Below are 144,179 nucleotides of genomic sequence, written 5' to 3'. Positions count from 1 at the left end.
TTGGTTTTTTTTTGTGAACTAGCAGTTTGCAGCTTCCAGAACCACAGTTGTCACTGCTGTACTGGTCCAACTTCGTGTATAGTATCTGGTTGTGTGATATTTATATGAAGAGCTGTTTCTTGTTCCATACTACAGAACTAATTGTCCTCACCCTTATCTCAGCTCCACCTAGCCCAAACGAGGCAGCTGTTCTTTGAAAATAATTACTTGGCAAATACAGAAGTCTGCTGTATTTTAAGAAAAGAAAGGTCACACAAAACAAGTTAATCTTTCACAAAGTACGAGTGAATTAACAAAATGATCGATCCTTGTTTTCTAAATATTGGGATGTCTTTTTTTTTCTTCTTTCTTTTAGTTGTATTCCTGCCCTCTTCATTTCACTCCAAAACAAAGGGAGACATTTGAAGTGTGAAACTTGTGAAATAAGTGAGGTTTTCACAGCCAGCATCTACAGCCTTCTTTCTTGATTCTAGCAGGGTCAACACACCCTTTTCCTGATTTGTTTCACCCAGCCTTTCAAATTCACTGGTTTGGAAAATTCTGATATCCTATTTTTTCCTTCTCTTTCTCACACAAATATTTGTTTAATATTTAAAAAAGAAAGAAAGAAAGATTAGCCCTCCCATTGTAAGCCAACACCAATCACTAAACTGATAATACTTGCATATCTAGTTAAATATGTGACATGGATAACTTTTAAGATATTTTTTGCTCTTGTGTAAAGAACACCAGATAGGAAGTGACTTACTGGAGGAAAAGAAAGTCAGTAGTTGATAATAAAGAGGACTCTTGTTAACACTTGTTAAAGACTTATCTAGGACTAATCAATAAGTTCTGCCAATTCAAGATAGGAGGATTTCCTTGTTATCTTCATCTAGCATGGCCTATTTATCAATTAAAACAGGAGAAGTCTTGAAGAGGAAAAAAAAAAAAACCAACACCAAAAACCCCCTAACTCAGGAAGAAATTTAAACTGGGATTTACCATGCCATTAAAGTAATTCGCTAAGTAACATGCTGATTAGCTGTGCCATTTTTCCAGAATACTTGTCTTAGCCCTTTGCAACTCTGCAGGAAATGCGGCTTTAACTTCATGATTTAGCTTCCTCGTCTCCAGCTGATGTAATACAACTACTACCATGCGAACCTTTATGGCCCACTAGATTCTGTTACAAATGTTGTTCTCCTCTCTCTTCAGATTGGTAATTAAACACGCAGGAAATCCCTGATCCCATTTTGTGCATGAACTCCTACAAAACATTTAAAGTTTCACTATGAGCATAAGGTTCTGCTTGCTGACTGTGACTAGAAACAAGCAGTGAACTGTGCGTACACCTCTTTTCTGTTTTGCTTTCCAGTACTTTTAATAATTGTTTTCTTTGCTGTGTCACATCCTACTACCGACTCCCCTCTTAGTAGCAAACCAAATAGCTAACAAACCTACACCAATCAATTTACTGAGATTTATAGTGCTCTCCTACATTTGTCATCTGCTTGTGTTTTTGAGGCTGAGCAAAGTGAGGAAGGATTTTCTCTCATCAGTCATCTTGCAGAGCGATGGAGAGACGGTTTGGAATGCCACTATTCCAAACTAATTTTTAAGTTATGGCCATAAATCACCCCAGTTTCATTAAACAGGTTTTTGTTGTAAGGACAAGATCATATAATTAGTTTTTCTTACCATATGAAAAGACACATGAATCAGTGGGATTAATCCTCACTCCAGAAACGTTTAACCCTTTAATTATGAATGAAAAAATACAAATAATTATTGTTGAATTTTAAACCTGATGATCATAAATGAAGCTTTTGTCCTCCATTCCTGATTACACGGCTGAGGGTATGAAACTGCCCTTCCAAAAATCCTCAGTCTTCACGAAGGTGTCATATTACACTAACATAGGACGTGTGTGGACATATGAATAGTCCGTATCTTGCAAATTGTAGACAACACAAAAAGCAGAAATTTCTGGGGAAATAATACCTATTAGTTGAGCCAGCAGGGTACGATTTCACACCTGCCAGCACAGGCAGTGTATGTGAATGCGTGTCCTAACTGCTCACACTGCTCCCTAGGGCCAGGGAGCAAATCTGCAGTTCCTATTCATGCTGATTGTCCTGCAAATAGATGGGCTCCCTTATCTCTTCTCCTGCATATGCATTCCCTTGGGTTACAGACCTGATGCTGGAGAGTGCTCAGCTCACGGCTTCTACTGAAATCATCCGATAGATCCCAATAGCATTAAGGAAAATATAGCCCTAGAGTTAATATTATATTTTAAACGAAAAAATAGATAGAAACGAACGAGGCTAAATAAAAATAAATAAATAAGGTATAAAATTCTGCAGTCTCAAGGAAAGCCCAAGGCCAGCTATTATTTTTATAGCTAGGTTTACAGCTAGCTACTATTTTTTTAGCTAGGTTTCCTTGAGGAAATAGATATTGTGACTCAACTGACAGTTTGCTAAACTATGAGTAAAACCTTATATTCTTTAGGAATAGGCAAAGTTGATCACTGTTTTTTCTACTGTGCTTATATTAGAAAGATTTGTAACTCGTCGGAAGGAAGATTGTAATTTTACTTTGTGAATTTATAATCAAACCCTAGTCCGTCTTGGAGGGTCTATATAAGTTGTTACAATATAAATAGTAACTAAAATATTTCTTTAAAATAAACTATATAACATAATCTTTGGAATTCAGTACAGTTTGTTATCAAAGTTGTTCTCCAACTGTTTCCTGCAGAGGCAATTCCTCCTACACATCCACACTACATACACACACAGCGAGACATTTTCAAGTGGCTTTTTTCTTCCTCTACTCAAAGTTTAGTCTGACTTCAAGAGGCTGAACAAGTATCCCTCTTAACCCCGTGTCACTCCTATTGTCAGAAGTGAGCTCAGCAGCACTAAAATGAAAGGTTTTAAGTGTATCAGATTGAAACCTGAGTATCGGGAAATACGTTTGGGAAAGCAGACCTGCGAGGGTGACCTGTAGTCAGTCCAGACACACGAGCGACGTACAGCAGGGTGAGCTTTCAGAGAACTGGCATCGATGATTAGAGGGGAAGAAGAGAAGTCTTCTTCACAGGACACACGTTCTCTCATAATTCTGACAACTCGTCCACAGTGAACCCCGTAGGTTCTCATATTTGGAGAGGAGATTACAAACGTTTTTGCTACTTTTTGTGTTTTAAATTTTTGCTGTAGAATAGAAGTCTAGTTCCCACCCTCCACTCAGGAGTTTGTGTCAGGATGCCAGTAAAGCTTCCTGAAATGCCCAAGATTGCATGGTAGCACAGGCTATCCATGGGGAACTACTTACGGTGTGTAACACTAAATGCGTCTTGTGAGAGAGAGAAAGCAACTGCAAATCCTCTGGACAACACAAACCACTCCGTGGAATAAATTGCACTGTAGAAAGATTGTGATTCTTTAGAAGAGCAAAGAAATGTGTCACGAGAAAAAAAAAATCTTGAAGAGGAAATTGTGTCCATCTGAATTCTGCAGAAGTGATCCGTCTAAACACATTATGTACTGAATCACAGCGGTATCGTCAGTTACAGCAGCCCCGCGTTTGTTAACCTCCAGACAAAACATTTTTAAATTCCTTAAGGACGTATTTCTAAAGGAAGCGAGAACACTCGAGCGCTACCAAACCAAGTCCGTCGCTGTTGGGAAGTGAGCCCTTCCTCAGCCACCCCTCCGGCGATCGTTACCTTCGAGGAGCTTTTGGGATGAAAGGAAGCGTGTCTGGGAGTCGGAGCGAGGAGGCGGCAGGGGGCGCGCTGCTCTCTCTGCGGGGCGATCCCGGCTCCGCTCCCCGCCCCGAACGGGCCGGCAGTGCCGCAGGACGGGGCGAGCCGAGCTCTGGCTGCAGCGGAGCCGTCCTTGGAGCCCTTGGGCCGCTCCCCGCCCCGGTCCAGCCCCGCGCCCCTCGCCCCTCGCGGTGCGGGAGCTGCTGCCTCTCCCGTGCTCTTCCCGCTGTTCCCGGCCTACGCCAGGAGCGTTCCCAGGGCTGCGAGAGGCGGGCAGTGATGCGGCTCCGCGCAGGTCGGGTGCTGGGACACTGGACAGCGGTGAGCCCGTCTCCTGGGGAGCTCTTTGCTTCTTGGAATCAACCTCACGTCTCATTTGGGCAGCCTCCAGGCAGGGACACCATGAGCCAGCCAACATCCACCAGGGCTTGCCAGGTGCTGGGCAAACGCGGCTGTCGTGAACCGCAGGGCTGTGTGAAGGGTGGCTTACAGGTAATACAACCGATCGTATCCCACAGCTTAACGCTGCCGAAATGAACGTGCCTTTCTCCTCCTAAGGCTCTTGCACCAGCTCCTCATCACCTCTGTTTGGTCAGTTCAACTCACAACTCTAGCACAGAGTTAACCCAATGGAAAGAGAAATCCAGGATGACCCTGGGAAGGGTCAGTACAGGTGAGAGGGGAAAACAAACGAGGTCTTATTGGCAAATTGTTTCTCCTGAGCTTACTTAGGTGTGGGTGTGTGTTGACATGGTTCATCTACAAATTATGCTGCCTATGAAAATTTTACTTTGTTCAATAAAATAGGTCACGTTGTAAATGTTGGCAGTAGTTGCATCAAGTCAGAGAGTCATACCCAATTCAAATTACAGCAAAATAGTCAATAAAAAAGCAAATATTATAGCTATGTTTTCTTCTGGTAATGAAAGGAGGTCCAATTTATACAGACAGAGAAGAAAGTAGTTAATGCAGTAACTGAAAATACAAGTCTGTCATAGGACATGGAGCTCTTACTTCAGAGGAGAAAACACTTTATTTAGACATAAAATTCCCAGCCAACTTTATTTTAGTTCCAGAACAACAACTTTAACAAAGATTAGTTGTTGGCAACCACAAGAAGAGGAGTTAAGACCGGCACACCAGGGCGGAATTAATATACTTCAAACTCCCAAGGCTGGCCAGTAGTCACTAGGACAGGTATGCAGGGGTTCCTGCTGTATTTACTTTGTCATCTGTCCTTTCTGTGAACAGAAGAAGGAAGTGACTGGGTTGTGTAGCAGAAATACATTCATGCTGGGAAGCCAGCTGATGGATGAGCTGATGGATCACCTTTGAGTGAGGAAGGGTTGGTCAGCCTGGATGTGTGAAAGTGTGGACCAGTATGTCTTACTTCAGAGCTACATATTGTAGGCCATGTCCTCAGTGGAGCAAAGGAGTTTTGTCTTTTTTACCCTGGGATGCTGAAGATTAGTATGATGTGTACTTAAAACTATGTAAATTAGATATTTTGATGGCACCATGCACAGAATCAGCAACTGTGCTCTTCCTCCTGCGTGTGTGAGGAGTTTCCCTCAGCTTGTGCTTCCCAATAGTTCCCAGAAATCTCAACAAGTATGGGAAGTTAAATAAGAAAGGGAGGCTACGGTTTAAGAGAACCCAACTATGTGAAGCACATTTGAACTGTGTAGAGTGTAGTGACGTTGTGAATCTGTAGAGTTCACGTTCATTGCAGTATTCATTAAAAGGGCTATTATTGCTAGGTGCCATTAACACCCCTCCCTCCCTTTTTCATTGTGAATGATTTTACTAGGATCCTGTAAAACTAAGGATGCCAACTGGTCAGAACTGGGTAACGCTTTTGTCAATTCTAGAAGATGATCTAAAGCTGGTGTTTCTTGTTTGTCTGGCATCCACAATTACTCTTGAATTAGTATTATTTGTTTGGCTTATTACAGAAATATAAAGCATGAAATTCTGTTCTCAAAACCAGATGCCAACTCACTGGAGACAGAAAAGTTTTCTATTCTTCTTATGTGGTCAGGGTGAGTCTATAGTAATGAGCTACATGAAGGAGATGCTGCTTGCCTACAAAGGACATACTTACGTTTCCATGTGTAACTTACCATATGCAATAGCACTGTCCTATTGAACAAGCTTTGGGGTGAAGTAATCTTTGTTTTCTTTGTAACTGCACAGACTGCCCCACTAATTTCTTTTTTAGTCACCTTCAGCACACCTGAGCAGGAAGTGACAGAAGGGTGTCATCATCACATTTAGTGTCTCCAGCAATACTGTCAACATACCAAAACGTTTGAACCAGTTAAAGGTTTAGGCTGAGATACCAATGCATCTGCTCTCTGAACAATCAATTTCTTCTGAAAACATGTAATAACCTTAACTTGGATTGAATGTCCCTTATCTGGGTTGGACCTTGCAACTTCATGGGCAAGCACCAGCCTTGTGCTGGAGCAATAGTGAAGAAACCATTGTACTTACAGAGAGCCAAGCTGTAACAGCAAAGTGGTTAAACTCCTGCTCCTGCTGTTTCCCATTACATCATAGTCCTTCCACTCAACCTGCTTTGTGTTTTTCATCATTCAAAGGTTTACATTTTAAGCTAGAAGAGAGTATCCAAAGGAGGGCAACAAAGATGATGAAGGGCCTTGAGGGGAAGCTGTTTGAGGAGCAGCTGAGGTCACTTGGTCTGTTCAGTCTGGAGGAGATTGAGAGGGGATCTCACTGCAGTTACAACTTCCTCAGAAGGGGAAGAGGAGGGGCAGGCACTGATCTCTTCTCTGTGGTGACAGTGACAGGACCTGAGGGAATGATCTGAAGTTGTGTCAGGAGAGGTTTAGGTTGGATATTAGAAAAAGGTTCTTCTCCCAGAGGGTGGCTGGGCACTGGAACAGGCTCCCCATGGAAGTGATCCAATCACCAAGCCTGACAGAGTTCAATTAGTTTTTGACAATACTCTTAAGTGCATTGTGTGACTCTTGTGGATGATCCTGTGCAGGGCCAGGAGTTGGACTCAATGGTTTTTGTGTGTCCCTTCCAACTCAGCTGATTCTGTGAGTCTGCAATTTAGAATAAAAAAAAAACTCAACTCTCAAAAAAGCCTCCTAAAGGTTTCTAGCAGTCAAGCATCGAGGGTTTGGGTTTGTGGGTTGTTTCATTGTTGGTGTTTTTTTAGCCCTTAGTGTTAACTGTCCTACTAGAGATCTTAAATAGTACCACTAGGCTAAAATTAGAGGTGATGGTGTTGCCAGTTTTTGTAGGCAAAAATTCTTGCTGAAAAATATTTACATCTAATATTTTCAAGGCTGCTTTTTTTCTTTTTTAACTGCCATCTGTAACAGGCATTTTTAAGGGTAGGATGGAAGGGTGCTAGAGACTTTTGTATTGAAAGAGAATGAAACCAAATTTGAGCTCATGCACATGTGATGTTGTTGGAAGGACTAATGATAGGGATAGGGAGAATGAGTGAAGATGGACAGGAGTTCAGGTATGGACTTGCAAAAGAACAGTGGGAACAAGGGCAGCACTTTAATTTTGGGTTGTGTGTGTAGAAACATCACTGTCTAACGTGTAACTGTGAATCAGAGAGTCTAGAGAGGTACACAAGGTTACCTTAGTTTTAAGCTTATCAAGTCCTTTGCCTGGTTTTGTTACCACGGTAGCAGTGTGATTTCCTGTTGCTCCAGCGGGGACAGTACCTGGGAAATGGGCCGCAGACTACGAGGAGTGAAGCGTTACGCAGCCAAGGGCTGGATTTCACCGGGACAACTCACGAAGACTGTCAGAGCGCCAAGGAAATGTGTGTCAGCCGTTGGTTCCCTTTGCACTGTTCTAGGTCTGCCAACCCTGGGAGGAGCTCGCACAACCGGGCTTTGCCATAATCCACGATTCTGCTTAGGGCTCTGTCTCTGGATTTACGGCGTTTGGACCACCTTTACTTTCCAAAAGCTGTGTCTGCAAGTTCCTGTGGACCTGCAGCGCTGGAGTTCCCCGTGTGCTCTGGAGCCGCCCTGGGCAGCGATGGATGCAGTGGCTGTGCCGAGCCCTGGTGCTGGCAGCAGCACGACGGGGATCCCTACTGCCCCGCAAACACGCCCACCCCACACACCTCTCCTGGCTGCCTTCGAGGTCTCTGCAGCACGGCGAGCCTCGGCCGCCCGTCTCCTGTCCCCAGAGTCAGCTGCGAGGCACCTTCCTCCCGCCGGACTCCCCCTGGCATCCCGTAGGGGCTGCGCAGCTCTCCCGGCTGCTGCCAGCCGAGCGAAGCCGCGGAGCTGTCCCGGTGCCCGCCTGCGGGGCGGGGGCGGGCGGAGGAGCCGCCCCTCCGCGGACGCGGAGCTATAAGGGCGGTGCGGCGCGGCGGGGCGCGCAGCTGGCGCCATGGGGAACCGTGTCAGCCGCGAGGACTTCGAGTGGGTCTACACGGAGCAGCCCCACACGCAGCGCAGGAAGGAAATCCTGGGTACGACGGAAAACCGGGAGCGGCCGTGGCGGTTCGGGCTAACCGGGCCGGGCTGCGCTCCTGGACGGGAAGGGACGGGCGGGGCGGGAGGTCCCCGCCGGGACCGCCGGTGTCGGTGCGGCTCGGGCCGGTGTCCAGGCTGCGGAGAGCGAGTGCCGCAGTCCGGCGGGCTGTTGGGTGTTTCCCCCGAGGAGTGGTGCGGCACTCTTAACTCTCTGCCTTCTGGGGACAGCGGCGGGGATGCCGGGGCCGAATCGAGCCCGGCTGCGCCCAGCCGGGTCACCGGGTGGCAGCGGCGACGGCGCGACACGGGCTGTGCCCAGCGCCCGTCTGTCCGCACCGCGCCCGGGAGCGGCCGCTGCCGTCGGGGGCTCGGGCGGGCGGCGGCTCCGCCGGGTGTGCCCCGGGCGCGGGCTCGGAGCCCTCCTGCGGCCACGCGTTCCCGGTGCCTTGAAAGTACGCGGGTATGCGGGTCAGGTCTGCTGGGGAACAATAGCAGGTCCCCGCTGCTTGTCGGGGACAAGGTACACACTCCTGTATTTGCGTGTTGTACACGCAGCGCTTAACTGCGCACCGGAGCGTGGTGGGTTTATTTTCGTGAGTTTAGTTTTGTGGGTGGGTTTGGGCTATTCTGAAGATCGTTTTTGAGAATAACTGATAATTCAGAATTGTCACAGAATATTGTCGCATATCTCCTGAAAAATACGTTTTCAACGTTTTACTGATAAAAATGATTTTGATTTCCCCCTTGTTTTCATTCGGCTGGGTTGGCCGTTTTGTTTTCTTCCCCCTAATAAGTAGGATAAAGTTTTAAAACAGCTTTTTATAAAAAGGCACTGGAGCCTCTGACTGAGTTGCTGCACAAGGTATATGCTAATTAGGTGTAGTTTTTTAACTCCCCCACAATTTTACAGATTAATCCGGGATTAATCTAAATTACAATAACATTTCCGGTGTAGTTTCAGTGGTGGAATATCCACGTCCAGGTCTGAATTACATCCAGGAAAATAATAATTATTTTACTATGTTATCATCATAGTCAAATTACATCAGTATAGCAAATGATGCTTCTTGGTGTTGTGCTACTCATCCCTTCAGTCAAGGGAACTACATTTTGGTGAGCTAAGGATAGGTGAGTGTATAGTGGGTCTCTGCCCTTGCTGCTCTCTTGACTTTTTGGTTGTGCTAAAGAATGGGGAATGCAAACCATGACGAAGCTATAAGGAGGAGTCCCTTGTTTGGAGCAAGCTCTTTTTAGGACTCTTCAGTGGCACACTTGCAGAGGTTTTGCCCACCCCCTCTTTGAGTTAAGATCAAGCAATTGGGATCAAGATCCATCTCCTTCTTTACAGCTTCCCCTGCCCCAGCTGTGGGAGTACAAGCAAGGGCAGAGAGGAATACAACAGAGAGACATGAACGATCTGTGTCTAATGAGACAGAATGGATTATAAAACTAGTGTCATAAATACCAAAATGTTACCAAGTTACTGAAACTATCACAATATCCCACATAAAATTTGTATAATTTCTATTATTCAAAGCCTAAGGTCATATAGTATTCAGAGTATATAGTTACCAAAGTGTTTAGTGTCTACTATGCTGGAGTACACAGTAAGAATCTTAAATACATATGAACAAATATCTAAAAAATCCATGTATTTTACATTTTTATGTACAGCAATGCCTTGGGGACAGCATTCCATGCTGGTAAAGGAAGTATTTCCTTCCCAATAGGTTAATGATTTAGTTGCTAAGCACTGAAACTTGATTGTTCTCTGGGCTGCTGCTTTTTAAAATGCTGGTCTCTCTCAGGCGTGGCTACTCGGATTTAAATACAAATGGGAAATATCCGTTAAGGAAAAACTGGGCAAACTGAGAAACACATAAGGCAGTTTCTTTCTAGGTAGAGTGGTGTTTCCTAGGCTGTTGCCCCAATATGTTCCTATAGAGCATCTGACAGGTGAAAATGTTCATCACAAAGTTGTTTGTCCTGGCTTAAGAGTTAGTAGCCCAGGTGTCTGTAAGACTTTTTTACTCTATGTCTGAATGAGAACTCCCTGAGTCCGGTCTCCCTACCATGGGCAGGGACATCATTCCCTAGCTCCGGTTGTTCAGAGCCCCATGCAGCCTGTCCTTGAACACTTCAAGGATGGCTATCCACAGCTTCTCTGGGCTGGTTCCAGTTGAGCTGCAGAGTTACGAGCAGTTTATCAACTGGGCTGGCTGGAAAGTGGCTTTGTGGCAGGACACTGTTGCACTAAATGAGGGTTGTGATTCCTAAAGGCTATAATTATACCAGCAAATAGATCAACATTTTACACAAGGGGGAAGAGATGCTTTCTTATGTCTTTGTAGTATCTAGGTATTAAAATGTAGCTTGTGCTTAGTACTGTCTGGGTGCAACTGCTTCTGATTTGGAGTGGAGATCTCTTGCCAAGCTGGCACTTCGACCCTGATCACGTTATACGTGTTCCTGAACATGTTATTCACGCTTTTCAGTTTATGAAATGGAATTGTTTCATTGCTATTCTCTCACTGTCTTGTTTATGAAAAGGCTGTTACTGCCTTCTGTCAGGACTGGGATTTGTGTAATGCTGCAGTAAGCTCTGTTAGGGAAAGATCTGGTTAAAACCTTCCTGATGGAAAAGTTGTTTCATCTAGATCTGCTTAGCCTTTCTGTAGAGTTACAAAAATGCTGTTGGGGAGATATAACATAGAGAGGACATCTAGTAGAAATAGGATTTCTGCTTGGAAAGAATAGGATTTCTTGGACTGAAAGACTTGGAATAACTGTGGTCTTGCTCAGTGGGAAGTGTTGATGGCTTTTCACTCTTGAGAGATGAAAAAATCATTGCTTAAATGCAGGTAACACCATAACCATACAATGTATGGTCATTTCACCTGCAAACAATTTCCCAAATGCAAGCAATGAGCAGTATGTTGTGGCATGGGAAGAGTGAGATCATATTTATACCATGAGCTGGATGTAACTTTATAAAATTGCTGTAAGTTGGTCAGAAACTGTCTTGCCTCGCACGATCCTTAGGGAAGCACTTGTTTGCTGCCAAGATGAGAGCTGAATCAATGTTGCTCACGATAGATCAGGAGCATCTGATTATTATCTAATGTCCAAGAATGCTTAATAGTTATGTAATTAGTCCTTTGGCAAGTTATTTTGGAATGGACATGGTGCAAGCGTTTTATATGTACTTTATCCTGTAGGAAGGCTGGGACGTTAGCCCATGGGGAGGGGTAGAACAAAATTTAAATGCCAAAATCCATTTTATTTTAGCATTTATCTGATCTGAGTATAGCTTCCAGCTCTGCTCTCTTATTTAGAGATTAATCTGCTGTTTCTTCTGGCTGTCTCTGTTTTTAAACCTTACATTTATGAAAATTATGATAAGCTGTACCTATTGAAACATGCAATGTATTATGGTCTTAGCTTAAATTAAAGCTCTGAAGTACATGTGCTTCTGGCAAAGAAACTGTTTGCCCTTTATGCTGCAGTGTGTGGGCACAGTGCTGCCCCTGATTGTGCACTTCTTCTGATGAGTGCACCCAGAAGAGCTGCTGTCCCAGTACTCATGCCAGTTCTCTCTAGACATCACCTTTGAAATAGATCACACAGGCACAAAGTGGCTGATTTAGCCATTTGTGGTCTTCTGTGGGAAATTTATTAAGTGCAATTGGAGGCTTCAGCTTAGTCCATATTGCAGGGTTTTGCTTCAGAGGGAGCTGGAAGCCCTTTTTGTAGCCTTCCTACACCTCTTTACTCTGAACTAGCTAATAAACCAATGTAAGCAAACAGGTTGCAGCTGCTGACATAGTGATGTGCTGACATCATCCACTCTGTTGACACCGGTAGAGTGGCACCACTGCGGTACTTTCCCCCTGGTGGCCACTTCTGGGTGACCCACTGCCCTTGGACCAGCTAGCACTAAGCTATTTAGAAGCTCGTGGGTGACAAATACAAGAATAAGACACTTGTTCTAGCACAGTGGGCATATAAAACAGCAGTGTAATCAGCTGGGGCAAAAATGTTTCTTATTATTTTGTGAACTGGAGGGTCTTTTTCACAGACTGTGAAAAAACAGATGATGTTTTCATGCATATTGTGTTCTATGTATCCTACCTGTGTCTCAACTCATGCATTGCTTGAATTAATCACAGAATCCTAGAATAGTTTGAGTACCAGGTACATCATCAACTGGATCAGGTTGTTCAGAGCCCCAACCAACCTGTCCTTGAACATTTCCAGGGATGGGGCATTTACAAGCTCTCTGGGCAACCTGCGATAGTATTTTACCAACCTCATTGTACAAAATTTCTTCCTAATATCTAGATTAAATGTCTCCTCTTTTAGCTGTGAGCCATTATGCCTTGACCTATCACAACAAGCCCTACTAAACAATGCGTCCCCCCATAAACCCCCATTAGGTGTTGAAAGGCAATAAGGTCTTCTTAAAGCCTTTTCCTCTCCAGGTTGAATAGCCTCCATTATCTCTCTGAGCCTTTCCTTACTGGAGTGGTGCTCCAGCCCTCTCACAATTTTCATGGCCCTCCTCTGGACTTGCTCCAGCTTGTCCACGTTGTTCACTGAGGACTTGGGTGTGCTGTGCTTTTATAAGCGTGTTTTTGAGCTGAGCTGCTAGAAGGCAAAGCACTATAATGTTAGTAAACGGTCTTTTTTGTTTGTTTGTTTTTTTATTTATTTGGTGCAAATACCAGCTCCCACATAGGACATGGAGTAGTAAAGCTTACGTCCTGTGCTTGTTGTCTCTTTTGTCTGTTTTGACAGGGATTCATAATCAACAGAATGTAGTGCAGGACAACAGTATCACAGATTTTTTTTCCCCCTCCTTTCTTTTAGCAAACTTTATAAGTGACTTATGCTGAGGAATATGTCCATGTTTACTGTATTAGCATGCTGCACTTGGGCTAAAAATAAAGGAAAATTAAGAAATGAAATTTCTTCTCTTTTTACTACTAGTTTCTCATGGATGTGGGCAAGGCCACTGCTCCTTTAAACCTCCATCACCACTGTGCCTGTGGACAGCTCCTGCTCTTGTTTCCTTTCAAATGCCATGTGTACAAAAATGTGCAAGTGTGAAGTATGTGGTGTCACATCAGTGAGAAATTGTCTGGTGCCATCACTGGGACTTGCCTGAGTTATCTCACGGACAGGTCAGTAGGGCAGAAGATGAGTGAGAGTTCAGAGCAAGGTATTTGCTGTCTCCTGAGGAGGAGGAACAGCAGGACCTGGCAAACAATGGCCTGTCCAGGAACAATTGCTCCGGCCCGAACTGGAGGATCACTGTAGGGCTATGGTGAGTGCTCTTGGATCTCCAGAGAGAAGCATCAATGGAACAAAATACATAGTCAGACTAATTTGTCAGTTTAGGCACTTGGTGAATGAGACATGCCTCTCTCAAGAAGCGTAGAAGAGTGGAGTGATCTCTCTAAAGAGTTAATTCAGTAAATGGGTTGTTTCAGAATTGTGAACCCTTCTGAAAATATACCTGCAGCATTTATTCTCTCTTGACTTTTAAGAGTGGGGAATGCTGTCTTTCATCATTATGGAGCAGAGAGACTGTGGAGCTGTCTGGGCAGAGTTAGTAACTACATTTACCTACTGTACTAAAGTGTCTGTGCTGCTTTGGCAGCGTGCTGACCTTGGAGACAGAAAAGTCATCCTTTGTGCACTGCTATACATCTACACCAGCATCCCCACCCTCTCACAGCAGCACAGGGGCTCAGTCTGGACAGCTAGAGGCAGCACATGTGGATAAGCTATCTGCTGGCCTGAGCTAACAGACTTCCTTGATGAGCTGGAGGCTGGAAGATGTGCTGTGTAGACACCAGAGTTAGCTAGGTCAGTCCTGTTCTCATTGGACTATAAAGGGCAAAACTTGGTCCCATGCAGTCACATAACTGTAGGAGTTGTGTCCTGTCCTGTGTTCTGTGTCCATGCCTTCATCCACACTCCCTTCCCCCCCCCCCCCAATTTAGAAGGGATGAATGATGTTTTTTTCTCCTCTTTCTGTGCCCTCTCTCTGTGCCTCTGATTCTCTGTTGTCTTTTTTTTCCTACAGGTGGGTGATATGTGGTTTGCATAGCATCTACAGACGCTTATCACAGCAGCCTTACAGGGATGTCCAGGCTTTTCAGCAGCAAGTGAGGCTCTTGCCATACAAGCATTCTTTTGGCTAACTGAAAGGCATGAACACGGGAAAAATGAGATAAAAATTTGTGTTATCGTAACTTTGTGTCAGCACATTTTACATAAATTGCAGACATCCAAATCACTTACTCTGGTACTAAATGTGTCTCACTGAAGAGTGTTTGGCTTCAAGTTTGAAAAGGGTCAGCATTCAACATTCTGCATTTGAAGTGCTCCTGAACCAACAGGTCTCTGGCAGGCTACTCCACCAGTGGAGCTTTTAGCCTCCAGTAATTTTACCAGTACCACACCCCTGCCCAAGCCATGGTTTCTCCATGAGGAGAAACCTGAAATTTTTCCATACCATGGAAGCAGGATGGCTTTATCAGTATTAATGATAGTCAAACCACAATAGTGTGGCTGTTTAGTATGCAAAAAATTACTGTTGGAGTTAATCATGTGTTGAATTTAATAATAAACCCTGGCAAGTTACTTAATAGCTGTCACCTGCGATAATTGCAACCTCCCTGCACTGCTGCCTGCACACATTGTTGCTGCCATTTGGCAGCGACTGCTCTGGAACCTTTTAAATGGAATCTGCAGTCCTTGTTGGCTGCCACAGAAAGAAATAGGTCAAAAACTTCCATTATTTTCAGATGATTGTATGAAGCATCTCTAAGCAATTTTCCCATTCCGTTAATTTTTTTTCTTTTTGGGGGAGGGTGATCAATGTGGCCTCAATTTGGCTTGGCTGAGGAACAGATTTAGTTGTTTTACATTTCATCTCTTCTGGTGACTGCAGTAACTTGTCACATCATGTGGCTAGAAGAGATAACATTTTTGGTGGCTTGACTTATTAAAGTGTTTTCTAGCTTTTGGACAGATGCCCCTAAGAAAGAGATTAAGCTGCATAAAACTGCATGTCTGTAACAGTCTTCCTGGCCAAGTCACTTTATTGTTATGCTTTAGAGTGAACTTTGCGTAAGCAGCACTTGGTGTAAAACTTTAGTACCTATTCAGGTACTAGAGAACAACTTTTGCATGTTAACTTAATTGTGAAAAATGTAATTTCAAGAATGGTGAAAGCAGCAACAGAAAAACAAAAAACAGCAAAACAAAAACACCCCTGGACTTTCTGGAGATTTTTGTAAAAAAGATTTGTCTGACTTCAGAAAGATGTGAACTTTCACTACAGCTTTCCCAGCACTTAGAAAATCTCTCTTGCCTGAATACTCCTCATGGTGACCTTGGCCTCCTTGTCTTAACAAGATTTGATTATATCTCCTTTGTCCTCATCTTCCAGAGCACTTTTCTAATCTTTGTAATTTCTTTCAGGATGGGCTGAAGTTGGCCAAGTGGCTCAAGGGTTGTTGGAATGGTTGCAGAGCATGACCACATTAACCTGCCTCTTTAAGTAGCACTTCATCTCTGAATTTCTGTAAACTTCTCAGGATTCACTTCTTCTACAAAAACCTTCTTTGCATCTAGCACTCAGTATCTGCCACTGCTTTCAAGGTCACATAAATTACATGTATTGTCTCCAGCCTTTGCTTATAGTAGACACAGCTGCATGGATGCAGATTGTTGTAATCTGATTTTATTGTATTAGTATTATACTGTCACAGTCAGATGATGTTTACTTTTCTATTCATAAAATGGGCCCATGAAACTCACAGGGGCACTGTGTAACCTCAGGGTTCAGAATGAGTGACTTCTCTATGCACGCACTTGTGTAAGCTGCAATTAATGAGAAATGCAAAGTATGAGTTAAAGGAGGAAGGTCAATATGTTGGTAAAGCCATAAGGCAGCAGAAGGAATTGTGTGCAAGTTAATACTGGAAGTGAGAAGCATGTATTTGCAAAAAAGAGATGTGAATCAGTGAACAGCACCTAGAGGATCAACTGTACTCTGTATTTTATTTTTGTTTTAAAGGACAGATGAACGGCTGGTGGGACTGAAGTTAGTAAGCTGGCCCTGGCCTGACATGAGTCGGACTCGCAAGCCTATCCCACATCTCTCTGACACTGTACTGCAGTATTTGTGAGGCCTCATGAGGCTGTTGGGTGATAATCTATGTGGGTTTCATGCCTGCTTTTGGTATGTGACATGGGAACAGAGAAAAATTTTACATGCCTTACAAAAGCGTAATAATATTACTGACCTTACTTACCACTGGTGTTACCATGTGTGAAGAATCGTACCTCTTGTGAGCACTGGTAAGCACTCAGATAATTAGGAAATTTTTTTAAATGCTGTGTTTGTCATCTAACCACAAAGCAAAACTTGGTGAGCCTGTTGCTCTGCTCTCTCCTCTGCTTGTGTGTTTGAAACAACAGTGTGAAAAGGAAGACAAAAAAGGCAGTTGTATCCCTTTAGTGGAAAATAACATCTGAGCAAAATACAAAAACACATTAAAAACTTATAAATATGAGAGAAGGTGTTTCTTAGAGCTGAAGTCCTGTGGGATTTGGCATATTACTACTCATCACTGTGAAGCAATACTCATTGTGGGGAAGGCACATGATAAAACAGAGAGACCATCAGGGTATTTTTTGATAAGTCTCTATATATCAATATCAATATTAATCACAATTGGACATGATGCTGGGACTAGTAAAACGCTCACCATAGTGGCAACCCAACTTTGGAATTGGCATTTTAAACCAGGGCCTCAAACACAGTGTGATAAAAACAGAGTCGCAGTGGTGACTGTGTTTACCTAATGATGATCTAACCAAGTTTTTCTCTGCATTTTTCCCTTTAGCAAAATACCCGGAGATCAAGACTCTGATGGGACCAGATCCACATTTAAAGTGGATTGTATCTGGAATGGTTTTCATGCAGCTGCTGGCATGCTACCTGGTGAAAGACTTATCTTGGAAATGGATTTTCTTCTGGGCTTACGCTTTTGGGGGTTGCATCAACCATTCCCTGACCCTTGCCATCCATGATATTTCACACAACGTGGCCTTTGGGAACAAGCAGGCCAAGTGGAACCGATGGTTCGCAGTCTTTGCCAACTTGCCCATTGGCATCCCCTATTCTGCCTCCTTCAAGAAATACCACATTGACCATCACCGGTATCTGGGAGGGGACAGCTTGGATGTGGACATTCCCACAGACTTTGAGGGCTGGTTTTTCTGCACGCCACTCCGAAAACTGCTTTGGCTGTTCCTCCAACCTCTGTTCTACAGTCTGAGACCACTGTATGTGAACCCCAAAGCAATTACACGGATGGAAATTCTTAACGCTCTTGTCCAGTTTTCTATAGACCTCATCATTTACTACCTGTGGGGGCTCAAACCTGTTATTTACTTAATAGCAGGTACAATTCTTTGCTTGGGTTTTCATCCCATTTCTGGGCACTTCATAGCAGAACACTACATGTTCCTAAAAGGGTATGAGACATACTCTTATTACGGACCTCTGAACTGGCTCACCTTCAATGTAGGCTACCACATGGAGCATCATGACTTCCCCAGCATTCCTGGATGCAGATTGCCCATGGTAAGTATAGCATAAGCATGAGTGAGTTGGATTTTTATGAAAGCTGCTAAAATGGCTCAAAGAAAACACTCCAAATCATAGCAGTTGGTGAATTTAGGGGAAAAAAGGGGGAAAAAACCAGCTTTTTTGATTTGTTTCTAATTAATTTTAAGCCAGAAATTGAGACAAACAGCTGTCAAACTGCTGTAATAATTATTTGATGCAATAGTTTATTTGATGCAGAGTAGAACATCTGATCCTCAGAGGGCTTTTGCATGATAAAATCCTCCAACATGGCTTTAAATGTCTCGATTTACATCCCTGAGCCACTAAATTTCAACTCTTTGAAAGTTTAAAAACCCATCTAAACGGAGGTATGTGGCAATTGCTATTTGAAATTTGTCTAATGATCCATCTGCTAACTATATTGCTGGATTAACATCAAAGAAAAGTCTTTCCGTTTTTGAGATGACATAATTTTTGGGGCATGTTCCAGCCTGACACAGATAACACTGGAAAATAAAGGCGCACTCTCTGTGACTCCTTTTAGCTCTCCTGCCCCACCCACAGAAACTGAGGAGGCCTGGTGTGTCCTTGGGAAAGTGCTGTGGCTTTCCTCCTTTGAAAGGCAAACCCCTTTTTGTTTATGTTTTATCAGTTGTGGGAATCAAATTTGCAAAGCCCAGGTGTCTAGGAATGGTTTTCAGTCTTCCTCCAGGTGTGTAGCTGCTATGGTGTGTTTTAATACAAGGGTTCCTCAGCAGGTGCTCAGTGTTAGAGGTACGTGACTTCGAAGGATTGCTCCTACATACAAGTGCTCTGATGTAATAGAAGGAAACATCTTTCTGTGGGCTGATGCAAAGTTGGGAACTGCTACTGCAATATCCATATGAGATGGAGGCAGAGCTGGGGAGCCTGAGGTTCAGTAGCTGTGACCTCCCCACTACTGATACCACGTGCAACTTCTGTGATGGCATACCTGGGCAAACCCTGCTGTATGGGTTCATGTTCTCCATCACAGAAACACTCCTTGAGAGGAGATTCAAATCAAGGGGAGATTTTCTTGTGTGGGAAGCTTCTATATAGCCTGCAATTGTGTTTCTTTCACTTTTTTTGCTGCTGGAGGTCTGTCCTGGAGACGCTGCCTGTTCCTGGTGAGGCCCAGAGGAGCTGGTACAGCAGCTCACACTTGGATATGAAGTTCTTCTGTGAGGCACTCCCATCACTGATACACCTGATAGCTCAGTGGGGAAGTGCATGTGCTTAGCTTTAGTTTCAAATGTTCAAACTTGTTAGATGGGCTTAGATACTTAGATTACCAAAATGAAAATAGAGAAGGAGGTTAGCTCAGCATCCTGTATATGGAGGTGAGTGACTAATTGAACCTGCTGGGACTGTTGCTCCAGCCCTGACTGAGACCTGAAAAGCTCATCTCCACCCACACCACAAATAGTTCAGCCTAATTCCTTGAGGCAGTGAAGCAGCTGCAAGTGTCTGCCCTCCTGTGTAAAGAGGATGGAGTTATTAGCTGAATTTCATGGGCTTGTGTTCACGTGTGTTTTGCTCTTTGGCAACTGAGACTTGCTCTGGTGGTGGAGGAGAGAGCAGGCTTGTCAATCACTGTTGTCTGACAGAACTATACTGAAGACTTGGAGTCTGATGAGTGATCAATTACAAATAAAAATTCTATTAAAAAGAATTCTGTTTAAAAAATTTCTATTTCTTTGGCAACACAGTTCCCATTGAAAATCCTTTGACCATTAAAACAAATTGGTTACTCTTTTCTGCAAAATGAGAAAAAAAACCTCTGCCCCTCTTATGGAAAGAGATAAGGATACAGATCCTCTTTGATTAACTTTAAATCTTGAACTTCATAGGAGGTAAGAAACCTCACCTTGCTCTACTTTGCTTAACCTCCTGGCAAAGTCTTCACTCAGCAAAGATCTGTATTTTCGGATTTAGTCTTATTCACTTGAACTTCTAATAGTTGCATTGTGTAATATGGATGACCTCTAAGTGAGACTATTTTTATTTTTAATTATTGGCAAGTAGAAAGTAGAGTAAAAATCGCTGTTTTTAAAGATCTATCCTGTATGATTGAGATCAGGGGAGAAATAGGATTTGAGAATAACTGGATCTTAATCTTGGAAAGTAACTGGCTTTTCAGCTTGCTTATCAGGGAAGTAAACTCAGCTTTTTCCTTTGTTACAGGTGTGTCATTCAGAATGTTTTAAGTAATGTGTTTGCCACTGGAAAGACCTTTACCCTAGGACTGTGACAGATTTGAAGGAGGAAGAATTAGGCTGTGCTCATAAGCTTACGGATAGTAAAGATGAGTGACATTGGGTGTGCAGTAAGAACTTGTCCCACTAGTATAATGAGAGATTACACAAGAGACCATGAAATTTAGCATTGTAATGAAGGACCTGTTCTAAGAAAAAACCCTGTAGACTTGACTAGATTAGTCTTTGAATAAAATCTTGTAATTGCAAAATATTGCACTGTTTACCAAATGAGTAGAGATCCATTCTTCATTGTCTGAAGGATTGAATATGCTTATGGAGAGAGGAGATTGGACAAGAAGGAGGAACTCTGCTCCTAGGAGCTGCAATAAAAGCAGCAGTGTTACCAGAGGCAAGCTAGTTACTCATTAAGCTTGTGGGAGAAGGAAAAGACATGGTATGAAACCAGATCTATTAGACAGACAAGATTGGAAAACATGGTAGATGTGCTGGTTTTGAATTGCAGATTTCATTAACCCTATCATGGCCAGGAAGGCTGGCTTAAGTGCTCACCATCCTGTGGTGGAGATATAGGACTACAGAGGGAATGTATTGTAATAAGCCTTTGAGCATTCTAAATGTAATTTTGCAGCTTTGTGTCATAAGGATCTCTGGTTTCTGTATAGCCCCAGGACAAAGAGTGTGTAACAGCCATGCTGAAATATTAGGCTGCATTTAACTTCTGTGCCTATCAGTTATGAAGAGTAGGAGTAGGGTTCTGTCACTGTGCTCTACAAGCATAGAGCCACAACAAAAGTTTCAGTCCAAAAGATGTGACTTCTTGCCCTGCCATCCTGACCTACTTGAAGAAAAGCCCCAATACACCAGGTGCCAAGTTCCTAGTAATTGTCCTGCAGACTTTGCAATCTCTTGTTATCCTTCCATAAGGAAGATAAAGTCACAGAATGGGTGAGGTTCAGCCTCCCTGCTCACACAAGGTCGTCCTAGAGCACGTAGCACAGGATTGAATATCTTGAATATCCCCACTGAGGGAGACTCTGCACGCCCTCTGGGCAACCTGTTCCTGTGCTTGGTGACTGTACAGTAAAGAAGTTCTTCCTCATGGAAGAAGGCATCACTTTCTGCCTGTTGTATCTTGTCCTGCTGCTCGGTAGCACTGAGAAGAGCCTGGATCCATTCTCTTGATACCCACCCTCCAGGTACTTACAGATATTGATGAGGTTCCCTCTCAGTTGTCTTTTCTTGAGGCTGAACAGGCCCAGCTCCATCAGCTTTTTCTCCTAAGAGAGCTGCTCCAGTGCCTTGATCAACTTTGTCACCCTTCACTGGACTCACTCCTTTTCTGCAGACTAAACAACCCCAGCTCCCTCAGCCACTCTTCATATGATGTTGCATTTAAAAGGAAGCCTGCATTAAACCCCAATTATTTTATGCCCTCCTACTATCCAGTTTTTCTGGTAGATGAGGTGATAATTCTGTTTTATGTATGGAGATGCTGAAAGAAGTAATGAAAAATTAGATGTTTTTGCTGGAAAACTTTTGCATAGATCTATTATAAAAGAGAAACCTCTTTTAAAATTCTTTCCTGCCATGTGATAGCAAGACAGGAATATGTACCTAACATATTTCCTTTTTTTTCTATAAGAAAATCCTTCAGGAGCCCCCCACTCTGACTGCATTCATTAAATTTTGTCTTTCCTCTGTTCCTTATTGCAGTTTCACCTTCCCCTCTCCATATTTTCTTGGGAAAATGTTTTATGGGACTTTTCACATCCCATAGAGCTGACCTGCTTAGAGATCTTGCAGTGGTGCTAGTGGTGCCTGCCTTCCTGCACAAGGTGCTGCTCATGTTTGCAGAAGCTATTGGGCTGAACATAGGCAGGCTGTTTATTGGCCTCTTCTCTGGGCCATTTTAAACCACTTTCTCACTACTACTTTTCCCTTGGAGCCTTTGGAGCCAGAGGACACAGCCTGAGACATTGTTCCTAGGAGCTGAATTGGTTCCTGTAAATCTCCAGCCTTCTACTTCCATGTGCAAGGGGTAATATAGGAAAACTTCCTGAAGCTCTTGCAGTGGTCAGAATATAACATGGTCAAGAGTTCTGCAGAATAATGTAACTCTTCAGAAAACATGGTCTGGTTCAGAGGGCAAGAAATACATGGGGCTCTGGAGAAGAGGGGAATTGTAGACTTGGCATATGAGCTTGAATAGTGTAGATGAGAGCTAAACTACAGTTGAAAGGCAGAATTCAGGCAGAATTTCTAAAATGGAAGTAGGAGTGAAGGTCTAAGCAGCTGTGTGCTAGGTAATGACCCTGTCAGAGCTAGAGTGAAGTTTTTGAAGCTGAGTATCTGAGCCCCCCTTTGTGTTTGCATCAGGCCTCATGAGTAGCCTTCATTCAAGGGAAGATGTTGAAATAGTCCTCCTTCTCATCCTTTGACTATTTCAATTACCCAGCTGGGAAAAGGGAGGATACAATACCCAGATTAAATTATTTCTGACTGGGGTTACAGAAGGAGCATGGGGAACTGAACCTGCATTTCCAGAGATCTTGGAAACCTGGAAATCACCTCTCTTCCAGTTATTAAGAAACATCTCTAAGGAGAAATCCTGATATTGTATGAATCCCACTGAAAATTAACTACTTTGAAGTACAAACCAATGCTTTAAAGCAGGATAGAGAAAATTATTATGTAGTTGGATGTATCTAGTGAAAGATGGAATACAGTCAGACCTGAACTGAATCTTCCATCTCCAGCACAGCACTACCACACCAGGAGCACAAGGAGTGTGTAAGGGACAGAGGTAAAAGATCTTAATGACTCTTGTACATTATCCAACCTACTTCACAGAGAAGTGTCTGCTAGGAAACTGAATTAATGAGTTAATTAGCAGGGAGCCATACTGGCTTATAGTTCGAATTTCACTGGAATTCTTAACTTTTCACAAACAGTCAAATGCTGTGTTAAGGTTCCACCATTTTACCTTGGGTGACGAGACCCTCTTGCTGCATGATGATTTCTGTGTAACCCTTTCTCTCTTCACTGGAAGTTTGCACTGTTCTCAGTGTAGGCTTTAAAAATCCGCAGGGTTTTAAAAGAGAGAAGTCACGCTGTCAGCAAGGCAAACTACTCTGTTCTAGAGCTTTGTTTGTCTAGGAGGTGGAGCTGCAATAAAACCATGCCCAAGCTGTTACGTGCAAGTGTACTATAGTTTAAAGATTCTGCTGCTTCATAAATGTGTTCAAAAAGCAAGGCATCTAGCAGTAATAAAAACTGATAACTTGGGAATCCTCACAGTCCCCTGAACTTGCCAGCACCAACCCAGTGATGCACAATGCTTCTGTGATGGCAACAGTCTTAAGACTTGGGGAATTATAGCGGGGATCAAATTTTATTTGACTTGTAACCTAAAAATGAATCTCATAGTATTTTTAGTATCAGACTGAGGAGAACAGTCCATCCCTGCAATTTTTTTTGCCTGCTGGAGGACCCCATTTCTTGGATTTTCATCATGGTAGTGGAATGCAGGGTAGAAAAAAAAGTGTAGGCAAGGCTGTGTCTGTCATTTTCTCAGTTGTTAATTCTCTCTTACCCAGTACCCTCGACAGAGTAATATTACAAGTGGCAAACAGGGCTTTAAATATAGTGCTGGAGCCTTGGCAATTGATGAAGTGGATAAAATAGGTAATTGTGGAGATCCTACCACCTCTGAAATGAGACAAAGTAGTTCTGACTGAAGGCAGCAATCTATAGTCTTTCAAATTATGACACTGTGAGGCAAAACTTACATCTAGAGTTTGGTAAGAAGTAACTAAATGCATTTATGTACATTTTATTTGGCTGAACTTCAGAAGCTCACAAGCAATAACAAGTAACTTCAGGTAATGTCTGTGCTATCAGATCTGAATGTGGAGGTTGAAACACACCTGACTCTCTGCAGCCAAACAGCTCATTCTCTCTCTTCTTCTTCCAGGTGAAGAAGATTGCAGCAGAATATTATGATAACCTCCCACATCACCAGTCCTGGATTCGAGTTCTGTGGGACTTTGTTTTTGATGACACTCTTGGTCCTTATTCAAGGGTTAAGAGGCTGTGCAAGCTGGCAAAGGAAAGCTAACGGGGTAGCTCTGCCTGCTGGCAGTGCTGTGTTTGTTCATTCCCATGACTTCTGTTGCTGCAGAAATAGAAGGATCTTTGTGTGTGCTGAATTAGAATTGGTGCATGCTGCTTATGCATATGCACAGCCAAGAGGATGGGTGTAGAAATGAAGCAATTTTAGACAACTGATGTGTTTTAATACAGGATGTTTGTATATGTAACCCTCAGATTAGAGTGAACTATGATTAGATGAACCTTTGGTCTAGGGTTAGAATTACCTTCCTGGGACACATGTGCCTAAGCCTAAGTTTTAGCTTTGTCTGTGGGGGAGAGTGTTTGTTGTGTGTTATGTGTGAGCATGTGTGTGTGTAGTTCAGGACTGGTTTCTCTGGATGCCAGATTGGAAGTAGATGCTCTGTGTGCACAGGACTGTGGAAGCAGGGAAAACTGGCATGCTGAAGTAAATGATACTCTCTGGAAAACACAAGGGTGCTTTTAGCTCAATGTCTAATCTAATTTCTTCTGATAATTGCTAATAGCAGAAATTTTATATATGAAATGGAATATGTTTGATATTTTTATACATCTGTAACATTATTTTAGTAGCTGCTGTTTGATCTTTATTCCAGGGCTTTGTCTATAGTGTTGAATGAATTTCCATTCTTAGGATCTAATACTAACTGACAGATCTGAACTGTGGCAAGGACAAATCCTTTCTTTAGTCTTCCACCTACTCCCTGATCAGCAGCATGGATGTGCCTCTGGAGGATGCACATCCATGGTCCTTTCTCACTCAGCTTTTCAACAGTATTCATAACTTCATGTATCTCACCCTTTTCCCTACTGTGAGTCCTCTGGGGAGAGGAGAGGTTCTAGTTTTAATTTTTCCTTGCCAAGACTATTAGCATACCTGGTCACCTTTTCTTGGTCTCCTCTATATTACACCCCTTTCTGCATGGGAATTAGGAGTATGTGTCAGTGAAGACATGGAGATGTTTTCATGGTGGTATTTGTTCCTAACTGCTTTCAGAATAATGGCAGGTGTTTTCCTCTGTCATTCAAGGGGCACAGCTTGACATTTGGGAAGCACACAATAGTCCAGCTATATAAAACTGCCACTGGTGGTGTTAAGGGGATGTACCTGGAACATGGAGATGGGGTCATTTCTCTATCTCTTACTTGGTGCTATTGACATTAACCTTCATCTCTCATTTCTACCCACTGGCATACAAAAATATTCCTGCCTGTCCTCTCGAGTTAAAAGCTTCTGGTTATCCTCAGTAATTCTGTATCATCAGAAACCTTGATCAACATAACCTTTCTCCAAGCAGAACAGTACCTTAGAAGTCAGGAATTCAGATGTCATCTAGTAAATTCACTCTACCATGGAAAGCTGGCAAAGTATTTCTGTCCTTCAAAGTGGTTAAAAGAGATAAATTATATAATTGCCCTATAACCCTCTAACAGTTTGGGATTTTGCTTCTGGAAATCCATGGCTGTAACAAAGAAAAAGACTCTCGTGCAGGCTCATTGGTCCCTTGGAGTATGTAATTAGACCTGGGAAGCCTGATTGCCTCACTAAACCCGATTTTATTCCTTGCTTCAGCAGCACTGGATCCAGTGAGCCAGTCTGTCTGTTCACTAGGCAGCTGAGCTAAACTGTAGCAATTTGGGTTCCTCTTTCACTTCTCCATTCTCCATTTTTCTCACCCATGTGATTTCAGCAGCTGGGTAAATAAATATCCAGCAGATAACTTGCTAATTGCTCAGCATATAACTTGTAATACAGGAGCTGAATACCAGTTTATGCACCAATACTGTTGTATGCTTTTGGATAAAAAGAGCAAGAATGGGGGTTCTACCAGCACTTCAGCTTTTATTGGTCCCTCAGTGATGAACATGCTTAAGACATTATATCTTAATTATTAAAGCTGCTTTTCTCACAGAGGAAGAGGCCCTGGTATGGGAACTTCCTTTGTATTAGGATTACCTTTGTATCAGTGCTCATGTCAGGGAATTTCAGTTTTTTATTAGTTTACTTCAGATTTGCTGGCACTCTGATCACATACTCAACTTCTCATGTCTTTAGCAGCTGTTCCTCAATTCTCTTCTCTAACTTAATAAGTTAATATAAAAACCACAATAAAGATTATAGTATCTTCCTCAATTTGACTGTTGTCCTTACCCTCTTTGAGTGACCTTATGCTGTAATTCCCTTAGTCAGCTGTGTTATGATCCAGTCACCCACCTACTGTGGACTACTAACGTAGCCTGACACAGAGGCCCTGGTGTAAATGAGCCATCCAGAATTGTCAGCTGCTTCTTCATCTGCCTCCCATCAGTATTTCCATCATGGTCCCAACTTGTGTAGCCTGGGCAGCCCCACAGCCCTCCTGCTCAGCACTGTCCATCTCAGCAGGAATTGGAAGTGGCTGGAAGACTGCAGTGCCTGCAGATGTGCAGTGTGAGCTGAATTCCAGTGTCTGGGGTGCTTCTGGAGAAGGCTGTGATCCTGTTCTTTCCAAGGGCACTTGTCTTTGCTACTACCAGTAATGTTGGCAGGAGGCTTTTTTTTTTCCCTCCCCCCCAACTACAGAGTATATGGGTCTGGGTTAAAAAGGGTGTTAGAGCTATGTGTAGTTTTATTCTCTTTGCTTAAAAATGGATTTAGATCTCCTTCATTGTTTGGGCACACTAAGGCTCTGGCAAATAGCTGTATGATAGGAAGGATTGGAGTGATGTCCCCTTAGATTTCTGCTATGTAAGATGCCTGTGGCCTGCCCTGTTCCAGTGGCCCAACAAGCCCAGTATGAAAGGACACCCTTCTCTGCAGAGGCAGCTGGCAATCTGAATTACTCTCTGGGAGGAGAGAATCCCTTAGCACTTCCACTGCTGGAGATAAGCCACCTTGCACACCCCTGTCACTGGAGCTGAAGGCTGGGAACTGGCACAGTGATAGTGACAACAGAACTGCTCCCCTGCCCCTGTCAGCCAAGCTTAGCCTTCCACCCCACACACTTTGCTCCCACTATTAAGTGGCCCTGTGCAAACTTCAGCTTATTTTGTAATAACTATATGAGGCCTGCAAAGGTAATTGAAGAAAGTAAGAAAATCCCGTTAACAGCAGCTGGCTGATGTTAACACAGGGGCATGCCCTATCTGGGCTGTACAAGATGGTTATTACTGACCTTAGGCAGAATGCCACATTCCAAGGGAAAATGTGAACCGTGCCAAGCACCAACTTCTAGAACTTTAATTAGGAGTACAGGAGAGTTTCACAAAACAGATGTGATCTTGAGCAGCAGCAATTTTGAAGTGTTTGCTGTTACCAGGTATGCCATTAAATGGGTTTATAATCAGGAGGTGCATGACCTACTGTAAGAGATTTATGCAACAGAGAATTCTAATCTCTGCTGTTATTGATGCTTGTCCAGGTTGTTCATACTGGGATAGCTCCTTCTTGTGGTCCTGGGTTGTTGCAGTGTGGTGCACATCAGTGTGTGCCTGCTTTAGTTTCCATGTGGAAATCTTTATCCTGCTATTTAACCTTTCTCTTGCCTTCAGTTGGCATTAAACAGCTAACAGGCTAATCAGTCTCAGTCTGGAGCTCACTGTTGCATTAAACTCAGATTTCTCCCATTTGTCCCACATTTAATCTACAGTATAACCAGACTGTGAAAAAGACTCATTTCTAAAAGGCATTTGGGTTGCTTTGAAGAGTGCTGAAGAACACCCCAGAACAAAACAGGTAACATTTTACAGCTGACTGCCAAACAGGACCCATCCTGCCTCCTCTCCTGGGTCCCCTGTAGCAGTCTGGCTGTCCCTGCTGCCTGCTCCACCAGCAAGGGGACAATCACAGGCTCTCCTGGGCTTCTGCATCAGGGTCTGCTCCCAAAACCAATCCTCGGGGCCTGGCTTTTAAAATAAAATCTTTATGGAAGCCTGAAGAAATGAAGGGAGCTTGGAAAATACTTGGCAGATTTCAATAGCTGAACTCCAATCCTTTGGCTTTTGCATGAGGTTACCAGAAGATGGTATCAAGACGACTGCCACGCAAAGCTTCCACCAGACTAAGTCAAGCAGAAATTCCCAGGATTGCTCTGGTGGGAACAATGGATGTAAAGGAAACAATTGCATAGCCTGGATGATATGACTGGCTATGCACTGTTAAGTGTTCAGTGTCCTGTACCAGTAAAGCTCAAGACCTGCACACCATTAACAAATGACTCCCCTTAAGTTCCTAGTCAGCAGGGCTGTGCCTGGGATTTCAGTTTGCATCCACCTAATACCTTTGGTAGCCTTGTTCTGCATAAATACCTCCCTTTTATTACGGCAGATCTGCAGAAGTGCAGATAATGGGACTTGTGGCTTTTTTTCAGTGACAGCTGCAGATGTGGTGGGACAGACAGTGGTGGCCTGAAAAGAGCTTTAAGCCACTGTCCTTCAGTCGCTTTGGCAAAAAGTTGCTGAGGTTGTGGCAGCCTGAGTGCAGGACGTGGTGCTCAGCCAGCGATGTGAGAGGGCTGGGCAGGTGAGGGCCACATCTGCCTGTGAGAGAAGGCAGGGCTGCTGCCATTGCACCAGCCACGAGACACTCGGGCTCTCTCCTCGTGCTCTGCAGTGCAGGAGGCAGAGCTGCCGCTCCACAGTGAGTCTCAGTCACCTTCCTCTTACCACCAAGTGTGACACAAAGTGCAGGAGTTCAAGGGACAAATGAAACAAAGAAAGGCAGGGCCGTGTGGACAATAAACAGTTTATTACCAATATGAACACAGATACTGTGATGCACTGACGTACCATTTTTTAATATTGTGATAACTCTGAGACAAAGAACTTGTTGGCTGACAACTAAACATGTCTCTTTCTTCTGGTGATGCCTCAATACCTTTCTGTTGGCAAAGGATCTTCATTTACATTGCAGACTACTAGTAAAATTACTTTGAAGTCATCTATCAAAAGCAAATGGTTCACGTGTGTTCTTATCTACTACTAAAAAGAAAGGTAATACATTTAAATAAGCAAATACAAAATACAAAAAAGGCTGACAAATCCAATGTGCAGTGTCAGATGAAATCTAAAAAATCCAGAAATTTAAAATTTAATAATCTTTCGATTAAGACTTGTAAAATGAAGCGAATCCAAGGCAGCAGCAAGCTTCAAAGTGTGCTGAGTCTGCTAATAAAAAGGGTGTAAGAACAAAGACAGTGCCGGTGTCCTCTCTCACCATCTTGCATGACCTCGGTACACTTAGAAATGATCCAGTCTTCCTAGCATTCTTAGTACCGTCCAAATGCTTTGCAATCATTATGTTGTACTGATTCTACTCAACTCCTGCCGTATGGCTAGAAAAGCAAACCAGAAAATTAGTGCATGATGCTGTATCCAGTGTGATGGAAAACGCTAAGTACAGAGGCTGCAGAAAGTACACGCTGGTAAAAGGATGGGTGAAGGGTAAAAGGATGAGTAAGGGTAAGCAGTCAGCTGCTGGCTTGCAAACTGCAGTATTACTGTAAGAAGTTGCATCTGTGGTGTATGTGAATGCCTTATTTTGCACTGGAATGAACTAGGGAGGCTCTGAGGACCAAGCTGCTGGGACAGTAGCGTATGGACAAGGGTCTCTCCAACTGCAAACTAACTCGAGGTTTTGTGAGCACACAGATCTAGGGCGAGGGCACAGGGAATGAATTTTAGCTGTTTTACAGTCTCCTCTTTTTCCCCTTTCCTGTGAGTCTAAGGTGGGGAGTGCAGGGTGTGGACATGCATCTTCATATACCCTAATGTGGCCTTCAAATACGAATTTTGCTGTGTTTTTCAGTGATGTCCCTGAAAAATACCTTCAGTTGTAAACTGCAGAGCAATTTATTAAAAAGTACTGATACATTTGGTACAGCTGCTTCACTTTTCAGTAGACTGTAAAAATATGTGGCTATTTGGAAAGCAGTAATCGAGTGAAGGTCTGAAATAACTCTTCACGTATAGGAAACCTACAGAAGATTTTTGGGAAGGATTTTCAGTTAGCTTCCTTTGTCCTCTCCTCATCCCAGATCTGTGTTGCCAGCAAGTTACAAGTGATTTCATGCTTGCTGATTGTGATAAATCGATGTGCCATGGGCTACAGGCAGGCTCTTTCTCACCCTCCCACCTGTGAGAAACACCAGCCAGCAAATTTCTCAAAGGCTGGTGGTAAAAATGCTCATCAACAGCATAATAGGGGATGTAAACGCAGTGTTATGGTCAGAGCTCAGCTAAAGTAGATGCTTGTTCTTCAAATGTGTGTATAAATCAGAGCTGTTCAGAGAAGTCTGAAAACACCAGGGAACACTCTGCAGTTCCTAACATCTTATCTATGGAAAATTAGTCATAAAGATGAGAAAAATAATACTTTTTCTCTTTCTTACCATCAATTATCTCCTCTTTCACTTTGTGTAACTCTCTTACAACTTCCTCCAATATTTCCTGATGAGACAAAACACAAGTCAGCTGCTCAGAATTTCCTTCTAACTGGTGGAAGAAAATGCAAGTTTAACACGGTTGTGCTTGTCCCCCACCTCCACTGCTGGTCAGAGCCTAGCACTACTAACAGCTGTGTCTGCACTCCCAGGCACGGATGCAGAAGATGCTGGCATATTTACTTGCACATTTCTGTGCAGACATAACGATGAAGTAGCAGTGAGACTGTGCTCTCTTGCTGCTCACCAGCTAGCCCTTCTCTAGGCACCTAGTTACTGAGGAAATCAGAAGACTGAACAGCTGTTTGGCTTGTACAGCGCATGCATGGGGGAAAATGGGTAGCCAAATCTCTAAAAGTGCAAATGACATTTTCACTCACCTGTTTCATTCGATCAAAATCTAAGGCATCCATAGCCACATCATTGCTGCTGCTCACTGGCTTCATCCTTGAGAAATGGAAGAGAATGAGAAAAAGGCCAGTCAGTTCCCTGCAATGTGTGCTAAGCTACACCCACCTGATGATGTGGATGAAATCCACCCTAGAGCTGGAGCACCTGTGTTCAAGTGCTGGACTGGAAGCTTCCTCCTGTGCTGCTCAGGAATATTTGGCAGCCAGAGAGCAGCACTGCTCCTGTATGCACAACCTGAGCCTCAAAGATGATGTGAATAATTTTTTTTTTTTTTTTTTTGGTGTTGGTAATCTCAACAATTTCAGATTAGAAAATGCTGAGGGGATAAAGCCTATTGAACACTGTATTTTATTATGGCATTTTCAATTTGCAAGCTACATGTCTGGTTTTCTCTCACAGTCCCTTTTCTGTACAGCAGCCCTGTCCTGGCAACCTAGGCTTTCACTGGCCACTAAAGTAATAGTAAATTACAGCTTAGAAATATATTACTGGGAAAATAATAACCCACTAATCCTTTCCTTGGAAGACCTGAATTAATCAAGTGTGGCTTGTTGATAGTGTTATGTATCACAGTCATTTTTATTGACTCAGAAGCAAAACCAGTCTGGCCTTAATGGCTAGTGCACCTGAGTGTTATCAGTCTTTCTGCATGGTATTAGTCAGTGGGCTGAGCCATGATGTCATCTGATAAATTAAGGAACCAGAAGCTGTTTACTTTTCTCTTTGAATCAGTAACTCTAAAATATTTAAAAAACTAATCATGCTATGCAAAGGCTTCAAATACCTTTGCCATCATCTTTGAGCCCAAACTGGGGGCTGGTGGTGATGCTGCTGCTCCTGAGGGCAGCAACCCTTCCTTGGTCTTGCAACCCTTCCTTGGTAAATCTTGACGTGTGTCCTACCATCTCACAGCTAACGGAGTTAAGAGAGATGCAAATGCCATCAAACTGATTGGGAATAGAAACAGGTCACCACGGAGAGCTTTAGAAACTTGCCCTGCACCACGGAGAGCTTTAGAAACTTGCCCTGCTTCCCCACAGAAGTCTTTGAAGCAAGCATTACTGCTTCTGAGCACTACTCCAGGTGCTAAACTAGGAAAGCATTTTTTCCCACTGAACTCCTCCTCCCAAGATGTAATGCCATTATAAAAGACAGCTACTGAAATGTGATGGCTGCTTTAAATAGCCCATGTTTTAGTCCCATTTGCAAGGAGGAAGGATGGTCTTTTTCTGTCTATTTGAAGTGCATGTATTTCCTAGAACCAACATGTTTCAATGGTTTTAGGTGAGCTGGAAAAGCTATATTTTGCTATAGTAACACTGATGCATCCCTCTGAATGTTTGGGCAGAACATGTTATAACATTTTTAACAAAGCAGCAAATATGTGCAGATAGTTGCCATTGGCAACTTATCTCTCTCCAGACTATCAGCACTGTTGTATACCTAACAATGTAAAATGAGGGACATCTCTTTGCAGTAAACACTGAAGATTTGTAAGCCTGTGTTCTACCTCCTTATTCAGCTTATCCATCCATCTCAGTGTCTAGTAACACTGGGTGGTCCTGGACCAGCATGGGAAGCAAGCCTCACTAGCTGTCCAACACCAAACTTAATCTCTGTGATTCTCTGGGTGCTGATCCTGAAGCTTGGATATTCTGATTGACAGGACTTCTGGAGTCCTACTTTAGGTTTCTTGGCTTTTGATACCTGCTAGTTTTTGTACTCCATGTGTCTGAAAGATCTATCTGTGGTGGGGCCTTTTTGAATCTTATTGTATTACCAAGCTTCACTCTCCTTTCTTATGTACCCACTGCAGTTGCTTGGGTAGAAGCTGCAAGCTCTTCAGATAATTTCTGCTTTTGCTTTTTAATTTCTGCAGAGGTTTGGCAATGAAAGCTCCACCTACTGGCAGGGTCACCATGAACCTGCTGTAGAAAGATGGTCCAAAACATGATTTCCACATGGCACAGTACTGCCAGACCCATGTCTCTGACACTCACACACACACACACACACACACACACACACACACACACACGGATGGTTTGAGTACTGGTTCCAGCATGATTAACATCTGTAATGTCCACGTGAGCAGGGGGCTGTTTCCATGGAACAAACCTCTGACATGACACCTTCACACTTTGTGCAGTGACAGACAAAGCAGATTGCAAGAGAACGAGTAAAAGACGCAGCAGAAGACGAACACTAGTGCTGAGGGATGGGATGAGCCAAAGGACAAGCCAAGACAGTTAAGAAGCCAGGCAGTTAGCCAGTACCTAGAAGACACGTGGGATTGTGTGGGGCTCTTAGCTTCACAGCTCTTCACCACTGATGGATTTCTACAGCAATGGAATGAAACGAGACATGAGTCGTGCACGTGCCACAGGGACAGCATGACCGTCCCGCCTGCTGGCCAGCCACAGGGACACCCCATGCAGCTCACCTAGAAAGTAATGAAGATACAGGCTTTTCAACAGAATTGCTCCTTTCCCATGGCTTCTTCCCAGAGTCTGAAAAACAAACATGAAAAGGCAGTTTATTATTTTTGCTCTAAAAATAAAAATATGCTAAAGTTGATTGTCTTATACAGCTGCTTTCATTCAGTGAGGATGAGTGACTTAGGAAAAGAACCAGGAAAATGAGATTGCTGAATGAGTGTATTTGCCTATATTATTGGGAAAGCATTAGCAAAAACATGCTTAGCGATCCCTTTAATTAGGGACCACACAGTTATACAATGCTAAAAAGAAATGGAACTGGAACAGTAGGAGGAAAAGTGTAAATAATTTCTGTTAGGAAATACAGGCTAATTGCTGCAGGGCCTACTTTATTCAGTACAATATTTAGTTATATTTTAACTTAAAGAGGTCTTAGTTTTTTTGTCTGCATAGTTGGCAGAAAACGTGGGTGTAAAAAAGGGCACTAAGATCCCACTTTGCAAATCTCCACAGAGAATTTATTTAATGCTGTGTGCACTTCTAACTCAAAGAACATTCCCAAAAAGCTTGTTCCTGAGAGTGCTTCCTATCATCCCAGTCTCCTCCTAAAATGAACTGTTGCAGAGATTTGAGAACTTTATATACAAGGATTTGCCCCTCTGTGAGGTCCTAAAAAGCCTTTTAAAAGTATTACAGACACTCCCAGGAAATCTCTAGATCTCATTTACATACACCTTTCTGCTGGCTTCCTCTCCTTCCCTTGCAAAGCACACAAGTCATGGCTTTGTTCCAAAAGGAAGCTGGAATGGTTAAATAGCCATTCCCTTGGGAGAGGTTTCTCTCAGCATGTGTGAAAGCCAAGACTGATGCAGGGATGAATGTGTGTGCTTGCAGCTCACCTACTCAGAGACAGTTATTTAATTGTAGGAAAAACAAATGTAGGAAAAACAATTTAATCTAGGAACTCTCAGGATCAGTCTTACTGCAACAAACTGTTAGATTAAGGAAGAACAGCAGTTTGATATCCAAACCCCAGTTGTATAGATCAGGACATCTACATTACAAAAAGTAAAGTAATACACCTTTTTTCTTCTAAAAGATTTAGGTATGTGATGTTGAAGACACAGATCCTCAGGTACACGTCTAATTAAACTGTCTGTCTTGCAGTTTTCTTGACTGTGAAGCATAATACTTCTTTCTGAGTACAGTTTTTAAAACAATAGGTATTTGGGAATTTATCTGTTAGTTACTGCTGCTGCACTCAGAAGTAGGACAATGAATCCAAAGTCTAGAGGTGGTGGAGAAGACTGGATTAAGAAAACGATTAAAATGTCAGTAGTTCAACTTAATACCTGAAGAATTTTGTTGCTGCTGGGCAGAGCCTCGTGTACTGGTTGAAGGAGAGGTGCTAGCATCATCCTACAAAGAGAAAAATAGGACATTACTGAGTTTTGGGGATGAAATGCAGAGTCCTCTTCTGCTCTGGAGACAGCTGCAGCACATGTGGTACAAAAGCAAGTTTCCTCCCTATCCAAAAGGCAATGCTGCCAAGGTATTAGCTCAAAGCTAAACTTTAGCTTTTCTCACACTGGATGGCAAAATACATCCTTTTTATTTTAGTTAATGTGGACACCTTTTCATGATTACTGAATCACTCTTTATATAACAAACCAGGTGAAACCACTCTAAAGTGCTGTCTGCTGTTGCCTAAATACAAACCATCCATTTCCCAAATTTCGAAACCCTCTGAGATGTGGGAACCAAGCCACCTAAAGGAACAGTTGCTCACATCCCAGTCTTTCACCCCAGGACAGCACCAGTACCAGAGAGAGGAGTTCAGGTACTAACAGAATGTAACTAAATCAATCAGTACCCCTCTTAAGTAGAAGACTAAACACTTCATCAGAGATTTGGACTCTTTTATCTCGGATTTATGTGTGACAGATCATAAACCATTCATCCATATATTTGGCATTACAATATTATCTAGCAACCCTCAAAACAGACTCAGGCAAAGCATCAGCTCTGCATTGTAAAATGGAATTGCACCCAGCTTGAAAGAAGATATCCTGAACATGGAATGTAGTCAAGACACAAACAGATGCTCTCTAAACTACTTTTCTAAACAGATTGGTGCTGTTGAAAAGTTTGGTTTGGAATATAAACCAATGTAGAGTTTCAAGGAGAGAGAATAAGGGACAGAAAGCAGAGGCTGGCAAGTTAGAAGCTAGATGGTGCCTTTCATCTCCGAGTGTGTGGTTCAAAACCAGCTTTGGGGCAACATTAAGAGCAATGGTTGCATAGCGGGTTCAACAGGCAAATTCCACGCTTGAAGCATGCCTTGGGGAACATGCAAAAAATAGCTGCTTTTCTCCCTAAACAGTGAAAAGTGCTTCTTCCTGCTCCTTCTACAAACCTTTTTGCTTGGGGCAAGACCTAGATTGTTTTAATGGATTTGCTACTGAACAGCTTTGTCTTTGGAGAGAACATCTCTATACAGACAATATGAGGCACACAGGATGCTTCATGACCTTGCAGCTGTGGCAGAAAGCTTTCACAAGGATACTGGCTAGCAACAGCAGTCAGCCTGGAAAAGCATCACACTGGAAAGGACACAGTGCAATTCCTGTCCTCTCCTAGAACAGGAAAGATCTTCCACGGTTTACCAGTTCAACCGGTAAAAAAGTGTTTTCATCTGCATGTTGGACTCAAAATTGTTGCATCAAGTTCAGTCTACAGATTGAGTCAAAGAAAACTGCTTGTATAATTGCTTTTGTGGAAGATAAATTAATCAAAGTTCCCCAAAGTTGTCCAAATTCTGTCTTAGTTTAGTGAAGCTATCATGGTCACATATTTTGACTTCTGCATGATCTAATGGTTAATACACCATTTTCCCTTCTTCCACCAGGCACATTCTCTGTGAACTCTGGGGTTTGAAGTGAGCTGATTCTTGCTTTGCATGGATGTTGGCAAAATCCAAAGTTACAGTGCAGGGCTAATGGTCCACTTCAGCTTAGCTCAAGCCTCAAATATAAAATACGAAATATCAACTTTATCTCAAGTTAACTTTCCAGAAAGTTCAATGCACCTTTCTACAGGGCAAGAACCTCCTGTTCCCTACAACACTGGGATTAGACCATGAAATAGAGCTCATTAACCTGGTTCAGACAATACCTCTCCTATGAATAAAGCAGCTGTTCTTGTTTATAGGGTGCGATTCCCAGGAAAGGTGGGAGCAGTTACATTTGACTTTGGATTGAATGTGCACATCTATTCCTGGATAAGCACTGCTTGTTACTGCCTGCCAGACACAGTGAATGAGCACAGGACTTTGGCTTACAAGGAATCTGCAAGAGCACAACAGGGAGGAGTATTTCACTTACATTTTGGCTTTCCTCTTCCTTTTTGTCAGCTGGCTTGTCTGACTGCGATGCTGCTTTCCTCCTTTGCAAAGGAACAGAAGATAGGACACAGTCAACCCTCTAGAAATAATCCTCACAGGAAGACTGATTCAGGCTTTGGTGGGAGTTACTATTTATTTAGCTCATCCCTGAGAACATAACAATACCTGGATGTCTTTAGTTGTGTAGGGCTGGGATGGAGGTGAAGAATCCAGATCCCAGTGATACAGCTTATGGAGAGGGGCAATATTATGAGGTGGTTATTAACAGGGGAATGCAGGGTGCAGAGCATAAGGAAATGTGATGAAATAGGGAGGAAGTGATGATGGGTATGAAATTGGGTGAGAGAAGGATGGCTTCTCTCCAGGGTTCAGGAGGTCCTGGCTCCTGGGTTCTACACAGGAGGAACAACTGACCCCCTATCAGGGGTTTCTGAGGTCTAACCCTGCCCACAGCAGGTGGCTCAGGTGGGTATTGCAGTGATGACACTGCTCTCAGCCTGCTCCAGTGTCAGTTTGTCACCTGCCCTATATCCTACATCCCTGATCCTGCACAGAGAAGGGGCTGCAGCAGTGCTCCCACATGACAGGAAAACTGTCAGAAAAGTCCACTGTCACGGGGAGAGATCAGGCACCATTTCTGCTCAGCCAAGACCCCTTCTTCCCTCCAGAGTGGGAAAGCTCTGGCTGGAGACCAGGAATCAGGAAACCAGCCCACCCGCTTGGTTTTCAAGTGCCTTTGGTGAACAAAAGGAGATTATTTTTGTCTCAAAACCACTTCAAAGGCAGAAGAGTTCTTGAGCCCTGTAGTGCTAGGACCAGCAGTGTTGGTGTTAGCTACAGAAACTGAGTGAGAACCTGAGATCCACACTCGTTTCTGCTACCCAAGGAATGGCAAAGAACTGCAATCCATCCACTGGGGAAACTGGACATGACAGTAAAGAAAGATAATGGTTTGTTTATTTTTGAAAAATGCATGTCAAAACTTCTTGAGCATTAGCCAACCTGAATGATGAGAAGAAAACTAATTTCTTGATTTTTAAGCCCTATTTAGGTACTAAACAGTACTGCAGTGGGCCAGGGGCTGAGGCTCTAGAAATCTAATTTCCCATTTTAGACCATTAGGGGAACTGCAGCTCAAGTCTCCATGTGGACTTTGGTTGTGCTGAACTTCACCCTTATCCACCTGTGAACACCACCCTTAGTAGATGTTTTTTTAAAACACCAATATGACAAGCTTTTCATTTAGTCTTGGTTCTGAAGTGAACAACATTCAACTCAGAAAAAAAATAAAATCTCAGGAAGCACTAAGAAAGGCTTCTGAGAAAAGCCTCACTGGATACACAGCTTGGAGAATTTGATGAAAATTTGACAAAAAACCAAACAAACTGAGCAGTGTGTGTCTGTAGGACAGTGGTCTGTGGGAATTATTTCCAGATACTCAACTGCATTAATAATTTTACTAGATCACTAATAATTTTTTGGTCTTTCTCCAATATTTACTTGAGTCTTCTAATAAAAATAAGTTGTAAGTATTACAAACATAAGCAAGGGAAATATTTGCCAGGGTGAGAGACCAGTGTTAGATTTATGTCCTGCAACAAACTTAACTAGGCTGAGAATGACAGTGGTCTGTGGGTTCATTATTCTGTTTGCACTTTAGTCCTGAGGCAAAGGGCTGCTCTCACAGGACCCACTGAATCTAGAGAGTAGTATTTTATAGATCTGAGCTCTCTAGAAATGTTTTCCTCCATTACTTACCAAGCATTAGATATATTCCCTGTTTCTGAGCATGGGGTTTACTGCTCAGAAAAGGGCCCCTGAGATCCCATGCTCATAACTCTGATTTCTGTGTTGAACATGCTCAATTTAAAACCAAAACAAACCAAATCAACATTTTTTAAATCTCCTGGTAATAGTAGGCAAGTAAGGCAGGTAAGAACAACCTGAAACACAGTGCCAGGTTCTTCCTTTCCCTATGTCATTACACATAAAAAGGAATTTGCAGCCAAAAGAAATCTTCTCCATGTCAGCTTAACAGCATATGCCCAGACTGCACCCTTGATTAGCACTTGTGTATTTCCAGGTACTTCCATGGTTTTGTGAAGAAAAACTTAGGGGATAACTCTGTTGCTATCAGCTCCCTAGGAAAAGATTTGGAGCTCAGTTATTTTCAGAGTAGAGGCAGCACAATGCTCATGGCACTGCAAGTGCTTTTGTTGAGATACCAGGGGAATTCAACCCTAAATGCCTGAAGACACAAGATCCTACTGCCAAAAGCCATACTGGAGTACACTTTAGACTAGAACCACGCAAGTGTGCAGAATTTCTATGTCCAAATAGATGAGATGTCCATTCAGCTTGCTTGCTTGAACAGAGCTAGTTATCCCAGTCACCAAACCTTACTTTGCCTGTAGACAATTTCAAGTTAGGGAAGGTCATTCTTGATACAGAGCAGCCCAAGAACCAGTAAAAAAAAACCAAAAAAACTATTAAGAGCTCACAAGCTATTTTGATTCTGAAAAGAAAGAAAATGATCAATTTGCTATTTTATACTGCTGGGAACTTCTTAGTGTTGTGTATTTATTTATTACTTTTCAAAGGATTAAATCCACAGTCCATGTTTAGAATTTCTTCTGAAATGAGCAGGACATGGAGGAAAGTTGAAATCAGATCTTTTGAGCTGAGAACTGTCTTTATACTAAGACAACATTATTTAAAAACTCCATCTCTGCGCACCATACAACTGTACCTACTCTTCATTATTTTATTCATCCTTTTCTTTCACTGTTTCTAAATTTAAAAGATTTAGGTCTAAAGAGTGTGGTAGTATCTTACACTAGGAAAAGGCAGCTGATTTTTCCAATGCAATGCCTTTCATGTTAAAAGTTGGGCGATAGTGGTGACCAACATCAATGCAGGACCTGTCAAATTGCAAGGAAACACCTACTGCTAACCACAAAAATGACAGCATCTTGTTCCACAGTTTGCTGCAGATCTCATGGGGCTTACTTGAGGTGTAAGTACAAACCTTTTTGCCAGTAATTTATTCATTTCTTCCATTAGTCCTCCTCCTCCTCCTCCGCTACTTGTTCGATTGGCATCGCTCTTAGAGACCCCACTGGGGCTGGACCCTCCTGAACCATCTTCTGGCTTAAAAGAGAAATCAAGATTGGAATTAATGAAAGGTTTGCTTTACAACCACGCCCTTAAGTATTAGTTTTCCCAAGTGTTAGGAACAGCGATCACAATCACAACCCGAAACCAGAGATAGGATGTGTTCTGCCTTGGGAAGAAGACCTACAGGAATATTACTACAACCAAGACAGATCTTGGTGACACAAATATATGAGCAAATGATTAAAAAACCAACAGTGCTGCTTGTTCATAATTATGTTTATGCATGGTTAAGCAACCCTTACCTAAGTGCACAGCTAATGACCAGGCCTCAACTGTCTACACTGTTTTTCTGTAAGTAGAGTAGTTTTTAACCACTTTAAATAAGGGAAAACACTAACACATAGTACAGCAGTGGACTATATGAAAGTAATGAAATCCTGGCAATGTGAGAAGTCACAGCCATTTGTTAACTCATATGTTCTGAAGAGTGTAAACTCTACCCAACATTTCCTGCTCAGCTTTATTTGCACTGCAAAATCACATTTAAAAGTTCACCCAATGGTCAGCTGAAGCACGTTTCATCATGTTTCACTCTGGTTTTGCAGACTATTAGACCAAGCTGTGCCAGGCTTTCCTACAGCAGAGAAGAGCCCATAGGGAGTGCCAGGGCCACCTCCTTACCCGTTGAACTCTCCTTAGTTTGGCACCAGCCAGAGCTGCTGCGAGCCCTGACACTGACCCATCTTCAGCGCCGGCCCCTTGGCCAGCACCAGCTGGCAGTGGGGGCGGTGGGGGGGGTGCGGCTCCCATGGGTGGTGGAGGGACTGGGGGGGGTGGCGGAGGTGGGGGCCCCCCGGATGAAGCAGGGATCACAGCAGCACCACTGGGGTGGCCAGGTGGAAGAGCTGGGCCTGAAACGCAGAGAATAGGAATTAGACGTGAAGCACGAGTTCCTCCAGCCCCCAGACAAGGTCACGTTCCCACTCCCAACGCCATGGCCCGACTCCAGGACAAGTGGTCAACGCAAGGAAGCACCGTGCACGTGAAGAATGGGAAGAGGTGTTTGTATCAATGGTCAGACCCTGACAGACCCTGTCACTGACAGTCTTCTCCCTCCTCTTCTCCCTGGCTGGGCGAGGTTTCATTCTGGGTCAGAATCAGAACGCAGACAACGCTTCCCAATTCGTAAGTGCCATATTCTTCAGTTTTCTATATGGAGATAATAAATTCCACGGACTTTGGTTGACATCAGCTTTTCAGGGGAACTGTGGGCTACCGTGACACATCCTCCTTTCTGTCATGCAGAAGGTGTCTGGCCTCAGCCAGTTTTACAGAATAACCAGGGGAGACTCCAGCTCCAAGTACCTCCAGGTTCTGCAAAGCTCCTCTCAGCAGCAGCCTGCTGGTAGGGCTGAGAGTGGCAGCTCCACTGCAGTGTTTCACCTGTCTGTAAAAGGTCAGTTGAACAAATACACCTTCCCAGGGGTATATCCCCATGTGCACTCTGTCAGAACAGGCTGCTCTTGGTATATGTATTCACAGCTTCACTTGTTCAGTAAATGTTACTTTGAAAGACAGGTGGGTTTTGACTAAAAAATATTTGGAAACCATATTTAACATTAACAGTTTGTTTTTCTTCTTGTCTAGGTTTTCTTATAATACTGCCTTATTTCTTATTTATTGTGGTTACTTCTGCCATTATTTCACACACCCAATTCCATTCTTGAAATGAACCATAGCTGCTATTAGAAATACTTTAAACATTTCAAGCCCTCTTTCGTTCATGAACATAGCAGCTAGTAATTCATTGTGGGTACATTTAATTGTAACTGCAAAACTACACCCACCTAATTAGAGGGCAGCCTCAGGCAAAAATTGAACTGAGTCAAAATAATGGAGTGATGTGAGTTTAAAATAACTTTATTGAACTAAGTGGATTTCAGGGACTTACATCAGCTCAAGGACTGAGGTTACAGTAATAGTTTTAGTAGAAAGTAAAAGGAAATGTCTTAGTTTTCTTCTTTTTTTAGGCACACCACTTTAGCATTATATGTGGTTATAAACCTGAATAGATCCAAGTCACAAAACATACACTCTGAATTGCAAATAGGCATTACTTGCAGATTGTTCTCACTCTGCAGGCTTTAGATAGACACGAGAAATCAAGACCATATACAAAGTGGGCAGGCCCAGGCCCTCGATCTGCCTTCAATGAGAAAGGTTTGCTGGAATAGTTACAGTGTCATGTTCACAACTATAAATGCAGTGAATACCACGAAGAGAGTTTCTTGAATTAAATAAATTGCACAACTACAGAGGATTCTGGGTATCCTAAACAACATCCATGTTCTATAATTCACTGGTAACAGACTCTACCAGTACTCCTACGCAGACAGGAAACCTACCACAGACCTGGCCTCCAGCTTCAGAAGAGCCCATCCACTATGTTTGGACCAGGTGAAAACAGGTTTTATATGAAGGTCTTTGAAACAATTTGACTCTGCTGTATGACAAAAATCTCAGTCTGGGATAATACAGTATGAATATGCATTGAAACAACCCAACTACAGGGTCCTGATTCTGTAATTCTTTCTTTTTGCCTGGCCCCTGGAGCAGTCCGGAGTGATTTTGATATTTTTTCCACCCCAGTTTCAGAAATCACATGCAGCAGGAGTAACTTTGAGTCTCTCAGCTCTTTTTCTCTTGGTCAGGGGCAGTGCCAACCAAGTTTTTTAAACAGGTGACAGCTGAGGCTTTACACAGGTTGCAACTCATTCAAAATCAGTACTTACTCAAGTGGGCAATGGCTGATGATGTCATGTAAGGAGGGGTCCTCCTGGGCATAGCCACCTCAGACACAGCAGCGTGAGGGGGAGGCAATGGAAGACAGTGTGACATGGGCTGACACCACTGCTGTGCAGGACAAGATGACAAATGGGAGGATGGGAAGGGAGCCTGGCCAGAGGAGCTGGGGAGGCTGGTGATGGTGGGCAGCAGGGAGCAGGGTGCAGCTCCTAAGTGTGGAAAGAAGGACCCATCCACACTTTTCATCTGGGTTCCAGGGGTGCCTAAAGCAATTTGTTCTTCAGGATGGCTACTGAGGGGTAAATTTGCTGAAGTCTCCCACCCTGCTTTATCTGTGGGTGCCCTGACCCTGTCAGCTGGGACAGGAATCACGGGCAGGATGGTGGGACCACGTGGCTGCAGGACATCACCCCTCTGCAGAGATGGTGCATTTGTGGCAGAGGGCGAAGAAGACTGAGGAGAGCAGGGAAGAGAAGAGCCCCTGAGAGGCTGGTGAGAGAGAAAGGGAAAATGGGAAGGATGGAGAGGCGGTGGAGACAGCGAGGTTCGCCTGATGCCTGGCATGACAGTCCTGCCATTTGGGCAGGGTGGAGGGGAGGAACCTGGGACTGTTGGCAGCTCAGAGGCTGAGTGCCTGTGCAGGAACTGCAGGGGCTCTCTGGCTCTCTGCTGGGATAGGAAAGGGGATGGCCTGGCAGGCTCAGGGACAACAGGTGCTGAAGAGACAGCGCTGGCTTGAGGTAGTGGGGGGAGCACAACACCAGAGGCAGGAGCACCGCAGTTACTAGAGGCAGGAGGAGGAGACTGGGGATGAGAGGGGGGAGAGCATATGCTTGGTTGAAGGGTGGAAACTAAAAGAATAGAAAAGATAAATGAAAAGAATAAGGTGGGTACACAGGAAGGAACGAAACCAAGGCAAAGTGGAACGGAGGAAAAGGGACCGTGAAGTAAACGCAAACAGAAACTCAAACAAAGCAAAGAGGAGATGGTGCAGGCACCAGCTTGGGGATTTCCAGCCCTCAGCAGAACTGAGGGGTGTGCAGAGCAGAACCCTGGCAGCACGGGATGGGCTGCATGCTCTGGTGCCAGTGAGGCTTCTCCAAACCCCACGTGAATCTGAGTCAGGATCACGAGCATCACCTCTGCACCCAGGGACAGGTGCTCGGGACATGCTGAACATAGAGGTGGCCACCTTGTAGGTAGAGAGGGAACAGACAGCAGCCCCTAGGAGCCATGTCCCATTCCTTGTGGATGCCAAGGCAGGATTTTGACTAAGTTTCCTATACAGAACAGCACTCTAACCTCTGCTGAAATGAGAGTCCAACTCTTTCTGTCACCAAAGGCATGTGTGTGTGTCTGAGCTTGTTTCTCGTCAAAACATTTGACAGCTGAGGAAAAACATTTCACTTATGTGGCCATATTAACTGAAAAAACTTGCCCAAAACCAAAGGCCAAACACAAGATGGTCATCTTGGCTTGCTTGCTCTGCCTCCTTTAAGAGAGGCAAAGCCATACCTTGTAGCTATACACTATTCCTGTCAGCTCTTCTCTCAGTTTAATCCAAGTTATGCTATAGAAGATTCTTGTAAGCTCATGAAATAGATATATTTTTTTCCATTAAGTTCACAGAAGACTTCATGATCATAAAATCCCCAACGAAGAGCATCTAGAGCCATGTCTTCCTCTGTGCTGTAGTTTGTTTTGTGCTGCAGAGCAGTGGGGAGTGCCTGAGCACATCCAGCACACCAACCCCTTCGTGCTGACATCCCCTGGAAACACAGAGTCACTCTTGTGGTGGCTGTGCTACCTGCTCTCCTCAGGGGTGTGGAAGAAGCATGGACAGGCCCCTTTGGTACATCTAAACTGCCCCTCAATTGTGCAACTTTTGCCAAGTGCAAAACCTGCCTAGCTTCACCAGCATGCCTCAGACCTGAGCCCCTACAAAACAACACAACCATGCCCAAATGCATGTAAGTCTAGCTGAAAAATCTAAACTTTAAAATGTAATTGCAAATATAGCCACTTTCAGCAGTCTAGCTTTTGTACAGCACCCCACAAACCCCAACAACAGCAAGAGGAGACAGTCAGGGAGAGACTGTATCTGCTTGATTTGATACGTGCCTGTGGTAGAGGTTCTTCTTTCCAGAGATTCCTGGCGCTGTTGCTGTTGCTCCATCACTTGTCTAAAACAGCAATGAAAAAATCCTTGGTCATTAGGTATTCCTTACAATTTTGAGTAAAAGCTTTATACCCTGAGAAGTGCTGTGTGTCTGGGGAGAGAGCTGATCCCATGAAATGGAGGTGGTTCTGATTTCACTTGCCCTGGCTACAGCACTGCCAGTTCACACATTGGGAAGCTTAACCAGGATATAGCCCTGCATGCACTGGACACTGCAGGGGTTGGTTGATCCATTTAAGATAACTCTCCAGTGGCTCTGCACAAGGAATAGGCAGTGCCCAATGCCCAGGAGAGCACAGCAAAAATGCATGCAGTTAACCTGAAGCCATCTCGTCAAACCTCCCTGCTCAAGCAGCATCCCCTGGAGGACACAATCCCCAGGATTCTGTCCAGACAGCTTCTGAATATCTCCAGGGAAGGAAATATTCAAAATTACACAGTCCAGAATCTATTATGGATCAGGAGCCCAAAGCACTTACAGAATATTGGCATGTTAGAATGAAAATACAGCAAAGCTTCATCTCCATCTTGGTGCTGACTGTACAAAGCCTCTGTTGTCCAGGTGCACATCCAAGCCCTTTTTTGCACTGGCCAGTCCAGCTGACAGCCCCAGCACAGCTGTCCCTGTGGCACCAGCATCACCAGCCCTGCTGTGTTTGTTCCTCTGCAAACACCGATGGCAGCTCTGCACTGCTCCTTCCCCCAGGAGCTGCCAGCTCTTGCCGGGAGAGGCTTGGGACAGGTCTGCAGGGATGTGCAGTTCCAAGAGCCCATCAGCAGAGGTCTGCTCTGCCACACTGCACTGCTCCTGCACCAAGGAATGTCCCTGACCCCCCCCACACACCCACCCTGGCTTGGCTCCTCTTAAGAAAACCTGACAGCTAAGAACCAGACTGCTTTCCAGGGTTCTTGGCAAGTGCATGGATATGGACTAAAGATTTCAACAATATTAAAACATAACTCTGAATTTACCTTGCTGAAGCACTTGGTAATAAAGTTTATTACCATTTTCTTCCACAGTTTCTAGGTCAAATTTGCCCTAATTAGTTTCATTTATCATTACACCAGTCTTCACTGTGTGGTTTTCTCTTTTCTCAACAGTTTCACTTCATGGTCCCTACAGTAAAGCAACCTCAACTCTAAGCAACATTTCTATTTTGACTCCTTGCACAGTATTTTAAGACACCTCCCTGCTACATTTTTACTTGTACTTTCCAGAGTCTGCAATGCTGAGCAATTCTATCTTATTTATATACCAATAGAAGGTTTTAAAATAAAAAATAGTCCACAAAAATAAAGTTATATTATCTGAAAAAGAAAGAATATCTTAATTTGCAAAACAAATTTTCTGTGTTTCATATCTAGTTCAATGTATGGGAAAGGAAAATACATGATGTTGCTGTGGAGGGATCAATCCTAAAGCGGTTTTATATTCAGGACATGCAATCCATGCAAATTCTAGAAAATGGCAGGTTTCTGAGAAAATTATCCTATGTGCAAAGGTGAATAATTTTTGAGAAAGTCTTGGTTGATTCAACAGGTGTCATTTTAGCTATGACACTTTGAACCAAATAAATAGAAATATTTACTTCAATACATATTCTATCTCTTTCTTGATTGTTATGGATGCAACACCATCAGTTGCACTGCTGAAATTTCAATTGTTAACACATGTACTACGAATTTCCTGACCATACTGTCCCCTACCTTAGCTTGGCATTTATGAGCAAAATTTGATGATGAAGAACAACTTGATACATTTTCCTGATTAAGCCTGGGGGAAATTCTAGAGTTATCTAGAGAACCAACCTGGAAAATTCCAGTCTGACAAAACAGGAAAGAAATATGGGTAAAACATCCCCAAATAATTAGAGCTGCTGCAGAGCAGGGTGCAAAAATCCAAAAGAGGAGATAGCACTGCCACTTGAAGTCACTGGGGTTCATACCAGCCCTTTCTGCCCTTGGTCAGAAGCAGTTTATATGTGCCAAATGCACCTTCCCACACATGCTAAAAGGAGAAATTCTTAAACTCTTAGGAAGTCAAATTTATTCCAGTCAAACTAAACAAAGCTTGGGATTGGCACAAGGCTGCTTAAGGAGTATGCAAGGAGAAAAGCACAAGAGAGGAAAAATTACACTCTGACTAAAAAAGATGTTCTTTAAACATTTGTGTAAAGATCTCTAAACCTTTTAAACAGACATATTCGCAGAATAGATACCATAACTAAATATCCTTCCTGCTTATAAGATGTTAAAAAAACCCCTAGGCTCAAAATTAGGTCTGCTCAAACCCCTAGGCTCAAAATTAGGTCTGCTCTCTCCTTAAAGAATACATCAGCATAATCAAAACTGAAAGTCCTCTAGTGCAGGTGCAGTAATATCTAACTGCATCTACTGGCATATGTCATTCCACTCCAGTGGAGCACAAGAAGCTTTCCTAGGGCCATGTGCCCTGTAGCAGTCAAACAATACCTACCCAAAGGGCTTTTACTATCTCTAAACAAAAAAGAATAAATAAAATATTTTTATTCTAACATAGATAAGCTGCTCACATTTTAAATGTACAGAATAGACACCCAAGCTGGAGGCCTGAATTGCATATGGTCTGCAGAATCAATGACTTCCACTGGTTAAAGGAAAAGGTGGATCAGGTTTTTCAGGAAGGCAGTGGGAGAGGCAATATTGCCTGCCTTGGCATGAGCAGGGCCTCTCTGACCTTTATGATAACTCTGATATCCCAAAGTAAATCTCAGGTGAAATGCCATCACTGCTCACCCATTTAGCAGTCATGAGTAAATCCCTACTGAATCTCAGGTCCTACACAGTTATTCATAAATGTGCAGGAAATTAAAACTTTCCTTATACGTTTTGGATGCAGGAAGACTCCTGAGTACCCACCAAGCAAAGGGTTTACCTAGAGTGTGAACTTTGGCTCACTTCACCCTTTAACAAAATCATTAGAAATAATTAGAAAACATTCAGAAACAGCTTAAAATATCTACAAGTAAAAAGAGCAGTGTCTGCTGATGAACAAGGACTGCATGTTTATCCAAGTTACAAACTAGAACTCTGCCACAGCTGATTAACTCACCTTCTCTGTGCTTCCATCTCATCTGGAGATGGACCATTCTGGATCTGGCGCTGGGCAGCTGGACCTACAGAAAAAATGAGAGGATGCTATTAAGAAAGCAAATATGTCTGACTTCAAAAAAACAGTGCCTCTCAGATTGTTCCTCCACCTTACTATGATAGATAAACCTCAGGGATTATTGTCTTCTCTTTGCTTTATTATTTTTTAGCTTTTTTTTTTCTTTCCTCTTAGACAGATCACTGCCTCCTGTATATTTTTAGTCCCACTGGGAGAATCCAGGGGCTAAATGTGGGAGCAGATTTGTCCAGAAACTTGGCTTCAGGGTTGTTGTAGATTGCATACTCATCCCTTAATGATGTGAAGACCTGCAGTGTTGCAAAAGTTGTTGTGTAGAAGTATTACAGTGTGCCCACTGTAGTGGGATATAATTTTAGCTTTGACATGGCTCAGCTCCATCCTTCAAGTATTATTCTGTGCTTGCACAGAAATTCAAGTGCCTTGATGAGTCTGGGAGCACACATTGTGCTAACTTGTGCTGCTCTGGCATCAAAAGCTGCCTGATGGAAGGTGCAAAGAGATGCAAAATTAAACACCACTTTCACAAAAGTGGCTTTTCTTTTTACAATGTGGTCTTCTGTTTCTGGGGGATTCACATTAAGCTGAGCTTTCACTGGCATCCACTAAAAAAAGCTGACTATGCATTTAAGTCACATCTCCTCTCTTGACTGATCATTTAATCTCTGTTCTCCGACATTTTATCAAGGACACTGACACTACATGACATTTTCAGAGAGAAACAGTTATTCTGAAAATAAAAATAACTACTGGTAACATAAGTGGTCTTGCATTTATTACAAGGATTGTTCCATTCATTTGAGGAGGTATGGTTCAACTGGGATTAAGCAGATAAGATTTCTGTTAAATCCAACAGCCATTTTCCTGATAAACTGGGAAGGAGATTAGTTACATGCAGGAAATTACTATGCCTACCTTATTCTTTCATTTTCAGATGTAAAACTTCACCCTTTTAAAAGTTATCCAAGAAGAGCAAATCAAAATTAAACACTTGCAAACCTAAATATGTCATTCTCAAATTGTTAAGCATATTCAGTCTCTATATTCTTTAAGTATTACTGCCAGGCTGAATGTTATCTGAAAACCAATTAAGAAGGTTTGAAAACAAGAAAGATGGCAGAAATTCATTGTAGTGAGAAATTCCAGAGCACTGACCTATCGTGAGGAAATTGTGCATATTTTTGAAATGTGTTTAAGGACTAACATTTGAAGTAAGTGTACACAGATCTTTCTGAAAACCAGGCCTGTGTATTCTAATTTTGGGTCTCCCAAAAATGAAGCCAGTGACAACCACTAAGCCAAAAGTTCTTACATTTAAACATATCCTATGACTGGGCATGAAGTGAAGACAGTTCACTTCTTTAATGGCTCAATAGGTCTTTGGCAAACTACTTAGGAATGCCACATTTTGTAAAGATCACATGAAACAGGAGCCGGTCATTGTTTTGGGAAGTTTTGCCTCAGGTAAAAATTTAGCAAGTATTTGGGAACCACACAGCAGGCAGCTCAGGTGAAAGGAGTTCAAGGTGTAACAAGGATCTTCTCAGAAACTACAGGTGAGGAAGCCAGGGACAGCTTTTAGCCTGCTCAGCCACAGCTCAGGGACACAGGAGGCAGGGATTAATTTCATGCTTGATTCTGTACATGTATGCTCTGCTGTGCACGTACAGCAGACAGCTGTCAGGCTCAGAGGGTTTCAATTCAAATGGATTTCTAGCCTTAATTCCCCTCTACACTTTTTGGTATTCCTCAAACAGAAGCGGGCATGAACAGTGAGTGCTCTTAGTGATGCCATCCTCATTTGAAGATGCTTCTGTAGGTGCCCTGAGCTGTGTCTGACCCTGCCAGCCTTTGGGAAGAGCCTCACAGAGAAGAGCAAAATGACCAGGATAAAGAGTTTGCAACCTCACAGCTGCAGCGAGTCACATTTTTGAAAACTAATTAACGCAGGAGATACTCTGCAAATGTCTGCGTTTCCTCACTTGGTTGCTTTGCAATAATTAACCACGCTTTTATATAAGCATCTTGTGATTCAGCTGAAGGCAGATTTTGGAAGCACACAGATGTTTGCCGTGTTTATTTTTTTCTCCTACTCCACCACGCCAGCACCCACTCTGCCCTTGCCCAGCTGTCCCTGCAGCAGCAAGGGGGATCTCCTGGCACAGGGCGCTGCTTTGTGCTGGCTGTGGAGGTTTCCATGTGCTGGTGGCTGCTCCTGCACCTCTGCGCAGGGATGTCCGTGTCTGGAACTGCAGCCAGCCAAAAAACAGGAACAAAGCTGTCCTTGAAGGAAGACCCGTGCTCCGGCTTCCACTCGTGCCAAGAAGGCACGAACAAACAGGAACAATGCCATCCTTTCTCTCCTGCTGGAGAAACTCCAAGTAATGTTTCTTTCCCCTCTTTGACTACAACTGCAAGCAACACTGACTGCATACACTTAGAAAAGTATCAAAACCATTTATTTCTCTGAGCAACCAGTATTTTGTGCTTCTTCAATACAGCAGGTCCAATCTAACACATTTTCATTCATTATACAGAATGGAAGCAGCCCCTGGTTGGGGATTTTGCAGCACCTACAGCCTCCATAGTGCTTATGGACCAGTGTGGTGAAAGTGGTGGGCTAAGGAAAAGGCCAGAGTGAGAGCTGAATTAGAAATGCATATAGGCTTTAGATTAATTATATTGAAAATGTTTTGCATATGAGAAAAACATGATGATTTTGTGAAAAAAAAAACAAACAAACAAAATCCCAAACAAAAAAACCAAACAAAATCCCAAACAAACACACACACAGAGCCCCCTGGCAGACTATGGGAGGGAAAGAGGTGTCAGAGACAGACAGCTCTCCCTCATTGTTTGATGATTCCAGCACATACTTGGATTGTGGGAGACTCTGGTTCAGCTGTCAGGTCTGACCTGTCATTGTTTATATTCTGGTAATGTGACATAAACTCTTGCTTATCCTGATAAGAACAGAAGAAATCTTTCCAGATTACAGGTTTCTGCAAAGCTCTTCTCTCCAACAGCAATATATTTCAAATAAATTGGCATTTTCTGTCATAAAACCCCAACAAATCAGTTGTTAGAAGCATTTTTGACTGATGCTAATCCCATTGTCCCTGTTCAGGTACAGCCTGGGCCAGCGTGCAAAGCCACACTGGGACTCAGCTGAGCAGGATATTTTGCTGGGCTCACCATAACCCCTTCTGGCTCCCCCTGTGCACTTGGGGCTCTTTGCCCAGCTCGCAGCAGCCAGCCCCACGATGCTGGTCACTGCCACTGGTGTGACACCCAGTGGGTGCTGTCCCAGCTGCAGCCAGGGTGGGAAGCTCTCTGTGTCCCCACCTGCCACCACCTCCCCATTCACAGCCTGCCTGTAATTTCAGCTCTCTGGCTGCTGTTGGCAATCATGCTGCTGCTGCTGCAGAGCCTGTCAGCACTTGGACACCTGCCTCTGTCCGAGGACCTCAGCCTGCTCTCTGCTGTGGGGACTGCACGTGCTGGAGATGTCCTGGCACAGCCACCATAAAGCACCTGTAGGAGTGGGCACTGGAATGGGAACAGCAGTGCTGGTGACCAGGTATGCTAGTGACACTTCCCTAAACTCATTACTAGAGACAATTATCCTGGACAAAGCACTGATCTAATTAGCCAGATAAAGCCCGTTGATAAAGCAGGTGCTGACACTATTTCTCTGCCCAAGGGAGTACAGCCAGAGTTGGATGACAGGACAGGTCAGGTAGCCCTGACTTTCCATGGAGAGCTGAAGGACTGGGAAGAGGGATCACTGCTCACTGCACCCTGTCACTACAGCTGGACCCCCATACTGCTGCCACACTGCCATGGCACTCCTGTGACAGGGGCTTGGGACTCCACATGTCCTGAGGGCTCCTGCCTTGTTTGGTCTGACCTGCAGCAGCACCCTGGCAGAGAGAGGGAGCACACCCCACTAAGGGAGGGTTTGGGGACAGTGTCACAAAGCCTGCTTTCAAGCAGTTTGCCTCACTCCTATTAAACATTAACTTGAAATAGAGAGTGTTACTCAGTCTGAGTGCCTCAGCAGCATTTTAAGGCAGTACATTAAATACCTTCTATAACATCATTTACACATGGACCAAACCTCTCCTCTGAGAACTGCAACAAACTTTATCAGCCTTAATTAAGCTTCACCAGTGCTATGAGGCAGAAGTGACTTGATTGTACCCAGGCCATGTCTGCACAAATAAAATTTGGTTGCATCAATTTACCTACAGGTGAGATTTGCTACTGACACAGTCAGAACTATGTAAAAGGTCATCTAAGGCATTCTTATTCTGATGCAGACCAAATTTGGTTTGATCTGAGGCAAGTAGAGTGCAAGGAAGGGAGCATTTCCAACTGTGTGCCAGAAAAACCTTCTCTACCTCCATTCCTAGTTCTTTAGTGACCAACAGTGCTGTAAGTCTCTGGCAGAGCAAAGTAAAACACATCCTCTTAAAACCATCCCCAGCAAGGCTTTACGTAACCTGAGTTTACCTTATACCACACTGGACAAGGAGCAGTGTCTATTAGGTACCAACTCTCAGAAATTCCTATCTTAGAAGCTATTAAAAGCACAATTCCCAAGGCTGCAACTGCTTTGCTTTTACATTTTACATTTTACCTTTTACCTCTAGATTACTTTAATCTAGCATGAAACAGGTCCCACTTAAAGTGAAAGAAGGGTGTGAGCACACGGGGTCAGTACGAAGTCTGTTCATTTGACCTAAAAATTGATTTAACGTTCACTGCTGAGACTTTCTGATGGAGATAAGATTTAAGGACAGTGACAGAGGTGGAAGAACAAGCCTTGTACTTAACACAGGAGTGCTCTACCTTTGCATTAGTTCACACCTCCTGCAAGGACTTACGTACAGGTGTGGGTGCTGTGCACAGTCCTTTTCCTCCTGTTTTTTTGTTTTTCAAAAAATCAACAAATGGAATTGCAAGGGTCCCCACATGCAGAACAACACAGCTCTGTGTGTGCACTGAGCAGGACAGAAGACTTGAGATCCAGAGGGGAGTTACCAAACAAAAAAGCTGTGCAAAGATCCAGTGCTGGAAGATGATTAGAAATAAACCATCTTCAATTCACCAGAAGTGCTACTGAGCACACCAACATGAAACCAGTGCCTTTGACTCAAATGCTAAAGCTGGTAATTCCATTATTTTACATAAAATATGATGGCACTTGTTTGATCTTGACTGTTTATTCATCATGACACTGGCACAGCATTTCATAATTTTTTATGCTTGTATCTTGGTTGAGCTGGTAGAGAAAAACTTACTTTTTTCCTCCTGAATGCAATACAGATGAGACAGTGCTAAAGCAGTTCTTGTAACAAGCAACTCCACTCTGACAGCAGGGGTCACAATAAATATGTAAAGGACATAGCTTGGCTGCATTTATCTCAGCAACAGTGCCTCAGCTCAGCAGCACAGCCTGGGCTACTTCTCACGTAAGAAACAGCACAACCAGCTTTAAAAAAGATTTAAAAATATACATAGGTGACTGTGGAAACAGGAAACCTTTCACAGTGAGGTGGCTCCAGGGCTGCTGGAGTCAGCATCTCTCCCAAAATGCAGCCTGGAGTGATGGGAATGCATCTCCATAGTTAGGACAAGCAACAGGGATGGGAGTCCATGTGTTCTGGTATGGGACTCCCTGTATTTTATCTGGTGACTGATTAACATAAAATAGAAGAACTGTGTAAGAACTGGAAATTATTTTCCTCTCAGCAGCTCAGCTCTAACACACATTGATCTAGAATAGCACAAGCTTTTTGGGGTGGGGGAGGGCCAGCAAGGAAAGCTGCAGTTCTGCCTGGGGAGGGGAAGTGGCTGAACCTTGATTCCTCACTTCCCAAGGAAGTGCTTCAAGCACCTGACCTTGAGGATGGCAGCCCAGGGGAAGGTGATGGCTACACATCCAAGTGGATCAGGCCCCAGTGCCACGGAGCCTGCTGCATGTGCCCAGACCTGTGCAGTGCTGGCTCTGCAAGAAACAGAGAAACTCTGGCAAGACAAATGCAGGAAACCTCCGTGCAGGACAGAAAAAGATGGAACTCGAGCATCCCAGGGGGATTCTGTTTACTGTGCTGAGCTCTGAGCAAAAGAGAAATAATTCAACAACAGCTCAATTATGTGTTGATGAAATCAAGGTGGGTAAGGCAGCCACCTGCCAGGCAGCTCCAGGTGGGAGGACTGCCAGCACCTCCCTCCTTGGCAGCGCTGCTGCAGGGGCTCTGATGTGTTTAGAGAAGAAGCAGCCTTGTTTCCACAGGCAGTTTCATGATAAGTAGGCATCCAATTTAGCTGGTGACCAATTGCTTTTCTTAGGGGAGCTGCCTCTGGCTCTGAGAAAAAAATGTTATGTGCATAGAAAAGTAAAGTAAGAGTAATTCTACTTTTTTATTATTACAAAAAAAAAAAAAAAAGACATAATTGTGTTTTTGAGTTTCTAAGGGTGTAATTCCAGTATTGGTGGCTTTATAAACATGCTCAGGGAAGATGATGGGAGAAGATGTCAATCAGTGCCAGAAGTAAAAAAGTAATCTATAAAATTCAGGACCATGAGATTATCTTAAAAATTAAAATAAAGTAAATTAACCCCACAATTATTAGTAGCAAGTAAACAAGCCCCAAAGCACTTCTGTTCCCTCCTTTTCTTGATTGTTTTTCCTAACGTGCATCAAGCCTATTTTCCTGAACATCCAGGATTGAAACTTTTCAATAAAGGTGAAGATTAGCTCATAATCTTGTGCCTCTAGGCAGTAATGGAGCTTTAAGAAAAATACCAAGTACCATCAGAATCTTATTAAAATTGAGAGCATGGGCCATCCTGAGAAGCTGGCACCTCCCCACCACTGCATGGGTGTTCAGTTAATGCCAGAGCCCAGGCAGTGGATGCTCTAAAGAAGGTGAGCATGGAAATCAATACACACCATCCAAAGATATGGGTGATACTGCAAAGGTATTTTCCTGAATTTGGTTTTAGTGAGGACATGAATCATTTCATTCCAGTCTCAGTCTGCCAGGTGGCCTTGTGCTCTGCAGTAGGAGCATTGCTGAGCTCAGAAAGCACTTTCCCTTGGATGTCTCAAGCCCCACACATCTGTTCTGTGAAATATAAACTACCTGCTTTTAGCTAAGTGTGACTGTGTGTTTCTGCACCCATGTAAGTGCACTTACCTGTTAATACCCACTTCACACATTTCTTTACATCAAATAAAAAACCAGGGATTTGATACTTTTCTTTTTTTGACAAACTGAATTTCTGAAAATTTATGAAGTCACAGGGAAAAAGAACCCAGCAACTGGCATGGACAGCAGTTCAATCAGCTGATACTTACACACATAGCTGGTCAAACATAATCTCTGGCTTTGCTTAACTATAGGACTTATGACACATTAGATTAGAAATGTATATATATACCCACTGTAGCCTGGTGCAGCATCCAAGGCACCAAGAGCAGCATGGTCTATTCTTGGCCCATCTCCACATACAACCTTGAAAGGCAAGGATCTCTGTTTTCAAGTGTCTTCTTCCTGTCTCCCTGCTGGTAGGACAAAACACTACCTCGGGGCAGTATTTTCCACCACCTGGAGAACAGTAGGGCCCATACATGCATTGAAGCACACATAGAAAACACATTATAAACACATAGTTTGCATCTAGTTAATGGTTAAGATCCAGACAGGATCCATTTTACCAAGATTTAAATCCCAACACTGCTGCAAGGCAGCTATGATGGGTACCTGTACCTGGGTAAGAGTACTGGACAGAAGAGGACTTTCTATGAAACACAACTAAATGGAGATATATTTCAGGATTTAGGAAAGAAAAAAAACCCCAACAAACCACATGGGAAAATATAATTAGAAACAGGTAGGATTCCTTAATAATTAAGTCGCAGTCTTAAATAAATTCAACAGATAAACAAAATATTAAAATATTGCACCTGATCCCATTCACACTTACACCCAAAGCCAAGCTATCTGCTTAAGGGTAGCAAAAGTCCTACTGACTAGGAAGGCCCAGAGTAACCCCACTCATCTCTGCAAATCCTTATTTCCAGAAGGGCTAACAGGAATTGACAGTCACAGGCAGGTCACTGTGGAGATAAAAATAGCCAAATATCCCATTAACTCTAGCAGGTATAAAATGCTGCCCTTTTGCATTTTTTTTTAAACCATTATCTATTCCATGAGTACAGATGCTATTCACTAGCAAGTAAAAACAGAAGCAATCCAACACATTGATTCAGAAGTCATTGTCCCACATCCTTGCTGTAATGACCTCTTCTGATTTAACAGACCTGACTAATGCTGGCATCTCCTCAACCTAATGGGTAATTTCTCTCAAATATTATCTCAGCCTCCTACTGCCCGCCTGCCTGAATTAAGAGCAGATTAAAGACAAACGATCCATCACTGAGATACAACTGGAAGTGGTTTCCCAGCACAACAGGATGGTGGCACAGACCATCCCCATACAAAAACGCCCTGGCACGAGCATCCCTTCCCCCTTCCCGGGAGGGCTCCCGCTGGAGCGCAGCATGCAAGGGAGACAGGACGTGCAAGGCAGCGGGGAGGTTTCCATCACCTACAAGACATTCGGCACAGGATGATGCAGTCACAGTGGCAGAGGCAGAAGCAGTGCCAAATCCATTCCCTGCTGACCATAGTATGGCCGCAGCCTCCTCAGCGCGCGCCCTGCGGCACCTCCGCATGCCCGGCACTCCCCGCCACAGACCAGGTTTCACCAGGTGTAATCAATCCCCAGCGCAGCAGCACAGTGGGCCCAGCCACTTAAATATTTAATTGGACCCTTTTCCTCACCTATCACAACACTTCGGGGTGTCTGAAGCCAGACTTCATTGTCTGGACTTTCACATAATGCTGTGAAAGTAAGAAAGAAATTGCATTTTCTGCCTCCTGCCCCAGTGTGACCTCCCTATGTTCACCTACATTCAAGCAATTACAATAAAAGCAAAGTGTGAATAAACAGAAAGTTCAGTTGTCCTGGGGAAAGAATGGCTGCTATTGAACATGCAGGATCAAGTTCACTGGTAGATTCTGAAGCCAAAGGGGTTCAGTGATAAATGTTGAGTACTGGTCTTAAAATGTAAGTGTGAGCAAGATGGCTTCAGCAATATGTAAATATGGCTTAAAATCCCCACCTACTATTACATTTTCTCTTCATCATCCCATCATACCTGATCTCTGATCCTAACCCTTCACCCTTTTTACTTTGCCTGCTAATCACTTTCCTCTTCTATATTTAAGTGTGGCAGGTCTTCCAGAGGCAATCCAGTTGAAGGTAACAGAGAGTTTGAACAAGGAGGCTAAACATAATATTTATCCACTCTCTACCCCTGCCTTATCACCTCTGATCCATTTCTTTCCCTTCTCCTTGCCTTTGCACTCCTCTATCTGCTGGGGACTTCACACAGCCTAATGCTCTACTCCTCAAGCAAATTCAAAGCTGGTTTAGGAGATGGATCTCCGTAGCTTCAATACTATTCTGATGTAGATCAGTTAGTGTTTTGACCCACTGAACTCAGCAGCTAAGTCTTTTATCTAATATCTGATTTAGAGAATATGCTGAATAGAACTCCTAAGTTTTTATTACTACAGGTTATGTACAGTTACACCAGGTGAAACCCAGGTGGAACAGGTTCATGATTAGCAATGTATCAGAGCCACTCCTATCCTTCTCAGGCAATACTTATTCATCATAACTGAGTAGTTGCTCACTCTGTACCTGCCTCTCACAACATTCTCAGAATGACTGATATGTAGATATTCTGATAGCAAAGCTGCTTATCATATGTTTTCTAATGCTTGCTGCTATGAATTATTTATGTCACATTTTAAGTCTACAATATCAATACCTCTCAGGTGTTCCCCACTATCAGATGGAGCAAAACAAGCATTAAACAATCAATATCTGAGACAGCAAAAACTCTGTTAATAGCAAACTGTTTTTCACTATGGCACACAGATGGTCTAAACTCTACCTGTATATGCTCATTGTTTTCTGCTTGCTGGCTTATAAAGCCATTAGAGGCATACCAGAAACAAGAGTATTAAATTCAAACCTGAGTGTAAATTCATGGTCTCACAGCCAAAAAAAGCAAATTGTTTTATGCAATTACATTGTGAGGATTTAAGAAGATTCAGTAATATATTTAAATGAACAAAACCAGCATTAAAACTTTAAAATTTTAGGCCAAGTTTTATATTCAGGACTCCAGTTTTCTTAGAGAACATGGTATCATAAAACCATTGCATACTCAGTTTTGAGGGCACTTCAAATCATTTTTGTTCTCCTGTGCTTTCTTCTTGTATCTCACACTGAAAGACTGAAGGGAAGCATCTGGCTGATGTAAAATATCAGCTAAGCTCTCCAAACTGCTCACTTATCCTGCTATACCATTGAAATCACCTCCTCTTTCAAAAGAAAACACTATTACTCAAATGTAGGCAATTTAAAACAGTTTATCAAACTAATGACAGAATGTGTAAACCCAGAGATGTACTACTTAATTCTGACCTAAGAATGCATCTAACTCTTTCAGTGACTTATTTGGCCAAGACTATGTAACCCCATATTTTCTTTATTACACATTCACCTCTTGAGTCTTATCACAGTGAGATTGTGGTTTCTACAGGGTTAAATATAGTCATGACTAATAAAAAGCTGAAAAACATCCTTCAAGGCCAAACAGCACCTCAGAGACTCTCAAACTGATCTAACAGAGATCAACAAATTCCCACAGATCCTTCAGTAGACTTAGCACCTGCAGAGCAAACTCCCTGCCAACAGTCTGCCATGGAGCCAGAAAAGCAGTGAGGGTGTGTGTTAACTCCTGCCTCCACCCTCCTCCATAAAATTGACATAGCATTTTTGAATAGCTCATTCAAACACAACCTGGGGCAGCACAGCCAGGGCCACCATGTGACTGAGTAAATGGCAGAGCAGGAGAGCTCACATGGATTGGGAACAGGTTCTCTCAGAGACTTCACCATCACTTCTGATTCTGAAATAAAGATTGGTAACCACAATCCCACCAACAAGAGAGTGGCCCCTTTTAAGTGGAAATAACAGCATGGCTCACAGGAAAAATAATTAAAGACCCTGAGAAGGCAGTTGCCCCAGACAGTATGACATGAGCCACCACCTCTGCTTCTACTTTGGATAAATAAAGCTGGACAATCCAAGTTTGGGGGAAGAAATATGGTGTGGCCGAATTGTGAAAATACTTTTGTAACACCGGCACGGGGATTCCTAAGGTGTGGTACATGTGCCACCAGCTGCATGCAAGTCATTTAAAAGGGATACTCTGTCGTGCAGTACAGGGCATAACCCCACCCCACAGAAATCTTATCATTTCTTATTAGCATTACTTGACTCTCACAAATGTTACAGCCCAGCTTGCCTGTGGCAGCACAGATGATTCCTGAATCAGGAGTGCTTGCAGATTATTTAAAAGAGATTTTAAGTAAGAATTCAATTGACCATGTCTTACTCCTGTATATAAACAACACTTGACCTCATTTTGAGCATGAAGCAATACTAGCTGGCTGGAAGACAAACACTCCCCCAACTAACTGCTCCTGTAATCCTTGTAACAGGAAATCAATTGTGAAAATTGCATTTTGACAAATATAAATCATTACAAAAAGGCTGACCTCTTGATGCCCAGCACTTACCTGGTGCAGCAGTCCACTGGAAAGAGATGTGCTAGAAAAATGCTTCTTTTTTAAACAGAAGTTGGAAAACACTAATTCCAGAATCTGCAGCACCGAAAATATAGGACAGCTCTGGTCCTGCAAGTGGTAGCAGGCAGGCAGGTGATTCTCCTACATGCAGCCTTTTGCAGGAAGGCTGTAATTATCTGGTTGAGCACCTACTGATTATATCTGGAGACTTCGAATATGAGCCAATATGCAGCTGAAACAACTCATGTCATTTTACTTTCTGTACATTTCGTCCTTAATTGAAGAGGTTGCTTTCCTTTTCTGTTCCTACTATCTATTATCCATGCTTGAGAAGGCACTTAACAGCACATTAGACAGCTAAGAACCCAGAGGCCATGCCAAAACTGAAATAACACTATGAAATGAATCGAGTGCTTGGTTTCATTTTAGTAGTGCCTTTATCAACTGGCACTCTGAGAAGCTTTGTACATCAGAGAACTTTGGGAAACACTCAAGAAGGAGAACAATGAATTTTTAAGTTCCTCAGCCAGGCAAAATATACTAAAATAGCCATTCTCTTGCCACTGACCATATCTTTGTAGTTCTCAAGATGCAAACTCATTTCTGTTATTAAGGGTCAGTGTCAGATGTTTTGTTATACCTGTAGAAGCTGTTTAAGTGGAACCAGCCTTAACTTTTTATATTGTCCTTCTCTGCTCTCAACCTCCCTTTCTGCCATCAGTTCTATCCAAAGGACTCCTGGGTACTGTGCCAAGGAGAGCTGAAGTGTTTCCCAGTAGCACCCCCATGCTTGCAGGATGGCTGCTGTTCTGCAGACAGTGCAGCCACATACCTTAGCAATTAGGCTGGGGTATGACTGTATGGAGCAGATTTAAGACGTGGGAGAAATCAGCCTGCTCATTCCACATTTTGTCTCTCTGGAGCTGCTCCCTGCACAGAGGCTTGGCTGAGTCCATGCCAAGCCAGGACACTTAAGTTGATGGATCCTCCCCTGAATTTCTACAGTACAGGCACAACTGAGTGAGACCAACCGAGAAATCCAGCATGTAACCTTCAGTTCTTGCATGGACAGCCCAGATTCAGGTTCTGAATCAAGACTCACCCATGGGACTGAGAAGACTCACCTGGCACAGCATCTATTTCAGAACTAGCCCCTAACACATATTTCCAGTTACAAACAATTTTAAATGGGATGCAAGACTGGAAGTTTCTGCCAAGAAATAGAGAGCAAGAAGCATTCCAGGCAAATGCAAGTCCCACAGACTAAGCCCAGAAAAACCCTGACAACTCAAGTGAAAATTACAGTTACCAGAAAATTATCTGCACTGGAGCATCTTGCACTGATGCCATTCTCTAGTAATATGCTCTGATTAAATCGTGTCAGTGTTTGTGGTACTAACTTAAACAATATTTAAAAGACATGCTTGTACTTTGCATATCTTTTCTTTGCAGGGCACTGCTAAGAGAATAGCTGCACAGATGAAAGAAATATGAAGGCTGGTAAGTCAGCCATTTCTCATGACACTTAAAAGTTATTTAAGCTGCTGTCTGCCAGTAGCTCTTAGTATGGTAACAGTTAAATAGTCACTAATAACATACCTATATTTCAGTATATTGCTTTCTAAATTCCCTTCTATGAAAAAAAATTCAATCAATTTAACTGATGGGGAAATTTGAAGTTGCTACACTATTAGCATTATTTGGTATTATTTGGAAGTACAGGCATGCATTTGATACTTCTCAGAGGGCTTGACTTTAATTAATTTAAACTTTCAAACTGATTATGATTCACTTGAAAATGCATTCTGTTCCCTCAGAGTATGAACAGGCATTTTTTGGGAAACCACGATGAACTTCTCCTATGATGCAGAAAGCCTGAGACCCAAGAAAGAACCCCAGACTCCTGTAAAGAAGCTAGCAAGCACAATTCAAAGTACTTCAGCTTTGCAAACTTGTAGTTGCAACGCCACCCTCCTCAGTTATCAGTGCCAATCTAAGAGAGGGATGAATCCTCCCTGGCTCTGTGTCTCTGCTGATTACAGAAGCCTGGGTGAGACTCAGTTCTATAAATACAGCTGGGATGAGTCCAAATCCTAAGAGACTATGCCATAAACTCTACCAAATTACCCATGGATACAGGGAGGGTTTGGAAACCCAGTACCACACTGCATCTTGTCTCAGCACTCTGCTCACCACCATGACTCATGCTGGGTGTGCCAGAAAAAGCCTTGATGGAGGCACAGTGGGCAAACATGAGTAACAGATACCTGTTAGGCTCTGCCTGACCTTCCATAATGGGACCTCTCCTGATAAATCAAACAGGCCTTCTCCCTCCCTGTTCATCCCCCAGAATGAGCAGTGGAGGTTTATTCATCCCTGAGCTTGGGTGACCAGCTTTCTGTCCTATTATCCTACTCATTATTGAAATGAGGCTGGTGAGGTTAAGTGGTTATGGGAGAACTGTGACACAGAGCACGTATCTTTTCTCCCAGTATAGAGAAAAAGAACTTCCCAGAATGAGAGTTAAGAATAGCTGGTTTGCCTTAGAGGTTGTATTCACTTTGAAAGACAGAAAACAAGTCTAAGATGCCACCTCTAATATGACAGGCACCATTAGCAGCCTGCTCTCTGCCAAAATACCTAAATCCCTGATCTTTCTCCTCCTTAAATTTTTTTACCATTTCCAATTGTAGATGCTTTTCAGACTGTCATGAGAAGCTTTGGGGGAGAGAGGGCAGATGCAACCTTCTAAGTTACATTAAAACCAGGTTTTTTCAGACCAAAAAAATCTCTCCAAGGTTATTTCTTAAAATCTACAGTAATCCTGCCTTTATTCCCACATTTCTTATACCAGTGGTGTTTCAGCTCCCCAGCATTCTCTTTCAGCCCTGCTCAGTGCCTGTCTCCCAGGTGGAGTGCAGGCTGGCCACATTCCACCCAGTGCTGTGATGACTGGACAGTCTGGTTTGGGTACCAGCATCAGCAAGACAGCTTGATGCTTTCAGAGCAAGGTGCATCCTTTCAAACACAGTATTTTATTTACCAGTGATGGTAATGAGCCAGTTGGGCAAACTTACCTGGGGAAGTGATAGACTCTATTGCACATGAAGTTATTACATCAAGACAGTGGCTTTCTAAGGTACGCCTTCACTTGGCAAAGAATTTGTGTTCAGAATTCCGAAGCTTTGAACACAGAGGTTACAGTGGATGGCTTTAATGATCTCTTCTGACTCTGAAATTCTAGGAATTCAACATTATTGTTTATGTGCTTCTTTACACCAAAGATCTGCTTGACTCTTCTGGGAATACATTAAAGCTTAAAAGCTTGCCAAGCTGAGAAAATAACTGTGATATTTCCAGCTGCTTTCCCCTGAATTTTAAATTAATCCTTCCCCTGGCCCTGAGCAAGCCTTGCCACTTTTCTTTTGAGCAGCTTGACAAAGGAGCATGGTTGGACTGCTCCTCCTTATGGCTCTGCAAGGGATCCCCCATCCCCATAAGTTTGTTCTCAGGTATTGCCAAGCCACCAAAGGATTTGGGAAGCTTTCCTTGCTGCTCCCTGACATGGGTGTAAGCATTTCTTTGCAAGTCTGGAAGGTGACACCGCACTTCACACTGATGACCAAGCAGAGCCTGCCAGCAGATTTAAGTGATAGCCTAAATAAGAACCACTCGCAACGTCATTCATCATAAAGCTGAAAAACTAGCAATGTCCCACACTTCTCCTGTATGCAGGAGTGACAAATGGGAGACAGGGCTTGCTGTCGAGCTGCCAAGGATGGGACCTGGCTGAACACCCCCCCCCTCCACCCCCAGAACAAGGCCACCTAGGCACCCGAGAAATGTGAGCAATTCTGCACCCTGCTGATGAAGTTTTTAATCTACGTGTCACCCAAGCTGAACTGCAAAACATGCTGCCTGCCCTAGTTATCAAATGACCTGAAATTCAGCACGATCATCTGCCATAACAGCTGGGTCACTGATGATGAGAGAAACTCCTGCCTGGCTGCTGAACCAGAGCCAGCAGCAGGAGCCCAGGACCCAGCACACAGCCTCCCACACAGAGATGCTGCTCCCTCCCCCTGCATGGCACGGCCTCAAAATGTCTTGTAGTCTTCAAATTCTGCATGCTCTGCTCCTTCCTCTATCTATTTATTTTTCATCTGTATCATTAAAAAGAGATTTCAGAGACGTGGTACTTCAAAGAGGGGGAAAATAATGAAACATCCTTCTCAAGGAATTAAAATGGAAGGTAAGGTTGGATCTTGTCAGTTTTCTTTCTTTCTACTTAGGGTGCTACATAAATAATACACAGCACCAGCATATTTACTTCTTTTTACAGTAGCAACCTATATAGGAACATAGTACCAAACATGAAAATGATTGTACCAATAAGACTTAAGTGTTCAACACAGGCAAAGTTAGGGAGATAAATAACTTTGACAGATGTTATAAAGATTTTTTTAGAAATTACTTATGCTCACTCATACTTTTTGAAGTTACTTTGATGCGCACCAAATTATATTTTTCTATTCCACTGACAAAAAAAATCCTAATCACATATTTTAAAAAACTTAGTTTTAATAATGTGGAAGTTAATATTAGTGATATCTACTACTCCTTAATAATGAAATAAGCAGAATTAAATGTTTGTAATATATCTTAAGATAGTTGCTTTTTCAATTCTTCCCCAATTAGAAATGAAGAGTGAAAGCTGTTATTGAAGACCAGCCCCTCAGCTAGAATGCAAATGTTACTCCATTGAACCCAACAGACATAATTTCCTGCTAAATTGGATCTAGAAGATTATGTTTTCTGTGTAGGTCTGTCCTCTTGGCTAAAAACATTTTCCCATTCCCTAGCTAAAACGGGAAATGAGGACTGCACATATTTGTAGTGTTCTGTGTCTCAGTCCTAGAAAGTCCAAGAGGTTCACACTGCTAATGTTGTGCCTAAGAAGCATCTGTCTGATTTTCACACATGTAACTGGTTGTAGCTGTTGCTAGAGCTCATATGTGCATGAGCAAGAACAAAGTTTGGACTGAACATATGCCTTATTCCCTGTGTTTACTTCAAGGTAGGCTTCAGAATCCGTTCTGTAAGTGTGAATACAACCATGAATATTTGATTAGGGACACACGGAAAGAATATGAAATCATATGGCACCAAGACTTTAGCTTAAAGTATGCATGAACAAGCAAAGTAGCCAATATTAAATGTATGCTTGTATTTTTCTTGTTCTGCAGCCTTGTCTGCACATCAGTGTGAATTAAACAAATTGAAACTCCACACTGAGCAGCATCAGATCTAATTGCACTGCAAAATGTTTCCCTAATGAATTTCAGTTTTCATATTTTCTTACTAGTGTTATGCTATTGAATGAAAGCAATTTACTAATATATACGGATATATGTGGGTATATTAAGCCAGTCATTTTTCGTTATGAGAAAAGACTATGAACATTTTTATCTATATTAATTTTACTTGTGGGATACTGTCAATAATGCCTTGATTTCATTTTCTGATGCAGTTTGCCAGCTGCTGACAAATGCATGAACAGAGTTACTCCCTGTCCTGGACAGATCATAATCTAGGCAAGTAAGATCTCCAAATGATGGGAGTCCCTTAGTGAGGCAGGGACACCCTCCAGCCCTTCTCCATTAGCTGAGATCTCCCATCAGCCAGATGGGGAGGAAGAGAAGCCCTGCTAACCCCGAGCCTTGCAGTGTCCTGAGCCTTGATCTGCGAGACTGACACACAAAACACACCAAGGATTTTGTTTTTGTGAAAACAAAAACCAGGAGTCTTCCCACTGGGACTGGCTGAGTGCTTTTGCAATCAGAGCAGAATTCCTGTCTCTATCACAATTTTTGCTTTTACCTCATGGAAGAAGGCAGTGGTTAACACACCTTGCTTAAGAGTCATGTGGTTGCCTGATTTGGGATGATAGGCTTCAAGTGGCAGGTGGACCCAATTCTGCAAAGTGCTGAGCTCTGCACAGGAGTTGCCAGCTCGCTGCCTCTCCTGCCATTACAAAGAGCCAAGAGCACATTCCTGACGTGTGTTGAAGTCAGCACCTCCTGTATCAGTTCCACCACACGTCCTCCTTGCCATTCAGCTTAATTCCATCTGGAATTTTTCCAGTACTTGGAGGATGCTTCTCAAGAACCTACTCTTAAGCCCCTCATTCACTTATAAGCTGTGCTGGAGTAGGGGCAGGACAAGTGGTACTGGTGAATTTAAAGTATCCTTTATATCACATTTGCACCTTCTTGGGCCATTTCCAAGACCCTTTCTTTCATAGATGAAACCAAATCAGCATAATTTTGCCTTAGGAACTTTTAAAAAAGGTGGTTTTTTTCCAGCTGGAAATAATAATAATAATAGTAAGTTGATGATAAAGCTTCCTGCAGCAAAATCTTATTCAGCCACATGCAATCTTAAAAGTGTTGCTCTGAGAACTACAGACAGACTTCTTGGGAAATGCCAGAGGAGGTGTTTGGCTTTCAACTGTAATGCAGCAGACAGCTAATTAAATGCTTTGCTAATAATAGTATCCTGTCTATGAGGAGATAAGCTCAATTACTTACTGAATTTAAGTGGAGTTTTGCAGACATGTTGGCATATTCCTGGTAGCTAAACCAACTTTTTTTTTAGCAATACAATTCACTCTCCTTTCTATTTCTCTAGTTTAGATGTATCATTAATGAATATAAAATGTCACTGATGGAAAGAAATAAATCTGACATTGCTTAGCTAAAGCTCCATTACTACATAAAAAAATAACCATCAACTCAATACAATAATAATAGACACTCATGAGAATAAAATCTCAAGATAAGTCAATGGAAATCATCCTACTGACTTAAGGTGAAACTAGACAAAATCTAGGACTGTTGTCATCAACAATCATTACATGCAGTGTGCATCTAATCCATGGATCACACAATGCTGTGAAATGCAGTACTTTCAGCACATAATCATCAACACTTTGACAGAGAGAAGGGAAAATGGAATGCTCTTTGCTTCCCAGATTCTTTGGGAAATAACTCAGTGTCACAACTCTTCTTAGATTAAGATACCAAACTTTCTACTCTTCACACTCCATACTCTCAAAAAGCACAACAGTGATTTGGAGGTAGAGTACACAGCCTAAATTAAAAGAAAAAATATTGTTCATGGAGCAAAAATGCCATTTGTTTCATCTCCTTACGACATGCCTACCCAACTCAGCAGGGCCATGCAAGAAAACTATTGACACAGTTAATTGCAAATGGCACATGAGGAAGGGGCTGGGGGTGTCATCTTGTTTGGCTCAGAGAAAGGAAGGCTGAGGACTGATGTCACTGTGGCACCAACATACAACTGGTTCATGATGGGAAAGGCACAGCCCCGGAACAAGGGTCTGGTCACGTGGAAAGTTTCCATCCTTGGTGATTCTCAAAACTCACTGGATCAAGGCACTCAGCAACTTGACCAAATTTTGAATTTAGCCTTGCTTTAAATAGGTGCCTGGGCTAGATGTTCTCCAGAGATCCCTAAAAAACTCTGCCTGAAGACACTGGGGAAATTAAGGAAGCAAGTATCACTAGTGTCCACAGCATGTAGAGAGCAAATAAAGGAACTTATCTGACTATGGTTTTTATTGTAAAATGACTTCTCTATTAATAGTCTGGGGTCCATTAAGCAGCTTCTAGATCTTAATTAAGGTAGTTATTTAAACGATAATTCATATTTAATACCTAAGTATACTTAATAATCACCTAAATGCTTGCCTGAATTTGAGCTCTGCTGTAACAGATTTCCTTGTATGAAACAAGGAACCAAAAAGCAGAAGAAGGATGCTGACTTAGTATTAAAGTTCCCCAAAGCACCAGCCTCTAAAAGACACAATGCTATTCTACACACTACAGCAAAATAGTCCAAGCCAAAAGATTTATGTTCATTTAATAATAAATAATTTCATGAGACCGTGAGAACTCAGGAACTCAGGCCTTGAACACTGCAGACTTCAAAATTTCCAAGTGAGGTTAAGTGAGCTATAAGATGACAACTCCTCCAGCGCTACCCTACTCATTCTGTGTCAAGAAAAAGTTGTTGTAAGTTGTGATTTCTCTTGTAATTAAAAGGGGGCTAGGTACAGATAAGGGCCTGTGTTTCCAAAAACACGTGTTCGGAAAGGAAAAGAAAAATGCAGAGCTAAAATGGATGGTGGTAAGAAAAGGAAAAGAGATTGAAAAATCAAAACAGCCAGTGGCTTAATGGAACTTGACGTTGAGCTGCATAAATAAACACAGCTACAGCTTCTTGCAGAATTTAGGAAAATGCCCCAAGCACATGAAATGTGGTGGTTACCATAGCAATTTATATACAGCCATACATCAGACAAATCCTGCAACACTTTTCCAGTTTAACTCCCAGTTGAAAACAAAGGATCAGGTACAAAGAACAAACCTCTTGTCCACTCTGGTTGAGATGTTATCCATGTCATTCCACAGGGGTCAGCTCACACCCTGTGAGGAGTGGCCACCCTCCACAGTGAAGGCTTTATATTCTGGGACCAGCTGGTTGCTCTACTCCTCTGTTTAGCCTGTTAAAAATGTGTGTGTGTGTGTGTGTGTGTGTGTATGGGGAGTAGCACAGAGCAAACCTCCTTCCTCTAAGGGATGTGACTGAATACAACACAGAGCTGCTCCTTCTATCCCTGCCACCTCCTTGCATGGCATCCTGTTCCATGGCAAGGCACAGCAGCTCCTGTGAACCTGTGTACTGCCCTGCTATCTCCAGGGGCCAGCAGTGCTCACTGCATTAGCCACCTGACATGGGAAGATCGCCTGCATGGGCTTTGTGCCTGCCTGGATGCCCAGAGTGCCCAGCCTTGGCCAAGCCCTGCCTTGTCTGGGAGCCAGGTGTGACCAGCTATGAGCATCCCTGCCCAAACAGGTGTGTATCCGATCTGACTGGGGTGGGGCTCGTTTTTTTCATAGCATCTCATGGGGTGCCATGCTTTGAGTTTGTGTCTAAAACAGTGATGCTTAAGACACTAAAGTGTGTCCTTTCCAATTCCCCAAATTAGAAAAGGATAGGGAAAACTAGGAATATTAGGAAAAGGGCAGAAACTGGGGAGGAGCTGCCAGGCTGAAATGGCAGAGGGACCTTCTTGCCCTGCACCACTCCCCTTGCATGTCCTCCCAGCTGACTATGGATAACATTGCTATGTGTTTGGAGGTGAACTGAGGATGAGGTAAGCACGTGCCTACTCAGGGAAGGGACATAGGCTGTAGGGCCAAGAATGGTGACAGCCAAGGGAGCAGGCATCCACCACCTCCACTAGCAGGTGATGATGCTCCACTGATTTGTGTTGTCTGGGAGCCTGCCTGGATGTGTTTCTGGCATTACTGGAGTGTAGCTCAGCTCTGAACACCCCAAGCAGCCCTGCAATAGCTCAGACAAGGTGCGTGAGAAAGACTCTGACTCAGGGACAACAAAAGAAGAAAGAGTCAATATATCTGGACACTCTCTGAAAGGATGAAAAGGCAAATAAAAAGATGTTGTTCTCTGGTCTATGGCCAGAGGGAAAGTAAGGAGCAGAATGATGAATGAGTCATGGCTCTCAGCTGCCAGAGCCATTAATAGAGGGAGACAACAAGATGGGTGAGGGGTTGCGCTGGAGAGTGCCTGGGTGCTGCAGATGGGAACTGTGGCTGCACTTAGCTCTCTCTCAATGGCTTCCTTCCTGGAGGTCTTCCTCCATGGTGGCTAAACACGCTGCACAGAGCTGTCATACTGAAGCCTGATATCCTGCAGAATAAATAAACAAGGGTGCGTTTGACTGGAGATGGGAATGACAACAAATATTGAATGACAAGGAAAGGCAGATTCAGAAGTTCTCTTGATGATAAAGGTCTCTCCCTGTCAGAGATCACGCTCTCCTCAGCAATACCCACAGCTGCTGAGGCTACAATTTCACATGCAATAAAACACTTTCATAAACTATTTCTTACCTGTGATAGTGCAACTGTGGCCGGAACGGCACAACTCATGGCAGGAGTGTGCTGTACACACCTGCTGAAAACAAAACTTGTTTCCTTCCTGCCCTGGGAGTTTAGGAAATTTGGGACAGAACCTGGTAGCTCAGTGAGTCCTCTCCAGCCTCCTGATGCCAACATTTTATTGTTCTGCACTGCAGTACTGCAATGCCACTTGGGATCCTACCTGGACACATAGGTGAGCACATGCTCAAACATAAACCTCTGAGCCATCACTTTTGACAGCTGGACTGGTCATGGCCAAGCACCATCAGCTGCAGGCTGAACCCGTGCTGCAGGGAATAGACAGAACTGATGCATTGTAACAGCAGACCTGGAGGAATCATTATATTGTGCTCCCACTGTAACAGCTGAAAAGAATTAATTTTCAGAATATGGATACGTGAAAGACTTTATGCTGCTTCTGTGCCAATGCACAAGGTGTTCTGTCAGACCTTTTCCACCTGCCACCTCTTAGTTTCCTAAAAAAGGATGAAATGAAAATTGGATGTTTTTTTCATCAGGCTCTTCACAGTTCACAAGAAATCTTCCAGTATCACTTAACAAATGAAATTATACTTCCTTCCCCCCCAAACCCTCCTCCAAGTGTGAATTTGAATTCAAATAAATATTGGCAGAATAATAAATCTTTTTAAATGATTTAATTTTTTTTCTGAATCATCTAGTGTTTCATGCAGTGCTTTTAAGATGATTGAACTGAAAGACTGGAGACCAAAGCCTATCCTTTCCTCATGTAAAAGGTTTGATTTGGACCAGCTGCATACATTTCTGGTTTCTGACTAGCTGATGCACTTTGCTTATGTTTTCCTTAACAAATAAAAAAATAAAAATCAATTGCAACAATGAGAAATCAGGACAGTCCACAGGGCAGGTGGTCTCTGAGACCAACAGAGACAAGATTTTTGGATGTACACTCTGGACCAGCCAGGGGCAGACAGAGAGCCAGTACTCCCAGGCTCTAAAAAGGGCAAACAGGTTTTGAAGGACGTGGAACACTTTCCACTCCCTGAGGCAGCACAAAGTGGCTCAGGCCTTCTCAGATGGCTGCACAGCATCACTTGCCCACTCCTGGATGGACTTGTGTCCAACTGGAATGAGAGCAAGGAAACAAAGCACAAAAACGTGGCAGGGGAAGTGTCCCATCCTCCTGCTAGCTCATCACTCCATCCCATAAAACCTGACACACTTAACCAATACTCTACACATACATTCTTGCTTTACCTGGTACCATGGACTAAAGATCCTCAGTTCTCAAGAAAACACCAGGAGACAAAATGCTGTTGGACCCCACAGCAGGTCAGCTGCCTGCTTGCTACAAAAATATAAGAATATTCTAATAGACCAATTATTAAATCCAACTTGTCCCATTAAACTCACAATATGCACTTGTTCTAAGATGGCACAAGAAACCACCATGAATCCTCTTTGCTGAAATATGCTATCCTTGTGTCTGGATCTTCTCAGGAGAAAAAAAAAAAAAGAGAGGTAAGCACAGCACACTTTCCAACTGGAAAATAAAACAAAATATAGATGCAATTGCATATCTGCCTTCTTTTATGCTGAAATTAATTTTCTAATGGTGCTGTGAATCTCTGCATGTGGCTCAACTGCAAGAGAAAGGTGTAGGTGATCAGACAGCTCTGCTGAGTTAGCAAGCAGAGAAAGCCTCTCATGCAAGAAGCTTTAACACAGGTCATTCAGAAGAAAAAGTTGCATGCTATGACCATCTCTCATCCTAGTCTCATTCTTCAATAGGAATAGATTGCATTTCATAAGCATCTCAACAGACTGGGCTTCCATCAAACATGTAAATCAGAGGTGACTGCACAAAGGCAGTGCATTTTGCAAAGGCCATGTAAGAGAAGCAGACCTGTAAGAGTTATAATAAACAGCAACTGAGGTTTACACATGAAAAAAAATTGTAATTTTATTTCTGGCTACAGTGCAACTACTCAGAATTAATATTAGCTAACTTCTTCTGGATGTAAAAATATTTTATCCCACTGTGGTTCCCTTCCGACCTTACCCGTTCTGTAGTTCTGTCATTCTGTGTTTCCCTCTTTCAATCCATCCAGTGAAAGTACTGATATCTGCTTTAGCAACCATGTAGCTATGGTTTAATTAATAGCTATCATTACCACATTTTAAAAAATAATAGTTTAAAGATATAAGAAGGGGAGGGCTACATGCAGTTGTTTTTATTTTGAAAAAGTGGCACTGACAAACCCAGACCAGCTGTCCAAGGCAGGACTCGTAGCAGTGAGGGCTTTGTAAGCTCCATTATTCACATGGTTGTTTTACTTCCAGTGAGTACTTTGGCTGATGGCAGCCCAAATCACTCCTTCTAGAATATGCAGCTGAGCCAGCTGGACTGGTATTTTATAAAAAGCTTCCTAAGGGGAATGTGAAGAGAGACATTGACTTAAGCAATCAGACAGAGTGTTCAAATGAGATGCTGGGGAAAAGCTGGCACCTGAACACAGACTCTGTGTATCCCAGTATGACCAGAGACATTGCATGGGATGAAGAACACTGGGAAAAAAGTGGGATCTCACTTCAAATCTGTCACAGAGCTTCACATCTCCTGAGGCTGGTTTGCATCTCTGCTCACACAGGAACAATGTACCCAAGCTCCCCTAGACCACAAATCCTGGGATCAGGCAGATCAGAGCGTGAGGCAGGAGATGGCTTTATCCACAGCCCATGTCACCCATGTGTCTGGCACCACAGTGTGAATCACACCTGTCTGCCATCACAGATTTGCTAAGCAGAGCTTGAAACACCAATGTGACACATAAAACTTCTCAGTTTCAATGTTAAATGCCACTTTGCAAGGGGTAGTAAGTACCTTTTCAATGTTAGAAAAGTGCCCATCCCAGATGGGGAGTGGGCATAGGGGTATGGCAAAGAGCGTGGGGCTCCACAGCAGAAGCCACACTGAAACCAGAACATTTTTAAACCTCTTTTAAACCTCTCACTCAGGTCAGATGTCCTTTGCAGCAATATTTACTTAGCTGGTGAGATGTGAAAGGTGTATTAACTCTTCACCTATTCTAGCAAAGCAGTTCTGAGGTCCAAGTGTGGAAATGTCTCTGAACAGCAGGATGGGTGCTGGTGTCACACCCTCACTGACACCAGCTGGGCAGGTGATTTACTTTTTACCATTTAGGCCAAAATAATACATGTTCACATCATAAAGAGAGTGGAAATTGTAATGTGTAGTATTAAAAAACTGTAATAGAACCCTTTTAAACCTAGGGACACCAGAGGCACCAATTATTCACACCTTCTGTAGTAACATGACATATTAAAACACATTATTAGAGACAAGTACTACTTTGTATTTAATAACTGGTTTGCTTTTTTTCGCCGTATTCTAATACATAAATACAAAGGCACCACTGAACAACTTTTGTCAAAGTTTGTTTGCTTTTGGAGATTGTACCTTAAAAGTGATTTTAAAAATAAATAATCTCTTGTGATCTCAGCATGAACAATTCTGCAGAATTTTTCAATATATATATATAATTCCAGATATATGCTGGGCTACACTGGAAAAGAATAATTATGATAAGGTTTCTTCTGTATATGTTTGGGCTTCCCAGCTAATGTTACTTTTCCTCAATATCTGGTGAAGGCTCCCTTGCTGCATCCCTTTCACAAATACTTGTGGCAGCAGCACGCCTCCTCCCAGGATCAAATATATATAGCAAGGGTAGGACACTAGGCAGAAGCAAGTCAGTGGAAGAACTGAGCCATGGAATACCTTTAAGACAGTTGTTCTATTTTTAATCGATCATCTTAGCTGAAATGAAAAATTGTGAAAGCACCCATGAATAACACCTCAAGGAAATTTGGGGGAACAGACTCACGATATCATGAGAAAGTGATACACTGACACTTTAAACAGAGATGTTGTGAAGTAGCAGGGTCACAGCAGTCTCTTACTATCATCAGTTAGAAGCAAAACAGCCCTGACCGTGTTCATAAATCCTGCAGTAACTCACATTTAGGGATATGGGAGCGTTTTATCTCCTTTTCTAACTAGCACATTTTACTGGTGAGACCTAACCTCCCACTGAACTACCATGAAGCCCATTTCTTACCATCAGCACATCCCATTACCCTCTGGCTGAACATTATTTTCACATTTTAATAATTCTTCTTGATGTGATGTCCAACAACTGAAAATCCACTCCTTCACACAAATTTTCTTTATCATAGTATTGCATGAAATAGCTTTTCCCTCAAAATGCTTCCTCAGAAAATCCTCCTGCAGATGAGGAGGCTGAACTGGGCACAGAGCAGGAGAGGGTCTCAATCCTATAAAGCAGCATCTGTACCTGGCATTAGCACCCAGTGCTCTCAGTTAATACTGGAATAGTTTAGGAAGTTTAGGAAGTCAGCAAGGTCAGGCTGAATGGTGCTTTGAGCAAACTGAGCTAGGGAAAGGTCACAGAATGACAGAACCATTTAGCTTGGAAAAGACCCTGTTGTAGCTTCAGCTGGGATAATTTTCTTCCTAGTAGCTGGTGCTGTGCTGTATTTTGGATTCAGTATGAAAATAATGTAGATAACACAGATGTTTTGGCTGTTGCTGAGCAGTGCTTACCCTAAGTCAAGGACTTTCCAGTTTCCCCTGCTCTGCCAGTGAGGAGATGCACAAGAAGTCAGGAGGGAGCATGGCCAGGACAGCTGATCCAAACTGGCCAAAGGGATATTCCCACAGCATAGAGTGTTGTGATCAGTACATAAACTGGGGGAGTTGGACTGGGAGGGGCTGATTGCTGCTGGGGGATGATTTTCCGAAGTCCCTGCATACCCGCGCTGTGATTCTGTGAATAAAATTAGTGTATGTTTGTATATTGTGTTTGTGCCCTGCAGATTTGCTAGGAAGAAATACACCAACACAATATACACAGTTTTTTGCACTCCTGGCGTGGGTGATCACTTTGCAGAAGGCTGGTGTGCTGGTTCCAGCTGCAATAGAGTTAATTTTCATCATAGCAGTTAGTATGGGGCTACATTTCAGATTTGTGCTGGCAATTATTTTGATAATACAGGAATGTTTTAATTGTTGCTGAGCAGTGTTTACACAAAGCCCCTTACCCCACCAGTGAGCAGGCTGGGGGTGCACAAGAAGCTGGGAGGGGACACAAGTGGCACAGCTGACCCCAGCTGACCCAAGGGCTGCTCCACACCATGTGCTGTCATGCTCACCAACAAAACTAGGGTGAAGGCTGGCCAGGGGCTGCTGCTGGAGGACTGGCTGGGCATCACCTCAATGGTGAGCAATTGTTTTCATCTGTTATCACTCGTTCTTGTGTTTTATTTCTCTCTGTGTGTCATCTTTCCCTTCATTACCTTTTTTTTTTTTTTTTTTTTTTTTTTTTTTTTTTTTTTGAGAGACAGCTCTGAGGGTGTCTGCAGTGATGGGATATGGCACAGGGAGATGGATCCACATTGTCTGCTGCCTGAGACAGGAGATGAAGCACCATTCCCTGACAGGACCAGTGAGGATAGGCAGGGGAGGACATTAAAGGACAGGCAGCTCTGCTTTTCTTACCAACTGTAAACTTTATTCCCTACAGAGACAGAATGACCTCTAATTTCTTTGAAATAAAAATCTGTGCAAATATGGTGAGTAATTTGCATATACAATGTGATATCTATTTTTATATTCATTCCAAATATGAAAGGATATTAATGTATTGGAGTGAGCACTTCCATCTGATGATATAAAATTTCACTGCAATTCAGCATAGAAATCCATCAGAAAATCTCCTAATTCTCAAAGCTGCTATCTGTGTTTAATTCACAGAGGGCATGGCAAAAAATCTTAATCTGGCATGCAAATGAACATAAATCCTTGCATAATATTCTCTCTACACAATGATTATGGTAAATGTGCCCTCATCTTTAGTATCCCAAAATAAAGATCTATTCTGACAAGACAAAGCCCTGCTGATAACTTCTGAAAGTCAGTTAATGAAAGACTTCAATGAAAGTCAGGGTCATGACAAAGGGCTTCTTTCCCTCTGCAAGGCATTTCAAGCCCACAAGGTGCAGCTGTTAGCCCTCTTCTGGAGACACTTTCATGCCAAGGATTCCTGGCTATTAGATTGGCCATAGTCCTCTGATTTTGGGGATTTAATTTTTATCCCATGTCCTATGTTCCCTGCACATAGAGCCCTATAAAAACGCACCACCTGATTGGTTCCCAAAGCATCTCCTTTCAAAATCTCCTGTATCTCCTGTGAAAATACTGTGAAAATATACCATCCCAAAACAGCTGGTTTTGGGGGAGGGGGAGGAGTTGGTTATTAATGGTTTGGTTTTGTTTTGGTTGGTTGGTTTGTTTGGGATTTTTTTGTTTTTTGGTTTTTTTTTTTTTGGGGGGGGGGGGGCAGTGCTCTTTGTGGGTTTTTTTTGTGCTGTGTATGAAAAACCCAGCACAGACATGCTTCACTCTATCAGCAGGTAAAATTTGGGGTTTGCTTCTTTTTTGAATATAAGTCCTTATTAACATGACCAGAACACTTACATAAAAGCTCTGGAAGACCATCCACTACTGACAGGAAGGAAAAAAGATTCATTTAAATTTTCTCCAGCCAACCCCCCGTGTTGATAAACCCACTGCAGAGGACAAACCCTGAATAACTTGGGCCATGGAGGAAGGAACCCTTACTAGTGTCCATCCTTAAATCCTCTCATAGTAACAGGAACTCACATGAAGGGAAAACATACATCATCTGAAAAAATGAACAAAACTAAGATTTAACTGTAACTTCTGTAGGCACTGAGCTCAGTGAAAAGACTGAAATGTGGTCATGAAAGCCCAGTGTACAACACTTCAAAGTCTTCAAGCAATATTAAACTGAAAGAAATAAAACCACCTAATTTTAAGGCACATATGTATGGAAGTCATCACCACTTTCTTGGTGTTGCAAAGCAATCAGAATGAAACCCAAAAATCAGCTGATTATCACAACAGATACTTTCAGAATCACGTGATATTATAAAAACTTCAAATATCCTACTGTATCTATTTCTCATGTAATATGGGAAAATACAAGTTTAATTTATGTAGTGTGAAAGCCGACAATATGTTCTGTAGTTTTGTTTAAATAGCTAATGTTCTCACATTAGCTGTAAATGAATTTTGACACTAAAAATAAATGTAATAAAAATAATGTGAAATCCAATAATTCAAGATGCTCTGACCAGGACTCATTGCTGCCTTACTATTCCTAGTGCAGCCATGAAAAAATGAACTTTTGGTAGCATTTTGGGGTTTAATTTAAAAATTAAGTTTAAAGACAACATTTGAATTTGCACAGAAATGTATGGAGGTTTGAGTCTCATTAAAAGATATTCCTTTTATTTTAAAATATCACTTTTCCTCTCATCTTTAAAAATATAGCGTGTCTTTTTACAGTTTTGTAATATGCCATGAATTTGAGTTTCAAAATGGAAATACGAGAGAATCTTTAGCTTGAATTTCTCTTTATTTTGAATCAGAAAGCTAGGGTTTTCTCATTGCCTTCACAATAACCAAATATGGTAATTTACATGATATGCATTTGAAAACAAAAAGTAAAGCAAAATGTAATTTCAGAATGAAAGATACATACTGCATCTTCCCAGGAAGGTTGAAAGTTCAATTTTGACTTCAGTAAAATAAAAATAACAACAAAATGTAACACACTTCTGGGAAAAACAATTTGGTTTCCATTACAAGAACCTTGAAAACCCTTGGTGTGGACCTCTCAGTGAGTTCCCTAGGCTTCAGACACTTTAAGAGTGCTCCAGAAGAAAAGCCCAGTTTGTGCAAAAGCCGGATCTGTAATTTCACTTTGGAAGCTGCAGAGACACTACAGTGAAGTGAGCCATGGCAGTGAAATGTGTGAGAAAAGCTGCCTGCAAAGCAGAGCTGGTGCAGCTCCTGCACCTCAGCCCCCACTGAGGCACCCACCACGTTGACCTTTAGACCATGACCAAGGACACAGCTCTGAACACTGAGGCTTTTGCAGTGGTTTCTCACTGTACAGCTGCAAAAACAGTTTCCCTGTGAATTACAGCTTGCTGCCCAAAGCTCCTGACCCCAACTCAACAGCTCAGTTTGGAGGCTGGCTGGCTGCCTCTACAATGTTCTGCACCATTTGCAGCATCAGGGAAAATATTATTTAAAAATACAGTGGTGCTGAAAGGTCTGACTGCAATATAATGTGATGTAAGACAGGAAGTATATACAGCATGACCCTTGTTGGCAATTTCTGGACACACCAGTAAACTCTGATAAGCAAAAAGAGGTGATTTGGGGGTGCACTCGCAGGCTGATGAGATAATGTAAAGCCACCCAGGGCAATCTCGTCTGTAAAAAATCATTGCAATAACAGTAAAAAAACCCCCACAGTTATTCTGTGCTCATAGGAATGTTACAGCACAGATTAAAAAAAAAAAAGTAATCAAATGCCAGCTCATCTGAAGAGACAAAAATCTTATTTTCAAGCTTTAGCTCTGAAGTTTAAATATTATATTTAGAGTAATCAGGAAGATGAGAAATAAAACAATCAGCAGGAAGCATAAGGCACACTTCCCTTTGGATCCTCACCCTTGTTACACTTTTCAAATCCCTCTTCCTTCCACAAACTAGGGATAAATTACTAATTCATCTGAGTCAGGAGTTTTCCTGCTGACTCTGCCTGGACCAAGCAGAACCAAGCTTTCTCTTGGTGCCTTCTGCCTCCACTGCAGATCCAGAAACTTGTCTACACACATGGGCCATGCATCTCTGGAGCCTTTGGCTCCCTGCATCCCTCCACCTCTCCATCCCTGATCGAGGGTGCCCCTCCAGCTGCACTGTGCATGGTAACTCATGCCAGCTTTTGCATTAGGTGTGCCATCCTTGTTACTCATCACCAGCACTTAGTGCTTTGGCAGGCTCCAGAGGACACTGAAAGGCTCTTTCTTTTTGCCCAAGTTCAGTTAGCCCTGATGTCTTGCTGATTCAAAGTGTTTTCTTTTGCATTTAGCAAGGTTCCCATAAAATCTGCTGGCAAAGCATTTTGAGGAGTGAAACTGCAATGTATGTATTTGTAAATGATGCAGGGGAACCTGGGGACCCAGATTCAAATGTGCAGAATCATTTCTATTGTGGATGCCAATGGTAAGCCAAAAAAAGAAACAGCAAATACTCCATAATCTAAAATGCCTTAGAAGAGTTATCCATTAAATTTCAGGACAATCCATATTCAAATGGATTTCTGACAACATCCAACCTTCTGAATGTCCTCCTGCTTCTGTCTGCAAAGCACCAGACCAGCACACAGGTACCTGCAGTCCTGCTCCTCAGTCTGCCATGCTGCAGGAAATGCATCATTTCTTTACAAGAATGAGCAATGCACACTTATCATGTTTAAGCATTCAAAAGAAGTGATAGCTTCAATGACTTTGACCCCAAGTTTATTTTTAAAGGTGTGAAAAAAGCCAACATACTCTTCAGTTCACATCTCCTAGTGTGCTATATGGCACAGCTGATGTTCACACAGCTTCTGAACCACCAGAGGGAGTCCCTGGAAACCAGCACTGGAGGAAGCAGAATTAAAATTCATGTTTTCTACAGAGATCTCCAGAATACTAATCAAGACCAACAGATAAAGCGATCCATGCAAATCTGATTGACAGTGATTGCTTGGCAGGGTTTGGCTTTTTTGTCAGTAGAGGTGGAGCAGAATTTCAAAGGCACCATCAGGACCTGAATTACGCTGTGACCTCCTCAGCTGTGCAGCTGGGCACGTACAAGGGCAAAGGCTGGATGCTTGGAGAACTAAAATCACCCATTAGGAGATTACTTCCTTCCTGAACTGCAGCTCGGCCCCATGCTGCTCCATTCTATCACACAGTTTGTTCCCTGCAGTGTGGCAGGGACTGTGCAGCTTGTTGGGCCACCAGCCAGCAGCACAGGGCTACAGCCACTCACCTCCAGGTGAGCCCTCCTCACTCCGTGGAGAGGAAGGGAAAATGCACAATTATTGTAAACTCGATGCCTAGCATTTAAATGGCTGAAGTTTGGTTAAATGAATCCCATTTCCAGCTGTATTGCTTTGTTAGAATTAACTGGAGAAATCACGAGTCGTTGACACAAAGGTCTGAGATCCTGCTTGCAGAAGGCAGCACAACCTAGAGCTTTCGAGTCCCTGACTGGGTGAAAAATAAGATGCTGGATGACCACAGAGAGTCACTTAAGAAGGCCATTAATAGACTTTGTGTGAGCTCCCCGGGGATTACCAGCAGAAGGAGAAGCTGCTCTACATGCTTTGCTGGCAGCAGCATATGGCGATTCACCCAGTGGCTGGAATTAAGCTGACTTTCCCCTCAGCTGCCAGAGAGGGTTCCAGAGCTCTGCCCTACCTCCCCTGGCTGTCCCTGCACAGTCCCCTGGTCCTAAACACTGTGCTTTGACCAGAAATGCCTTATAAGTGAGTGCTGCTTGCACACTGAACCATGACACATAATGACAGCCCAGTTAAAAAAAAAATATTCAAAATACTACCAATTTTATCAGTGAAAAATCCTCTTAGCCTAGCAACTTATTCCTTACTTCAATTTATATATGTGTGAATATCCTCCTAAATTCACTTCTGGTACAAAAAGAAAAAAATTTGCATTCAAAAAGCCCATCTGTTTGCAGAGCTCAGGCAGTCAGAGAAGGGATAATCTGATGTGCACTGCTCATGTGAAACACATGTATGGAGATGCACAACACACACGTATTCCTGGGAGTTCTCATTAACTGTCCCAAGGAAATACACGGAGCATCACTGAAAATACACCTTATGCACATTAGTTTCCAGGTCCTTAATTTATTATTGTCAAATTAGAGGTTTAATTATCATTGTAGTTACTAATTAATTACACCGTAATGAGAAATCATTAATTCATTAATTATAAAGTTTGGAAGACTATCATAGTAAAATTGTCAGGGACCAATGAAGGGTTCTTAGCATCAATCCTTTACAGTCAGTGATGAAAAAAGAGAGGGAAAACGGGATGAATTTTCCCTTTAGGGACGCCTGGTACATAACTGACTGTACCAAGAGAATCTTTTCCTGTTTCTTGACCACACAGACATCCCAGCTCAGGTACAAAAGCCAGTGCTACAGATGCTTATAGCTCAATTCCCATTAACAGGAAGATCATGGTCACACAATTACTAATTGCTAGGAGTGGGATCACAGCTAGGGGAGTAGATGAGTTACTATGCAGAGACAAACTATTATAGAGTCTGGCTCTTAGCTGAGAATACAGAAAGTCTATTAAATAAAAGGAAGAAACCAAGGCCAGGCTGGATGGGGCTTTGAGCAACTTGATCTAGTGGAAACTGTCCCTGCCCATGGCAGGAGACTGGAACTAGGTGATCTTTAAGGTCCCTTCCAACCCAAACCATTCTATAAATTGTCATAAATGGTCTCCAAATGAACACTGGCCAAAATCTGGCCTATACTGCTTGCACATAAATTACTGGACTTGTTAAATTTTGATTTTTTTTTTTTCCTAAGCTAATATATTTTTCTGCCACTGTCTATACTCTAGTGAAAAAGCCACATTGAGTGTTCTGCCACTGAGCTCTGGAAACTTCTCCAGTTTGCACCACACTCAGAAAATCAGGGGTCCAAAGGCAGTGGTGCAAGGAAATCTTGCACAAGTCAATGTGTGCAAGTCTCTCTTAAATCTCTCAACAATTTTTCTCCCACACAGAGTTTCCTTCCTGAAGTGGTTTTGACTTAGTGCAGAAGAGTTCAGCACAGCAAAAAGCATCAGTAAGAGACTCAAGAGCCTTTAGGTTTATAATGCTCTTCAAAGAACAGAGGCAGCTTTTGTTGTTCCAGACGTCGGACAGTGCTGCTGCTGCTGCTCTGAGCAGGGATACAATGGAGTCCTGCAGGAAAGTGGCTGAGAAACACCATGTCATGGGTTTTTATTTGCATAACACTGCAAGAGTACTTTAGTGCCTTGGAAGAGTTCGTGCTGTGGATCCCTACCATCTAGAGGACTGAAAAACTGAACTGAAAAAAATTCCTACTTCTATAGAGCAGAAAAATTAAATAATGGCTTGATACTTCTTGACAGATGAATAACAGCAATGCTATTTACAGTTCTAGCACTGAAAGGAGTCTGTAATCACAGTTTATTTATTCAGAAATGAATCAATTCACCTCGTGTGCTCCAATCAGCTGGAGCCAAGCTAACACAGAAGATTTTTTTTTTAATCACTGATTCCCCTGGCTGGGCAAACTTCTTCCAGTTCTGGTTTTAAAGATGTTTCTCTTAATGTGAAGCGTACCCAGGTTCCTAGAAGTTGGTTAGAGCCTAATGCTAATAATGCAAGGGTTGTGGGTTTGATCCCTGTGTGGGCCATTCACTTCAGAGTTGGACTTGATGATCTTTGTGAGCCCTTTCCAACACAGAATATTCTTTGACTCTGTGAAATGTCATATACGCAAGTAGGAAGCCCAGGCTAACCTAAGTGTAGGTGTAGAAGAAAAGATTACAGGCAACCTCACCCATGATAAGTCCCAGTTGTACTAATTACCAAAGAAGAGGAATAGCCTTGCCCTTACTGGGTCACAGCTGTGACTAATAAAGATAAGTGTGATAAAAGGGGTAGGTTTGGTGGTTAGGGAGGATTTTAGAGGAAGAGCACTTTGAGGAGGCATAGGAGCCTTGAGGAAGAAGGAATGCTCCAGGGAGACACGAAGAAGAATGAAGCAAGGAAGAGAGTTGCTGTAGTGGAAGATGTGCTGTGAGGTCAGTCTGGGTCTGGTGGAGTCAGAGCCTGCAGTCATAGCTGAGCTAGGTGAAAGCTGTGCTCAGAGTCTGCAAGCCAACACTTATAGTCATGGTCCAGCAGGAAGTAGCCAGAATCTGCAGCTGGCCCCTACAGTAGGAGCCTGCTGTAGTGGAGTCAGGATGGCACAGCTGTAAAGAAGAACAAACCAGGACCCTTTTCATGCTGTTGAATGAGAGTCTGTGTCTTGGCTCATCTCTACCCCCAAAGAGATGTCTGCTGCAACACCTGAGCAGTTTGGCAGGCAGCAGAAGCCTCCAAACAGGTGCCTATCATTCCAGAAGAAGTTTGGCTATTTTGGAAAGATGGGTAGAGGAGGACTGTCTTCTCCCTCAGCATAAGAAGAGGAAGTTTTGGGAATTAAACACAATGAGTGGTCCTGAGTCTGAGCTGATATTTTACAGGTGGAGTCACAAGGGACTCCTGCCCTCACAGGGCTGGGCAGAAACCTGTTGAACACAGTGGGGCACTGGGGTGTGCCTTTCACTGAGTGCTTTGGAAAAAAAAAATTCCCACCTATTTTTCTGGATAGCAGTTCATCCCTATCCAACTGGTGAAAGAAATAATTTATTTCTATAGCAAGCAATATACTAAAATATTCTGTATGTCATGTGGACTTTTCTGGAACCGTTTCAGTGATAAAACAATTCAGCAGATGAAAGGAAAAAGCTCATCATCTTATTTGAATTTTCCCTCTAGCTTCATTGACTTACAAAGCACAGCAATTTAGATCAGAAACCCCCTTATCTGCAGAACACTTCTGAGTGACTAAAGTTGATACTGAAACTGGTGTAGGCATGAGTCTGGAAACACTGTGAAATTTATTTCTCTAAGCCTTTCTCTGGTGCTTTTGAAAGATGTTGGTCAGAAAGAGTTTATTCCCCTGGGAAAACTTTTGTTTTTGAAACAAGCAGGTTTTCTTGTATTTTTTAGGTGTCCCCAATTAACCATTGCCTGCAGGCTCTATTTTGGCTAGCCCTAGGTGTCTGACCACATAGATCATATCTACACTACTGAGTCCAAAAGGTTGTTGTTTACAAGTTCTCTGTGCTGAAGTTATAAATAGGAACAAGGTCTGGAATGACTTGGTTCAAAGACATGCAGCAGAATGCATGCTAATGGTTCTGTGATGCCTACGCTATCTGAAGTTGCACACATCTTTAAGTGTTATTAGCACTCTGAAAAGCAAGATGTGCACAGAATGAACCATTTTACGACTTTATAATCTGCACCAACAGATATTAGTTCACAGTGCAGCATGCAAAGCACCTTGCATGGAGCATAGATCTTTTACCCCAGCATGGTTTTGGAACCAGCTGTCTGCAAGTGGGCATTGTTCTGTGGTGGGTCCCTTCCATTATTAATGAGCTATTTTATGTATTATGCAGTGCTGTAATGAAGATGAAGTCCTTTGTCTTCCCACACTGCATCCTCTGTGGTGCTGGGAAGTCTTGGGGCAATATTATCATATAAAACAGGCACTGCTTTGTAGAAGATGAATTCAGATGACTGAATTTCCCAGAAGTTACACTTTATTGCCACTGGAAGATTGAGAGATGTAGGACTAGTTGGTAAAATGTTAATGAAAAAATGAACTGAATATAACATCATAAAAATATTAAAAAACCTGTGTTTTATAAAAAACACTTTTTTCTGAAATCTAGTACACCATGGTCTTCACACACATCCTTCACTGACAGAAACCTTGGAAATACTTAAGGCGTCTAACTAGGAGAGAGAATGTATGATACATTCTGCCATTTTATCTATGTGATGAATTAAAGCTTTATTCTTTTATTTCTCCAAAGTGTTTTTCAAGGAACTTCCTCCCGGCAATACAAACATGTTACTTCTGAAAAAGGGTAAGAGCAGAATGACTGAAGGAATAGAAGAAGATCTCAAATTCCCGAGAACTTAATAAAATCCATCTTATGGGAAAGAAGAAATACATGTCAAATAACGCACAGTGGTGGAAAAGGCAGCAGATCTTCTAACCAGAGAAAGAGGAATGAGGAGCAATCCTTTTGACTGTTGAAACATCCTCTCTGCAGAGGTAAGGCTGGGTCTGTGAAGCTGAAGGCACAGGGCTGAACTCTGCACCTTCCGTGACCTGTGTCTTTATTGTGTGGTCTGTAAGACACTTAGAACAAGAAAATGGCGCTTTTTTTTTTACAAGGAATAAATAAAGAAATCACTATTCATTTTCTTCAAACCTTTCTCCTTCCATTCAAATTTTCTTCTAACTTCTCTCTTCTTAGATAAGGCAGCTGTCCTCTAACAGGGATTAATTCTGCAGTGAGCCCTCTGCATAAGGCTTTTCAACATGTGGTGTTTACATTTAGAAATAGAATTTTCATACATTGTAAGTCAACAATAACTGAGTCCTCAGGGCACAGACATCAAAAGAAAAGTGAAGTTCACAATATGCTATATTCACTATTTCTCATAGGAAGCATTTACCAGCAGAACAGATCAGAGTCTTAACTCTTCTCCAAGAAGTACTACGTCTTTCAGCCTTGGAAGCCTAAGAGGCCAGCAGAGCTGGTCAGGCCAAGCCAAGCCACAAAACTGCCCCACTGTCCCCTTATGCAACATGGGAAGATGCTGGTGCTGCCAGCAACCATCTGGGATTCAGCATGTGAAGTGAGCAGACAAGGAAAGAAAAGGATGAAGAATTCCATTGCCTGTCTCCAGAAATTTGGGGAACAAGAAAGAGAAAATAGTCTTTCTCTCCCAGAAGTGAAACCACTCACTGGGCTAAGCACTGAGTGTACAGGCTCCATTAAGCCCTGCAGAAAGTTACCTTCATTACAGGCACCACTGGCTTTCCTACAAAATAATGGCAGGGAAGAACTTGCCCATTTTGGCTTACAAGTGTTCTCACATTGTCCTGCTCTAATAACCGTGCTGCCCTGCCACCAGTCACTATATTTGGTAAATCTAAAAGGATGTAAGCCCTGAAAAACATGAAACACCCAACAGCTTGTGGGCAGCACCCATGCAAAATTCTTCCAGAGTCTCCTGGGGCAGGAAGGGGTGATGCTCTGCTCCCAGTGCAAGCAGATGACTGGTGACACACTACCTTGCATTAGGTAACTTATGCCAGTGAAAAGTCTGACTTCTCAAAGTGGACAGCCGTGAAAGAAAAACAATTAAATGGGAAGTTGTTTGTCGTATTAATGGTTTTACTAAATGACACCATTAAAGCACTGTAAGCATGAGACTGGTAATAAGCAAGTCAGTGTTAGCATTTGCTCTCATTTTCCAGGCTGGCTCAGGACCAACATTTCTCCTTTTGTTTGCAAGGGAGAACAGATTAAAGAGATGTATAAGGAAATCAAAATAATTAGGCACATGAACAAGCTGCCAGGTGAACAATTGTGATTCGGTGAGACAACTGTCAACCTCTAAAGGAAGGATGGTACATACTTGTAAAGTAATTTCTGTTTTAGTCCCATTTTGTCTGATTTTGGATTGCTCCTAGCCTAACCATTAGCATCCTTACAAAGCACAAGAGTGAGCCAGGTCTGTGTTCGCCTCTTCTAAGGCTTGCTTTAGCCTGTCCTGGGTGTGCACTGGGAGAAGCTGAGAACACCACAGCACTGAGGACATGGACACCTGTAAGGTGCTCAGATGTCCCCGTGGATTCATCCACTGCAGAATCACAGCCAGCCAGAGAGTTTAGAGTATGACTTTTGTCCGAACTTTTGCCTGGGACGCCACACTCCTGGGAAGACACCTGCCCCAGCACTGATCTTGACATGTAACTTGGGCAAACACAGTCTGGCTGTAGGATCTGATTCAGCCCATTTAACCTTTGTCATTTAACAAAGCACTTGTTTAGTTTTCACTCATGCAGTCAGAACAGAGAGGTCAGTGCTGTGGTTCTTCCTGGGCACTGTAGCTTCTCTTGTGAAGAAGAGGGACAGTACAGTAATTCCCATCACTAGCTCACAACTGTGTGTTCACTTGAAGCGACCCAGTCATTTGAAAGTCAGCACTATGGAAAAATTATTTCCAACACCCCAAAACATAGACCACTACCATTTTTTTGAACTAATTCAGCTTAATGCACCATTCAAAACCCCGCACCGTTGCCTTGTGACAAGACCAGTTATTTTCCCAAATGTAACAGTACCCTGACTCCATGTCTGCTGAAGAGATGATGCAGTCTCACATCTACTGCTGTAGTCTACCATGATTAATTTTAGTTTATGGAAGTGGGTGGTAGAACGAAGGGAGAAGCAGCCACGGAAGCCAGAATCTATTCAACTATGGCAGGATCAGCAGTACTCAAATGTCTCAGTGGAGAATATAGGAAAAAACTAAACATTAGAAATAGCATGTGCCAAGTAGTGCACACAGCATATTCCAAGCTGCAGAGCAGCAGACAGGGTTTGCTGCCCTGAGAATGTGGCAGAGGGAGCCTCTGCTTCACCCTGTGGTTATTGGTTGAGCTTTTTATGAGTGTATGAGCAGTTCTGGGCATACAAATGCACCCCTTAAAGCTGCCATCCATCTGCATAAGCACATGGACAACCTTAATACATGGGTACATAGATATAATAAATACTTTTATTCCTAATGATTTTTCCATATGAAAAAAGCAGACCCTAATGCAGCATGCATGCAGCAGAATGGATGGAATATGCAGGCAGTGGCAGTGCCTGAAAAAATATATGGATATGTGTGTTTGTGTGAATTACTGCTCACATTAATTCATGCCCACAAAAGCTTAAGGGCTATAGAAGCCTGGAAGAGCAGATATGAAAAACCATTTTATACCTTATATCCATTATAATTTAGCTGTCAATTTGGAAGCTGAGATCACTGCAGTAACGGGAAAATTTATGATGATATAAAAAGCTTCATTTTGATCCATTATCAATGTGTAGCCAATATTAAAGAGAAATACATCTGCAAATAGATTTCATAATTTAAAAGAAAAATGAGTATTTTTGGCATTTGTTTCATAGAATCAGAGGGTTTTTTGAAAAATGCTGAAATTCCCTATAATCAAAATTGCAGTTTTTGACAAGTTCAGCTGCAAAGCACAGGACAACAGGCAATCTTTGAAACTTTTAACACTTTATGTATGTGACAAAAAGGGTTGCTGAGGACTGTATGTTTACCAAACCATTCTTTTTTGTCCAGAAAAGGAAGTTTTTATCTGTGACCCAATTCATGTCTTTGAATGTGACTACTACAAACTCTAAATACAAGCTCCGTGGCATGGACTGGATTTTAAATCTGTAAAGTATCTAAAGCACACTTTTGGTTTGCTAAGGAAATGAATTTAAAAACGCCCCAAAAAGGCAAAATGCAAATTATTGCTGGCTGTATATGCATAAACTTCTCAAAAATTTATAGGCTTTTCAACTGCCCAAAAATACTTTCTTCAAAATACCTGTTGTTCATTGCTAGGTGTAGCTAACATAACTTAAGGTGGTTTCTTGTATTTCAGCCTATAAACAATAAATTCTTATCCTGAGACTTTTGTTTCCACAGTGCACCTCCCTGAAGCAAACTCAAAATCCTGCAAAAAACTCACTCAATTTGATGGGAAGAGACAGATGGAAAAAAACCCAACCCAAATTTAAGGGCTTTTGCAAGAAAGGCAGACTCATCACAGCTACTAAACCAACCACTACACCCAGACCATAGCCAAAGTATCCAGATTTGTAGGCCTGAAAGTCTGGGTACATCTGAGCAGCCAAAGAGCTCGGTACTCTTCAGACTTTCATGAGTTTAGGACTGGTGAATCTCAGCCAGATTTCCTCATGAAGTCTCCTGCTGTTGCATAAGTACAGCTGAAAATGTTCAAGATTAGGAAAGCAGAATTAAGTCCTCAGTACTTTTAAATATAGATAAGAATTTGAAATATGTCTTGATTTTGGATGAGTTTTGCAATTGTTAGCTTAACAGAACAGAAATAGCAAAATAAAAAATCTGAACTCTTATATTACAAGTACACCTTTTAGTAAGACTTATTTGTGTATGGAAGGTTGTCAGGAGACAATCTTTCTCTAAAGAGCTGCTGTCCATTGCCAGTGAACACTGCAGTGAAACCTGTATGGCAGCAAGTGATGCAAACTTTGACTCACCGTGTTTGCAAAAGGAAAATAAGGCTGTGGTGTGTGTTTTTGCTGGAAAAAAAAAAATACACTACACAAGGACTGCTCTGTTCCCAGCCCAGGAGCTGCAGAGGGGTCATAGGCATCCAACTGAGGGCAGTGCTTCATCCAGATACCACAAACCAGAAACTGGTTTCCACTGAGAAACTAGGACTTTATTTTGGGCTCAGTTCAGGCTACTGCAATGACAAATTCACAGAACAGCAAACTTCACCACAAACCTCTTCTACAGTCAATATAGTATTCAATAGCCAAGCTGCCACACATGCCTCTTTTGGAAAGCTGACCCACAAGAGCCAACTGCTGAAGCTGGCCCAACACACTGGAAATACAAGCTTCGAGTCCTATCCTGTAAGATTTTGCTAATTTTAGTCTAGATTGTGTTTAATTAAAGTTTTGTTCTGCCATCTCATATATAAAACAACACGTATACAGATCCACATAAATCAGTGGGGGTACTTCCTGCTGAGGCATTCCCAAATAACTATTTGTTTCCTACAGTGAGTTAAGGCATAATAAAAAATCAGCAGAAAGGGAAATAGAATCTGAAACAGGCAATTCATACCACAGCAAACGCTGATCTAAAGGCTAAGGATTTTATTATAATGTGTTTTATAATGGCATAATATCCAACACAACTGCACTAGGTGATTGGTAACAAGCATTTTAAAATGTCACAGATTAACAGAGATTAATTTACCTCCATCTTGTGAGTTCATGATATTCAGAGCAAACAGCATTGCATTGGAGAACGTGGTAGCCTCTTCTTTGCTTGCAAAATTCAAGCCATAGACCTGCCGTGCGTCGCGCCACTGATGAAAGGTAGGTGTTGCTTGATTGTACTTCAGTCCTTTCACAATTGAGTAATTGATCACTACCTGTGATTTGGAGCAGAGGGGGAAGGATTAACAGTAGCTCTGTTTTCAGTGGGAAAAAACCCACCCAACCCTTGTGTGAATGTCACCTAAATGGGTAGAGGCAGTTCCTACAGCAGGTCCTACACAGCTGCACAGTAAGGCAGTGTTTGTTTCAGTGACAGAAGACCCACATCTAGGGGTAAGATTTACACCAATTCAGTTCAGCCTCAGGGACTTGCAAGCCAGTTTTGCAAAATCTACTACCTGCTCGTGTTTTCTACAGCCCCTCCACAGGATGCAGCTGTGCAGATGCTGCAAACAGCTGTTAGGAGCCAGGGCCAGCAGCTGTTTCCATCTTTTGGAGGATGATCATGCCCAATTGGTAAAAAAAGAGCCAGACAGAGCTCTTGGCACTAACTTTGCCCTACAGCACATAAATTTTTGACTCATTGCACCAGTTTTGCTTTCCTTCTCCCACCACCTAGGCTTTTTCTTTAGAATCAGGCAATGTAAAACCTAGAAAACCATTCTTCTCCCACCTTCTCCCTTGCTGTACATGTGGTGTTTTCCAGGCAAGGTGCGACTGCAGCAGAAGGCTGTTTCTTTTGAAATTTAATCTGCTAAATACAATGAATGCTCTGTTTATCCTTGGGCAGGGCACTGGGACACCCAGCTACACAGTACAGCTGGGATCCGGACAGAAAACTCCAATGCTAAAAGTGTAATCTGCTCTAGCAAAGGGTGGAGAGTCAGGAGTGTCCACTGCAACACTGCACCACTTTGTATACAGAATTTATGTTAGAGGTACACCCCACATACCACAAAACCTACCAATATTTTTTTTTGCAGTCCAACCAGCATCTTGGAAAGTTTTCTATTAACACTACGATTGCAATTCAAAAGCTTCAGTGTATTTAATTAGTCCAACAATATTTTTGGTAGATAACTGACAATTCTTAATTATACAGGCGGACTTTTAAAACTAATCTCAAAGAATAATGACTCCTAGCTGTGAGTTTTGAATTTTCAGTGGATTGCCAGTTTAAACTGGCAGAGAAGCATTAGATGAGCACCTAATAAGGAACAAATTGTTTCACACACGTTAGTATTTGTGAAAGATAACACTGTGTCATTGATATAGTTAACAGATGTCTTGTAACTTTACTATATTTATATACAAAAAATTATGGAAACCAGCAAAGAAACCACTAGGCCCCTAGATTATTACAGATATACTTTTATTTCTAGGATGCATTTACTTACAGAGCCAGCATAACAGAGTGATGTAGAAGATAGTCTTTGAATACTTGGCCTAGCTTTAGGCATTAATATGATGGTCCAGCTGTTGCACTCAAACCTGTATCATTACTAAGGCTCCATGAAAATGCACTGAGAAGCAATCAGACCTACACTGCTTTTTTTGTCACATTTCTTTGAGGAACTCTGGACCTGTGAGCCAAAGGAGGATGCAGCCCTATACTGGGTAGGCAGGCTCCCAAGAATTAGTCCCAACATGCTGTGTGGGAAGACACACACACACACACTGACCAGAATGAAGTGGAAACTGGTCACAGCAAAGGCACTGAACTTGTATTTCACAGCTTGGGTAAACTTTTCTCCTTGAAAAATTGTGGTATCATCATTCTTCTACTGAGCATTGGGAGAGCCTGTACCAATGTTGCTCACACTCAAAGAGTCTCTTGAGCATCAAGCAGACTCATGCCTGGGTTTCTAAACCAACAGTTTTAACACGGACCAATTTTTAAGTCTTCCAACTATTTTTGATTAGACTAACCAAGGGAAGGCATAGGCAGTATCTCTGAGGAAAAGTTTAGAAAGATTGTGAGCTTCTACCAGGCTTTCAAAGTGAGTCTTTCTCACCTGCTAAGAGAAACCTCTGCTTCAAAGGACACCACTATCAAAGCCCAAAGAGCACCAGAGGGTGCAGTGCAGCTGTATAATGAAAGGCAGGAATTGTAAAAACCTGTGCCAAAAATTGTTTAATGGAAGTCAGGTAAACTGTTCAAAACTTGCTTCCAAGGAACTCCAAGGATCTGCTTTGTTCTCAGGGTTAGATCCTTTTAATTAATAAAGACAGAATTTGAGTGTTGACCTTCAGTAATCATCAGGATGCCCAAATGTAATACCTTGTCTTCAAACTCAAATCAGAGAGTTTACTGAGAACTGAGTCACTGGGAAATGAAACTTAAAATAGCCAACGTTTCATTTTTATCTCCTTTGCTCGTGTTTATAGAAAATGGAAAAAAAAAGAAGGGGATCTCCTGCTGTTGTTAAGAATGAATGCACAAAGGTGTCTTATACAGATGGTGTGGAGACTCTGCAAGGCACATGATGATAATGAAGTGCTTCAGAGCAGTAATTAAAATGAAGAAGGTCTCCCTGTTTGAAGCATAGGGTTTTTTTACAGGTGCTTCTAAGAGATCTTTACTCTAAAGCTTCATATGTCACTAAGACAGCACATCTGCCAGGCTGAGCAGACCAAGAGTTCATATTTTAATCTTCAGCTGCAGCCTACAATAGGTGAATTGGAGAAGCTCTCACTGGAAATCCTGAAGAAATAAATCACGGATTTGTCCATAGCAAACAGTTCTTCCTATAACTCTTCCCCTAGAATTTGACTTACAAGGTGAAACAGGATGTTTTATATGCTTTTTTTTTTTCTTTTCAACCCTCTTTTATATCCAGAAACAATGTAGCCTTACTGATATATATTACTGATATAAATATCTGTGTTGTTTTGAAGCCTGTTAAATTCTGTATTTCAGTGATTTCGTACAGCAAGGAGTTTCACAGAGCAGTCACGCACAGCATTATGTTGACACATTTCAATGTTCCCATCACTATAATGTTAAAAAAAAAAAAGTATTTCTACCCAGTATTCTTCTTCACCCTTTCACCTCAGTTTCAGGTGTAGACTCCCTGGGACCGAGAGGGAATTTAGAAACTATACAAAAGCTCAAAACCAAGAAGCCCTTCCTTTTGACTGCAGAGCTGTGAGCTGTCAGCAGTGATGAGGGTGGTGGCTGATGGGACTCACGGGATGGGGCTGGAAGGGACAGAGTGGCTTCAGGGAACACCTGAGGTGTAGCACAGCCAGGAGCATGGGAAGAGTTCCCTCACAATCCTCACCACCAATGCTCTTGCTTATTAAACCAGGACAGGACAATTGCTTGTTTCTGCAGAGCTTTGGCCCTGCCACGCTGCCAGCGCTCAGGCTCACCTCTCAGGGAGCATCCATGACTGCTAAAACAGCAAAGATGTAAAAAGTGCTATAGCTGAGGCCACATTCTGTACTTCTGTAGGCAGGCCCAAACCTGAAGAACTTCTAATAGGTTACAACAGTGATTAATTGGTTCTTTCCTTTCAAAAACTATGGTTAGCTTATATCGCAAGAATCCCATCCCTGTTTCATTTCTGGCTTGGGTTCACATGTAAAATGTCTCAGCTTCCCCAAGGCCCTGTTTCCACATTCACTTCTCAGCCACATGAACACACCAGCCCCTCAGGAGATGTGATTCACTTTTGAGCTGCACCCTCCTCCCTGCCTGTTTGTTCAGCATGTGCCTTTGGGTGATGAGATCACGCTGAACTGACATCACTTGATGTGAAGTCCTAATTTTAAACCTTCACTTGATCAGGACTCCGGAATGGGGAGCCACTGCTTTTTAACGTCGTAAACTTCTTGCACGGTGACTGAAGTTCACACACAACAACATCTGGAAAGTTACAACATGGGTGTGAAAGATGTGATTGTGACTGTTGGCTTCAAGAATCACAGAATCATAGACTTGTTCAGGTTGGAAAAGGCCTCGATGATCATCAAGTCCAAAATTAAACATTTCCGCCAGGAAACGTCAAAGCTCATGACATTAAGCGATTGTAGCGCTGATCTGGCCTTAGCTTCAAACCAGTTCTGGCCTCTGTGGCAACTTCAAAGCTTCAAGACTGTACCTGTGGTTTTCTGAAGGTTCCTGCTTGGGCCAGCACGAGCCTGTGCGGGGCTGCACCTTGTGCAGAGCGGCGAGGGCAGCTGAGGTCTGTGACCCAGCATGGCCACCACGCGCGGCGAGCGCCGTGCCCAGACACACGCAGGAACGAGACCTCTGGCCACTTCCTTGGGGGACAACCAGCCCCAGATCTGCTACTCTACAAACCATATTTGTCTGTGGTGAACTTTTCAGACACTGTCAGCTAGAGAAGGAGATAAGGTGATAAGGAGATAAGCGGAACGAGGATACAGTGTCACAAGCTACAGCACATGCACCAAAAAAGGGATAGAAAACAGAAAGGCAGCTAGACAGAGACAAGACAAGGAGTCTGCAGAAAAAGATATGTGGAAATTGAAAAAGAGGATGAAAATTAAAGAGAGATATTATTCAAGGTGTAATATAAACCAACAAAATTAAAAGGAGAAAAAAACATCCCTTCATCAGGCAGGGATGAAGCCAGGAAGATTAGTCTGTGCCTTGACAAACAGTATGTAAGAAAAGTTTAAATTGTTCCTTCATGGTATTGTTCTATTACTTATTTTAAACTAGTTTCTCAACTCTTCAAAAATCTGTGTAGCTTCATTAGCTTCATCAGCTTCATCATTAGCCAAATCACATTTTAGCTGAAGATTGGTCCTTTTCAGATAAGTATGTCTTTTCTGGCAATTCAACAGCTTTACTAAAGCCTCAGTTTCAGTGAGATTTAACAGAACCTGAGAGCAAGCATGAAAAGGCTTGAACAGAGAACTATTTTAACTGAAATTAATTTCTACTCTCTTTAAATGCAAATACTTAACAAGCCTAGCAAGCTTATTATTCCATGTGAGACTCATGTAAAATATATTACATTCTCAATCTTGAGACTTTCAGAGTGCTCCTTTGAATACTACTATGCACACTGTCTTGACTTTATTAATAATACTGGATTTTTGCAGTCATGTTTAAGGGGAACACTTTGTTTCAGGCAGTTTTAGACTACTAAGGTAAATGACAACACTTTCTGTTTATTTGAAAGAGGATTTTTAGTCTTTGAACTCTAGAGAAACATATTCTTCTACCTGTTTCCTTCTGAAATGAGATGATTTTTAGATAGCGTGCAGCATCTTCACAAGTTGAAACATTTGCAAGCAAATAAAAAACTACAGTTAATGCAAAGCATGTTCAAAGTGCAGCTTAAGATTTGACTTTTTAATATGTCCTACTCTTTAAAATGCATACTCTGATTAAGACAGAACTCTGGTATTTAGTCTCCCTTATATATATACATATTGACTTTATGACTTCTGCTTCTTTAACACCAGCTAGTCAGTCCCATCTTAGATTGCAGTCACATGAAAATAATTTACATTCACCTGCTGGCTAGGTAAAACAAAGAACTAGCATGGCCTGGGACAAAGCAGTACTGGCTTTCATAACTCACTAAGAGGATATATTGCCTTTATTTTTGAAAATATTTTCTCTTTCTGAATGGAACTGCTTTCATGTATTGCCTTTGCTCTATGGAGAAGGATAAAAGCTCGCAAAACTTTTGGAAGATTTTTCAAAAGTGCACTGCAAGGAGCTGAAAACCAGTGTGCTCAAAACCCAACAATTTTTGTTCCGCTTTTCCTTTTTCAGAATGATGACTCTGTATATGCACAAACAAGCAAAGCCATTACCACCTCCAGTAAGCAACCTGAGTAACTTTTCCAGCTGTCCCAAGCATCTTTACAGCTGTCAGATGAGGTTCATCAGCATTTCCACAAGCAGATCAATCCATTCAACATTTGTGGCAGCTGAGAGGTGGTGGTGCCCTGGCTCCTGCTCTCTGGGTTGGCCTGACCTGGCTCAGCTTGGCTGGATTTGCCCTGTCCCTGCCAGGTGACAGTGTCTCACACCAGCAGCAGTGCTCACCTCTCCTTCCCAGCAGGAACCACCATTCCTGAACCAACAGGCAACCACTGGCCCACTTTTTCCTGATCCTCGTGCCACACAGAGGGCTTGAGGTGAGCACCAGAGGTGGGCAGGCTGGGCTGCCATTGCTAGCCAGCCTCATGCCAGCACACGGGGGAAACCCTCAACTCTGAAATTCCTGCTCTAAAATGCAGGTACCGCACCACTACTCCACTCAAGTAAACTTTTGTTTGGGGTCTAATTGTGACACTTGGTTAGGGAGCTCTGATGGCATGTGCTGCCCAGCACACCACACACCAGGCAGCCCTGGGCTGAGCATCGTGCTTTGGTGGCCAACGGGGGTCAGATCCCATTTCTGATAATCTAAATCCCATATTATTCCTTTAATACCCAAGGAGGTCCTGCAAAATTAGTTCGCAGCAAATCAGATCACAGTGTGCACCTAGGATTTTAAAGTGCATTACATGGAACTAATTGCTTATCACAGCAATGTAACAACCACACTTTGTGGGACAGCAGTGCAGAACAATTGATTTTTATTTCCATTTTTAATATTGTACTAAAAGCAAGTAGAAAGTAATTTAGGGGGAGCTGAGAGCAAAACCTGCAGAGTGAATAAGACTCACTGCACAAGAAAAAATTCTGGGAGGGGGAAAAACATTTAAATCTCTTTGTCATCTGCCAAACATCCTCTTTTCAAATAAGCAGTAATAATTTATGATACATTGTGTGTGCAAAAAATTATACAAAACCTGAAACACTGGAGTATAAACAGACGGGTTTTGCAGGGAGCAGGAAATGTTGCATTGGGTATAGAACTGAGGTTACCAAATGAGATCAAAGGTTAATTTACAGGAAACTTGATAAAGTTACTCACTTGTTGATCCTGCAGTTTAACTCCAACTACCCTGAAGGTGTTTGTGGCTGTGTTGTGATATATGTTGATTCTGCTGAATCCCTGCTGTCCAGGTTTGATTGGCACCCATTTCTTACTGGTATCGTCATAGACCATAACTGAAGCTCGGGCTTGGCAAATACTCTGTTCACTGGGGGGAAAAACAAAAAATCAGGGAAGAAAACAGTGAATTTCTTTCTTATTGCTTATGACTTAAAACATCTAAAGGAAAAAAAAACCAACAGAAACTATCAGTACTACTTTCAACATATGTTTTCTAAGAGATCTGCTAATCCTTTGAATGCAATCTGTTAAATTAAAGCTGACATGTTATATATTCACAGACTTAAAAAACTTCCTGTATGCTGCTGTTTTGAACCAACAATCTATTTTATATAAAACGTTAAGCCCTGAGAAATAACCTGCATCACATAAACATTATGAAAACCGTCCAACAGTATGAATGCTCTATTTATTTTATGTATCTATTGGCAAGCGAAGCCTTTTACATTTGCATGAAAACCTACCAATATTTTACAGCTTGCTGACAAAACAAATGTGACACCCACAGCTGAGTTTTACATTTAAAACTGGAAGCAGCAGACCTTGGACCAAAAGCCATGCTAGGTAAACTGAAGAAATCAATTAAGTTAATCCAGCTGACGCCTAATACCCAGAGCCACTGACGCACTCAGAAGCCCCAGAATACACTGTGGAAAACGCACAGGAATGCTTTTTTCCCTTCATCCTAGGAGCACACAAAGTGGGGAAGGGGGATCCATGAATGTGGATGCATGCCAGCATTAAAATATATAACCAATATTTTGTACAGTGTAAATAAGTATTGTTCTCCTTCAGAGTCACAGGAATTCCTTAACACATTACCTCTTTTTTATTAGTCATATCCTGACTAATATACATATAGAGAATCTTAATAAAACACACCCTTCAAGGGCAATAAATGCCACTGGCAAGTGCTGTGACATGTCAATACAGCTCAGAATTTCAGTTCTGCTCTCCTGACTTCACAGCCACTTTTCTTACACCAGAGGAAATGCAAGTTGAAGAAAAAAAAATAAATCCTGCAAGTTTTGGAGATTTGAGATCTTTAAATGTGACAGAGATTTGCAACAAGCAAATAGTACACCTTATGATGCATTTATGATTCAGTTAGTACGTCTGAATGGAACGGTTGGGATCTATGTCCTGCAAAAACTTTAAGTTCAGGACTGTACTGTTAACTTTAGACCTATATATAGGTATATATACCTCCCTTCCTCAGCCCAAGCCATATTAAATAATTTTCAAATGCAATAGCAAGTGGTTAATCTGCTTTGCACACAAATCCTTTTCCTCCCTCTTTGTTTGGGTTTGCCTCCCTTGCACCCACACACATACATATACACACACAAGCAAAGAAGATGCTCCTGGGTGATGTTAAACCATGTTGCTGCACTGCCACTGTGCCAAATTACACCACTTGTAAATTATACCAACTGCTGCACACCCAATCCTGCCTGACCCCATCACTGTCATCATTTTAACGAAAGGGAGCACGTAACTTCAAGTATTAAGAGGATTTGGGTTGATTACAGCAGCAATTTTCAATCTTTTCTGATTTGTGGGTCTCAAAAAGATTTCCAAGGCAGATGTATCCCCCATGGTACACTAAAGCCTACTGACTGTGGCTTGTTTTGTCAATCACTTTGCACTGCCTCCAGGTACCCCACAGACCTCCTCCAGGCTATGGGTAAGAGCCTGGAAAGTCCTCACAGCATTTACAGAGGCAGCAACGCTGCCAGCAGACATCTCTATTAAAGAATAAAGCAGGAAAATTCAGAACAAATTGTATTTTTATTGTGTAACATAGAAATTAGCTAAATTCTGTTACCAGAGCAATATACTCAGATCAAAAGGACTAAACATTATTTTATTTATGTTGTTCAGAATTCACAAAATCCAGCTCATCCACCAGTTGCTGTTGCTTTGCGAGATACCTGGAGAACAGCTGTGCCTTTGCTGATGTCGTTATCCAGCAAACACCTCTCCCTCCTTTTTTTAAGGTAAGCTAATGTCTTGTGGCAGTTCCTCCATATCTGACACGAGCAGCTGAGGGATTTGAGCTCCTTCCAGCCTGCCTAATCCTCCAACTGCTGCAAGAGCTGCAGCCTGGCAGCAGTGGCAGAATTACCTGCATCCTCCAGACCTGCTGGGGGACACTCAGTCTGCCTTGGATTCACAGAGAGTGAGAATGGGAGAGAAATACACCAGCACAACAGCAGGTACACCGGATTGCCTTTGTCATATGGTAGTGGAAAGGCAAAAAATAATCCCCAGTGCAGTCTCATGGATGGATGGTGGCCACCTGCCTTTGCTACCAGGTGTCTTGTGCCAGCTCCAGAGGTGGGGGAGGCATCAGCTGCCCAGGACACAGCAATCCCCTGCCCAGTGAGCCAGGGGCTCCAGGCTGTTCCTGGGAGAGTCACATTCAGCCAGTGTGACACCACATCCTTCACCTCAATCCTTGCCAACCACTACAAGTCCTGCTGTACACTAAAGTAAGCAAGAGTGCATCACTGGCTTCATCAGAGTAAGCCTAAAAACCAGTACTGTCTCCATTTCAGATGAATTTTGGAATCCACGATTACCATGAGCTGCTAAATTAGTCAAAATTAATTAAATTATCCTTACAACGAAGAGATCACACCTAACTATCCAGACATGAGGGCTTTAACATGGCATTACTCACAGTGCCATACCCAAATCCCAGTATATACAGCAACTTTGCCTTCAGACCTTGCTGCCACCAAAATCAGCAGCAAAGGACCTGCTACTGCCCTGTGGCTGAAACACAGATACAGACCTCAGGAGCACTGTTTGATGCACCACAACCAATTCTTACTGTGACATAAAGCAACAACACATCAAGCTTGATCCTCGCTCTCCTGCAGTCACTGGAAGTTTTTCATCATTCAGCCTGCTATCTGGCCTCCAGTGAAATAACTGAAAGGAACATAAAACAGCACACGAGGGGAATCTTTTCCTGCAAAGCACTTCATCAATCTTTCAACATCCAAAATGCCTCCAGGGACTCATTGCTAGCTTGTTGTCTTACCCTAAATGGAGGTGTAACTCTTCATCCTAGACTTTATACTCTTCCTATGCATAAAAGGCACAACTGTTCCACTGCTGCTTTAAGAGGCCTCTCTAAAAACAGCACAGAAAATGTTGCCTTTATAAATCTCACCGAGTATCTCTGTATTACTCTCTGTACATTACTTTAAAAACAAATCAAGTATCAGTGGTTTCACAAAGGTCGAGCAAAATTGTGGTTATTTTTAGGACCATGCATCACTGATACTTCTGTCAACTACATGTGACAAGTAATAAATGTGGGGCTTAGTAACACAATTCTGAGTAGCCACATTCCTTCTCCATTGTAAGAGTTTGTTATATATTAGTATTCATATGCAAAATTATGCTTGCACACTTCTAGAAGTGCTTTGTTTTCCTAATGCACAGAAGTTACTGCAAATTTGGTATTTGATGGAGGTACATCAAATTTCACACACGTCAAATATTAGGAATTATTCTACGGATATTTTATTTTACATTAACATGCAGTAAGACTCATCCACCTGAGTTCCCACCACAGGTAATTATGTATAAAAATATATAAAAATTGAATCATAGAGAGGTCTTAATTACAAAATTGTTCAGGTTTGTGCACAACATCTACTCCAATTTGCAACACTTTACTATGGGGCAGATTAAAGACATTTAAATATGAAGGGGAGGGAGTTCTTCCTAGGGACCCCAAAACCTAATATTCACCCCTGTTTATTCTGAAAGCATTACATCTGTGGGATGTAAAACCTCTGCACTAGTACCTTTGTTTGCCCAAAGTTAAAGAAAGTCTGCTTGGTTTTGTTCACAGGTGATATCTAAAACCAAGTGTTCACAGTTGAGATTTATAGAATAGTGTTTCAGTACTACAAAACTGTTAAGTTAAGAAAAAAAGTTTGCAGATAGTACTGTTTGTTTAATTCTGTGTGACACATTTTGACCGACTCTCATCCATCTCTTCTGTGTAAGATTCATCTTCAAAAATCAGCAGATTGGTTAAATTGGATTTAACCCTTCTTGAAAGGGTCAGCATTGACCTTTCTTGCCCAGCCCTGGTGAGAGGGCAGCGACTTTGAGACAGTGCTGCAGGAAAGGTGCCTTTGTCCTGGAATAACACTCCTCTCCTCTTCCATCTGTTCAGAACCTGAAAAATGCAGTCCTTTCTTCCTGGCTGTTAGTAAGCATATGATTACCAAGATCTACAGCCAAAAAGGAGCCCCAAATGAGTATGGAATAGATGAGACCAGGAATCTTGGGAAAATACCTGTATTTTTTGTGAATTATCACATGACAATGAGGTGACATGACCTTGCTGACTGCAAGTAATTGAATAGGAATAAGAAATATAGGAGGCGAGGGGTAATCTAATGACAGAAATTACTGTGGAAGTTGGTAGTGGGGGAGCCATGGATCAGACAGAGAAAAGGCCTCCTGCTTCACTCTGCCTTGCTCAGTGGTTTTATCCAAATATATGAGCAAAAACTCAGGCTGGAACCACAGAAGACCTGTCACAGAGAAGAAACGGGAAAAAGAGAGCAAACCATAATGTTTGGAGTAAAGCCTGGCTCTGAAGGGTGTCTAAGGCTTTTCCCTCTGGTTCCAGACTGAGGAAAAGTTGAGTGGCCAAGTTGCACTGCGCTCCTTCACTGACCTGTTTTCTCTACTTACACAGTTACTCTCTTATGAATTGAACTTTTTCAGAGCTTGGTACTGAGTGACTAAGCCACCTCTGACCAGCAGCCCCATGCAGAGCCTGCCATGGCACAGGGTTATCCCAGCCCTACCCTGGATGCCCTGTCCAGCACCAAACCACCCAGAGGTCACACCCCTGGGGCAATGGGAGAGGTTTAAAACACCTCCTCCTACAGCCAGGACAAGGTCAGCTTTTGGAGGGTCACCAAATCATGCTCACAAAAGGTGTAACAAATATCCACAACCAGCTAATTTTGGGACCAAACACCTAATTCTGTGGGCTTTAGTCCAGCATGCCAGGTGGACCTGGACACTATCCTTTATACTTACAGACACAACTGTGTCCTTGGGCAAGGCATTCCCTTTACATAAGCTCTGAATGCTCCCTGATAAAAATCAAGATCTCACGCTTTGAACCTATTATGGATCTACCTTGTTTCAAGCTGCTCATGATTCTTTGACCTGCAAAGACGCTGTTTTCTGGTATTCATAGAAAAGGCAAACAGCTATTCATACAAACCTTACTTTTAATTTCGAGCTCCCATACATCCCCCCTCAATGTTGGTATTATTAATAATTAAAATTTATTTTAGACTGATCTAATAACTCTTACTGATGTGAGAAATTTTTGATATTACTCAGCCTCTGGCTTGCCTTATTTGAGAAGGAAACCTCAGCCCAGATTTGCTCATGACCCCACTTCTCTTTGGGAGCCTCATTTCACCACCAATGTGACTCCTTCTGGGACCCCCTGTTTCAAAGTCTACTTCCCTCTACAACCAAAGTTGCAGCACAGCCAGTGTCACCATCATTCACCTTTGTCCCAGAGCCCTGAAGAACTTCCTCAAGCAATGCAGGAATACCTCATAGCAAAAATACACCATTTAGCCATTTGATCACACCAAAGGGCAGCCCCATGGGGGCACTGTATCCAGAAAGGTGCTTTTAATCCTCAATGACATAAATATGTAGACTATGTTATAGCAGATATTTAAATAGTAGCAGTCACACTCTCATATATAATATGGAGGTGCCACAATAACTACCTCCAGTTATTTTCTGAGCTTCATTTCCTGGCATTCCCTGAACAACCAACCCATGGACCCAGTGGTCAGAAGTTCTCAATTTGCACTCGCTCCTGGTTGCCTGCCTGTGCAGAGACACCTACCCAACAGTGTTACCCTTGCTCCAGTCAGCCTAAAGTAAAGCCCAGTTCCCAGAGAAGCTGCTATTTTTTTTGGTCTCCTGCTCAGGCTTGTACAACCACACGGCAGATGTTTTGGTGCTGGAGTTTGCCTGCACTGCCAGTGGGAGATAAGCCTTTTGCACTGAGCATCTGCTGAAAGAGCCTGGCCACTGCATTTCTCCACTGTTAAACTCTAGCATCTAAACAGTTTCATATTAAATAGTTACAAGAAAACAGTAAAAATATGAAGCCTCCTTCACAAGCAGCTCTCAAAAGGACTGACGCTGTTAAACAATGACACACCTGCAAGACAAATACATATTTTACAGAGCAGGAAATGGAAATACTGGTACTTACAGTGCTATCAAGAGTAAAATGAACACCATTTCACCTCCATAAGAAAGAATACTCAAAAGTTACTTTCTGTTAGGAATAAGACATTAATTTTGAATTCTCCCTTACTACATTGGCATACCAATGGCAACTGCCTTATCCAGTATCTGCTGCAGATACCCACAGCAAACATAACTGGAAACCAGAGAAAAGACAGTTTATGAGGCACCCAGGCTGCACACTAAGCCAGTACTTTGGCAGAGGAGTTGCTAAATTTGGGAACACGCACACACAATCCTGGCATGACCAGAGAAACTTGCATAACCTTCTGTCACTCCTCAATGCTCTTGAGCATGGGAAAAGTGAGTAGAAATACAAAAAATCATACAGTATACGAAACATGACTGCAGCAAAACAGATATTTCACCTGGGCCTGACTGTCAGTGCAGAACAGCTCAGTCCTCAGCACTGCCAGCCAAGGTCTGTGAGAGCCCTGACCTCTCGGTGTCCGCCACGGCACTTAAATAGCACATCTGCCAATCAGTGGAGATTTGGGGCCAGCACAGAGGCCACAGACTGATGCCCTTGTAAGCCAGCACATCTGCTTAGTTCATGTTGCTGAGATTTTTAAACCGTGCGGTGTTGTTAATTTTAACCCATCCCTCTTCTGGTAGGTTTTGCAAACTGAAGTGTAAGAATTCAAATGATTCTAAGGGGAACTCCAGTCATGGGCACCTCAACTCAGCATGTTAAGAAATGCTCAAAGAGATCTGCTTTGCAAAAGACAATTCACTGAGGAAGTTGTGTGATTAAGAGAAGTGCCACTGCTGCTGGGCATTGCTGCCGGGCCATGCTCCAGGAAACTTTTCCTTCCAAGTTCCACCAACTGACTGTTAATGGAGTCTCCTAATAGAGAACTTCACTGCTCCATTAATACTTTGAATCATGCAAAATTTCTTTCTGTGAAGTGGGGTTCACTTTCAGATTTTACATACCACCTTGGAGATACACTTTGGGAATTCCTAAAAGAAACTATCAAGTAAATGCTTAGAAGTTCCTAAAAAACGAGTAAAGTAAATGGCCTGGAGAAACACCAGGAACTCAATTAGACAAAAGCAGTAAAAAAACAACTCAACTGGATCAGGTTGCTATTAATATGAACTACTTCCCTTCCCCTTTAAATTACAGAAATAAAACCAAGAAGTACCTAATGTTGTAAAATATGAATTATGCAAAACCCCAAACTGAACTGTCAAGTGAAAATACAAGACTGAGGGCACTCACTCATGGGCCAACATATCTGTATTTCAGGAGAAGGTACCTTAAATAAAGGCTCTGAAAGACCATAATCATAACTAATGACCAGGAAAGGCAGACTCCTAAGTGAATTGAGGAAATCAACATAAAGATCTTTCATTAAAGCTTGCATCACTTTGCCTTGGTTTCCCTTCAATCCCAGAAGCAATGTAAATAAACCTGTGACAATTCCCCTCGAGCTGATGGAGAAATGAAGAAACGCTCGATTCATCAAGTCAGCTTCTCCCTCACTGCCAGGGGATGCATATTAATGCAGCACTGCCATAAAAGCTTAATTACCATTTTATACAATTATAAATTATCCAACCAGGCTATAACCAAAACACAAACCTTCTGTGTTTATCACAATACGTGCTCTCCTTCACATCCAGCCACATTAATTCTGGTCAACAAATTCCCTGCCAACAGGCACAGTCCCCAGATACTTACGTGCCTGCCATGGAGGAGGACCTGGTCAGGCAATCCCAGAGAGGTATCTGCTCAAAGCTGGCACGTGTGCTCAAATCCAAATAGACTATTTCACCTGAGCAGAAGACAAATTTGGCAGGGGGACAAGCCAAGAGTCTCTATGAAAGCTTATAACCAAAACAGGAAAGGGAAGTGCTATTGAGAGAGCAGGAGGGCAGGAAGTAACACTTATACAGCAGGGGCGGGGAAGGGACTTTAAAGAAGAAATGTATTATTTCTTATAGCTGCTTTACTGAGCAAAAGTAGGAACAATATAGATTAAGATTAGATGTGCCATTGTTGGCTCATTGGAAGCATGGGTATTAAAAACTTTCCGTGCACTTTCTCAGGGCACGGGTTCAATGCCCAAGAAAAAGCAAAAGCAAATAAAGCTCAGACCCAGAAAAAAAAAAATTGCTGTTATTCATTCATGGCACAGGTGTTTCCACAAAATGCAAAACCAAACCCAGGGGCCCCGGTGGTACCGAGGGCCCTGCACCCCCTGGCAGCCCACCTGGCATCCTGCTGAGGTCCAGCTCCAGCCCACAACTTTAACTGGCACAGCACAGTGCAAATTCTATCTCTCTCACCTACTCAGATGCCTTTTGCACATCTGCCCAACTTGACCTGGAGCAGAGGACGCAGGGTGCAGACACCAGGTAACTTCCCAAAGCACCCCACAACGTGCAGAGCTCCTCAGCTCTTGAAGAACTGCTGGAAACACAGATGCTATGATTTTACCATGGAGGCACACTTTCTCTGGGAGAAAGACTTTCTCTGGGAGTCAGCACCAGAGGCTCTGAAGTCTCCACTAATGAGAGCAAAATCTGCAGAGCCCTGAGGGGATCACACGATTCCTGACATCCTTGCAGTACTTTCAGAGTGCAACGTACATTTGTAAAGCCTTAGATCCCTTCTAATATAGCAAAAAGGAGAGAAGTATAAGAAATAGGCTGAATTTGGCAAGGCACACCAGCTACACAAACCCTTTGGTGCAGTTTCTGCTGGGGAGCAAGGGCTGCAAATGCTGCTCCACCTGAGCAGGGGGGCAGAGAGCTTTTCACATTCACTGGTTTTCCTGTTACAAGACATTACTTTCATGGTCCAGCTGAAAGACCTACAGAAAGTATTGCTGAAATGGCACCTAGTGAAAACATGGGTGTCAAAATCTGGCTGCTCTCACAGTTGGCAGTACATTGCCTGTTCAGCTGCTGCTTCCAGTTCCTCTGCAGAAAATCTCTGTATGACTGAAGAGTTTCAGTTTTCTGATGGGGGGAGTTTAAAAGCCAACAAGAATTAAAGTTCACACTGACATTTAGGCACAGCTTTTTCTGTAGTGGTTTTTTTTTTTTTTTCTATTTCTTTTCTTTTAATGAAGCATTTTATTATCACTTTCTTGGGATTTCAATTTGGCAGCATTTTCCTAACACTAAATCTTTCTGCTTTGAGATCTTGGTGGATGCTGGGCACTACCTAGTCTCATTCAAAAAATCCTGCTTTTCATGAATTTAAAATCTGACATTATTTTGGGTCAAGTGGCAGTTCATCTGTATAGCTCATACACTGCTTAGACTATAATGGAGTTAGTCAGTGCAAATAGTACTTTACTGCATGTATTAGAAAAGGACATAACCTGGAAAATGTATCTCCAAGTAACTACAGACACAAATCACTAATGGCCCAGATCAGCCATGCTGGCTCCACTGTTCTAGGCAGAAGGATACAGGAAGATGGACTAAACAAAGATCGAAGGAGCCCTTTTTATTTCTCTGATGCCATGAGTTTGAGATAGGTATGGTCACTGATTTGGGGGGAAGGAGGCAGCACATATGAGATAGAATAGTTTCCCTGTTAAACCAAGCAGATATTACTCTCCTTACACACAAATATCATCTGCAATAATATCAGCTAGAGAACCCTGGTTTTAAAGATTTGGTTGTCACCTTCGAGCACACCTGGAAACTCCCAGCCTTGCTCCTCCCGCTGGCACCATGCATATGCAAAGCACAGCAAAGAGCAGGTCCCTACTGACACATCCAATGTCACCCTAGGAAATAGTGACAGTGAGTAGGACAAAGCCCAGGGCTGCCTTTCCATACCCCTGTCATAAGCCAAATTAATTTCATTAAGCATCACAGCATACATTCCAGCAGAAGTGCCTCTAATCACCTCTTTGCATTGCTAAAATGCCTCCATGGCCCTGGACTAGGAAGGGAGCACTTAGAAGGACACAGCACTCTGTGACAAATGACACATAAGACTGAGTAGCTGACTTCTGTTCAGTCCTCACAAAGAACCATATGCTGGATAAACAGATTATTTCAGTCATGTGTTGAGACCTGTGTGAGCAGATCAGGATTCCTAAACACACAAGTGAGGCTTTAGTTGCAATTAAGTGAATATTCCCACAGGATTCCAAGCAGCATGTCTGCTGGCCATGTACTCAGCTTGCATGTTCCAGAGACTCTCAAGTCTTGTATTTGCTTTCTTTTGGAGAGTTTCATTACCAGATGGATCATGATTTGTATAAAACAATAATGTTACATATTTTCAATCCTTAGAGATAAAGGCTAAGCCAGAAAGGTGAGTGCCTCAGCCTCAAAATGACTCATCTCCAAACAAAAAGCCCAGGCTTTAAGAATCAAATGAAGCACTGTAGAATGCGTTGCTTATACTATTTAAAAAATAAGAATCACAATCATAATATAAAACTGTACTGACTTAAGAGCAATTTGAAGGTTGACATGACTATTTTTTTTGCTTAATAAGCATGTTTTAGACCTTCCAAGCAACTATTTGTATATCTGCTGGGTTTATTCTGTGTTATCCTCAAAAAGCATCATGTTATATTGCACAAATTTCAAAATTTGCATATAGCAAGTCTTTCATTTAGCAATTTCATGATTAAGAAATCTGGAAGTTCCCACTGAAATGGTACACTCATGTTTCATAAACTACAAGACAGTTTCATGAATATATGCACAAATTATATGCAACAGCATATAAAATATGCAGTTAAATATTCGGATTTGTAAATCTAATTTCACAGCTGTTAATAGTCCTTGAATGAAAGACGTTTCCTCATACACTGAGATTTGCAACTGTTAAACATGCTGATGAGGCAAAAAAAATTCCTTGTCCTCAGAAAGTTTAACCCTTTAACATTAATATATACTCTTGCTCTCCCAATTCTCTTTCTTTCCATGCTCCCCACTCATTTGAAATGAGCAAGAGAGAAACCAGCCAGGAGAGTAAAATATACTTACTGACTATTAGAAGAGTTAAAAAAGTGCAGTGAGATGAGGCCACTTTGACAGCAAAATGAGCCTTTGATGAGGCTGCCACTTTGACAGCAAAACAACTGATCCTGTACTGAGCATATTTTACAAATTAGTCTTTTTGAGGATATTAATTTAGGATGCAATCCCATCACTACTGAGGTCCAAGGATGTCTTTCCACGGACTTAAGAGGGTCTAGATTTAGCCCTTTGTACAGACCCATTCAAGTAATGATAAATAAACATATGGCAGGAAAAAAATCTTTAAAAGGCCACGAGTTATGAAGGATTTGGGAAGCCCTATTCTTTCCTTCTGGGAAGCCCCTGGCTCTCAGGTCATGCAGTGTCCTTTGCTAAAATGATTTAATCTCACCCTCAGTCTGCAGAGGGAACAGCCAGGACTCACCTGCTTCCAAGGGGATGTTTTGGCTGATGCAAACAGCTTAGGTGTTGCCTTAAGGAAATAACTGTATTGCAAAGAATTAACTCCATGGCTGCCTTCAATTTTCCTCTCTATGAACTGTGATGAGCAGTGGGCAGGAAGCCCAGACCCCACGGTAAGCAGCATGGAGCAAGTTATAGACCATATGGAGAGAAATAAACTGCCACTTCATACACAGGGTATCTACAATGCTTTGTTTTGCTTGAGTCAGCTAATTGCACATCCGCAAATCAGCACATTTATAACAAATGGAGCATTATGATATCATGGGAAATCTATTTAATGTGATCAAAGTCTGCCAGGAAAAGTTCCCCTGAAATTATGGAAGTACTTAGGAGTCCTGAGTGCCAGGGACATTTTACAGTCCTTATTAAACAAACATTTTCACATTGTTTCATGGCAGCTGGTGGTACCAAGGGCTGTACCTTCTAAGGCAGCAGTCTCACTGCAGCCACCAGCATGGGCATCTCCTCCTTCAGGCAGAAGGCACCTCTGTACCTATTGTTAGAAGCAGCCACACCACCCACAGCTGCTCCAGCAGCAGGCAAAGATCAGCTGCTGTTCCCACCAGTATCTCAGCTGAGACATGCCATCTCCTTGCAAACCCTCTTCTGTACTGCAGATTTTAAGGGGTGTACTTAGCTTTTCCACATAACTTTCTTTTATGTTAAAGCTTAGAAATGCCCTTGATCTAAAGAACCATTAGACATGGTCTGAGTGTAAATATAAACTTACTTAGGGTATCAGCTGAAAAACATTGTCATATTTATGTCACCCAGCATATGCTATCCCCCAACATTGCTCCACAGCTGATATATTTTCACCTTCAGCTTGCATTTTGCCTTAAACTTTAATAAACATGGGGAGTGGTTTTAGCAGCTGCAGGCAGTGTTCCTTTCAACTGCCTACATCACTTTTTTTTGTAGCTTTTGATTTATGGGCTGGTCATGTAAATTTCTGGGGTTTGTGTTTGAAACAAGAAATACCAACTTCACAATAGTCCCAAAGGAAGACAAGGAGCTTCTCACTCAAAACTAGCACTGCCTCAATTCTGGTACTTACTGTAGCTATTTAATGCCATCCACCATTAAGAAATGCAATTCAAGCATCATGTTTTACTGAGCAGATAAGATACTTGTCTCATGACACATCTCTATCACATGTTGTGGGTACCATAAACACATGGAGGGGTTTCTATCACAAGCCTTTCAAAGGCACATGGGTGGGTGAGGTACAGCCTAGCAGCTGTGAAGGAGAGGTTTTCTGATGTAAGGGATGCTAGAGTAAAGAGAAGGCATGTAAATACATCTTAAGAGGCTGGAGGGGAAGCAGCTGACCAAAACCAGATCAGAAATCACATATAACTGTATTTTTATCACTTGCAGTTTTCTAAAGGCATATGTCTGTCTGATGTTCAGGTCATATAATTTGATGTTCTTTGGGAAAGCACTTTTCAAGACAGCAACCCCATCACTAAAAAGTTAGGGCTCAAAGTGAAGGTTGTGCAGGCTCTGGAAGGCTAGGTTCACACCAAGATGAAGAATCCCTGGCCTTGTTTCTAGCCTTGTTTCTGATATTTATGTTTCTTGATAGGACAGGTTGGAAATAACAGCTGACTCACAGGCACAGGGAAACTTCAACTTGCAGAAGGATCCCTGAGGGTGAAATGGGTGCAGACAGCATTTTTTCATGTCAACTCACCACACCTTTCACTGCCATGTAACACAACGTGGTGCACACATGCAGGGAAGCTCTTTCCTGTAACAACAGTAAAGCATCCATATCCCTTCCACATTTTTTCATGACTTAAAATAATCCCTTATAGCATTTAACAGAATAGTGAGGTTCTGCATGATTCAATACTTGCTTTATCCTTACTGAAGTTGGTGGCAAAATTCCTATTAGCAATTAGCCATTCCAGCTGCAGCAGAAACTTATCCTTCATATCATGTGTTATCAGTTAAACAGTAGAATTAGGTAAATTATACTGGTCTGTTGAAGCCCCATCTTAAATCCAGTATTTGCAGAGATGGACAATGAATGTGGCCCCGGGATTTGCAGATATACTTTAGCTGGAAAGAACAACAAATCATTGCTGGGCCCAAACAACAAGCTGCACAACTGAGCCATAGTGTTAATTTAGATAAAGTATCTTCATTCTGATAAAAAGTGAACATTGCAGATCTGTTTGTAGTGTTCCATCACGGAAAAGGTGAAACGCTCTTCAAGATGAGCATAAAAGGGCAACAAATGTCAATAAACTACTCAAAAATCTGTATTAATTGTGGTAATCAGTGTGGGAGTATGTCTCGTAAATTTCACAAGAAGAATAATTTTCAGATTATTTTAGTAAAAATAAACACAAGGACAGCTAGCAAATGGAGATGTGTAGTATGCAAATCCTTCATCAAAAACTACTGACAATACTTATTACAACAAAAATTATCCCGGCAGCCCCTTCTTTTTCCCCTCTCCCTCCTTTGATTATTTATTGGCAAAGATTTTTCCCATTGCCTGGCAGATAAAAAGATTTTCTGAGTGCCAAAACTGAAACAGGATCCCTGAGCACATTTGTGCACCAGACTTGTTTGTGCACAATGTTTGTCAAATAATGGAAGAAGCATTCCTGCTTTACCATGATTTTTATCCTTTTTCTCCTAGCAACCTTTCTTGCTTATCTCTTTCAAAATATTTTTTTGACTGTGTTATGTCCTCTGTGACTTTCCCATCACCATGCAGGGACACCATAAAGTGCCACTTCTAAGGAGCTGGCCTTCTACTAAACATGTGCAAGTTGGCAGCAAATTGCTGCTCAATCTGACTGTGTCCTGTCTTTACCTCACAAAAGACACCAGATTGAATCCCTCTCCTCTCCATCCACTTGGTGTCATAAACCAGTGACTTTCATTCCTTTGTCAAACTAGACTGATACTTCTGAATCTCCTGGTCAGCTGGAAGGCGGTAGAGAGAAGGAAGAAGATGGGCAGATAGAGAGGTGAAGCAACTGCATAAACCTTATTTTCTTAGGGGAGCAAACTGAAGACAGGTTGGTAGGGAGGGTCTCCCAAAGAATTGCTGCTCACCTCCACTGGTACCCTCACCAGTCTGTCCATGTGATGACTGCCAAACCTTCCACAATGGCATGCACAGTTCCTTTCAAAATCAGTATGAGAATTACAGACTTCTTCCAAAAGTACAGCTTTCTAGTCCTCTGGCTTTTTTTCACTGTCTAAAACACAGTTTGTCAGCACTTCAGACTTGTCAAAATAAACCCTTCCATACAAAGCTTAACATAAAAGTTTAGCCCTTGAGCCATTACACAGAGTGGGAGTGTTCAACAGCCCCTCTCTGTGTCAAGATGTGCTTTTCATAATAATACCCTGGGTTTATTATAACAGGACTGAAATCTTTAAAACTGTCCTACATTACTGATACAAGGTTTTGGGGAAAAAATAAAAAGAGAAATTAAAATCATTTAGGAGTCAACAAATTGCAGAAAGGACAGGTAAGAGAAATAGTACAGAGAATGGGTAAAGTTTCAGTAGTAACTCAGCTCGCTGTTCTTTCTAATGGGTTTCTGAACCTTTTACAACTCCACCATCTCCCAAGATCACAAATTCAGGACTGAAGTAAGGTCATGGAAGATTTCTAGGGAGTAAGATAACACCTGCAGTGCATCTTCCATTGGGCCAGGTTAAGGCAGCCCAGCCTCAACAGTAATGCCAACAACCACAGCCAGGTGGGGTGAAAAGGCAAATTCCTCTTTCAAGTGCATCAATCACAGCCCCAACAAGAATATGGAAACCAGCATTCAAAGCCACATTATGATTAAATTGTTTATTATAAAAGCCCAAAACACAAGAGTTTTAAAAGTTTTCACAAAAAGATCCTTCACCGTGATCTTTATAACTGGTGTTTTATCAGCTGAACAATGTTGCAGTGTTATGTGGTCTGCTGAAACCAACTCCCAAAGTGCAAACAGAACAGGAAACCAGGCAAAGCTCTCAATTGTCTCTCGGGCTGCACACTCACTTTAGGCAGTAGCAGCTTAGTGGATATGTTGCCTTGGGTTTTAGCTTTTCTATTTTTCTAGAATCTCTGCTTCTTAGTGTGTAACTCTGGAACTTCATATTAGGTGTTAGTAAGTTCTCTTTACAGGGTAGTTAGACAAAACAATCCCTTCCTGGCTAGAGAATCAAGGACACCCAGTACCCAAAAAAGCATAAACAACGCAAGGGAAAGGGGGCAAGCCAGGGGGCTGAGACTTCATAACCTGGGGCTGTGGTTGGATAATTTACCCCAATATGTAGATGAACCAAAAGTTATAAAAGTGTAAAACCCTGTGACCAGGATCCATCTTGCATCTGATTCGGGTGTAGCCCCAGCTGGGCTTTTGTGCTGCCAAGGTGTATCCTTTCAATAAATACCTATTTTATTCCTTCTGCTCTATCTAGTCTCTGTTCCAGGTCAGCCTTTCCAGGTATCAGTTAAAGCACTGACCTCTGAGAGCCCCAATCAAATCCAGCTCATGTTCCCATGAAGGGCACTGGAACTGGGTTAGAGAGCATAAGCTTCAAAGTACCATTTTCCTTAGAACTGACTGCATTTTTTGCCATGAACCTTTCTTCTTCAATATCTCTGCCTTTGTTGCCTGTCACATCTCTTTCTGCTTGGGCTAACTGGCTTCTAACACCAAGACCACGGTCCTTATTCACTTGATAATAACACCACAGCTGGAAATCAGACCATGGATCTGGGGAGCACTCCCCTGAAGTACATGGCAAATGAAAACAGAACTTCCCTGCCTCACTCTGATGGTACAGTGGCCTACACAGGGAATGGTTTCCAGATCCCAACTTGGTGTTACATGGCCAGTGGACTCTTTATCATTTGCCTGGTTTTCCATCCCTCCCCATATCTCTTCTGGATGGAGGTGTTTTGCTCTTCAGTACTCAACCCACCTGCCCCAGAATATGAGAAAAGGAAAAACAGAATACAGCAAGAACTATGAATTGGTGTGCCAGCACAGCCAGATGCCTCCTTCTTATTGGTCTTTCACTTCCACTGCCACTTAAAGTTAGGTTCACACCATTTTAAAAAGGAGAATAAGAATAAAACATGCTGATAAAGAGGGTTTCTGTATCTTGCTTTCTGTGCAGGCTTTCTTGGTCTGTGCCATATCTGAGGCACTGTGCACACTGATGCCATGCTCAGTGCCCAGCTCTAATTTTAGAGTCTCAAGGCACTGCAGTTTTTAATAGAACCCCTCCAGAAAACAGGCAGACTACTTCTCAGTCAGCAGTATGCACATCCACACTCACCAAACTGGCACTGGGACCCAACACTCCCTGCTACATCAGTACCATACTTGCTTTGTTTGCTGGTGCTGGGTCAACTAAAAAGCCTCTGGATGAACATAAGTTTCAGAAAAGATAGGGACTTGTTGCAAATTCCATGTTACTGGTACTATTTAATTCTATTCTATTCTATTCTATTCTATTCTATTCTATTCTATTCTATTCTATTCTATAACACCCATTCAAGATACTTTTGGGGATCAGTCTTTTCAAACTGAGCATCACCACAGGGTAATCTTAAGTCAGATGCCAAAAAGCAGACTCATACTTTAAACTCTAAGTGCTAAGACTCTGTGTTTGCCTTAGGCCACAGACATTATGTCAGATGGAGTTCAGTGGATGGAGCCCCTTTACCCTGGGCAGCAGAAACCATGGGCAGAGACCTGGCCATGGCTAGAAGCAGTGTGGTACCTTCCTTACATTGTGGTACCTTCCTTGCTACAGCAGCACTTGCAGGTCCAAAGAGGGGAGGCAGCCCATGGCTTTATCAGGAGCAGTTAATAGTGGCCTCTTGATTTGTTTGGTTGCATAAACATACAAAGGAAAAGAGAGTGTGATGCAAACCCTTGGAGGTCTCTTGGGAGTCTCCTCTGCTGGAATGGAAACTTTCTGAAACCAGAGGATTAGGCAGAGTCCCTCTGTACAGCCATGACACCCAAGAGCCACGAAGTGAAAGGTAGGCTGAATGACTGGGGAGAATGAGAAGGGGTTTGTAGACTTAGATTTTCCTTCACTTTTTTTATCTGTACATTTTATAAACACTTGCAATTCTATCATCCACTTCAGTTGTTACAAATAAGTACCTTCACTTACATTTTGACATAACCCAGCTTGAGACAAGGTTCATTTCCAGGTGTCACACTAATATTACAGTGTTCCTCAAGCTAAATTATGGCTCTGTTTATAACTGTGAAGCTTTAATGAGCACCCAGCTCATTATAATAAAGCACAACACAGCGTGCAATGAAGTGTGCCTTCAGAGACACTGCGTGGAGCTGTGTGAGAACCAGCACTGCAGGGCGAGGAGAGAGAGGAATGCTGTCTGCTGAGCAGGGTTGCCAGCAAATACCGGGGTACAACAGCATGGCTAACACTGTATCTTCAGTGTGAAACATGTGGAGATTCAGGTTTCCAAAACAGCAGAGCTCCCCAGCTCATTCCTAAAACTTGGTAGCCATCCGTGACCCTCTCTGTGCCTCCTTTGTTCAGAGAAACAGAGAGCATCCATTTGACTAAAAGTCAGGACAGTGCTCAGGGAACACTTGTACCAAGTCAACAGGAGCCAAACTATTATGCAAACTAAGAAACTTATATTTATTCATGATCTCCATATTAAACTTGTTTTATGCACACACAACTGTCAAAATTATTTCATGCCTTTCATCTGCAATGTTATAGTGCACATATAAGGATATTCTTATTCTGGAGAAGAAAAGAGGAAATAGTATGCCTTAGTCTTTCAGTTTATACTCAAAACGAGGTGGAAAAAAGCTAATTGAAAGTCATTAATTTATAGGTCTGTGCTGCAGTAATGAAAGCAAATTAAGCTCACGTCCGTTATTTCAGTTTCATTTGGTTTTCATCAATAAGACTGGGATTTCTAGATATATGTTAGGTAAGACTCTAAAATCCAGCAGAGACTTGGCACCTGGTATCTTGTATCTGAGCTTCATTACAGAAGCAGTGTTTATGTTGGATGGGTGTTGGATGGCTTAATTCCAGCCTACTGAAGAGCAGCCTCCAGGTCATAGATCTGCTGCAGCTAATTTGGCAGAAGCAGCTCTGTCTCTTCAGAGAAGGGCAACATAAATCTGCAAATACAGCTTCTGTCTGGGGTAATGAACAGCTTTAATTTTCTGCACAATGACAGTCACTGAACAAACGTAAAAAAACCCAAACCAAACAAACAAACAAACAAACAAACCAACCCAAAGAGCCATGGTAGGAAAGCACCGATCCTCCAACACACGGAAAATCTCCACAGCTTCAATTGCCCTGAGATGTCAGCACTGTTCTGGGTGCACAGCAGAAAGAGAGAAGAGACTTCTTCTCTGCAACACTGCAAGCACTTTCAGCCATTCAGGTTTCCACCTACCAATTCAATGGGATGCACCTTCTCCCCTCTAGTTAAAAGCATGTTTCAGCACCTTGCAGGGGTGTTCAGGGGGTGGTTTCCTTTTCCAGACAACCCTGGGAGAGGCAAAGCATTTGAGCAGTGCTTTTGGCAGGCAGCAGTGGGAAGACAGCAGGCAGAGCTCCCCACACCATTTTCTTGTGGAAGAAGCAGAATATCCCAGCCCATACCCCAGGGACCAATTACAGGCAGTTCCTTGGACAAGGCAGCCCCAGACAAAGAAGAGATGCCCAGCAGTGCCACAAGGCTTTGGCCATACTGTGTGCTCTGGGTGGGTTAGAGGAGGGATGATGGAATACTGTCCTTTATGATCTCCATGTGCTTCAGGTTTGCCAGAGGGTAGAGGCAAATGAATATTTCATCTGTGAGGAGTCACTCACAGCACCCTGATCTGTGTGGTGGCACATGGCACTGTAGGGAAATGGGCAGGAGAAAGGAAGCACAAGTGGCTGTGCCAAATGCTAACGAGAACAAAACACAGAGAAACAATACCCAAAGCATTTACTGTCCATCTTTGCTTGGCACTGTTCTTCACCATGCTTGTCTCTGAGGAGGAAAGATTGCTGTGATCTCCTCTCTACTGCTGGCACTCTCCTTCCAAAGAAACAGCTAGCTAAATTAAAGCATATATAGTAGCTCATGCCAGTGTTAGCTTATTTGACTATTAATTAGTCTAAGGAAAAATCCTGCTGTTCTGAAATCTGAGAATTTCCACTGGAAACTCACCAACTACTTATCCCCTAAAACCCAAGATCACAGAAGAAAAAAAAGGTTATATAAAAAAATCAGTTTATTAAAAACATATTTAAATAAAATTGTAAATATTTTTAAAATTAAAATAAAAATGTTAACTCCACTGTCTATTTTAAAATAATTTTCTGTGTATTTCCACAATGCAATTTCAGTTTTGTGAGATGCATATTACATTGGAAGAGATGCAATCAAAGACATTAGAAAAACAAATGGGATGATCTGTAAGTACCAATCATATTTCTCGGATATTCAAGACACACAACGCTATTTTCATGATCTTAAATTGAAGATTTATCAATATGGATATTATGCTAAATCCTACTTAAAAACGAATGAGAAAAGGCAAAACCAAACTGGTGCCTCCAGCAGAGAGCCCAATCAAGGATGATGGCAATTTTGATTTGCATCAGTTTTAAGGAATAACGCTATATTTCTCTACTTTTATAACATTCTACAACTTACAGTACTATTACAATTTAAACTCTCGGGAAACCTACATTTCTTGTGTTTGAATAAAAGTAAAGCAATGCACTCTGTCACACAGGCCAGAGCTGCAGCGAGCTGGGGTTGCTGGGGAAGGTTTGCTTTGCAGCCCAGGCAGAGGCTGAATCAGTGGAGGGACAATCTCTTCTGTGTTCTTCCCCTTCTGCAGTCAGCAAAAATGCCCCACTCTGAAAACAGCGTTTGTAGGTTGCCACAGGATAAAACAAACCTCAGAAACATAAATCAAGCTTAACAAAGGAGCTTCTTCTTAACATGGCTAATGGCTCGGGTTCCTCCACAGACAAAGACACTGTTTGACCTACTGCTCTAATTAGAGCAGTAGTGATGTTGACATTTGTGTTGTATAAAGCAGACATGTTAACAGCCAGAGGGAAAGCTGTCAGTGCCTCTAAAGATCACAGCATTCATGGCAGTGCACGATTCAGCCTTTAAATATTCAAATAATCAATTCAATGCTTAACTTCTTTTACTGGTAATAAGAAACAACCCCCAAATCAGAAAAAAGCAAACTAAACCCCACCAAAAACCAACCCCAACTTCAATCAGTGTTAATGTTAAAAGATTAACAGGCAATACATGAGTAAGTTTTATTCTGCTGAGTATAGTATTTCCTTTCAGGTTTATGTATTCAAGTTTTGTCATGAAGAAACACAAGTAATTTATACTCTCTGGACTTTTCACTTACAATTAAAATAATACCAACCACCAGAGACTGAGGTTTGTACGTTCATATGTGTCAGGTTCACCAAAGCAGGAAAACAGATACCACTGCTCATTTATAAATACATGAAATGTGTTTTAATTTAACTCTGATCTATTGCATCCCATTCCCTTGACATGAGACACACCATTGCAACAGACAGGCAATCCATGTCTTACAGATCAGAATCCCTGCAGTAAATCCTCTCTCGGGGTACCCCAGAATGATAGCAAGCCTTTAGTGCTTCAGCTCAATTAGCTCCAAACTCCTCCCAGATTTTTTTTCCCCAAGATGTTGTTGATGTTTCCAAGCTGACTTTTACTCAAGGTGAAGATGAATATGAAGCACAATAGACAACAAAAGAGAAGGTTTTGTACTGCTGTCCAAGACCAAAGTTTTCCACTCTTACCACCTCTATCCCAAGGAAAGGAGTCTACAGACAGAGATGGAGAGAGGCTCAGCATCATTCATCAAATCCCACAGTGACGCTGGCTTGACAGAACCCATCCTGGACACTTTTAGAGCCCGTTTAGTAATTAATTTCTGTAAGTGGATAATTGACTCATTAAGCTGAATTAGAGCAATATGATAATGCACAAACCAAAAATGTAACTATTATTTATCTCGCTGCTCAGTCCAGCCTTCAAAGCCACCTCAATGCAATTGCTACTGACAATGACTTCTGAAGGAAACAATTTAACATGGTGGGTATGGTGCAGTCCAAGCTTTTAAAAAGTTAAGAAACAAGACATTTACAATGGTATGCATTTTGTTTATATATGGATTGCACAAAATGCTTCCCATTTCTTTCTTAATCCTTTAAATTTTTTTCCACAGCTTTTTAAGACTGTTCCACTTTCCTCTGCATGACATCCCATATGGCCAGAATTGCTGTAAGGGAAGGCACGTGAAGAACACCCCTCTTCCCCATACAGCTCCAAACACAGCACAATGACATTTATATATATATGTGTGTGTGTGTTAAAGGTAACAAGATGAACTTAAAATGCATTATGGTGAAAGGATCTGTGAACTCCCAAATGTGCTTGGAGGGTAAATGATGAGGTGACCCACTTCTGAATGGCAGCAATGTTTGGGGTTGCTTCAGTACAGTAATATCTGTAACTTCTCTTTTGTTAATCCAGAAAAATCAAGCTTGAAATGACTCTTGTATAAAGAATATAAGGAAAGAGGGCCACAGTACACTATCCATTCCAGCAGGGGAGGGAAAGTTAACTTCATGTCATTCACTCTTCACTGCACTACTGCTGCTATTCCCTATTGATCTCCACAGTAATTGTAAGTAGCCACAGAAAGCCATTTCCAGTGCCAGGACAGTGCTTACCAGAAGCAGTTTTGCTGTTTACAACATTTCAGGGAAAACGATGGAGGCATGCAGAGGAAGGAAAGAGATTCTTCCCCCTCAAATTTGTTTTATACTGACAGAAATCCATTGATTTTGTAGGAGGTTTTTTCCACTCATTTGCAAGGACAAATGTCACTTCATTCTGTGAAATTCCTCACTCCAAAAATCGGACTACTTAAGCACAATTCTGGGGCTCTAGAGGGAGATACAACAAACATCAGGGCATAGGGTAGACATAAACATGACAGCAACAAGACATGAGGCCACAGCAGAGGGTTTGCATCTGGCTGGGTAAGAAAACGGAGCCAAGGTGGGCGACACAGCAGGTACATCTGCACTAAAGTGATCCAAATGGGTGAGGACAGAAATGCAAAACTCCTGCTGCCCATGGAGTGACTCCTCTGCTCTCAGAGGAAGGTCTCTGAAAGAACAGAGCTGAGACCGTATCTTTGGAGAAGGGGACAAAAGTAAGAATCACTTTGGAGCCAACAGAGACAATGGGTGGAAAGCTGTAGATGAACACTGCAGTAGAGAATTTAAGGATGATGTTAACACCTTCCCTGAACATTTTCAGGAATCAGCCTGTGAAAGGGCAGAATCAGCCCATGTAACACTCCATGCACGGCTCAGCTAGGACATTTAGACAACATTAGGGTGGTGTCTGAGACCCACCAGCCAGATCTCTCATAGCCACAGCAGGCTCAGCACTAGCTAGGAAAGAAACAAGCCATAATTATCCCAGAGCTTTTGCAGCTTCTGATGGATCTAGAACACACTATGGTGAAAAGAAATAAACACTATTCCAGTACTGCACTTAGCACTTGCACAGCTAAGTGTTATGGTGCTCTACATAATCCCTGAAGGGAAAAACCACCACATGGAAGAAGAGTACAGGGAGGGATCAGCCCCTTTTTCAATAGGAATTCCAACAGGAGGATACCTCAGTGAGAAAGCTTTGTAAATTCATTGAGCAAATCTGTGCTCTGTTTGCTGTTTATCTGTTTAGCATGTGACTGGCACACAATTTCCAGGCATTGCTATAAAGCAATCCATTTCCCTAGACAATAGGAGGGAGCAGTAGGTTTCTCCAGAGCCAATACTGCTCCTGCTTGGCTAAATGCAACCCGTGCAGACTGTGGCAGCTGGCAGGCTCAGCCACATACCCTGCTGTGAATTACTGCTAACAAACACACTTGGGTTTATTAAGCCTTTCTTCCTCCTCCAAGTGTTACAGTCATGGTTCTGGAGTAATCACAAGCATTGTTTAGAAGCATTTGGGGAATGAGTGTTTGAAAAGCCCTCAAAAGATTCAGCTCAGAGCTATTCAGCTCAGGGATCTACCCTCTGCACCAGAGATGTACCTGCAGCCTGTGGGGTCTGGCACTTCAGGAGGGATTAGCCTCAACTCCACAGTCCCCAGCTGCTTCCTCCAGGGTGTCCCCTTTCCCTGACAGAATCACCACCCATCGTCTCTACCCTGGCAAAGGTCTCCCCTGACAGAAATGAATGTTCAAATTCAGATTAAAGTGCAGCAGCTCCTACTGTGTGTGCTTGCAGATCAGCTCAGTTATGAAATGGGGACCACATATGAACAGAGACCCTGAGCCTGCAGCCAAGTGGGAAGGGGGGAATACACAGGAGGAGTCATAAGGCATAGGAGGGACTGGTGCTGCTGGATGGGGTGCAGGATAACAGCAACAAGGCTGTGAGCCTGCTACCCTGCAAATAGATCTGCTTCTTCTGTTATCCTGAAATTTCAGGCTTGGTTCATACCGTGTTGAATTAAGGTTTGAAGTTTCGCTTTTTTTCTCCAAAAACCAGTGTTGAACAATAATGCTTCTGATCAGCCAGTGAAAGTGATGACTGTGCTATTGTACTGAAAGCCATAAAGCTTCTGTAAAGTCTCAAAAGGTACCAATCTGATGCGGTAAAGAAAAATATGTAATTTCAGGCTCATATATTATAGAGCAAATTACCTGCTGCTGATGTCTTTTTATAGCATTGATGGTAGGGGTGGAGTAATGGTTGCCAAATGAAAACCCACTCAGCCCTGGGAATCATCTGATGTTCCTAAAGCCAGGAATCATGTTGTTGATGCTCACACCAGATGGAAATTGATGACTGTAATCTCCATGAGGAGGACGGAGGCTGCTCTAAGGCACCCCTGCTCCCCACCCCATGTGGCACGGCCATCAATCTGATGCGTGTTGTTAGCACAATGCAAGGTTGCAGACCATTGCTGGAGAAAGAAATAAAAAGTCCACAGTGAACAATTGCTGAGGGAAGCAGAGAGAGGATGGCAATTTTTGTCAATTCCCTGGATGAAGATACGACCCTTGAGCAGTTCTGAAGTTAACACCTGGGTATTACGGGGACACGAGGATGTTTCTGTTCCTGTAGCTACACGGTGTGGTTGTCTCTGTCTGGCCACAGCCCCAGTGCAGCTGCTTTCACAGGGCTGGGTCACACAAAGGGGGAAGCTCGAAAGCAGAGATGACCTTTAGTGAGGAACCTGAGGTGTATTTTGAAGCGCTGCATTTCCACTCAAACCCAGTGGAGCCGATGGTGAGGTGGGCTCTGTGAGAGGCTGACATTATGCAGAGTGATGGCTGGCGCTGGGCAGGGGTGCTCTGTGCTGTTCCCAGCTGCACGAGCACACGGAGCACACCCAGTGCCCCGCGGTCTGCTCTGCCGGAGCAGGGGATGCGGGGCCGCCTCCGTTTCTCTGACTTTCTGGAAAAGACAGAATCAGGCCAAACAACTTTTTGCCACGTGCCGTATTTGCTGCCAGCAGATTTTCTAGCATGTGCACAGACACAGCAGCAGCCAGATTTTGCTCATCCCCCCTTACCTCCACATTCCCACAGATAAATAACATAAAAACATATATAACATCAAGATAAATTTATCTTGGGTGTAACCTCTGGAATGTCACTGTGGTAAAAAAGGAGTTATGCAGGCCATAGAACAGATGAATCTGAGTCACAGGAGAAAATAATTTCAGATGCATTTCTCTCATAATTAGTAGCCACTCACTTTTTCAGAGGAAAGAAACATTGAGAAGATTTTGCTAAATGCAAGCTTAAGCGAAAATAGCACATCGATTTTAGAGAATAATTTTCAAATGCTTGTAATGATATGATGTTCTTATGATATGTAGTTCACAAAACAACCCCAGGCCAGAGTAGGTGGAGACTAACATACTGATTTCATTGAAGCAGACGGAGTACGCATCCCTTTGAAAGCTGGCCTAACTCTTTCACATTTTTCAGTCAGTAGCAGAATGGCATAATAGGAAAGAATTTTTAAAAATATCCACTGTGGCTGATACAGCTGAAAATGTGTTCTGGAACAGCTCTGATGACATAGGGAGTGATAGAAACACTCAGAAGCCCAAAATAAGACACGCAGTTAGGTTGTGTTCTTTCATGCTGGTGTTGGTAGACACTGCTGCAGTGTTAATCCTTATCACAAGAGGATGGTTTGTCTTTTCCTGCAAGCTGAGCAGCAGTGGCACATTCTGCTTTCAACAAATGGTCCTGAAAGGCTGATTTGCTTTTGGAAAAGAATACCAAGGGACTTGAGAAGAAAAATCAGCTTGTCCTGAGCACTGTTTTGCAGTGAAAATTTGCTCTACAATTCCACTGAAATGCTGTGGTTGAACCTTTTCCAGTGTCATCCACCACACAGCAGTCCCACTGTCAGGGCTGACCGATCTTGTTTTCCATGTCCAGGGCCAGCTGCAGCACCAAACCCAGTGCATTATTCAGCTACCAGATTTCACTGCAGATCTGGCAGTTTGTTAAGGTACAAAGGTTATTCAGTACACCTTATTGCCTAGGGATCCTCTGCCTATTCATAGCATGTCACTTGCATTTTCTGGGGTTTTTTAGTAAGGTTGTTCTGTGGATAGTAGATATTATAATAAAACATTCGATACATATCAAAAAGTCATCAGCTCTTCTTTTATTTTTGAAGATTGGAGGGTGCATTTCAGGACAGCATGAAACAGATGTGTACTTTTTATCCCTTGTAGTTGTCTCAATCAAAGAGTGAATGGCTGTTCTTTAAATCTAATGGCAAACTCTATCCAGCAACAAACATCCCTTCTGCATCAGAGGAGAAGCACTTCTGAGGATGTTGCAAGATATCCCCACCTCTGCTTTTTCATACCCAGCTCTTCTCCTTAGAGATCCTTTTGCCCATCTCATACATTCATTTTGCATTCACCTCACACATCCATACCAAGTTCAGTGTCTGAACTGGCATCTCAATCACTCTGTAGTCAGCAGAAAGGCTCTCCTCTTCCCCTCTCCCAAACCAAGGCTGATTGATATTTTCATCAAGCTAAATTTGTTTAAGTGGAAATTTCAGGTGTAAAGCCACAAATAAGAAGTCCAGAAAGAAAATCACAGCAGTACAGCATCATTTTGAGGTCTGCAGACTAGCCCTAAATGGCAAAAAAACTGTTGTGCACGTCATGAGTCCTTTTTACAAAGTAGAAAGTAAAAAGTTCACAAAATCAAACAAAAAAAAAATCCAGTTCCTCCTATGAAATCTTAAGTCTTTTAATGTATGCTGTCCTCTGTGTAGACTCCTCTGCCCTCTGTGTATGGGTTTATCACTGCCTCAAATGGCACCAAGAGCATCTCATGTTTCCAATGGAGCAGGAACTCTACCACCAGCAACTTTTCAAGGTATGAAACCTATCTAAGTGCCTGGTGGCCCTCTGGAGTTTTTCCTTTGGAGCCAGCTAGAGTGAAAGCACACTTCTGCTACACACATCCTTAGTTTTTCAATTCTGTTGAAATTAATCTGGGACCAGCTCACAACACTCCGATAGCATTTCCCAGAAACAGGGAAGGGAACAGAGAAGAGAATCCTTCCCCTCTCTTAAATGCACGACCATCCATCAAATAGGACTCCTAACTGTTGGCACCTCTCAGGGACACAATTTGGGAATGTTTTTAATTATTTGCCTCTTGGCTGATGTGCTACAGTCCTTGATTGGGAAGAGCAGGTGAAGAAGCAAGGGAGGAAACGTGGTTTGTGGCGGTTCTTGACACAGTGATTTTACCGAGGGTTTTGTTTTTTGTTTTGTTTTAATGAGTCTCTTCTGTCTTGCTGTCAGCTATGAAGAAAGTCTTCCTGCACCAAAAGCCTCAATTTTCCATTGCACAGAGACATGAGACCACACCACCCAAGACTAAATTGCTACATGTGGTTATTTCCAGCCGGTGATGCCGGGAAACTCACCCAAAGCCACTGCACAGATGAGTGGTGAAGCCAGAGTCAGACAGGGGCTCCAGAGCAGATTACAGCCCAGCTCCTCCTCTGCTCACCCTTTTCAGTCAAACCACTATGTCTGTGTCTCACCCCAAGCCCTAGACAGCTACATACAGCAGAAGGAGAAGGGGAAAAGAAAAATATGAGTTCTATCAGGTGAGAACTACAATGTCTGAACTTTTACTGTCTGCATGCTGTAATTCCTAACAAGGCTCCTCCATAAAAAGAAAAGCCTTTCTAATGATGCCGAGGATTAAACCCCAGTGAAACCTGACAAATAAAAGCTTATTCAGAAACTCTGATTTACTTCTCGGGGATTAATGACACTTCAAAGCAGAACAAACCATCACACCACAATAAACAAGCATAAAGAGAAATCAGCACATAATGGTGATTTATTTCTCTGCACAGAAAACAGAAAAATTGAACTATTACAGATGAATCAAATGAAAACCATTGTTTTTGGCTATAAAAAACTCTTTATTTCAAATTAATGTAGCAACTAACGTTGCGTTCCAATTTGGGATACTTTAAAACCTTTCTAGTAAAAGCAAGGGCCAGTTTCAGAGGGAGACTGCAGGGTGATTTCACAACCCCTTAGGGAAGCTGCCTTGGGTCTGTGCTGCAGATTTCTGTCCTGGCCAGCTCTCTTCTCTGGAAGTAAGGAAGTCATGCAGAGGTGCAGTGAGCTGGGGTGGGCACTGCAGCCTGGGGTAGCACCTCCCTGCCCACTGCCCAGCCTCTTTATGAGCCCACCTTCATCTCCAAGTGGGCCCACAAGTTGTTCTTGTAAAAGCAGTAAGTATTAATTATGGTGTAAGTCAGTAAAATTAATTAAAACGGGGTGCCTTGTACTATTGCCATTTTGGTTCACATTGGTGCTTTTTTAAGCTGTTTTCCCAAAGTAAACACTTACTGGTTGGAATAAACTTGGTGCATCCTTAGGTGATCAGCAGAATACATTATTCAGCATTAAAACTCAATAAGCAATTACACAGGTTAACTATACTTGTATTCAGAATTCGTAATTTTTACATAAACTTAGGCAAAAATGAATGATGTACATTTTGCATTTCATAGGGGTTTTTTCCCCCTCTGGTTTTGATTTGTCACACTGTGTAGCAACAGAACTTTGAATTTTAATTCATAGCATACAAGAATAAGTTACATAACTACCCAAGTTCCATCTAAAAATTACCTTAAAAATATTACAAAATAAATATAAAATATCATCTGCCATAACACTGAGCTGACAGACTTTAAGCTTGGTCTCCTCCACAGCTTTAGCGCTACCAGGTTACATTTTTATTCATAATTATATTCATAATGAGAACATGGAGGGGGAGAGACAGCAACCCCCAAAACTTTATATTCATTCTATTCAGTCTGCAAATTTTGAATTCACATTATTCAGCCAGTGTAGGAGAACTAGCAGGAGTTAATGCAGTCCTTTCAATACTTCTGCAGGAAGAGGCTATGGTGTTTCAACACTTAAACACAAACTACTTTCTAACCTCCACCTCTTCTGTAAGGAGACATTCTTTTTAACTTCAAGAGCCAGCATGGAGAACTTATGAAACTGAAGGCAGATTTTAACAATTTTTTCTAAAGATATAAAACTAGCAGAGAAAAACCTTCATCCATAACTCACAATTAATGAAGATACTGATTTCTGATTTCATCCACAATTTTCCACCTGATGCTGCTTCTAATCAAGTAGAACTTTCTCCCAGTCTCTGAAGGCTGCTCAGCCATACATTAACATGTAGCTATAGAAGTATCTCGACCTCTGTAGCAAGACTTCAAGGAGAAATCTCTCACATCTCCTACCTTTTCCTGAGCAGTGCTCAGAATAATGATCAGGTAATCAGATCCATTGAAGGCAGAAAATAGTCTAATACTGACTTTCTTGGCCTCCAGTTTTTCCAACATCTGTTTTTCCTGCTGTGTTTCATATTTCGAACCCCTTTTTAAATTAAAAGTCCTCATTTTAACCACAACTTCTGAGCATGTCATTAATAATATCCCACTAACAGAGACAATAGGATAAATACAAATAATTTAATACACACTATTCAAGATAAATTTTTAACCTTGTTAGCTCAATTACCTTTTCTGTTTCCCATTTAAATGTCTGCTTTAACTCTCTGTTTCTTTTTCTTTTCATCCAATCATATTAAATCCTGAAAATAAAGATTTTTCTTTTTATTTCTTAACTCAGTCATGCTAGACAGGTGATTACCTCCCATCTAAGCATACTCACGCAGCAATACACTTGACAGAAGTGCAGGATTGTTCACCCTCCTCTAGGAATAACCACCTGGAATAACTCTAATGGGTCCTTCAGGAGGACTTGAAGATGGAGTTTTACCACCAAAAGGCAACTGCCCAGCCAGCACATGCAGTCCAGGAATGAGACCTGACAAATGTGCTGCACCAGGGTCTTGTGCTTTTCAAGCTCTTCCCAGCTTGGAAGATCCAGCATCACAGGCTCACTCCCACAGTGCCATCCCAACACTTCTACACAACTCACTTGTGCCAGCACAGAGCTGCAATTACCTGTGTGCCACAGGAGTTCACCTGCCCCTTGCAAGTTCTCCACCAGTCTTTTTCAAAACCAAAGGCAGCATTTGCTTCCTGCGATATCTAACTGGCAAGAAGGCAAAATTGTTCTGGGGTTACTCCAGAACAGCAAATGGTTTGTTTGTACTTCTGATCCTTGTGGCAGGAAGAAGAAGGGAAAAGATCATAAAAAGAGAGTTGGGGAAAGATGAGGGGACAGACTGCTGAGACACAGAAGAGAAGGGGACATTGCTGGTTAGAAAGAAAACAAGTGGAGTTTTTTGGTGTTGTGTTAATCTAGTTGTCCTGGGTCAAATTCAGTGGAGGCTGGCCAGCTTCCATTAGCTAAGCAGCCAGCCCACTGCATGTTCCACTTGGGATTGTTCTAATTTCCAGAGGCCTTCAAGACACCTGCTGTGGCTCTCTGCTACCGTGGCCAAGCATTGCGTACAACTGAAAATATGCTTTGTTTATTCAATGGAACCTCCACAGACTGAGGAGCTTGTGGACCCCTGTCACCAGCAGTCAATCTGTTTACCCAGAAAGCAGGTGCAGTGGAAGCAAGGGCTCTGCCCTCCCTCAGCACATAGCAGGACACTGGCAGCAGAAGGAAAAGGAAAAACCCACAGGATAAGAGAAGTCTGAAGGATCAATAAGGCCAAGATGGAGATATTTCAATCTCCCCTCCCCTTTTTACCCCAGAGAATAAGATGCCACACTCACTCCTGACTGGGACGTAAGATGATGCTCTTTGGCATTAAGATCTTACTAAATGATACATTTTTAGGACATTTCCCAGTGCAGTAGTCTCCTTCTGGACCACAACTCAGCATTTTTCCTGCCCCACACTCCATCCATGCTGGATGACTGGTCACACATCAGCTGCAACTGTGGGATCCCAAGCTGTGAGAAGCCTGTAACATGCTGTCCAGAGCATGAGTCACTTGTTCCCCATGCAGGCTGCACACAAGGGGACAGGCCAGCCTTCGTTCTTCTTTTTAACCACTGCATTCACCTGCTTAGTTTGGATTTAGCCATCTCTTCCACAGGCAGGCAGCACACCTCTCTCTGAGATAATCCCTGCTGGCATACAGATGATGTGTTTGAGAGGAAAGGGAAGGAGCAAGAAATCTCATATTGCAAAGAAGATCTTGTGACTTAAGTTCATTCCTCCAACATAAGCATTTGGAGAGAAACACAAGTCCAGAGATTCCACGTCTGGTCCTCTTTAGACAAAAAGCCAAAGAAATCCCAAGAGCAAAGTGCCATGGCTGGCAAATCAGAACAAAAGTTCCAGGAAGAAAGAAGAGGGGCTTCTTGTGTGTCCCAACAATTCCAAATCTAATACCCACAGGACTCTAAAACACACTAGAGCAGAAGTATGAATGGATGTTTAAATAGACTGTTGTCATCTAGTACATCTAGCAAATCTAATCAGAAGTAACAAATGCTGCTAAAAGCCTGTTGAAATGGCATCAGATGTAGCATTGAAGAGTCAATTTGCAAACGCTATCAGTTTCTTTCTTCCTTTGCAGATGTGTTTTGTTGATATTTCATATCAGGTTCTGCTCCTATCCCAATCCATGTTGACTTCAGTTTATGACCATAAAAACACCAGTCTTTCAGATCCCCTACTTCCCAAGGGTAGAAGGCTAAGATTCACTGGTAAAAGGTGCTCAAATACAAATCTAATGGACGAAGTGTGAAATCTCAAAAATTAACAGTAAACAGGACAATTTCCTGGCAAGCCATGACATCTTTATCTACACTGCTGCTGTGCCCCCTGAGGGCATTTGCAGGCAGAGCTCTGTAGTGGTAACAATCACTTTTAAGCACAAAGATGCACAGGAAATGTCAGGCACACATTTGGATGTTTGTACAGTTAAGGATGATACACAAAGCCTGCTGAAGCCAGTGGGTCTGAGAGCAGTCTTAGGAACTAAAATGTAGGTACTTTGGAGAAAAAAAAAAGGTTAAAAAAAGATAAAAAGATGCATGTATTTATGATCCATGACTGAATACAGCTAAACACAGCTAAAGAGAATGTCTTTTCCTAATTATATTTATCAGGAAAATCTTTGTGATTTAAACACTTGCATAGCTGTAACAATGTTATCTAATTCTGGCAGAGTGGAATGGAGTACACTGACTGAAATTTGGTTTGCAAACATGCACTAAGAGACACAAGGCTTCACATGACTCATCTACATCTCTACTAACCCCCTCCCTGATAGACTAATGGAGGGATCCTCAACAAGGGATCCTCAGCAAGGATGGTAATTTTCTCAATAAAGGCAGAAGATTTAAAGTAACCATTTTATGAGCAATAAGACGATACTGCATTTGCCCCAAGGCAGCACATTCATTTTCAGGATGTCTAGCAATAGAAAACCTCTTATGTGGAGAAAGTACTTCTAAATATTTTCCTGAAAAGGTAGTTAAATCTGAATGAATGCATTAAAGCCTGTATATCCTTACCTCCTGCCACAGATGGGCTTTGTTGGGAAGTCACATTATAAAACTGTGATATGGAAATACAGATGTAACTTTTTCCAAGAGGGGTCATTCAAAAGAAAAACACCTGAGTAGAATCTGTTTCCAAAATAAGTGTTGCAACCTTAGTAGGTTTATACTCCAGGAGTCTACCTATCCCCATTTTTTAGACTGAATATTTTTGCCCAAGAGACCCCAGTGTTAGCACAAGCCTAGGAAGAAACCCAGGTCTTCCCAGGCCCTGTTCACAATCCATCCACCACATCCCACCATCTTCTTTCTGAAGCCCATCCTGACTCTGGGCCTCTATAACAGTGGTGGGAATAAAAATAAATCTGACAGTGTTCTGCACTGAAATGGTGAAGTTGCTGAGCTCAGTACTTTCTATGTTCATCCTTCCAGCTCAGAGAAGAGCTCCTACATGCCACACATGCCTCATGTCCTCTAAAGGCTGGGAAGACACAACTTTGCTAGAACAAGGCTCCTCTTATCAGTGCTTCCAAGACCATACACGCAGGCAGCAGGATTACAACATCCAGGGGGTCCCTGCGATGAGGAATTCTAGATGAATTCTAGGAAATGAAAGCAGTTAATCAAAACAAGGTTGGGTGACGCACAATGGTATAGGAAAGACAAAATGTTTCACTGACAAGGATGACAGAAGGACAAACACTGCGCCTCTCCTGCAAACAAGAAGTGTGACTTCAAGTTCTGTGTGTACAACTCAGTCAAAATTATCATGGCACTAATAAACCGGGATCATGCCAACATAGACGCAAAGTTCAGCTTAGTTGAGTGCCATTTGACCAGATGATCTTCACAGTCTCTGCACCACCCCTGCTGCCAAGAAGCATCAGACAGCAGCCTACTGATACACAGGCAACCACTGTCAGCCCCACTGACAGCTGCAGAAGGTCTGACTAACACTTTAAGTCAATAGTAGATAGCTGATGGGCAGGGAAGGTAGGCAGAAATTACATTGCTGGGGCTAAAACTGGTGAACTGGCAGTTGGAGAGGCTCAGGAAAGGATATAAAATGATCTGCACCAAGGGAGGAAGCCTTGGAAACTATGGAGGACGGCAGAGTGGTTTGTACTTTCAGTCACAGACTAAACTTTTGACACCACTTAACTACCTCCCTTCTATTCCTGGCTAGACTCCTTCAGCTTTATTCCAGTAATGGCTTCAAATTGGGCAGCCAGGAGAGGGAATGAGAAAATACCCACAATTTCTTGTTCTACCATACTCCCATATATTCAACTGCTCTGGTCCTCCCTCTCCCCCTCAGGCTCTTGGGTGTCTTCTGTGAGGAGCTCCCAGCTCAGGAAACAGGCATTGCAGAACTGCCTTGGTCTTTACATGGCCAGGGTGGGCTATGAAGAGCTTCTGATGCTGGAGGCTGCACTAGAGAACAGACCTGTGTAAAGCAGGGGCCTTGTGATAATGAGGGAAGTTACTATTTAACTTATTTAATTGGTGAAATTGAACGCACCGTGCCTCATTTTATTGCAGGAAAATGAAATAGTCACATCTCATTCTCTCTCCCAACTTATACCCAGAAATGTAATGGCACCAAGATTTGACTGACTGGGAATAGCTCCATTTTCTCTGCAAGCAAAAAGTCAAGGAACTTTGTACTTTTAAAAATGAAAACTGAGATTAGACCTGACATTTAGAAGCTTCCAAAACTGGCAGGCCCTAGGGCCAGGGACTTTGCAGTCCTGAGAGGGCAGCTGTGCAAATTCAAAGAAATGAAGTGCAAGGAAATTGCATAAGTTGACCTCCTCTTCTGGAGCGGGGAGAGAAAGCCCAACACTTCCATGCTTCACTGGGCAGGCATTCATGAAGATGAGTAAAATATTACAATCAAAAGCTGTCTCCACAAGGAAACTCACTAAGGCAGCTGGTCTCCATCCCAGCTTAAAAATTCAATTCCACTGGTCCCCGCAGAGGAGCAGGACCCTGACACCAGCATTTTACCTTCAGCTTTCTTTTCTTCTATGACTTCAAAGCTCTTATGTCTGTAGATGAATGAAGCCTCCTTGCACAGCCACTGTCATTGCACTTGTAGACTCAGGCAGCAAACTCACAGAACAGAATTGAGTCCAGCAAGCCAGTGAGTGCATCTTTTCTGTCTTAAGGAACTGCAACACAGCATTTTCTGCCAGAAAGAAGGCTCAGTTGTTCAGCACCTTTTGAACACATGCTTCCAGATGAAAAATATCTGCCACTATAATTAAGGGTAGGGTGCTTAACTAAATATTTCTTTTGTCAGCCATTCATTTTAAAATGTGAGTTTGTTGCCACATTATGCCATTTCAATATTGGATTGCCCTCAACCAGAACATCTGTGTACTTCACCAGCTGCTTTAAACAACTGCCTTCTTTAAAACTAAGTGAAACAGATTATGCATTTTATTATTGTCAGATTTCACTGTGAAGTTCATTGTCTCATGTGCCACAGTTGGCAGTAAATGAATTATCAATCAACTTCCAAATGAAACAAAAAGCTAAAACTCAAACCTCTCTCACTAAAGGGACAGCACGTGCCACCTTATAATTGTGATAAAGATGCTAGCAGAAAGATTTAACATTATTTACAAATTCATCTGCTTAGTATTTGCTAAGTCATTTGGAGGCATGCCCCAGGAAACACACAGGTTCAGTCACTCTGCAGCTGGCAATACCAGGGAAGAAGAGATCATCTCCTGGGACATGTAGATAATTGTAGCCTCTAGTTCAACATAGGCTTGGTTGGAATAACTATTGGCTCACGATATTCATGTGTACTTTTCAGTGCACAGCAGTATCTCTCAGAGTAGTGACATGCAAAAGCTTAGTCAGGCATAAGAAGGGATATGGGATTTCTTGTCCCAGAGCTCAGCTTTTAAAACAAAACGTTACCAGTTAACCTTGGGACGAAAAATTAAAATGCAGGCTGGATAAAATGGGCACATCTGCCCAAGCTTTCAGAAAGCATGAACCATGTTTAAGGTCCATCCTTATTCCTTGTTATTTCAATGGTTAATCAATTATAAGCCAGATCCAGTGCAGGAAAAAAAATAGTACTGCATGGAGAACATCCCCAGCTATGCCACAAAAAGCACAACAGTTTGAGACTTTGACATGACCATGTAAACAGGAGCACAGGGATTATTTCTTGAAGAGAATTTCCTTTTCAGTGTTTGCAAACTACTGCACCAGAGAAACCAGGCTGGTCTAGGATGACATTTAAAACAAAGCACTTAATAAAAACAAGTGATTTCAGGCAAATGTCACCTATCCCAACTTCATTAACTAATTGATTCAAAGCATAAAGATAGTAACACCCAAATGAGATGACAAAAGTTACACATTGTCAGTCTAAGTCAGAGATCAGGAGAAGCTCAGATACACTTTGACCAATCTACTTTTGTGTTTCAGGTGTTTAAAACACCAGAAACCTTTTGAAATCCCCTGCAATTCTCTCCACAGCTTCTCCAGCATCCCAAAGGGCAGACAGGTATAACATGAAGGGAACTATTCTCAGTTTTCCTCTTCTGGATGGGTTTTGCTATCCAGGAACAGGTAGCTCTTTGGACTTTTAAATACATCTTTCCCTCAGAAAGCTCCACAACATCTCAGCACACAATTTCAGTGGTTTGGATGCTATTATATATACATAATAGAGCCAAAGCACAACAAAAATCACAACGCACATCATACAACTTAACATAGAGAGAGGGATTTTGTAAACAGCCTGTATGGATACACAGGAGCACATTAACCTAAGAATACTGATGCAGTAGTGCTTTGGGTACCCTTGTAGAAATGGTCTTCAGATAGATGTGTAAGCATCACAGGCACTGCATCCCAAATATATTTCAAGGAGAATTTAAAGTAAACTGAAAGAAAAAGAGCATCCCAGGGGATGTGGTAAGAATCAGGATAACAATGAACAGAAGCCCTAAAATGTTCCCTATAAGAGGGCGGTAGGTGATCTTGTTGGAAGAGGTGCTTGTACCCCATCAGAAGTCAAGTTCTGTCTCGACTAGCATCATGTTCTACAAGGGAGTTTATTTACTCTATTTCCTGCAACAAAGAGATGTATTCAAGCAATAAACTGAATTCAAAGCTGTGGTCTCACCCAAGTCAATGAGACAGTGCCTGGGTCATTCCCATGCTTGTACTCTAAAATTGTAGTTAAATCTAATAGACATTAAATCATGGGCCAAAAGCTAAGTAAAGAAGATAAACTGAAAAGTGACACATGCAAAACCCAAGCATAAAAAAGATAAACTCCTGCAAGCCACAGTTTGAGCCAGACAAAATATTAGAGCTGCTTACACTCTTCTGAGTTCTGCTTCACCTTGTACAGCCCAGACAACCTCTAAGTGTCAGTTCTTCATTTGGACTCCCTTAAAATCAGAAGAAATAAAAGTGTTTCTAGAGCATGTTTCATCTACTTCTAAAGTAGGTGGCTAAAACAGGTCAGATGAACCACGTTAGCAGCAGTTTTTTCTCTCCATTGATTACACAAGGAGCCTAGAAGGACCAGGATGGACGTAGACATGCAGAGTTAGGACAAATGAAGCTCATCCCAGACACCTGCACAACTACTAATCCTCTCATGGCTGAAAGTGGGACTAATTGCCACTGCAGAAAATAGACAAAAGTAGAAGACAACCAGCTTTCTGAAGAGTGATCTCAAATGTGAGTTCCCAACATGGCAAGGTCTTTCCATTTCAAACATTTGAATTAAGCCCATGGGCTGAAAGAGTCTGAGCCTGTTCCCTATTCTCAAAGCTACATTTAATCTGGAATCTGACCTTTGGCATTTTATTTAACTTTACTTTTCCTACTAACAGCAAAGTAGGGATAATTTTAACAACTCTGCCAGAACACTGAGTTACTTGATGAACATCTTTAAAGTGTTCTGAGATTTCTGTGCTCCTCATCAAAACAATGACGCTCTTAACTATTACATGAACACTGTTATGATTACCATTACAAAAACAGCATTTTTATGATATTTACCTTTAAAACAGCTGATATTCATTTTAATGTGCTTTTCTTTGAACAGTCCTTCTCAGTCATATTGCAATGCCTATTTCCCTGGGATTTGTATCTTCTGATCTGGCATTTGCAGGTTTATTACCAAATTCCCTTCCCTGTTGCCTGTTAAAATCGTGGACTGATAAAAAAATATTCTTTGCTTTCTCCCTAAATAAGTCTATATATAAATAGATCTCTCCATATATATAAAAGCCCACACATTCTGTCATTAAGTGTAGCAGACAAATAGATTTGAATTGCAGTAGTGTAAATAAACATGCAGCCTTTTCCCAAATCTAATGGACAGATATAAATAAGTTCTGCCTAAAAGCCACGCTTGAATCACTGTATGCAGTAACTCAGGCTAGAAATCAAAACAGTGTCATTGTCTCCATTCTCACAACAGCAGCAGGGAAAGTTCAAGGAAAGTGCTCACATAACACAAACTTTCATTTACAGAACAATATAGAAACACACATATAAAAATATCTAAGTGTGTTTATGCACATATACACACATACAGTCACATCTCAGAGGGAAGGCATCCTTGGACAAGGGAGACTCATAGCAAGCCAAGCAGCTTGGATCTCACTCATCAGTGCCACTCCCAGGATTTAGGACACTCTGCACCTCAATTTCTCTGCCTTTAACAACTGGTCTGGGGACAGGCCCCCATGTCCATGGGCACCATGGGTACCAGACAGGTACCATGTCTGGCAGCATCTGCACTACGTCCCAGCATTAAAGACAAATCCTTAGCTCTGTGGCACACCTGCCACTGCCAGATTTGATCCCCCCTTGAATTTACAGTGGTTTTGGGCTTCAGGCTAAAGTCTGCACACTGGACACCAAGTAAGGAAACCCAGCCCAAGCTCCTGGATGGATGGCTTCCTGTGATGCACATTTCTGGGGATTGCAGTGAGAGGTGCAATTCCAGCAAGCTCAGTGCACCTGCACCACCCCAATTGCCTCAGCTTGTTTGAACATGGAAGTAAAACTCAAACTGACAAGCAACACCTGTCTCCACAGCTATTTTCCACACCCAGCTACATTTAATCCTTTCTTCATTGCCTTCTTTAAAGTTTAATAAAGGTTTCAGTGAGTAGTCTTAATCAAGCTTCTGACTCTTTTTCTTAATGCTTCCATGACTGAGCTCAGACATCTGAAGGAATCTAGGTTTAAGTAATCTGCTCACAACGAAAGCCCTAGAAATGTGCTTTCTGCTTGTCATCACCTTAAACCACAAGTGCAGATCTGCAGCACAGTGCATTTTTCCTATGTAGCAGCACGACAGCATGGTTTTGCTTCCCTTGCATTGGATTTTCTCAGCAGCTCCTCTCCCAGACAGACTCAATATAAATCAGGATATATATATCAAAATGCATTCTTAAAATTCAACTTCCTCTTCATGGTACCCACCAAAAGGCTTAGTATCATCCTTTTGGAGTACAGAGAAACAACTAAAAGATTGTTTTAAAAGCAGTTGTTTTAATTTAAAAACGTGTAATTTACAAGCATACAATCAGACTATTAAGATTTGTAAACCTCAGAAATTCTGAGAAAGCACCAGAAACTTTACTTCGGAGAAGCATGGCCAGCTGAGTGCTGTACTTGGCTCACAGCACACACTGGGGAAGGGGATGGGGTAAAGCCCCAAGAAGTAAGATCATATTGGGCTCTCGGAGCTTGGTGGGACCCCAAAGGTGTCAATCCCTGTGCGTGACACCAAGGCAGAACCGAGGATCTCATCCTCAGCATCACCAGGCCAGACAGACCAACCTCAGATACTTCAGAGAGAATAAACCAAAAAAGCAAAGGAAAACACATTCCAGACCTCAAGAGCCAAATTCTGCATCTCCAGGGAAAACCAGGCCATGTCTGACCCCTTGCTTTCCACTCACCCACACACACAAGAGCAGCCAGCTGAAATCCCCAGTATTTGGCAGTGAGGTTATCCTGATACAGACCTGGAGTACACAAGTGCGGCTGGGAAGGAACGTGGAACGTTCAGAAGGAACGTGGGAAGCTGCAGGGACTGAGCTCACACCCACAACCAATGCTTGTGCACTTGAAGGCACAGATGTGACCCTTTCTGGGGAGAGAAAATCGTATCTGAAAGGAGTGGAACCACAGTGGGAGCTGAGGTGATGCCAAGTGCATTGCGTCCCCTCTGAACAAACCCCTCCGCTTCCTAAATCTTGATGCTAGGAAATCACATTGTATTTCAGGATTGATTTTTCTCTTACTTTGACCTTCAAAACTAGGATATTGTTACATCTTGGTCAGCAATGTCAGGATTTTCCACAATAAATCAGATATCATTTTCATGTCAAATTACTGAGTTGCCTTACATGGGCTTTACCCTGTGGGTACTTCATTCTCACCTTCTTCTTTAATAACACATTTTCTTTCTTCTCCTTTTCACACTGAACTTTATAAATAGTTTAAATAAATGCCTATCTTTGTTTAATGAGCTTGTGCTGTCTGAGTGAGCTTTGAAAATACCAGTGGTTATATGGAGTAGTTAAAAATTACCATAGGGGGGCTCCTGACATGAGTGCATTACCTCTTATTAGTAGTAATAATTTTGCCTAACAAGCCAGTACAGTCTTTGAAGTGTCATCCTCAAGCTTTAAGATTGATCCTTTTCCAAAAGTGGTGGTGGGTTATTCCCCATCCTTTATATTATTAGTACTTAGGACTCCTAAATCCTTTGCTGTTTCTCTTGCAACAAAATTGTTCCAGCACCGTAACAGGGCCAGTCCAGCTGCACCATACAGCACAGTGTTAGGGCCAAAATGCCTGCTCCCCCCATCCTACAATACACACAGATAAGCTTAGAATCACATTTACCACACTCTTCATCACCGAAAAGCAAATACAAACTTTCAAATAATTCAAATACTCCACATCTATGTGAGCCTTTAAAGACAAAGGCCAATTTTCTACATAAATAGCATCCAGCTGGTCCTCCTCCCTGGAATAATCAGAGCCCATACATGCTCTTGTGAAAATCTGATCCGTGTAAAATGAATTTTTCTTCATTTTTGAAATACGGTTCTTAGATTTCCATTCCCCAATTAAAACAAAAATGTGACTTTGATCTCAAATAATTTGCAATGCATGTCAAAATGAGTCTTATCTATTACTTCCATTTTAACATCACTTTATAAGAAACAGCCCCTTGCCAAACAGCAGCTAAGCTGTGATGGCTGGGCAGAACAGTGTAAACTATATGAAATGGCCTCAAAAAGTGCTGTCTCATGAAGCAAAGACAATCTGTGGAAGAAAAGCTAGCAGGAATACTTTTATTGCAACAATTCTTTAAGTCAGAAGAAAGAATGAACTTTTTTATATACACCCCTCATTTGGTCTGAAAAAAAAGTTTCAATCATCTCTTTCCCTAAATTTTTACCTATTTCTCCTTTCAGCCTTTTTTTTTTTTTTTTTTTGCCCCATCTCCCTCCCTCCCATGGACAAATTTAATGGCAAGTTACTCTGAGGCTTTACACCACAAGGATTAAAACAGATCATAGGAAGAAGCCCCCATATCCTGTATCTACTTTATGAATAGCAGAAATAACAAGACCAACAATTTTATCCATTTGGCCTTGTTGCACAAGAAAAGGCAAGAAGGAATTCGGACATCCATGCTGTTCTTTAGCTAAAAATATGGTCAGGGACAGAGATAATGAGTGATGAGCACCTCTGGGAGACACCAGGATATTGAAACCAAGCATCCAACCCTACGAAGCAGGCACTGCTGGTAGGAAGCAGTGGGCAGCAGCTGTTTTCCATGAAAGTTCAGCTGAAATGCTTCACATCTTTATTGACTTCATACTAAGGTTTAGAAAACACAGAAGTGAGAATGACTTGCTCTAATGGATGCCCATAGGTGGATTTAAAAATTATCATAAATTCTGTTATTTAAAGAAGCCATCTGTACTCGCGTTTCTTTTCATTTTAAAGATTGACATCAACTCCCATGTGTCTTGATAACCACCTTCAGTTCTGAAAAGTGTCTCTGGTTACTCATTAAACAACAGCAGACACTTCTTGTTTGTAAATATTACCACAAGGTTGGTTAAAAAAAGGAGGGGGGACTAAACATGTTTTCAAGATGAGAGAGAGAGAGTTAAAAAAGGGAGAATTGGACAAACATGTTTTGGAGATGAGAGAGACAAGATAAAAATGTAAAAACAGGTTATCATGCCTAGAAGGCAGAGGGAACAGAGAGGAAATTCCTTGGGTTTGGAAATGAATTACACTGCAGATCTCAGGTAGCTGAACCAAGCCTTTGGCACCAGGGAGACTGGTGCTCTGTAGGGTTTACGGTTCAACAGGAGAAAAGAAGGGAATGCTCTTCCACAGACAGCCCTTGTTTTAGGCACTAAACACACACACACCACAGACAATTTATACTGATTTAACTGTGACTGGAAAATACCTACTAACATAGACAGTGGAGCTCCTCCAATCCAGTGAATATCCTGGGATAAATCTCCTTTCATATTTATATTTGGGACAAGATTATATGCCCAAGCATCAGAATTTTTCCCCCTTAAAGTCTGGCCAAACCTGACTCCACCACCTCTAACAAAGAGTCTTTATCTATTTTCCTCTTCAGTAGAAATATTTCAACATAGCTACTATGAGAATAGTATGTGCTTATCTTCATTTCCAGCAACAGCATTCTCACATTACTTTCTTAGAAGCATTTCTCTCCTTCTCTTCAAATGTCTCTGTGCTAAACCACTGAAATATGTGGCAACTGCAGTGTCAGTTGTCACAGGGAAAAATATGTCAGCAAAAACATTTGATTCAATCTGCTGTTTAAGGAAGCAACATTTCCTCAGGGTGTATGCCTTGTGTGGATAAATAACAACTGTCCAAAATCCAAGGATCAAAAATCAATTTCCAATATCAAAAGGCAGACTTGAGGTAAACACCTTCGGCAAAAGAAAAATGCAAAACTAGTTCCTTTTCCTCCTTTTTAAATTAAGTGCAAATTTGTTTTGGGAAAAAAAAAACTAGTCTCTCCGTCACAAAATGAAGGGTGAAGGATTATGCAAAGGGTATTCTAGATCTTATTGGGACTGTAATTTGTCTCCCAGGCTTGTGCATTTTCTCTGATGAGATCATATGGAATATTCACATTTGCATATTGAACAAGATTTGCCAATTCCTACAGAGAATAAAAAACTTCAGTCTAAACAATGTGTTTTTATCAAGTTTTGCGTTCTGAGGCTCCGAGACTCCCAGTATAGGAAGGACATCAGCCTCTTGGAGCGAGTCCGGGGGGGCCACGAAGATCATCCAAGAGTTGGAGCACCTCTCCTACAAAGACAGGCCGAGAGAATTTGGATTGTTCAGCCTGGAGAAGAGAGGGCTCTGGGGAGACCTTAGAGCACCTTCCAGTACCTAAAGGGGATACAAGAAACATGGAGAGGGTCTGTTCACCAGGACATGGAGTGATAGGACAAGGGGGAAGGGCTTCAGACTGAAAGAGGGGACATTTAGATTAGGTATCAGGAAGAAATTCTTTACTGTGAGGGTGGTGAGGCACTGGCACAGGCTGCCCAGAGAAGCTGTGGGTGCCCCATCCCTGGCAGTGTTCAAGGGCAGGTTGGATGTTGTTTTCAGTAACCTGGTCGAGTGGGAGATGTCCCTGCCCATGGCAGGGGGCTGGAACTTGATGGTCTTTAAGGTCCCTTCCAGCCCAAACCATGCCATGATTCTGGATTTGCCTGTATCCATGTAAGGACAAAAGAGAGGAACATAAGCATCTGGCTCTTGATGGACACTCATTGAGCAAGCAGAGACTTGGCCAGCCTGCAGCTTCCAGATTTACGTATTTGTGGTTATTTATTAAGCACCTACAGAATATTTTGAACATGATATATAATTGGAGAGTTCAGCTATGCAGGCCACAAGATCCTGCAACTAATTATGGTCAGCCAAGATACCATCCTTGAACTTTCTCCTTTTTAAACTTGCTTTCCTCCTTTCATTTTAACACCTTTTGAACTCAGAAACAATTACTCCTCAATTTTTTTCCCCTCTTGTCAGAAAAGATTAACTGCACCAATTGGTGGATCTTTCACTAGCTGCTCCATCTAACCTGGAAGGTCAGAGTCACCAACTTGGAACAACAATTTGTTCCACTTCTCCATAGTGCTGCAATCCCATTACACCCCTACACAGAAGCTACACTCCTGTAGCAACTGGAAACAGTCTTTTGGCAACCAGCTCTCCAGATGCTTCTTACTCATCAACATGACCATATTTCTTGTGGAAAGGAACAGGAATCTTATTGTCATAGAGTCACAGAATGGTTTCATTTGGAAGGGACCTTAAAGATCATTTAGTTCTGACCTCCCTGCCATGGACACCTTCCATGTTCTTGGGATTGTCCTGAACCTTGCATTTGGCCTTGCTGACCCTCATGAGGTTCACGTGGACTCACCTCTCAAGTCTGTCAAGGTTCCTTCCCTCCAGTGAGCTGACTGCACCACACAGTTTGGTGTCATTGGCACACAGCTTGGTGTCACTGGCAAACCTGCTGAGGGTGTGCTCAATCCCACTGATGGCTGGAAGGCTGACCTGGAACAGAGACTGGACCACTGTCCATGCTGCCACTAAATATGTAACCAGTGTCAATTCCAATACTGACCCCTAAAAGTGCTGCACATGACTCCACACTGGAGTCCACTCTCACATCAAGCTGTTGACCACGGCTCTTTGAGTGTGACCATCCAGCCAATTTCCCATCCCTCGAGTTGTCCATTTGTCAAATCCATGCCTCTCCAGTTTAGAGTCAAGGGTGTTGCACAGGACACCGTCAAACATTTGGCACAAATCCAGGCAGATGATGACATCTTCCCTTATCCACCAACACTGTAACCTCACTGCAGAAGGCTTCCATATTTGTTAGGGACGATTCACCCTTAGTGAAGCTATGCTGGCTGTCACCTCAGCTAGATCTTCCTAAAGCTCCTTGGCTATCCAAACTGCAGTGTCACTTCTGAAAAACTGGCTTATTTAAAAGGCCTCCTTCTTAGGAATTTTCAGCAGGAAAAGCTACTGGAGACAGGTCTGCATCCCTATATAGCACCAGCCTTTTGTCCCTTTGATAAATCATCCTACTGTTTGTTGGGTGAGGGGAAAGGAAAAGTCACGTGCCTTTTATTGTAATATCCATCTTTACAAAATGATCATGCTTGTCCTTTGCACCGTTCTTTAATAAATATGCCAGGTGCCCTGGAGATGCCTAAACTGTCAGTAGTGAAATTACAGAATCATAGGATATCTCATTTTAGAAAAGAACTGTAAGTATCACCGAATCCAATTTCCTGCTCCTCACAGGACTACTGAAAACTAAACCACAAGACCAAGAGCACTGTCCAGGCACTTCTTGAAACTCTGACAGGTTTCGTGCTGTGACCACTTCCCTGGGGAACTGTTCCAGCAACCCACCACCCTCTCAGTGAGGAATGTTTTCCCGAAGTCCAATGTGAACTTTCCCTGATGCAGTTTCATTCCATTTCCTTGTGTCCTTTTGTTGGTCACCAGAGAGAGAGGAATGCAGCACTCAAAGTCAGAGCTGACATTTGATGGGCACCTGCCACTAGAATTCATTTTCACAGAATCACACTAAAACCAAAATTCTTCACTAATGTGGCGTATTCGGGTTTGGGTTTTTTTTTTGCTTGGCAGCAGCAAAAGCAGCTTGATCATCAGAATTACTGTGTGCTGATCCAATTGTGCAGCTAAACTCAGCCATGGAATGCTTATAGGTACAATAAACTCAATGCCTTCATCTGCCCAAAGACATGGAGGACCACCTGCTCCCAGAGGACATCTAATGCTGCTGCTGCTGCTTTGGGGATCAGCAGGTAAGAGGCTCTCCATGCACCATGGCACTCAAATGCTCTACATTCATTTTGAGCTTTGCTTTCTATTCATCGGTGGGTTTCAGTTCCTCTGTTCAGAGCCAGCCTGCTTTGAGAGACTCATCTTCCTTCCTGTAACATTCTCAGTTTTGCTCGTTGGATGAGGGAATAGAAGATGTAGTTAAAAATACTGCGATGCTGTGGTGGGCGGTGTAGCAGAAATAGACAGACACCAGCTCACTGCGAAGAATACCAAGTAATATCCCAGAAAGATAAAGGCATAGCAACAAAAGAAGGGAAAATGCATTTGTGTTCTGTCACTAGACAGCTAAAGCTGGGCAGAAGATACCAAATAAGGAGCACTGCTCGTGGCCAAGTGCATCCTCCTGATGGCTTCATGTGCAAAGTCATCTCACAGAAGTGTGGTCAGCAGCAGATCATAAAAGCACAGCTTATGAACAATTCTGCCTCCAATTATAACCCAAATGTATGTGATCTGTGGGGGTTTATGAAGACAGTGCAGGAATCAGCAGTAAAATGGGCCCAACCCATAGCACAAGGAAACCAGAAGGCCATATGGACTGAGAAGGGGCTTAGCTCTATTAAACCCTGCTTCAAAAGCAAAGTTTTTCAGGGGATATTAGGTTCTTGCAATGAGGAAGATAAACCAAGCTTGGCTGATACAAGAAGCTGTGAGATAATTCTATGGATTTACTCCCTGTTTTTTTCAGAGGCTTAAGTCTCTCTTCATCCAGCCAGTAACCACACAGGAAAGATTTCATCCCAAAGGGCTTTACAAGTAAGTTTTTCACAAACAGTACACCAGAGTCACTTACAGCCTTTAAGTGAGACAATTCTTCAGAGAGGTCCAGCAGCTGCTTAACACTTCACAAAAATAACCTGGCACCATTTCACCGGGGAAGTGAAGATGGATGCACCAAAATGAAATCGGGGGGAGACTTGGGTGGCCTGATTGCAGGGATGCCTCTTGGCACAGGCTCGGGGTGCCACAGCCTGCACCACGCAGCTGGGGAGTCCTGCAGGTCTTTAAGGCCCAGTGGGGAGAAAGAAGAGAAAAAGCAGAGCAACATACAGAGATGTCATGGTTGTGTCTGCATGAGCAGGCACCACTGGGCTCCCCACTTCTGGGGACACTGGAGGATGGAAACAGCCCTGCTGCTGTAACACGCACATGAGCACCCACTCCGGGTTAAAGTCAAGGTGAGAGACGAGTGCAAGCCTGTGTTTTGTGCACACGGAAGAAGGAACCTTTAAAAGAGAGTGGGGCAACCCCAGAGCCGGGGGCCTTAGGCCAAAGAAGAGTGCCCTCTGCTGCTACAGCCACTTTGCTTCCAGGAGCCCATGGCAGGGAGGCTTCCACCCACCCCACTGCTCAACTAGACCTCTTTTTAATCTTTATCTTGCAAGGTATGTTTTGATGCCATCAAAACCTAGAACAGCCACAGGCATGAGAACAATCATACCATTAAAAAAAAACCTATCAACATGCAGATGCAACCTCAAGAAAACACCATGGAAATTCCTAATAAAATAAATGCCATTTCAATGCTGCTATACAGAAACACCAGCTCTACCAGTGCAGAAAATTCAAAAGAAAATGTCTAGCAGTCTGCACATCAAATGT

The 144,179-nt window shown here is 42.5% G+C and overlaps 2 protein-coding genes across 2 annotated transcripts; one reads left to right on the top strand and one right to left on the bottom strand.

The window, feature by feature from the left end:
- The first annotated feature begins 8,152 nt into the window (after window positions 1-8,152).
- Window positions 8,153-24,247, top strand: DEGS2 (delta 4-desaturase, sphingolipid 2). Its single transcript, XM_062495071.1, has 3 exons — window positions 8,153-8,234; window positions 17,163-17,905; window positions 24,104-24,247. The coding sequence occupies exons 1-3, from the start codon at window positions 8,153-8,155 to the stop codon at window positions 24,245-24,247; spliced, it is 969 nt and encodes a 322-aa protein (XP_062351055.1).
- A 4,976-nt stretch (window positions 24,248-29,223) lies between these two features.
- Window positions 29,224-104,748, bottom strand: EVL (Enah/Vasp-like). The gene is made up of 14 exons (XM_062494660.1): window positions 104,716-104,748; window positions 96,615-96,783; window positions 89,678-89,855; window positions 48,125-48,188; window positions 44,976-45,037; window positions 40,731-40,960; window positions 39,961-40,082; window positions 36,913-36,973; window positions 34,882-34,948; window positions 33,535-33,601; window positions 33,368-33,430; window positions 31,061-31,127; window positions 30,630-30,687; window positions 29,224-29,573 (listed from the first exon to the last, which is right to left on the bottom strand). The coding sequence occupies exons 1-14, from the start codon at window positions 104,724-104,726 to the stop codon at window positions 29,536-29,538; spliced, it is 1,257 nt and encodes a 418-aa protein (XP_062350644.1). The 5' UTR covers window positions 104,727-104,748; the 3' UTR covers window positions 29,224-29,535.
- Between the last annotated feature and the right edge of the window lie 39,431 nt (window positions 104,749-144,179).

This window comes from Cinclus cinclus, chromosome 6 (assembly GCF_963662255.1).
Source record: "Cinclus cinclus chromosome 6, bCinCin1.1, whole genome shotgun sequence".
Lineage (NCBI taxonomy): Eukaryota > Metazoa > Chordata > Aves > Passeriformes > Cinclidae > Cinclus > Cinclus cinclus.
The sequence above is the reverse complement of the archived record's forward strand: the minus strand, read 5'-3'. Positions and strand labels throughout refer to the sequence as shown.

Coding starts and splice junctions, on each gene's coding strand:
- DEGS2 (XM_062495071.1), top strand. CDS start 8,153: ATGGGGAACCGTGTCAGCCGCGAGGACTTCGAGTGGGTCTACACGGAG. Junction 8,235..17,162: donor GCGCAGGAAGGAAATCCTGG/GTACGACGGAAA, acceptor TTTTCCCTTTAG/CAAAATACCCGGAGATCAAG. Junction 17,906..24,103: donor CTGGATGCAGATTGCCCATG/GTAAGTATAGCA, acceptor TTCTTCTTCCAG/GTGAAGAAGATTGCAGCAGA.
- EVL (XM_062494660.1), bottom strand. Junction 34,949..36,912: donor AGGAAGAGGAAAGCCAAAAT/GTAAGTGAAATA, acceptor TTCTCTTTGTAG/GATGATGCTAGCACCTCTCC. Junction 29,574..30,629: donor GAAAGAGGAGATAATTGATG/GTAAGAAAGAGA, acceptor TTGCTTTTCTAG/CCATACGGCAGGAGTTGAGT.